The sequence below is a fragment of the Rana temporaria genome, chromosome 9 (assembly GCF_905171775.1).
Source record: "Rana temporaria chromosome 9, aRanTem1.1, whole genome shotgun sequence".
NCBI lineage: Eukaryota > Metazoa > Chordata > Amphibia > Anura > Ranidae > Rana > Rana temporaria.
Window position 1 is genome coordinate 63,807,173 of NC_053497.1, and position 108,936 is coordinate 63,916,108.

Sequence of the window (108,936 nt, forward strand, 5' to 3'; positions counted from 1 at the left end):
CGCTTTCTTTACAACTTTTTCTGGACAGTACAAACAAATTAAGAATATCATATACAGACATTGGGGGATTCTCAAAGAAGACCAATTGTTGGGCCCTACCTTACCCACCAACGCTATGGTGATCTATAGGGGGGCCACCTCTTTGAAACATCAAGTTGCCCCGAATGTGATTGACCCCCCAGTGAAACCCTCCTTTTTTCCCCTGTCTAAGGGCTTCCATCCCTGCAGGAAGTGTAGGGTATGTCTCAACAATACACAGGGACGGAAGAAAACAATCTCCTTCAAATCCACCGTTACTGGGATAACTTATCCCATGAAACAATTTTTCACGTGTGCCTCTACGCACATAGTGTACCTGATCACCTGCCCTTGTGGAAAACAGTACGTTGGTCGTACCATACGGAGCTTTTCCACAAGGGCAGGTGAACATGTTGCTAAAATCCTTAAGGGATGCGACAAGCATACAGTACCGAGACATTATCTCGAGGCACATAATAAGAAAATAGAGGGCACTACATTTGCCATTATTGATAAATTTGTTCCCCACTGGAGGGGTGAACCCCTGATCAGAGGGGTTTCGAAACTAGAGGTCTTCTGGATCTACACGCTCAAAAGTTACGCACCATTCGGACTTAACGTCGAATGGGATTTAAATGCGTTTATAAATCAATCCTAAAACAATCATTAGGGCACATATATATTTTTATATTTTTACATTAGGATTATTTTTTATTCCAATTAGTGTCTTACCTTCATTATGGATGCCTAAGCGTAATGTGTACTTTGAGTAGGTTATTCTATTTAATTGCCCATTCTGATTATTTGTATATGATTGTTTTATTTATGGATGCATATCTTGGCGTATTTTCTTGATGTTAATCCACCTCCGTGTAAGCCTCTTTTTTATCCTTCTTTATTCCTTTTTGCCATTTTTATTTATAAATTTTTTGGATTGGGCTTTATGGGTTACTTATCATTAGCCTGTGAGGATCACCTGGAATGAACTTGTTTTTGTCCCCCTGCGGAGTATATGCCATCCGACAGTACACGAATGATTCACCGCATCTTTTCAGTGTACACTGTCTAGGTACTTCCTGGAACGCATGATGAGGCGCGGCGCCAACGTGCTGGCGCCTCTCGCGTCGTGGGGAGTTTGATGAGTGCTGCTGATTGGATGGCAGACTCCTGCATCTTTGCCACTCTGATTGGCGGAGAGGGGAGTGACCTGGAAACCCACACAGCTTTCTCAATTATCAAGGAACGTTGCGCTGACGTTCTGACGTCATGACGCTATTGCGTTCCCATGAGAAACCCAGTTTTTATTCTGTCCTATCCAGGGAGAGGAAAATGAAGGACATTTATATAGCCCTATCAGCGTTTGTCTATGACCATTTCCGGTCTTGGAACGCACAATGAGCTAAGGGAAGTACATGTATGAAACGCACGCCATCGTAGCGAGGCGGACCAGGTGTTGGCTGTCACGGATCTGGAGGAACAGGTATTTATAGCAGTAGAGTGTGAGGGACTGTCAGATACCCCAGTTGAAGTCCTCTCGTGACGAAACCGGTCGGGTGATAGCTCTCTTACAACTCTACTGCTGACTTTTTGGAATTCTCCTTTACCTTTTTAAGGTGGGAGCGCTTGCTGCCTTTTTTCAGTTGTGTTTTTTTTACTGATTTTTTAGTCTGCTGCTGTTTTATAACTGTTCACCCAAGTGTGGCTTTGCTAGCCTTTCACTTTTATATTTATTTTTGTTTTTTTCCACTGTGTGTGCAATTTGGAAAAAATATTTTTTAAATAAATTACTTTTTACACTATGAGGAGCACCTCTATATTGTTCTCTTTTTGCATAACAATCAGGGTGTTTGGAGCAACCTTGACGGGCTGATTTTCATCTACAACACTCTCTCCGGACAATCAAGACTGTGTGTGGTTATCTTTGGATCGTACCATCCCAAGTGGAGACTCCTAGATTCAGACGGTAGTCTGTCAAAGCCCTGACGACCCTCCCACCGTATGGTGAGGTTGAGGGTCCACCTTTTCTGGTAAGAGTACCCACCCTTATAATTGATGTCCATGCATGAAGAGAGTTATCTGTGTTGAAGATCTCTTGCTCCACCCCAATATTTGAAGAAACATATATGTACTTTTAAGGACTTTTTAGTTCACTTTTGTATGGATTTTCAGGTACATTATTCAAATTCACCATCACGCATGGTTTATTAAGTCCAGGATTTTTTTGCACTTGTATTTTTCATTCAACACCTAGCGGGTGTTTATGAGAGACCAGATGCTCTGTCTCATTTTTACAGTTGATTAGATCACTTGTCATTCTATTTGCACCATCCACATTGGTATTTTCAACTGAGTTGCATGTGTTTTGATCTTACCTCACAGGTTTTGTATATATAATTTTTGTGTCACTAGAGCAGTCATTGTCATCAGTCTTTTGACTGTCATATGCACCTTTATATCATCCTTTTTAGGTGATTTATAATCACTTTAAATTCTTGGCGCTACATTTTTTTCACACAGTACACAAATGAAAGTCAAATACACAATAGCAAAGAACAAATTAAAATATAAATAACACTAAGGGCTGGTTCACACTTTCTACAGGGTGAAACACCACATTATACCTTGCAGATAGTGTTGGTTCTGGACGATCTTGTTGCTGGTGCTGCCTTGCACTTTTAAAACTTGTAGCACTGTTCACTTCTTTTTTTTACAGTACTTTTTAAATGTAAACTTGTGACATTTCATTAATTTCTATTTATATATTCGTGCTACCCCCCAAAGGGGTCATCATCCAGATTTATCCAGATATTCAGCTCTGATACTGCTGAGACCTCTAGCTACACTGCTCAGGCTTTGAAACTCTCCTGGGGTGAGGGAGAACCCAGTTCTTTATTTATTTAGACTATTTATCACCTTTCCAGCCCCCTTCTGGACACCAGGGACTGGTGTGAGCATGGTAAATATTCAAGTTGATTATTTGCATCTCTTCCTGAAGCTTCGTATAGAGGCAGATGAAAGCAATAAAACCTGTGAAAACCTGAACTGACCAGAACAAATGCTCACTGCTCCCTTTACTACAGAAGGAGGCAAAAACTAAGGCCCAGAATCTCGTAGAATGGAATAAAACTACGGCGGCGTAACGTATCTCATTTACGTTACGCCACCGCAAGTTTTACAGGCAAGTGCTTTATTCACAAAGAACTTGCCTGTAAAGTTGCGGCAACGTAGCGTAAATCTCCCGGCGCAAGCCCGCCTAATTCAAATGTGCCGGGTAGGGGGCGTGGATCATTTAAATTAGGCGCGTTCCCGCGCCAAATGTACTGCGCATGCGCCGTCCCTAAAATTTCCCGACGTGCATTGCGCTAAATGACGTCGCAAGGACGTCATTGGTTTCGTCGTGAACGTAAATGGCGCCCAGCCCCATTCACGGACGACTTACGCAAACAACGTAAATTTTAAAATTTCGACGCGGGAACGACGGCCATACTTAACATTGGTTGCCCCTCATATAGCAGGGGCAACTTTACGCGTCGCAAATCTAATGTAAACGTCGTAACTTCACTGCGTCGACCGCGCTTACGTTCGGGAATTCGCGTATTTTGCTAATTTGCATACACGACGGGGAAAACGACGGAGGTGACACCTAGCGGCGAAAAAAAAAATTGCATTTAAGATCCGACAGCGTAAGAGCCTTACGCCTGTCGGATCTAATGGTTATCTATGCGTAACTGATTCTAAGAATCAGTCGCATAGATACGACGGCCCAGATTAGGACTTACGACGGCGCACATTGCGTTGCGCCGTCGTAAGCCCTTTCAGAATCTGGGCCTAAATGTACCTAGCATCCTACACTAGACACTAGGAGCTGAGGTGCAAAACAGAAAAATGCTGACATGTTGCAGATTTCTGCACTGCTCCCACAATGGGTAAGATTAAATGTAAGCAGGGCACTTAGAAAAAAAATCCTGTGCAGAAAAATGCCAATCTCTGTAAAAGTGCAAATGAGCCTTCAATGAAATAAACAAAACTACTCTAAATACCCCCCCACAAAAAAATAAATAAATATACGCAAAACTCAATAAAGGGCAAAGAATAGAGTCAATTGGTTGCTTTATCAAACACATATTGAGCAACCAGCTACATTTCACAGGAATCCGTCCACTCATCCCTAACCTTTCAGCCCCAAAACTTGATTTGCTTGTGTGGCTATAATTTACAACATAATTCTTAAGGAGCACCTAAACTCAAAGAACAGATCCACTTTAAAAATAAGGGTGTTGTTTTTTATTTCTTTATCTATTGTTTTTGCTTTTAACAAATTGTATTGTTATAAGGGAAGATTAGTAAGAGAGAATTTTATGACTGATAAATATTGCCAATTTCATCCTTTATAGTAGTATTTTCCATGGGTTTGTAGAACACTTACTATCCTGGATTTAGTATGAAATACTATATTGTAACCATCTAATTATAACTTGGCAGTTATTAGTCTGTGGAATACCATAATTAGCTATTGCAAACTCAGTCTTTATAAAACTAACTTATGAATCATGTGTTTGGTAATACCAGTGTCATTTATAATTACTTGTAAACCACGCCATGGTGCTAAGTTATAGATCATTGGTTTATATGGGTATTTGTTGACACAACTGATTTATGTAATAAGTCACAGAGAGAAACCATTCAAATTGCACTTACACTGACTCCAAAAAAACTAAACACGCTTGCTCCAGTTTATGGGTATTTCCTTTTATCCTTGTTCTAATGTTTCACATTTGAAAGTAAATAAAATTTCATTGCACAAGTTCCTTTTAAAAAGACAAGAAAAAATAAGTTAACAATATTTTTCTCCTCTGTAAAATTCTCATCGGCCTGTACATTTCCTCCACCTTTTTTTTTTTGCATTTAAAAAAAAGGACATAGTAGATTTTTATTACATAAAAAAGATATAAACTAATAAATTAAAATGCTATGCTAGAGAATTCCAAAACAAGGCGATGTTCTAAAATGTTATAATTGATTTGCTGGATGACACAAGCACTTTGCTGCATTAACACCTCTGTGATGGATTCACTGTGACATTTAAGAAGATTAACTCTGTCTAAAAACATGATTGGTTGTGAGAGCTTCTTGATGACCCATTCAGATTCCTTTGGATAACAAAGATCACATTTCAAATCTCAGCTATGCTGCCATCATCCAGGTCACTTGCGGACAGGATTTTAGCTCTGAGAATTTACCTGATCTCAGTCATTTTCAGTGGGTGCCCAGTTCTTGAGATCAATAGTGAATTCCGAAACTTCACCTGTCCTAGCCTGTGCCGTTGTAATGCTGATCATGACATATACTGTGTAAAAATGGGCATTGAAGACCTTCCACCAGATCTACCTCCCTCTGCGGTATCTTTGAACTTGGCAGGAAACCAAATACGGATCCTTCATTTTGATGCTTTCAAGGTTGTCCCTTCCCTTCATATCCTGTGGCTGAACCAGAACAACTTGACATTCCTATATCCTGGTGTTTTCATTGCACTCAACAGCTTAAAAGAGTTAAATCTTAGTAGGAACCAAAGGCTGACCTACCTTCATGCCCACACGTTCCGAGGCCTCTCAAGCCTTCTGTCTTTGGATCTGTCTCACTGCAACATTTTTGAAATCCACCCGTTGGTGTTCACCCACTTGCCATCTTTGGAGGTTCTCAATTTAGCATCCAATAAGATACATTATGTGCCGCAAGCCTTGAGAAAACTGCACAATGTCACCAGGTTGTCAATGGAAAATAATCTCATAGAAGCCATAGGGAAGAATTCCTTCAAACATCAACAAGCCTTGCAAGCTCTTAATCTACGAAGGAACCAGATTTGGGCCATACAACATGAAGCCTTCAACCAGCTAAACAAATTGAGCGTGCTAAATTTAGGACATAACTCTCTATCTCATTTGCCTAATCAGCTTTTCAGTGGATTGGATCAGCTTAAGATTATGTACCTGGAAGCTAACAGGATTGATAAAATCAACTGCTCCTTTAACATGCTGGTTAACCTCAAAAAGTTGCATCTCAATAACAATCTGATAACACACATTACCCGCAATGCTTTTTCGGATCTAAAACAACTGCAGGTTCTACATTTAAATAAAAATAGCTTGACTTCTGTTCCCAGTTACTTGTTCTTGCATATGCCCCAACTGAAAAGTGTCTACCTTTCATTTAACCCTTGGAGCTGTGACTGCAGTATGGCCTGGATTGCCACCTGGATGGTGGATTATAAAGGAATAGTTCAGGGTCTCAACTGTGTCTTTGCCTTGTCATATAAATCAACAGAAGTTTTCACAGGACATGGAGTTACCTGCCCCCAAGAAGAAATTACTGAGGATAAATGTGTGGGAAGCTTAAATGATTCTGCTTCTGCTTTAACTGATACGTCATATATAATATTTAGCATACTAATATGCTTTATTGGTGGATTAAAGTAGACCTAAAGGCAAACTTTTTTTTTACTTTTTTACCATCAGGTTACCAATGGGAAAATTTCCCTTCACTTCCTGTCTTATAGCCAAATCAGGAAGTGAGAGGAAATCCCTCTAAAGTGAAGGAATCCATGATTGTCACCAGGGTCTTCATAACTAGTGTCACCGTTGAAAGATGTCCCCTCTATTCCTGTTCTGGTAACAACCTAATTTGTGATAAATTTTTTCAGGCCAAGTACATATACTGCAATTACAGAATAAATATGTGTTAATTCTACTGGAAAGCCAGTGTCCATGTAACTGCCTGTGCACTAGCCTGAAATTTCAAACAATATTATCAGCCTTCCCAGAACGCCCCCCCCCCCTCTCTGTTATGAAGATGAGAGAGGAAGATATTCTGTAGTTCTAAAATATCTCCTGTCTTAGGGTAACAATCCGGCTTCTTTAAATATACAGTGTACAGAGCTCTGCTACCCTAGGACAGGAAATATGTTTTTGGTAGGATCACTGGCTAAAAAAAAAGAAAGAAAAAAAAAATGACCACATATTAAGCTGGGCATATGCTGTTTTTCAATCGACATTTGTCGAAAGAGGCGGTCAGTAAAATTAGTCTGAAGTTGAACAGCACTTGCATCCAATGCAAGCACTTTTTAATAGTCCGCAGGTGACACTCCTCTATCCACACTGCTTAACATGGTTGGGGGAAATCAATGGATTTTTATCGTTGCAGGGCTAAACAAGAGTCATTTGAAGCATGTATATGTATGCTTAAGGTCTGGTTAAGTGCAGTATATTAAATGTTGGGTTTTGAATTTAGATATGCTTGTTTAACAAAACGTATACATTTACTAACTTAGTAACTTGTAATAAAAAAAAAACTGTTCCTAGTGGTGTGTAGAAATTAAATTCTGCAGTATGTAAAAGTGTTGGAATATTTATTATGGATCAAATCCCGTGATTGCAATATTCAGTTTTCAGTCCACACAGTGGGGGGAGATGTCTGTTACAGTGGGGGGAGATGTCTGTTACAGTGGGGGAGATGTCTGTTACAGTGGGGGGAGATGTCCGTTACAGTGGGGGGAGATGTCTGTTACAGTGGGGGAGATTGCGGATAATACAGTGGGGGGAGATTTCTGTTACAGTGGGGGAGATGTCTGTTTCAGTCTTTTATAATTAATCGAAATTAGTCGATTAAAAAAAATCGATTAATCGAACACAAAAATTTTAATCAGCAACAGCCCTAATATATATATATATATATATATATATATATATATATATATATATATATTGTATTGAGAGAGCAAATAAATGCTTTAGTGAGTGTATTCTGCATCTGTATATTTCTTGAGACAGGAATACAGATGGCAGCAGACCTTTGTGATACACACCTTGTGTAAGAACTGACAAATCTTTTCTGCCCTTTGTTCTCGATAAGCAGTCTATTTTTACATGCCCATCTTTACAATATGCTATTTATGTATAATAAATGCATAGCTCTAGAATAATATACATAAACTGGAATTCTAGACAGATAGAACATTGTGAATGTTGGGTTACAGGTTATGAATAATCTTGGTTAACAACATTAGGTAGGCCCTATCATTGTCATGTGAAAATGACTAAAGATGTCTTCTGGTGGTCCCTCTAAAAAACAACGTTTCAGCACATCTTGTACAAATAGGCAGACAACCATTGCATGTTATGTTTAGTAGTTAAACCTGGTTTTAATTAAATGTTATACTTCAGTAGTTCTAATTTTAGGTTCTTCTGGTTCACATGGAAAAAGTAGGATAATCTAATTACATATAAAAGACATAAGTCTAATCATGTCCTTATTATTGTAGCGCTCACCCCCGAAGGAGCCGCTGATAATGAATGGGATGGCAGATTTACCTCATGGCTCTCTCCGAATGTCTAGGGATGAATGGTGCATACAGCATTAGCAAAGGAATGTCCACGAAAGAATGTCTTTTTATGTGCTCTTTATTACCCAGCCGGGTAAAAACAGTGAACCGGTAATAAAAGGGATAGAGATGGAAAGGAGAACAGCAGATTCAGGCGTAGTATCTAGAACAGTCCTGTTCCCATGCATAACACTCTTACACCACTCCTGCCTGAGTGGGTTTAGCGTGCCCAGATAGGCCTCTCTCACTGACCTAGCAGCCGAAACACTGCTCGAATCTCTTTATCACAAAGTCTCTGCCACAGACCCTCTTGAATGAATGTTCAGAGAGGAACCTCTGCCACAGGCCCTCTCCGATTGCAGATACAGAGACAATCCTCCTAGGTAAAGTTACGCCTGGATCCTCTTTTTTTAACGTCGCCCAGGTACCGACTGAAAGAGGAGTTAATCCTTCAGTGTCTGGTCACCTCGATCCCCGGTGGTTCGTCAGAATCCTATTGGACCGCCAGCCTCTCATTGGCGCTCCTCAGATGGACTCTCCACCGAACAGCTAAACTCGCTTGGGATCTTCAAAGTAGGAACCCAGTCAACCACTGGGTCCCCGTGCTGCTCAAATGCTCCGGACCAACTTAGGCCCGATACCAGGAACACTGCATAGCACGCACACTGCGGCTAGGTAGGCCATAACGCCGGAGCGCCGTGATGTGGCCACCCTGAAGGTGGGTGCCACACCGGAAAACGAACCCCACAAAATGGCGTCTGTCTCATGAGTACCCTCTCCCAGCATGCCCAGCGAGGCCCAAACCTCCTGATTGGCCGCTGAGAGAGAACACCCAAACCTCAACTCCACTACTGCCACCTACCGCACCGGGGTGGGAAGACACCCCAGCACGACAGAATGAGCCCACAGCACAGCCAAGCTGAAACAGAGACCCTATCTAGAATTTAAATTGAAATCAGAGTCACTTACACTCTGACTATACTCTAAATTTCGATAGCACCGGTTACCTTGGAAGTAACCCGGCACTTCATTATTAATATCTGTGTTAATTCAAAATTACGTCACCCATTGCTTTACTACAACAGAAGGAAAAGGCCATCATTTACATACTGTTATAGCAAAAAGTGAAAAAAAAAATCATTACCTGTTGATATGAAAATATGCTAAATGTAAATATGAACTTGAATGATGCTTTTCAGTACGAATTAAAACCAATTCTGGACAAGGTAGGAGGTGCAAAACAGAACCACCTGAGTTCCTGGAAGTTCTTATGCAAATACCAACTATTTGAATGGTGACATCTGCTGAGACCCCGCCCCCCCTTTCCCTCTTTGCCTCTTAACCCTATTCCCCACACAAACACACTCACATAACAGTACACTAGTCTTGTACCCTAAACAATGCATTATATAATCAGGGTATTCTGAGGGTCATCACCAGGGATATTGTGTTAGGAATGTGGGTGGGAAGCACCCTCAGCATCCTTCCACTATATTTACAAAAATGTCTTATGGTTAGTCACATCACAAGCAGGGTCTTTCCCTTCTCCTTTGGCATCGGTAGTGGGCAGTGCTTCTGTGGACTCAAGCTCTGTGATGATGCACTTCTGGGGGTATGTCCATGACAGCTGGGGCTGACAGGAAGTGGGTTAAATGACATTGGATACAGTATCATTCAATCTAAAAGAGGACCCATGACCAGCTGAAGAGGAGAATGCAGAGGGTAGGGCTGTAAGTAATGCTTTGAAACATTTTTTTTTTTAAACAGGAAGATGGGTGAAAGGATTAAAAAAAAGAGATGGGCCTTAAAATGACCTATTGGCCATAGTCCACTTACTGAATCATTAAAAAAAATATTTGCGCACATCTAGTTATTATTCTAGCTGCAGTTATTGGCACCCATTATTTCCTGTTGGTTTTGAATCTGAGCCTGAGAACATACAGACATACAGAACATACAGACAGTCATATTTTCTGGTTCAAGCAATGCTGTCTTTCTGCAGCCTAATCCACAAACACTGGAGTATAAGAGGGAGGTTGCACATTACATAATCATGTGACAAGACATTAACATCCTCCAAGTATCACAAGTGAGGACAACATCTGATTCTGGCTGAAGAGTAAGCTAAGCTTTCTGACTAGTGCAGTTGCAATATTGCATGGAATGCTGTTTAATTTCCCTTGTCAAGTGGTGTTGTACTTCAAGGTTGGTTGTACATAAAGCGTCTAGCACCTATGCATTCCATCCCAGCATTTAAGTGCTCCCAGGAATAAGAGGTGCAGCATCCATTCTTGCTATCTGCAGCTTGTCAAGGTGTATGGCAGGCTGAAATACGTTATGACTGGATGGGGCTTAATTCAGTACTGAGTGGTACTAATTTTTAGGGCCCTATATGTATTCAGAGGTGAGTACCTAGAGTAACTGAGAGTACCTAAAGTAACAGGGAGTAACTGCGAGTACCAAGAGTTAGGTAGAGTACCTAGAATAACTGAGGGTACTGGGAGTACCTAGGGTAACTGGACAGTTGCGGGAATACCTATAGTAACTGGAGAGTACTGTGTGAGCAGTTTGCATCCTGTGAGCAGGTTGCATCCTTGGAAGTCCAGGAACTCAATCTTGGGAAGCAGCTGGCAACACTGCAGAGCATCTCCAACCTGAAAGTGAGTTTGGAACATACCTGTCAGATGCTGGCAGGGGCCTGCACAGAGGTAAGTGGAGATGCAGGGGTGCAGGCACAAGAGCAGAAAAGTTGGGTGATAGGCGGGGTAGAGGAATAAACATTAGGGAGGCCAGTCCTGAGCAAGCACATCACAATAAATACGCCCTGTTGTGTGATGTTGGGGAGACCAATCAAGGAGTGACATTGCTGGAGCAGAGTGAGCCACCTAGCTGCCAGGGGAACAACTCCTCCAGTGAGGATGGGGAGAAGGCTAAAGGTAAGGATAGACAGAAAATACGTCCATTGTAGAGTCAATGCTACATTATGATTGGTTGCACCTGGTGGACTTGTTTGTGCATTGATTTGCTCAATCACTTCCAGCCCACCATATTGTAAAATGACGGCGGCGGCCATTCACAATCGATCACAAATGTAAACACAGAGCGGTAACTGGTTGTTAAAGAGAACCTGACACATCTCCCCATCAGTAGCCTTAAAGTACACCTATCAGCCATCAGTACCCATAAAGTGCACCTGTCAACCATCTGTGCCCATAAAGTGCACCTGTCACCCATCAGAGACTGTCATCGGTGTATCTGTCGCCCATCAGTGATCGTCAGTGGTGCATCTGTCACCCATAAGAGACCATCAGCAGTCACCTGTCATCCATCAGTGACTGTCAGAGGTGCACCTGTCACCCATCAGTGAACGTCAGCAGTCACCCATCAGTGACCATCAGCAGTTACCTGTCACCCATCAGTGCCCACAAAGTTCACCTTTCACCCATCAGTGTCCATAAAGTGCACCTGTCACCCATCAGAGGCTGTCAGCAGAGTATCTGACCATCAGTACCAGCCACGCAGCCACCCATCACCAGAGCACCCGTCACACAGTCCATCACCAAAGTACTCATCACACAGCTACCATTAGCAGTCCAGTACCAGCCATGCCCAAATATTTTTTACAGCAGTGAGGAGGTGTTCAAGATCCTCTGCATGACTGATGAGAGCAGTGGGGAGATTCCAATACCGAATCCAATTCAGAGTTTGAACCGATTAAAAGCAGTGGATCGACGACCAAATCGGAGGAAGAATGGGTCCCTCCTAAAAGGGTACAGCACTCTGGAAACCAGGCAGCTGCCAGCAGTAGACCCCAGGATGAAATGCCCAGGCCCAGTACCAGTACTCCAAGTACCAGCACTGAAGTTTCACATCCCCCAAGAGTCAGGGCTACTACATACCTCCCAGATGCTTCAGTCAACCTAACATGGCTGCCTTCCAACTCAGGATTAGCAAGCATTCTCTCTTTCACACACAGCCAGGTGTGCTGGCCAATACAGAAATGTTTTCTGAAATAGATTTTTTTAATTTATTTTTGCCTGATACTGCTTCAATTTATTATGGACCAGACAAATCTATATGCCCAGCAGTATATTGCTAACAGCCCCCAATCAACCTATGCCCGTCCGGAGTGGAGAGATTTGACTTTGGAGGAATTAAAATTATGGGCCTTACTCTAAACATGGGACTTGCAAAAAAAATTAAGGATAGTCTTACTGGTCCACCAACCCAATCCACCACATGCCAATTTATTCTGCGGTAATGTCCAGGTCCCGATATGAGATAATTATGCGCTTGCTTCACCTCAGCGACAACCAGTGCCTTCCCCGAAATCATCCAAACTATGACAAATTATATAAAATTCACCCACTCATAAATGTTTTCCCCAAAGATTTACTGAACTTTATGTCCCTAATAAAAATATTTGTGTAGATGAGTCCCTGGTACACTTTACAGGCCGGATAAAAATAAAGCAATATATTCCTAGCAAAAGGGCCAAATACGGAGTAAAATTTTACAAGCTATGTGAAAGAGCCATAGGATATCTGTATACATTTCGCATATATGAAATAAGAGATTACCAGCTCCTGGCCTATATGGGCACAACTGGAAAAATTGTATGGGACCTGGCATACCCACTGCTGCAAAAAGCTATCACATATACCTGGATAATTATTATACTAGCCTGCCCCTTTTCAAACACCTACACAGTGAAAAAATCCTGGCCTGTCGAACTTCCAGAAAGAACAGGAAGGGCTTCCCACGATCTTTAGTGAACAAAAAAATGCAAAGGGGGGAATAAGCAACTCTGAGAAGCAATGAAGTGCTGGCCTTGAGGTGCAGGGATAACAGGAATGTACACATGCTGTCCACCATCCAAAACGACACCACAGTCGAGGTTCACAGAAGACGAGGTCCCATTCAAAACCAACATGTGCCCAAGAATATAAGATTTACATGGGGGGGGGGGGTGGATTTCAATGACCAAATGCTTCAGCCTATTTTGGCAACACGGAGGTCCTGTTTCTCGTATAAGAAAGTTGCGATTATCTTTTTCATTTGTTCATTTACAATGCATATATCATTTACACCATATCCAGGGACAGCCCCACCCCCTTCCTAAAATTAACCAAAGAAATTGTCACATCCCTCATCTCAGCAAAGACCCCCCCCCCCAGAAAACCTTCACTCAGATGCTGCTAGCCAACTTCATGAGCGCCACTTTCTGGACAGCATTGTACCTTCTGAAGCAGGCCGAAGATGCCAAAAAAGATATTGTATATGCAGCAAAACAGGATTTAGAAGAGATACCAGCTACCATTGTCTCCAGTGTCCCTCCCAACCCAGCCTATGCATTGGAGAATGCTTCAAACTGTATCACACATCCCTAAAATATTAGACCATATTTTTAACAATTTCCCCATTTTCATAATTTGTGCTGACCATTTTCCATCTTCCTCAAATAACCATGCCACTGCCTTCCACGCGATCCAACCCTTGCCTGTTTTCTCGACTATGCTTCTGCCTACTACTTGGACTGCTTTCACGTGAACTGACCCTGGCCTGTTTTTATCAACTATGCTGATGCCTACTGCTTGAACTGATCTGTTGCCCTGCTACTGTAGTACACAGGGGTACACAGGGGTCTCACATATGTGAGAGGCTCCAGAATTGTTTTTCCGGATGGAGAAAACACATTTTTGTCGTTTTTGTAATTTACAGATTAGGGTCTGGAGTCCAGAGACTTCAAAGAGAATTGGGTGGGAGAAACCTCTTCCCTTGTGCCCAGGTCTTACCCGACAGAGGCCCTCAGCCTGCTGTGGACTTACTGCCATCATGCCTCTGCCTGCCGCATGAACTGACCACACCTCTGCCTGCTACCTGTAATTTGGAAATAATTAGCTGTAGCAAGAGGCATGTTTATGAAGGGTTGGAGAGCGGTACAATAATGAGTGTCGGCAGGTAACAGTGTACCAGGACTAATGTTATGGCTGTGCTGACCATGTCTCTGCCTAGACAATTCCTTTGGACAAATGCTTTGGCTGTGCTGACAATATCCCTGTACTCTGTACTGACTGTAGACAATATTCCTGCCTGCTGCTTAGATAATTACGCTTGTTGTTGCTAAGCACGTCCCTTCCTGCTGCCTGACCAATGCTCTCCTCTATGGACAACTGCACTACTAAAATCACAGGTCATTTAATGTTTTTACCCTTTCCTCAATAGAATTTATTTTGGAGTGTAATTCTTGGTATGTGCTATGTGTAAGAAATATGAAGGACTTTCAAAAATGATAGGTTGTCAGGAAATTAGATGTGTAATTTATGCTCCTAGAACGCCTGAAGGTGCTACTCTGTACGTGGCCAGGCTGTGTAAAAGTCTCACACATGTGTTATCGCCATACTCGCCATACTAGAAATATTGTATAAATCAACTACTTTGTGTAAAAAAAATAAGTTTTCATTTTCTTTCCACATTTTCCAAAACCTTGTGGAAAAAAAATCACATGTTCAAAAGACTCATTATGCTTCGTAGAATATACATTGGGGTGTTTGCTTTCAAAAATGGGGTCATTTTGTGGGCGTTTCCATTGTCCTGGTGCTCCAGGGCCTTCAAAAGTGTGATAGGTCGTCATGACATTAGATGTGCAATTTATGCTCCTAGAACGCCTGAAGATGCTACTTGAATGTTGGGCCTCTGTATGTGACCAGGCTGAGTAAAAGTCTCAAACATGTGATATTGCCATACTCAGGAGGAGTAGCAGAATGTTTTGAGGTGTAGTTGCAAGTATGCATTTGCCATGTGAGAGAAATAACCTGTTAATATGAAAATTTTGTAAAAAATAAAAAATCTTTATTTTGCAAAGAATTGTGGGGGAAAAAATTACAACTTCTAACCATGTCCTCTTACTAAATACCTCGGAATTCCTACTTTCCAAAATGGGGTCATTTGGGGGGTATTTTGTACTTTCCTGGCTTGTTAGTGTCTTAAGAAATTAGAAGGCTGTCAGTACATCAGGTGTGATTGGCACCATAGCTTGTAGACTCACTCTATAACTTTCACAAAGACCAAATAATATACACTGATTTGGGTTATTTTAACCAACTACCAACGTAATGTAAGCAGGATAAAATTTTGGCAAAAATGTATGAAGAACAATTACTAATTTGCTAATTTGTATAACAGAAACAAAGAAAAATTATTTTTTTACAAAAAAAAATGAATGGAACAGAAATGAAAAAACCCAGTAGTGATTAAATACCACCAAAAGAAAGCTCTATTTGTGTGGAAAAAATAAGACAAATTAAATATGGGTACAGAGTGCAGTGACTGAGTAAATGTCATTAAAAATGTGAGAGCATTGTGAGAGAAAATTTGCCTGGAAAGGAAGGGGGTGAAAGTGCCCAGTAGGCAAGTGGTTAAATAAAATTAACTTTGACTTTTATGGTGAGTGGCTTCCCCCCCCCCCTATTTTTTTGAGGAATGAGGCTTTCACCTTTTGACTGAACCTGAATTTCAACAAAAAATCCTAACCTGGTCTGGACCAATGCTAAGTATAACAAACATGCAAGGTCCAAGGAATTTTCATTCCTGTGTAAGACCTCTTTCACATTGAGGCGTGGAGCCGCTGTGACGGTATAGCCGCACTATTTGTAGCGCGGCTATACCGTCGTATTTACCGCGATATTCGGGTGCCAGCGGTGAGGTTTTAACCCCGCTAGCGGCCGAAAAAGGGTGGCGGGGGTTCCCTTTCAATGGGAAGGCGCGGTATAGGAGCGGTGAACACACCGTTCCTATACCGTGGTAAAGATGCGGCTAACAGGACTTTTGGAGCGCTCCTGCTAGCGCACCGCTTCAGTGTGAAAGCCTTCGGGCTTTCACATTGAGCACTACAGGGCAGGTTTTTTCATGCGGTATAGCAGCGCTATTTTTAGCGATGTACCGCATGAAAAACGCCTCAATGTGAAAGGGGCCTTATGATAGTGTGAGTGGTTGCCTTCCACACATTTAGTGGGAAAGAAACCCATAGACTTCTGAGTCCACCGTTTGCATGCAACATTGAAGTATTACAATATGTACAATTTATTCAGCAGTATCTTTTTAGGTTTCAGCCCTTTTGTACAATTTTTGGCATCAGTTCTCTGTGAAGAAATCACATGGAATGACTCAGAACAAAGTGCTGTATACAAAGCAGATGAACTCTCCCCTCAACAAGATATTTTCCATTTGTTTTTGGCCATAAAAAGAACTGAAGAAACAATATGAAATCCTGTATGAATATGATGATTTAACCTCTGTGGGAAGTGTGTAAAAAGACAATATTTATTTTTGTGCAGTAGTACTTTCTTTATTACTGTTAATAATTAATGTATGGGAGCTCGGTGTCCACTGTTACATCTCGTCAGCTAGCATTGGATACAGGAATTCTGCTTTCTTCCTTTGGAAATTCCATGTTCAAACCAAGCTATTTTCTAATGATTATAATCACTGACTGCAAAACAGAATCTGAGAATATCATTCTTGGATCACGCTGAACATTTTTGCCTCTGCAGTTATTGCCTTTAAATGGCAGTAGCTCGCTGTAAAGTATGCATTTAGGGAATTGGTACAATTTATTTTGGGGTAACTATAACTTTTAACCACTTGCATACTGAACAAATGACTGACACTTCTCTCATATATGTAAAAATCATTGTTATTTTGCTAGAAAATTACTTATAACCTCCAAACATTATATATACAGGGCTCAAAATTTCAAGTCTTGAGCCACTAGCCAGGCCTCAAGGTTTACTCGCCACCAGTTTCCCCGTCCAACCCCTACCATGCCACGCCCGTAATTCTGACGCTAATCACGCCCTCATAAATTATCTCCTGAAATAACACTTAAATGTTTTATGCATTAAGTTACAAAAATAAACATTAACAACAATTTTATCAGTTCCCCTCAGCACAGCCTCACCTGTGCCCATCAATGCAGGCTCACCTGTGCCCATCATTGCAGCCTCATTGTGCCCCACATTACAGCCTCATTGTGTCCCCCATTTCAGCCTCATTGTGCCCCCATTGAAACCTCATTGTCCCCCATTGCAGACTCATTGTGCCCCCATTGCAGCCTCACTGTGCTCCCATTACAGACTCACTGTGCCCCCATTGGTGGCCAGATCATGACAGGAGAAAGAGGAGAGCCATGGGATCACCGAGCGGTATAGCCCGCTGTAACAGCTAACATTGAACTTTCCTCCGCTCTGCTCGCTCTTACACACAGCCCCGCCTCCTCCTAACCCGTGCCTGTAATAGACAGAACACCTCCCAGCATTGGACCCGCATTCTGTCTATTAAGCCCTGCTCTAAGGTACATTTAATTAACTTTCTGATTTAAAGATAAATGCAGTGTTTCCTGGTTAGCCTTGGCAGTTTACTTGTTGCCTGCAATAGTTCCCTAATTAAGGTTTTAGCATAGTAGTAATGTTTCCTGGGTTGGCAGTTTGCCATTTTTTTTTACTTGAGTGATATGATTTTCCGATCAAATACAGTAAATTGCTGAGATTTTTTACATTGGGAAGCTGGCAAAAACACCTACACATTTCCCTTGCAGGTAATTAGCCACCTGACAACCTTAAATATTCAATGCGCCTCACCGCTTCATTGCATGATGTGGAGTGGGGGGGGAGCACTGCCTGCGGGGTTGATCGGGAGCTGTTCTCCCAGCGATCGTCCCATGGCAGAGAGCATGAAGGTAGAGGAGAGCCGCGGTGTCACAGAGCGGTATAGCCCGCTGTAACAGCCTTACCTTGAACTTTCCTCTGCTCTGCTCGCTCTCACACACATCCCCGCCTCCTCCTAACCCACGCCTGTAATACAGAACACCTCCCAGCATTGGACCCGCATTCTGTCTATTACAGGTGCGGGTTAGGAGGAGTGTATGAGAGCGAGCAGAGCGGAGGAAAGTTCAATGAAAGGCTGTTACAGCAGGCTATAGCGCTCGGTGATACCGCGGCTCTCCTCTACCTTCATGCTCTCTGCCACGGGGTGAACAGTGGGAGAACAGCTCCCGATCAACCCCGCCGGCAGTGCTCGCCCCCCCCCCTCCCAGGCAGCCCAGCTCCTCGCCAGACCTCATTTTTCACTCGCAAAATGCGAGTAGGCGAGTGGAAAATTTGAGGTCTGATAGATATAAATATATATATATATACATATATTAGCAGAGGCCCTAGAGAAAAATGGTGGCCATTGCATTTTTTTATGTCACATGATATTTGCGCAGCAATTTTTAAAACACAATTTTTACAGCTTACCAGTTTAGAGTTACAGAGGTGGTCTAGAGCTATAATTATAATATATACAGTCCCTGAGAAAAGTCCTTTCCCTTGTGTACAAATTGACCTGAAGTGCCGCTAAAATATATTTCTAATCAAGATTTTGTTACAAGAAATGGGTCTTTTTTTATCTCAACAGCTTTTGTACTAATGTTTCAGTGTAAAACGAAACTGACAAAAAGTATTCTAATATTCACAGCTTGGTAAAGCCCATTGAGTCAATTTTTGCCAAGACATAAGTGTTGTCGCCTTGTTATATGAGCTTCACCTGTGACTAATAATGGATCAATTAGGTCTCAGGTGTGTATAAAAAGAACACCAGTACACTAGACCTTCTCAACTGCAACTAGACCTCTGCAAACATGCCTAAGATTCACCCGGAGACTAAAGTGTTGATTATCAAGAGGCTGAAGACCAGATCCACTGCTGATGTGGCAGACACCTTCAATGTGTCTCAGCGTCAAGTTCAGAGGATAAAAAAAAGATTTGAAGAGACTGGAGACGTTTTGGACAAGGCCAGATTAGGCCGACCCCGCAAGACAACTGCTCGATAGGACCGTTTGTTGGCTCGAAAATCCAAGGCCAGCCCATTTTCCACTGCAGCAGAGCTCCACGAGACCTGGACACCTGAAGTCCCTGTGTCAACCAGAACAGTTTGTCGGATTCTGTCTCGAAATGGCCTCCATGGTCGAATCAGTGTCCATGAGGCCTTGTACACACGATCAGTCCAAACTGATGAAAACGGACTGATGGTCTGATGGACTGATGGTCTGATGGTCTGATGTGCGTACACACCATTAGTTCGAAAACCGATCGAGTCCAACGCGGTGACGTAAAACACAATGACGTGCTAAAAAAACGAAGTTCAATGCTTCCAAGCATGTGTCTACTTGATTCTGAGCATGCGTGGGTTTTGAACCGATGCTTTTGCGTACTAACCATCGGTTTTGACCGATCGGTCAGGCGTCTATCAGTCCGATTTTAAAGCAAGTTCTGAGGCCCTGTACACACGATCAGTCCAAACTGATGAAAACGGACTGAAGTTCAGTTTCATCAGTCCAAACCTACCGTGTGTATGGCCCATCAGACTTTTGTCCTTCAGACCAAAGTTTTAAAACTTGCTTTAAACTCGGACTGATGGACTGATGACCGATCAGTCAAAACCGATGGTTAGTACGCAAAAGCATCGGTTCAAATCCCGCGCATGCTCAGAATCAAGTCGACGCATGCTTGGAAGCATTGAACTTCGTTTTTTTAGCACGTCATTGTGTTTTACGTCACCGCATTGGACTCGATCAGATTTTGAACTGATGGTGTGTAGGCACATCAGTCCATCAGACCATCAGTCCATCAGTCCATCAGACTATCAGACTTCAGACTTCAGTCCATTTTCATCAGTTTGGACTGATCGTGTGTACAAGGCCTAAAACTTTAGACTGAAGGACAACAGTCCGATGGGCCATACACACGGTCGGTTTGGACTGATGAAACTGAACTTCAGTCCGTTTTCATCAGTTTGGACTGATCGTGTGTACAAGGCCTAAGCCAGCACTAAACAAAAGACAATTGAAAAACTGTGTGGCATTTGCCAAGGGCCACAGCCTGCTAAAAGGATGAACTCTGGAAAAGTGGCAGAAGGTGGATTTTTCAGATGAATCTTCTGTTGAATTACACCACAGTCGCCGCAAATATTGCAGGAGACCTACTGGAACCCGCATGGAGCCGAGATTTACCCAGAAAACAGTGAAGTTTGGTGGAGGCAAAATCATGGTCTGGGGTTACATCCAGTATGGGGGTGTGCGAGGGATCTGCAGGGTGGAAGGCAACATCAATAGTCTAAAATCCCAAGAAATCTTAGCTACCTCTTATATTCCCAACCATAAAAAAGGCCACATTTTGCAGCAGGATGGTGCTCCATCGCATACTTCTATCTCCACATCAAAGTCCCTTAAGGCGAAGAAGATCAAGATGCTCCAGGATTGGCCAGCCCAGTCACCAGACATGAACATCATTGAGCATATGTGGTGTAGGATGAAAGAGGAAGCATGGAAGACGAAACCAAAGAATATTGATGAACTCTGGGAGGCATGCAAGACTGTTTTTTCTTTGCTATTCCTGATGACTTTATCAATAAATTGTATGAATCCATGTCAAACTGCATGGATGCTGTCCTTCAAGCTCATGGAAGTCATACAAGATATTAAATTTGGATCTCACAGCACCACTACTTAATTTGGTGACATATTTTTAGATTTTCAGTAAAGTTGTTCAATTTCTGTATAGGCGACAAAACTTTTGTCTTGCCAAAATTTGACCTTTCTGTCTTGATTAAATGATAAATCTTTTTTCAGTGAAACTAATTTATTTCAATGCATTAAACATAATTTAGGAGGTTTTTAGCTTTTCATATGAGCTATTTCTAACACCAATTGATTAATTAAAAGTCAGGTTAATATCAGGAGTTTCTACAAAATTGAGAAGCGACAAGACTTTTGTCAGGGACTGTATATATATATATATATATATATATATATATATAATATAATTTTAGGGGGGAGAGGGGGTCTCCTCCCCCTGGCATCTCGTCATACGGCTACCTCCTTTCATAGTACCCTATTTTCCGGTTCCTATCTCTCCCTGGCTTACTATTCCTCAATATTTTGTCTAATCTAGAAAGGAGAAGCTACAGTAGAAGGTCTATGACCGGGGATGATATATATGAGACAAGGGGATATGTAACTATAAGAATTGTAATTATTATAAATATGAGATAGATTTTATGAAGGGGTTGTACTGAGACTGATTATGTGTGTTTGTATAATGTTTGTCTTTTAAATAATATATAATTATTTATTTGTATGTAATGTTGGAAAAATAATAAAGAAAATTTATAACAATAGAGCTATATTGCTCTTGCTATAACGTTTGTGGCAATATCTCACATGTGTGCATGTGTGGTGCAAACACCGTATGTGGGTGTGACCTATATATGCTTTTACCACTGTGCGCCAGCACAAGGGAATGGGGGCACTTTACAAAAAAGGTTTTTTATTATTTATTTTATTATGTTTTTTTATTTTTACAATGTCACTATCGCAGCTTGATGGGTCCTCTTTATGGAGAGATGTGGGGTCTAAGACCTATAAGACTTGTGCTCCTGCTGGGACACACCGATTATGATGTTATATGTGGAGCATGGTTCCAGTTGTCCATGTCCTTAGTCTGCCTGTCTTCAGCAAACTGTTTGCATGCTTTCTTGTGGATCATCTTTGGAAGAGGCTTCCTTCTGGGATGACAGCCATGCAGGACCAATTTGATGCAGTGTGCAGCGTCTGGTCTGAGCACTGACAGGCTGACCCCCACCCCTTCAACCTTTGCAGCAATGCTGGCAGCACTCATACGTCTATTTCCCATAGACAACCTTTTTAGATATGACGCTGAGCACATGCACTAAACTTCTTTGGTCGACCATGGCGAGGCCTGTTCTTAGTGGAACCTACTGTATACTGTTAAACTGCTGTATGGTCTCGCTCACCGTGCTGCAGATTCGTTTTAGAGTCTTGACAATCTTCTTACAGCCTAGACCATCTTTATATAGAACAACAGTTCTTTTTTTTCCGATCCTCAGAGAGTTCTTTGCCATGAGGTGCCATGTTGAACTTCCAGTGACCAGTATGAGAGAGTGAGAGCGATAAAACCAAATTTAACATACCTGCTCCCCATTCACACCTGAGACCTTGTAACACTAAGGAGTCACAGGAGAAATGCATTCGACAAAGAGCATGGTCTGATGGACTTCTTATGCTCAATGAACAATAATGCTTGTTGATTCATAAAATAGATTCAGGGGTATTGTGGTCTGTGTGCATTGTTGGACTATTAAAAGGAATGAGCAAACCCAGGGCAGCTGTTAGAAATCATGGGGCCCCATACAGCGGCCACTTATAATTGTCAGTTTGCAATGACAGTTGATGAAGTCTTGGACTGTCTTGAACTGCCTAAGATGTTCTCATTTCAGGTCGTGAGAACAGTGACTTGTAGATATTTAGGTTCCTCAAATTAGGTCACCTTAGGTCTTATTTTAATTTAGGTATCCTTACATCTACTGCTTCATAATGGATAAAATATGTGATCATACAGGAAATAAGAAAAAAAAATTGATCATACAGGAAATAAGAGAAAAAATGTATGATTGCCAAAGCTGTAAAGGCACTTGTTAGAGTTTATTGCTTTTCTCTTAACCTCAGTTAAGGGATCTTTATCAGGGAATAGTTACATCTTGCAGATTGGACTCCACTAGGCTTTTGTCCAACAAGTCATCTTTTTTTACTGATTCCTCATTTTTGTAATTTACAAGCAGTGCTGATATTTTTTGTATTAAAACTAAAGTGCTATTGTAAAATAAAACACATCTACCTTGATTACCAATACAGTAAATAGTGTCGCTAAAAGTAATTAGCATATACTATGAACATCACCCAGTGAATAAGTGAATAATTCAAAAATAAATAAATTAAATGAAAATCCCAAAAAGTTCATAAAGTCCTAAAAAATTCAAATGTTCAATGGTATGGTTAGGAACAAAGGACGCTGCTTGACAGACTCATCCACCACACCACATGCATATTGTGACCCTACTCCCCTATAGGTGTCAACTCACCGGATATAATTGACCTCACACTCTCATGTTCGGCAAATAAGCATCAACCCATTAAGGGTTAGAAGGTGTTCACTTCGATCTCCGATCCTTAGTGGTAATCTCATAGACAATCTATACTGTAGCAGTGTCGTTATCCAGCCCTCATGACAGCACAGCCTGGCTCTTATCCAGCTCTTATGACAGCACAGCCCTGGCTCTCCGCTCCCTCACCAGCCAACCAACACAACAAAGATGAGACCAACAAAAATGATTTTTTATTTCCAGATGCAATCTACCTGCTCTTTCATTGTATCCCATTAAAAAGGATGAGATTATGTTTCTGATTTTAATTAAAAAAATAAAGACAACATTTTTGATGCATACTTGCTCTGTCCTCAGAAATAGTGGGCTGTCTAAAAAGGCTTAAAATTTGTGGTGCAAATCAGTAAAATTTTTAACTTCATTAAGTCTTGGGAAACATTTTTTTATTTTATTTCCAAATGTAATTTGCTTGCTGTCTCTCTTTAAAAACTACATCCTACCCAAAGAGGCTTGTTGACTGCAAACCTGTAAAAATTTAGCTTTTTTCAGTTGCGGAAAGGAGACACTCATTATTTTTTAAATCCAGATGCAACATGCTAAAGGTTTAAAGGTGTGCTGTAAATCCATAAAATGTTTCTGTTTTAAATTAAAGGAAAAAAGACAATACCGTTTTTATTGCCAGATGCAATCTACTTGCTCTTCCCCTTTAGGAATTATGGCCTGTTCAAAAAGGGGAAGTAAACCCATCCATAAAACAGTTTCATTTCCTGCATGTGCCGGAAATGTAACACTCCCATTGGATGTGCTCTCAACCAAACTGTTAAACTATCCAATGGCTGGTGTCATAACTGATCACATGTGCAGCATCATGGCAGCTGTAGATTAAACAGAGGCAAAGATGGCAGCTTTCTTGGCTGAAAACTATAGGGGGGTTTATTTGCACTTTAAATGAGGTAGTAACATTTTTCTGTCTTTGTTCTCTGTAAAATGACACACATTTGTATTCCAGATGCAATGTGCTTACTTTCTTCCTCATAATTGTAACCTATCCAATAAAGGCTTAAATGGTGTTCTGAAAACCGATGCATTTTTTTCTGTGTTCAAACATTATACAAAAGTATACCCATTTTTTATTTCAAGAGGCAATACGCATGCTCTCTCCCTCAGAAATTGTGGCGTGTTTAATTAAAGCTTTAAACCTAGGTTTACATTTGTCAGATTTGGCATGTGAATTGACATGTCAAATTGCATGCCAAATCGGTGGCTATTGCCGACAATGACACTATCCAAATCCTGTACTACTTTTGGCGACTTCGGGGGGCAATTTGTATAGACATCTGTGCATGAACCCATACAGATGTCTGTCACATCACCCCCCCCCCCGAAGTCGGATTGCATTGCCGGGTTAAAATCACGTGAGTTCAGCTGAACTCGCCCAATTTCTAACCCGCAGCAATGTGAAACTAGGCTCAAGGTGTGCTGCAAATCTGTATAATCTTCTGTCTTTAATCTCACTCACAAAGAAAATACATTTTTGATTTCTTAAATCTGCACAACGGCTTCATAGTCTTATGTAGAATTTGTGGTCTACAGTCTCAGAAAAAAAGACACTGTTATTTGTTTATTGCATAGGAAATCTACCTGCTATCACCCCTGACATTGTTTCTTACCAAAATTGAGCACACACTGTGCATTATATCAATTCAATTGTTTATGGCTTTTGGCTCTGAAAAAGTAAGATTTTTATTTTATGATAATTCCTGTGTATTCTCTCTCTCTTCCACTGGGGGACTAGTAAGAATACTTACACGTTGTGCATCGTGTGAGTTTAATTTTCCTAGGTGTTGGCTGTGACATAATACACTGACATAGTTTTCAAAATAAAATACACCTCTTCTCTTTCTCTAACAAAGTGACCAAGTACAAATACTTATGTAATGTGCAGCCATTCTGTAAATATTTCTGGATGCTGTGTTTGAAATAACATACTACAACTGTGTAACTCATCGCTCCCTCTTACAATGCTGTCCAGTGCCCAATCAAACTGCCTACATACTTTACAGCCACAGTGCTATATGTTTGGCTGTTGTCTCTGCAACATGGTACTGTAATTTTTAAATTTGGCATAACAACTACCTCATCTCTGGAATTTGTGTTTGTGGATTTGAGGTGTTTTTTGATGCACACCGTGTTAACATTTTATTAAACTTTGTACACCATAAAGTGTGGTACTAAAAAGAGTATTACAAGGTATGCTATGAAACTTGTTTTGCCGATGTTTGCCAATTTGTAAGATATAGCTTTAGCTTTGAATTTTTTTTAAGTTTATACTTTCCAATATATTTTACCTGTATACTCCTTTCTCAATTCTGACTTGTTGCTGCTGGAAACAAAATCTTTTATCTGCAAAAACTACCTAGTAAACTTTTTTTAGTGGAAATAATTTCAGGTTGCTGCTGCTGGATAAAATTATTCCGCATGCAATGTTTGTGGTGCCACAATTAGGTGTTGCTGATGCTGTTGCTGAGAATCATAATGTTCTGCAAAAAAAGCATTTTATTTGGGGGTTCTATATTTTCAATGTTTCATTTTAGGTCGCCTAAAAAAAAAGACCTTCTCCCCGATGAGTGATATTTTCTTTTTTTTTACATTGGCACATGTTCCCTAGGGCAGTGCCCAGCTCTCCATTTTAAACATATATTTTTTTTAACTTACCACTGTGATGTAACAACTGTCACTACTTTTATATAATTTACATATGTATAAAAATACAAATAAACTCAATGTCAGCAATAATGGTACTAACCTGGCTACCAATCTAAAAAAAAAAATTTAATTGTTTGTCCACAAACTAATAACATGGATAACTAGAAAGGAAAGGAAACTGTGTGTTGCTTTTTTCTGTCTGTTGGATACTTGTGTAGCTAAAGCAAAGCTGTAATTAAAGAAATATGGCCATTTCCATGTTGTCTTGCTGACCCATGTATGTAGATCAGGAGTTCTGAATTTGTTGACTGCATGCTTGTTGCAGATCTGAATGATGTATAAACTTTTGAAGGAATCTATAAAGCCCCACACTGTGCTGTTGTAATTTAGATACAAATTAATTTTAGTACAAAATCAATTGAAAAATGTAATAAATCCAGCACATCTTAGGGGGACATCATGCTTCTTCATCAGGGCTTCATGTATGAGAGTAGACTTGGTAGCGAATGTTTTGTTAGTATTATGACTACATTTGGATAGGCAGCAGCTGGTTTTGTCAGCTTTGGTTGGAATTGAACTGCACTTTGGAAAATAATAGTGTAACAAAGATATCACAAGTTAAATATAGTATATAACACCAACAATGTATAACTTCTACCTTTCTAAATATACATGCTAACAGGGACCTCTGGAGTATGGCTTCCTACATGTCTGAGGATTTACTATGAGTTAAATTCACAAGACAGAATGAAAGAGAGCAGGAGTTTCTGCCAGAAAGATGTGTGCCAAAATTCTTCACTCCAATCCCACAGTCATGTATGCTGACATCTCCCTAAGGAATAAACAGAGACTATAAGAAGGAAAGCAGACCTTTTTAAGCTATTGCTGTAGTACAAGGAGAGGAAAAAACATTTTGGACCCCGGAGGACATATTTTATTGTGGTAAGCAGCTTTAAATTTGTATAAAAAATCTTTCTACCACATATTAATTTCTTAACGCTTTTCATAGTTTTAACCTTCCTTTTTATCTTACGACAATGATGCAAGTTATGTCAGACTATAATAAAGCAATTATAACCTTTGTAGGTAAATTTAATGTTGGCTTTAAAGTAAAATGATTTCTGAATGATTGATATAGGTAAACTGCTCATTAATCTTAACATAAAGTATTTCCAATGTATTAATAAAAAATAGAATTGAATATTTGTTTTCACAGTTCTCTTTTGTAAGCTATGCATTTTTTTATGAGAAAATCAAGCCTAATTTATTTGAATATTTTTTTTTTTTTTGTGTCCTATGATGAAGTATATTTGCTATAAAAACAAAAAAAAGTCATTATGTGAGAATATGGCATTCACATTATGTGATATATAACATGACAGTTTATAATTACAAAGGTTTAGTTGGTTGGATTTTTAATAGCAGCTTAATTTTAATTAACTACAGGCTTGTTTTTTTTTTATTAAAGGAGATGCAAAATGCAGTGGTACAGATCATAGCGTAATAACCATTAATTACTAAGCAGATGGCAAATAATATATCTGAGAGACTTTTCTGTGGTATAGTACACATAATACCTAGTATAGCAATCAAATACCACAGTTCCTAAGAATTAATATATTGACACCACATCCTTATTTCTCACTTTAGATATACTATCACGTAATACAGGCTGTCTTTACTTTCCATCTGAATATCTCATTACTAGGGATGAGCTTTGTGTTCGACTCGAACGTATGTTTGACTCGAACATCGTCTGTTCGTACGTTCGACGAATTTTGAACAAAACGGGTCGTTCGCGCCAAATTCGAGTGACGCGCGTCGGCCCATAATTCACTGCGGCGTTGCACGCTGATGATTGGCCAAGCATGCACCATGACCCTGCATGCTTGGCCAATCACAAGGAGCAAAAAACGAAGAACCACAATTGGCCAAAGCCAGGGTGGCTTTGGCCAATTATGGCTCAGGGGGTTTAGTACACGCCCTACACTATTTAAGGCCGCCTGTAAATCGGCCGTGTGTAGTGTGTTCCAGCTTTGTTAAGGTAAAGAACAGTCTGACAGTTAGAGAGAGAGAGAGAGAGAGAGATAGATAGAGAAACAGTGTCTTTTCTACCAGATAGATAGATAGGTAGAGCAGGAAGGCTAGTCAGTTTAGTTAAATTTACAGTGTGTAGAGGATATATATACATCCTAGCGTTGTACATATATTTATACACTGTATAGCTTAGCTAGATCAGCTATTCCTATTGTTAGGCAGTAGATTGTGCTAGATGCAGTGCTCTAACGTGTTGTGTTGCCTGCATAGTGTTTAGTTTACACCTAAACATAGTACTCAGTGTTAGTGGAGGTGTGCTATTTAATTGCCCATAAACGCATTAGCTGTTACTGCACGTGGGATATTTAATAGTGTAAAAAGGGATATTGCGTGAGTGAGAACGTCGTTCGCAGTCGGTAGAAAACGTTGTGAAAACAATCATGCAGTACGACGATACGAAACTTGATTTTTGGACTTTATGATCAGTGGATGAGTTTGTGGGTTTGATATGGGGAGAAAGCTAAGGCTTGACTGACATTAGTTTTTTTTTATACATTTTGACTTGCAGAAATAATGGAGGCCTTCAGAGAACAGGAGTTTTTCACAGAATTTGTTCAAAGGGGGCCCCGGATGGCAACCCCCCTTTTTTCTAGAATTTTTCTTTCCCCAAAAATAATTTATTGAGCCAAGATCTGGCATTGTAATGGCCCCCCCCACCCCTAAAATAATCGACATATTGTTGCCACACAGCACATGCACTTTGGGGGGGCCAAGCCTGTATGGACAGTCTCACGGGCCACCACCACTGGAACATCAGTGGCCTCATCAGGCACAAGTGTCATGTAGTTTGTTGAGGGTCTCTTTAGGAAATTGTGTAATATGCAGGAGCAAAGTATGACTGATTCTAACTTAAGAAACCTACAGTCCTTATCTTGTTTGCACCGCCTGTATACTGCTGTTCAAAGTATATAGGGCCAAACGGTCTTGTCAGGGCCGATCCTCGCTATAGGCTAACTATGCAAGCCGCTTAGGGCCCCGCAAAGCTGAAAAGGGCCCTCCAAATTACTAGAGGCCCCGCCTGGTGAGAAGTCATTTTCGCCCCCTCACCCCGCTTCTAAACTCGCTGGCTGAGTCATTTCCGACAGCAGAACACCCCCTCACCCCGCTTCTCAACTTTCTTTAATGTGACATGTCACTGTCGTCAGCGCCCCCCGATTCTCATTTTTAATGTGCCATGTCATTTTGCTTAGGGCCCCAGGGAGGTCAGGATCGGCACTGGGTCTTGTAATGACTTGGGGGGAGTGGTGGCAGGGAAACTCATGCTATTTTTTTCAATGATTTTTAGCCATATTGCAGGGACCAAACATTAAATTAAAGCCGCAAGCAGTATAAAATTACTTTTTTCTGAGAGTAATCTCATGTTGTGCAGGGACATTTCTAAACACGTGCCACTACTATAGACACCCAGCAGGTACCATATTTAAAGGAATTTTTTTTTTCACTTTAAGCATCATTAAAATCGCTGTTTAAGAAAAAACTACAGTTTTTAAAACTTTTTTTTCCATTGATACATGTTCCCTGGGGCAAGACCCGGGTTCTCAAAGACGTTTTCCAACAATAACTTGAATATTGGGCTTTAAAATGAGCACTTTTGAATTCAAACGTTCGAGTCCCATTAACTTCAATGGGGTTCTAAATGTTCGCACGAACGGTCGGTCTGTTCGAACGTTCTGGTGCGAACCGAACCTGGGTATGTTCGGCTCATCCCTACTCATTACAAGACTTCCAGCCCTAAATAATGTCTGAAAAAGCATTTTGATGCATAATGAAAATGAATGTATTAAGCTATATTCTCTATGTTACCTGCTGTTATGAACCTTTAATTTCCATGACCTTCTGCCTTTAAGCAGTCTGTGATATACCCCAAATGTACATGTATGAATAATAATATTCATCTTCTCCATATTCTTCTTAATACTCAATAAATGTATGTTATGCTTACATGTTTACATAGATATTATGTATAATAATATTTAACTTTATTTTACAGATAAGTAATGAGCTGTTGCAGGCCAAAAGCTGGATATCTTCTGCCATCCACAAAGTAAAATATTCTATTTTAGTCATCATCAATGAAAAAATAAAGACTATGTCTGAAAACCTAACCAGCAACTTAACTTCTACATCATCATGCATCAATAATACAATCGCAGGCTATCAGATGGATTTGCTTCCAGTATTTTACTCCTTCATTTGTATTTTTGGTTTTATAGGTAATAGTATAGTCATTGCAGTCCTGTGTCTCCAGAAAAATTTGAAAACCGTGGCTAACATCTATATGGTAAATCTAGCCACAGCTGACCTGCTATTCCTCATAACATTGCCTTTCTGGGCCACATATTATGCATTTGGTTTAAAATGGATGTTTGGCACAGTGATGTGCAAAGTTTCAAGTTCCCTTTTAACTTTGAATTTATTTGCAAGCATCTTCTTCATCACTTGTATGAGCATAGACCGTTATATGGCAATTGTACATCCTCTACGTTCACAAAGGAGAACATTAACCCAGGCCACCATTGTGGCAATATGTGTTTGGGCTTTGGCCATCATGGCCACTCTTCCTACATTCCATTTTCGGAACACATACTACCTTGAGAACCTTGATGTTCACGCATGCATAATGGACTATCCAAAAAAGAATTATTCAAGCTGGTGTGTGGCCATGTCCTTGGTAAAGATTACTTTTGGGTTCTGTATGCCAGTAACAGTCATCGTCACCTGCTACTTAAAGATTGGATTGCATTTCAAAAACTCTAAAGAGCCTATACTCAACAAACAAAGCAGAGACCGGGTCCTCAAAATTGTCACAGCAATTGTTGTCTGTTTCTTAGTTTGTTGGCTTCCATTCTATGTATTGACTTTCCTTGATGTCCTAACAAGAATGGAGGTTATTAAGGACTGCAAGACAGAGACCCTTGTTGAAGCAGCTTTGCCAATAAGTATTTGCCTTGCCTTTTCAAACAGTTGCATTAATCCTTTGTTGTACTGCTTTGTTGGGAACCAGTTTCGAGAGAATTTTAGACATGTGATAAGCAGTATCAAACTTTTACAAAGCACAAACAGCCAACACAGCTCACTCAGAAAGGGAAGTGACTTAAGAGAAATGGAATCAAATGGCCAAGGGGCAATCCACCAGTATGACCAAATTGGATAATATATTATGATGTGTCAGTAGGTTTTACTCATACCGTGTAAATATATACATTGTGCTAACCATAGTGGTATTATTCATTAATTAATGAATGAAATGAGCACAAGCATGCAAAAAAAAAAACTCATGAGTTTGGGTGCAGTGAAATCAGGGTAATTCAGTACAGAATAGGAGCCCGTACAACTGTAAGACTGAAGGTGAGAGAGGAGTTCTGCCTTAATACAGTTTGCAATTAACACAGAAAAAGAGTCACTTTAGATTCCTTCAAACCAAAACTTTGATTTACATTTTGGATAGGGTGGGGAAGAGCTAGAACCCCTATCAAGTTTTGTATTGTTGTCTGGTTTCTTTGAGGATAATAATGACAATAAATAGCTGTATGGGGCTTTAGTCTTCTACTCTCTACTTCTTTCATGTCCTACCATTGTCATTGTGATAAAACGTGAGGAAGCTTCCAAGTGGAGCAACAAATAACAGCATAGACAAATATAAGAACTGTTCCCCACTCAGTGAAAAGCTTAAAAAACTAAAATTGACCGAAGATTTACATTCAGTTGGATCTAAGGCAATTTTTTCTGTTTTGGATAGAGAATGGAAGGTTTATAATCCATGTTAATTTTTTCCTGCTCATAAGACTTACAGACCATTGTCACCTGTATTGAAAGTAAGGGAGCATCTAAAATTCTGTGTTGTTACTGGGTCAGAAATAGAGGTGCATTTTTATACTGTACACTGTGGTTTCCTGAATAAAAACAATATTTTAGAGCATAAGCGGTTGTGCGGATCATCTTTATGGACTATTATGCCTCGTACACATGTACGGGTTTCCCATCGGGAAAACTGTCATGGGAGCTTTTGGCCGGGAATCCTGGCCGTGTGTATGCTCCATTGCAGTTTTCCCGACAGGAAAACTGCCGGGGAAAAAAAAGAGAACCAGCTCTATTTTTCGCACTGGGATTCCCAGCGGTTTTTAAGCCGGCAGTTTTCCTATGGGAAAAGACTGCGGTGGAACATACACATGGCCAGGTTTCCCGACCAAAGTTCTCATGGCAGTGGGGGGACAAAGTTACCGAGCAGGTTCTTGGTTTTCCCCTCGGGTTTACCTGCGGTAAAAAAACCTGTACGTGTGTACTAGGCATTACTCCTATGCCACGTACACACAACCGTTTTTCATGACGAGAAAAATTCAGTTTTTTAAGTTGGTCATTAAAAACGATCATGTGTAGGCTCCAGAGCATTTTTCTCGTTTTTCACTTTGTTGTTTTTCTCGTAGTGAAAAAATGGTCGTGTATAGGCATTAACAACGGGAAAAAAGCGTGCATGCTCAGAAGCTAGTTATGAGACGGGAGTGCTTGTTCTGGTAAAACTAGCGTTCATAATGGAGATAGCACATTCGTCACACTGTAATGGACTGAAAAGCACAAGGCTGAAAAGCACGAATCGTCTCTCACCAAACTTTTAATAACACAAAATCAGCAAAAGCAGCCCAAAGGGTGGCGCCATCCGAATGGAACTTCCCCTTTTTAGTGCCGTTGTACGTGTTGTACGTCACCGCACTTTGCTCGAGCATTTTTTTTAAGATCGTGTGTAGACAAGGCAGGCTTGACAAGAATCACGTAGAGAAAAACTTTGTTTTTTCCATGACATTAAAAATGGTCATGTGTACGCGGCATTAGATGGGCAACTGTGGATCAAGCACCTGTGAGCTCTGCTGATGGTGGATTATATGGGTAGCAGCACTGAAATCTTTTTGTTTACAACAAAGCTAAATAAACAAACATTTTGGCTTTTGATATAGTTTATTGATTAAAACACTAGTAATTCCTCATTTGGCAAACTAATTGAACATACAAAGATTGTGCTATGTTAACAACCTTTCCAGACAAAAACTGGCCATTTATCAGCATACTTGGCTGTGCTGCACATTTTTGTCGTTGGCTGTGTGAGACCTAATATGTAACATACAGTATAAAGTATGATGGTGGCTATATCAGACAGATATGGTCATTCCTCAAGAGCATTGAATGTTTATAATGTGCATAGGACAACATGAGTAGATGTTTTAGAACAGCAGATACCAAAGCAGTCCTTACATTATCTAGGTGGTTTGATACTGTATATATAAAAATGTTATTAAGCCAGGAATATAACGGGGATGGGGGTATGTCAATTAGTTAATTATCAGCAGAGAGAAAATACAATTGTCAATTTTTCTGTCAATCTCTGTATGGTAGAATGATCAGATGATAATTTTCATCAGGGAAACATATCATATACATGGACTTTGGGCCTAGATAATTGGGGACAGTTGATATGATTAGATACAAGCTTGCTAATGGTTTTATATGCTCAAAATTAACCAGCCTAAGAACCTGTAAGCCAGTGTTTCTCAACTCCAGTCCTCAAGGCGCCCCAACAGGTCATGTTTTCAGGGTTTTCATTATTTTGCACAGGCAATTTAATCAGTTTCACTGCCTTAGTAATTACCACAACTGTTTCATCTGAGGGAAATCCTGAAAACATGAACTGTTGGGGCGCCTTGAGGACTGGAGTTGAGAAACACTGCTGTAAGCCATCTCTAGAACCTGTGTAAATCATATGCTTACCCAATAGGTTGATAAGCCTATTGTATTGTCATTATAGAAAAAACTTAAAACACCTAATAACTTAGCTCATTGTGTTGAGTTGAGTTGACTTCTCAAATATCTGTTCTGATAAGTTCTGAAAACATTTCCACATATATTTGGATTTCTGTTCATTAATACTAACATTAAAGTATATCACACATGAACACATCTTCCAGTTATGATCCTGTTCCCTCTCAAATGTAACCCCCCTATTTACTGTAGGTGCTCATCTTTATTCTGTTGATTCTCTTCACAAATGTAACACTATTATTAGTGGATTGATGTGCCTACAGGGAGCTTTGTACAAGACAAATCTCTGATTAGGTTCTTCCAACACATAAATGATAATAGGGGCAAAATTAAAATATTTTAGTAGTTAACACAGATTATGTGACTTTGCTAAATATATTTAACATGATATGCGATTATGACTATTTTTTAATACAGTTTTATATGCATAAAAAAAACGTGTGGCTTATTATTTTCTTCCAGCTCTCTGGCCCAATTTATTCATACTGTGTACTATTTATGTTTCTGTATGTTGACTGTCTTTGTTGAAGATGACTGTCGATATGGTATTATTTTTCTGTTCATGGCATTTACATTTGTAGCCAATATCGATCCCTCTTCCTTGTGACAGTGAGTACTGCAGGCACTACTTTTCAGCAAGTAATGCTAGAAAGTCGAAAATCAGTTGAGATAACCACTTATTGTATAAGAAAAAAAGCATTTCAAAGTATAACACCCCTTAGGGGACAAAGTTCCAAATAGCAAATATATGTGATTTATGGTAAAGCTCCAATTTGTATTTATTTGTATTATTTTTATTAAAGTTTTACTGGTTGACAAGTACACTTAAAAGGTGCTTAATCTACACCCAAACTACTATATCATAACCTTATACATATTAAAACACAATGATACAGTTACTCTTTCAGTGGATGGTATGTACTGAAAGACAGATACTAATCTGTATAGATAGGTTTCCTATTTATATTTCCCTATAGATTTTGAAAAACAAAGTCATCTCCCTCTTTAACATTTAACACACAGTCCAAAAGAGGTCATTTGTAAAGCCGGCTATCCACTATTAGATTGGAAGACAAAACCAGAGAAAATTCCCAGCTCAACCCACCAACCAGTCTGCTTACCAACCAAATCAACCTGTCCAGCAGTATGCTATAAAAAAAGGGGGTTTTGTTAGCATTCTTCATTTTGACAAATGTGGTTTAAAAGTAGTTAATACAGTGGAACCTCGGATTGCGAGTAACATGGTTAACGAGCGTTTCGCAATATGAGCACTGTATTTTTAAAGATCGTAACTCGGCGGTTTGCGACTGTTGTCTCGCAAAACGAGCATGATTCAGGCCAAAGCGGTGTGCAGTACTGCGTTTGGCCTGAGGTGGGGGGCACCGGATCCAAGCAGAGCTGAACGTCACCGATCGCAGCTGATAGGCGCCGTTCGAAAATGCATGAAAAGGCCCAAAGACAGCTTGGCTGACCTCAGCAAATCTCGGGAACAAAGTCTTTCCGAGGTCTGCCATGGTCAGCCAAAGTGTTCTTGGGCCTTTTCGTCCGTTTTCGAGGCTCTCCGGTGCCCCCCGCCTCTGGCCGCATGCGGTATTGCATGCCATTGAAGTCAATGAGGAAAACATTATTTTCGTTTCCATTGACTTCAATGGGGAAACTTTGATATGTGAGTACTTTAGATTATGAGCATTCTCCTGGAACGGATTATGCTCGTAATCCAAGGTTCCACTGTAAATTAGTTTGATTTTAACATTTTAAAGTGAATGGACTTTTCCAAATGAAAACCGCATTCACTGTTAGAAATGTATTTATTCAAGAAAAATTTGGTGTACACAATTCAGTGTAGTAAAAAATACAAAGATGTACACTTGGGAGACAAAACTCGCAGCTGAACAATCAGAAGATATCAGCCTAAGTGGAGCAGAGCTGTAGTATTGAAAACAGGAGAGGTGTGTCCCTGAAAGCTTGTAAAGCTCACCTTACACTGGAAAATCTGATTGTACAATCTCATTTAGATCTACCATCAACTAAGTAGTGCAAGGGCCTACCTGATTGGATACAGAGTGATTAGATAGAAGGTGTATAATCCTATTATATAGTTTTGATAAAACTAAATGAGATGGTACAGAGAATGTACAATTAGATTGTATAGTAGAAGGCCACATTTATACACTTTTATACACCTAAATGAACTAGTAACGCCTTTGGCTATTAATTAATAACGGTACCCCTAATGCAGAAGCAAACACACATTTTGCCATGTGAAAAAATGAGTAACCAACACCAAAAAACGCAAAGTAAAAAAACGTGCCACATTGCCACATGACAAAATGTCCCATGAGATACTTTGCCACGTGTAGAGCAGCTCATTGAAATCAATAGGCTGCCCTATGCATGTTGCGGGAAAGACATTTGCCCAAAAATCTCAGCTCTCACTACGCTAAGGGTGAATGGGACCTGAAACTGAGATTGATCTGTTTATGCAAGAGCAATGATGCTCCATTCACACAAACTGCACAGAAAACACATGCTTAGCTGCACATTTTGGAAATTTGCTGCAAATGTTCATCGCACAAATATAAAAGTTAAGGAACTCTATCATCGTTTAAATGTTACAAAGTCTATAATGGAAATCAAGGACGCAAAAATCCAAAACAAATGGCAGATTGCAAAAGATAGTGAGACAAACCGTAAAACATTCTTCAAACATATTAATAGTAAAACCAGGGCTCGAAATTTTAAGTCCTGAGCTACTAGCCAGGCCTCAAGAGTTACTCGCCACCAGTTGCCCCACCTAATTCATACACTGCCCTGCGCCTAATTGCACCCGTAAACACACCCTTGTAGATTATCTCATGGAATGACAATGTTTTATGCAGAATCAAGTTACAAAATTAAATATTTACCAACAACAACTTTAACAAAATGGGACAGGGCACTGGGGGCAGACCAGAGGGACAAGGCACTGGGGGCAGACCAGAGGGACAGGGCACTGGGGGCAGACCAGAGGGACAGGGCACTAGAACTGGGTCTCTTCCCCATTCTCTTGCTGTCTCCTTTGCAACTCCCATCCATCCTCTCTCTCTCTCCCATTCATCTCATCATCAGGAGCCTGTGTGTGCGGCTCCACGCTTGCATGTCCCCACTTCCCCTTTTTATTCAGGCTGGCAGAGAGGAGAGGAGCTGCAGCACAGCGGGAGGGAGTACAATCCAGCGCTGAGATCCACACAACTGCACAGCCATTGACACCATAGCACAGCGCACACTGACAGCGCACAGCACACATTGAGACCAGTCTGTTCACAGTGCTCAGGCTAAACTGTTGGACACTTACATAGAGCACAAGGAGAAGAAAACTGCACAAACTAGAAGGCTGCCGCTCTCATGTCAGGGCAACTTTCAGTGAGCGCTGCACCGGAGTGGTCATTTTTGCAATCCTCCACCTCACTCATTACTTTCTGCTCTCCAGCTACATTGGTCGGGGGCCTGGGGGAGGGGGGCAGGCTCAGAGAGGTCATACTGTTAGGTCCCAAGGCTTAATGAGAATTGTAAGAAGAGCACCTGTGTACTGCTCTGCCTGTGTGCGGCTCACCAGACTACTTTTCCCGAGCATGCACCTTTCCTCTTCGGCCGCCAATCTCATCGGGACTCCAAGTATAGGCACAAATTGGAGGGAGATTGGTCATGCATCCCTCCCCCAGCTTAAATCCACTCGCCAAATGCTAGTAGGCGAGTGGAAATTTTGAGGGCTGGTAAAACGGTCAGGTCTGAGCATGTAGGCCCTTTACAAAATAATCTAGAGTGGGTGACTGGGGACAAATAGAAGGCATTATTAAATACCTTCTTCAGATCTGTGTATACAAAGGCTCATGGCGGAACTCATGTCTATAATGGGGATGGTAGCAACACAGCCCGAAATGATCCACAATGGCTCAAAAGTGATATTGTCCAGAAATATTTAGACAGAATAAAGGTGGATAAAGCACCTGGACCAGATGGTATATGCCCACAAATCCTAAAAGAATTGAGCTCTGTCATTTCAAAGCCATTGTTTCTAATTTTTAGGGACTCTTTAATGACTGGAATAGTACCACTGGATTGGCATAAGGCCAATGTGGTGACCATATTTAAAAAGGGATCAAAGTCTTTACCAAATTACTATAGATCTGTTGGTTTAACTTCTATAGTTGGGAAGACAGTTTAACAAAAGACCACATAGATGAGTTCTTTCTGAAAAAAAAAAAATATTTTAAGCAATAGACAGCATTCATGAAATATAGAAGTTGTCAAATAAATCTGATTTCTTTTTATAAGGAGGTAAGTAAAACTTTGCAAAAGCTTTTGACGCAGTTCCCCACACATAGCTAATGCCACGTACACACAATCGGACCTTTGTCCGACCAAATTCACATCGTAATTCTGACGGAATTCCATCGGAGTAAAAGAGAACATGTTCTCTATCTAAACTCCAATGGAATTCTGATGGAATTACTCCGATGGGGCAGACACATGGTCGGAATTTCCGTCTGACTTTTTCCATCAGGAATTCCGATCGTGTGTACGGGGCATAATGTGTAAGGTAAAGTCTACAGGCTTGGAAAAATCACTTTAGATATGGATAGATATGGATAGAAAACTGCCTAAAAGATTGTATTCAGAGTGTAGTGGTTAGTGATTCTTACTCTGAATGGGCTAGGGTTGTTACGGGTGTACCCGAAGGTTCAGTATTGGGACCTTTTCTTTTTAATATACAGTATATATAAATGATATAGAGTCTGGGATTATAAGTACCATTTCAGTCTTTGCAGATGACACCAAGCTATGCAGTGGAATAATGTTCCTTACAAACCGACCTCCGCGCACGTTTATTGGGCAACTATGTGGCAAATGGGGCTTAATGTTGATGAATGTAAAGTTATGCACTTAGGGGCTAAGAATATGCATGAATCATACATAGTAGGGGGAGTACAACTAGGGTAATGAATGGTGGAAAGGGATCTGGGTGTTTTGGTAGATCATAAGCATAATAATAGCATGCAGTCCTTTCTTGTATTAGGTGAGGTATGGACTCCAGAGAGAAAGATATAATTTTACCCCTGTACAAATCATCAGTAAGACCTCATCTGGAATATGCAGTTCAATTTTGGGCACCAGTTCACTAAAAGGATACCAGGCAACTGGAAAAAGTGCGTCTTCAGACGGGGACATGGACAGATCCAAGCTGTTAGTCAATCCCCAAACCTCCGATGTCATACCTGATCCGTCTACGATTACGACGGGGAGGAGGTGTGCGCCAGAGGGGAGATGGTCTGGGAGTTGAAGGCGGGCGACGGACAGCTTTGGCGTCTAGAAAACCCAGTTTCACGAGGATATCTTTCCCTTCCAGGAGCGTAGTGGCCACGTAGGTAGTGCCATTATGTGGAATCACCAACTTAAATGGGAAGCCCCATCTATAACAGATGCGTGCTGCCTGGAGAGCTGTAGTAATCCCCTTCAAGCCCCAACGTGTATCCAGTGTAGCCGGGGAGATATCCGGATAAATCTGTATAACATGGTCATCCAAAGTGATTCGTTGTTTGTTTCTTGCCGCCCGCAAAATCTCTTCTTTGGTTAGGAAATCCTTCATACAGAGAACCACGTCCCTAGGGGGCTTGTCTTCCGGCAGGTCCGGCCTGAGCGCCCTGTGGACCGGATCTCAGGTGAAGGCCGCAGAATCGCAGTCCGGGAGAAGAGACTTAAAGAGCCGGATGACTGTTGGGATCAAGTCAGTCTCTGATTCTGGGATACCTCGCAGACGCAAATTATTTCGTTTGTTCCGGGTTATCAAGGTCCTCGACCTGGGCTTGGATCTGGGAGAAGGCTGACGCCAGATTCTCATGTTCCCGACTGAGGTCATTATAGGCCAGGGTGAGCTCATCATGCTTCAACTCCAACCTGTCGGTCCTCGTGCCCAGGGCCGCAATCTCTTGGGACAAAGTATGAGAGGTCTTGTGCAGCTCTGTCTGAAATTTGGCAGCCAGCCTGGTATACATGGCCTCCAAACTGGAATCCAGATCCGCCTTAGAGAGAGCAGGCAAGCAGTCATTGTTATGGTCCTCTGAGGCATCGGGAACCAAAGGCTGAGAAGGGATAGGAGCAGGGGAGAGAGCCCCGTTAGCTCCGTTAGCAGCGCCATCTTGAGCCATGCCGTGGCGTCCATCCTGCTCGGCGTTGCGCATGCGCCCCGCCACCTATGCTCTTTATACTGGTCACTCAGACCATAGGTTCTTCAGTGCAGACAGCTTCATTCTAGCGCCCACAGCTCCGCTCTGGCCTTAGTTCTCAGGCCATTATCTGTCTCTTGCAGACACCCATGCTCTGGATGCTATATGCAGCATCTGCCTCTTGGAGATCTCCTGTCTGTCTTGGGTGGAGCAGTCTCCAACTGAAAGCACTGAGATATTCCCAAGGGTCCATTATAAGGTCTGTGTGCAGCTGCTGGTCGTCCACAAAACCAGGACAAAGGATTGGAGATTCTGTCCCACCCAAGACACTATGGAAACTCCAAACTACAGAGGCCCTTCTAGAAATACCAAAACCTTGAGAAAGCTGCAAAAGCAGTTTTCTCCACTTCACATCTATGTCCTGTAGTCTTGCACTGAGCCAATGTGCACACTCTGTGTCCTTTAACTCTGCCTTTTTCAACCAGGGTACCTTCTGGGTTCTTCAGGGGTGCCTTTGCAGAATATCTAAAAATCGCTCCAAATTGCCCAAATATTGCGTACAAGCCAACAGGTAGATTACGCTTGCTTTTTGTTAAGCCAAAGGCTTTTAATATGCAAAATGACAACCTTGGGCACTGGGCCGGTTAGCCACCAGTGTCCTAGCAACCGCTGACATCATTGGTTAAAAAGGAGGACATTGGGTACCTGCAAAGACTCCTTGTTTGATTCCCCTGCCCCCTCTATTAGCATTGGGATCATGTTAGCTGTGTGAGGGAGAATAAATTAGGAACAAATGCTGGAAAACTTGTCAGCGCCAGTGTGCAAAAGTGTATTTGCTTTTAAAGATCCCAGTAAAAGCTGTGAAAATGTGGAATAGACTCCCTCCAGAGGAGGTTCTGGTCAGCTTAGTAAATTGCTTTAAAAAAGGCCTGGATTATTTCCCAAATGTACATAATATAACTGGATACTACCTAATATTTATAAGTAAAGGTGATCCAGTGAATATCTGATTTTTTTCCTCTGCTGGAGCAAATTGGTTCATGCTTTGATGAGGTTTTTTGCCTTCCTCTGGATCAGCTGTGGGTATAGGACTGTGTATATAGGATTGTATAATTTTTTTTTTTTTGGTTGAACTAGATGTCTTTTTGTCTTTTTTTAACCAGACTAACTATGCAACCCCCCAAGTGTGGATAATAGGCATGGATCTGGAATGCCACAAACAAGCTACAAGTGGGGAAAAAAAGGGCCATAAAAATGTGCCAGGCTGCACTCTAAAAAAGGGTTATGGAGCTTCTTTGGGGCATTTGCTGTGAACAGAGCTGCCCATTCAAATGACAAGCAAAAATTGTAAAAAAATAAATAAAAAAAAGCGCCAAGCTATGTGAAGAGGGTCTGAAAGCTGAGTGTCTCTGTCCACTCTCTCCTATGTACTTGTATAAACATGGCAGTACACTATGCATTCCGATTGTACAATCTCAGTACAATTTCCTTTAGATTTACCAGAACTATGGAATAGGAGGAATAACCTGAACAATACATTCAATTTCTATCAAATCAGACAGGCCTTTGCACTAGATACTGTAGATGATGGTGGATCTAAAGGAGATTGTGCAATTAGATTGTACAATGTATAGTCACCTTAAATTGGAAGTAAACTTCCTTTACTGACTTTTAGCTATAGGTAAGCCTATAATAAGGCTTAACTATAGGTAGTGTAAATATCTCTTAAACGTGCACTGTTTAGAAGATATTTACATTACATTCAGCCAATGACATCACTGGCGCATGCGCGCTGAAGGAACTGCCACCTATACCGTTCCTTCCGAGACCTGTAAACGGTGGCTCCCGGGCGCATGCGCAGGAGTGACGTCATTGTGGCTCTGGCCAGTCACAGAGCCAAAGCAACGTGAACCCGGAAGAAAGATGAGTGAAAATGGGATCACCTGAAGCGCTGACATTGTGGCACTGGAACAGCTTAGTTTTAAGGTAAGTTTCACATAATGTGCGAGTATATGACTTTGCCTTGCAAGGAAAAAGAAAAAGTCCAGTGGTGTACAACCACTTTAAGAGAAGAATAGAGAAAGTGACTGAAAATAAAATCAAGAGGTGGTGAATGATGGGAGATGACAAACAGGAAGTGATGGTAGCAGAAACTCAAAATTTCAAAACATCTGTGGATGAGGTAGGTGAGAGAAAAGCATATTGGGATAGCTGGGGCAGAAAGGAAATTGGAAAGGGCTTCTGTTTATTATAAAAAGTGAAATTCTGCCCAAAAAGGTAAATTTAGCCTTAGGTGTAAAATGTAAAGGCGGGTAAAAACCAAGCAACAATTTTAAATAAACATGCAGCAAATATCACAATGAATAGAAATACACTCTGGCCCAGATTCTCGTAGAATGGCGTAACTTAGCCGCCGCAAGTTTTTCAGGCAAGTGCTTTATTCACAAAGAACTTGCCTGTAAAGTTGCGGCGGCGTAGCGTAAATCACCCGGCGCAAGCCCGCCTAATTCAAATTAGGCGGGTAGGGGCGTGTAGCATTTAAATTAAGCACGTTCCCGCGCCGAACATACTGCGCATGCGCCGTCCGTAAAATATCCCAGGGTGCATTTCTCCAAATAACGTCGCAAGGACGTCATTGGTTTCGACGTGAACGTAAATGCCGTCCAGCGCCATTCACAGACGACTTACGCAAACAACGTAAATTTATAGATTTCGACGCAGGAACGACGGCCATACTTAACATTGACTGCCCCTCATATAGCAGGGGCAACTTTACGCCGGAAAAACCTAACGTTAACGTCGTAACCTTACTGCGTCGGCCGCGCGTACGTTCAGGAATTCGCGTATCTAGCTAATTTGCATACTCGACGGGGAAAACGACGGAAGCGCCACCTAGCGGGCAAAAAAAAATTGCAGTTAAGATCCGATGGCGTAAGAGCCTTAGCCTGTCGGATCTAATGGATATCTATGCGTAACTGATTCTAAGAATCAGTAGCATAGATACGACGGCCCAGATTAGGACTTACGACGGCGTACATGGCGTTGCGCCATCGTAAGCCCTTTGAGAATCTGGGCCTCTAAATCTATTTATTGAATAAACATTTTTTCAAAACTTCTCACAAAAATATTACAAAGCTTTATCATGTCCATGAACATACCTATCTGAAGTACTGGGATGATTTTAAATACAGCATCTAACCTAAGGATTATTGAATTTGAGGCTTCAACTCCTGGCACTCCCATCCCATACCTCCAAACTTTTTGAGATGGGACTGAGGGACACCTATCAGCAAAAGTATGCAGGCATAGGACACACCCCTTGTCACGCCCCCTTAAAGAAGAATTGTACAAAAAAAACTGATTGGTTAAACCCACAAGTGTTTTTTTTTATACCAATACTATTCCTTTATACTGGCTTTCGGAATTTACAAATGCAGATATTTAGAAATCAGATGAAAGGTTTAGCGCTGGAAAACACTTTTTGATAGATAAAAAGTGCATTTTATATACAGCTATATAGATCAGACCAAAATGAGGGACACATGGGAAGGAATGAGGGACAGAGGGACATTGCTCCAAATCAGGGACAGTCCCTCAAAAACAGGGACAGTTGGGAGCTATGCCCTCCCGCAGCCACTACTGTGTATGTGATGAAGCTCTGCAGAGTTCCGAAAAAGAGCAATGCAAAATGAATTTACAATATCCAAGCTGAATAGTTATTTACCAATGTTTGATTTTTGTGTTTGTATGTACCTAAAATAAATTGTCATGCTCTCCCCAGTTTTCAGTCTGTTGTGTGAAATGAAGCCTGTTTCATGCAATATCCTGCTTTTGTGTGTTGTAGGCAACAGACTAGCCAACATATTTGAAAATGTCCTGCCCCATTTGTCATCCATCACAATACAAGAAACCTACATACCTGATATAATCTAGCTAGTAACCTTTTAGCACTGCCACTTTGCAATTCACAATTAAAGTAATAATTCCAAGTATGCATAATCTATAAAATGTGTCCTTTAATGAATATTAAGCCTATAAATTAATTTAATTGTATTATTTATGGCAGTTCTACAACCTCTATTTTCTGAGATACCATCAATTGCAGCTTTTAAGAACTGGGTCACTGAATAATAAGAATGCACACATTAAAGTTTGGCATTTCAGCTATGCATGCCAACGATAGTTTTTTTGTATTACTATTTGATAGGCACACTTCTAGACAGTGAAGATCCCAAAAAATTGATATTTGTCTTTTTTACATGTAAGGAAAATATTATTGTTGATTGAAGCTAAAGTATTACTAAAACCAATACTCATAGAATCAGTTACGCATAGATATCCCTAAGATCCGACAGGTGTAATTGTTTTACACTGTCGGATCTTAGGATGCAGTACAGCGGCCGCCACTGGGGGGAGTTTGCGTCGTAAACCAGCGTCGGGTATGCAAATTAGGAGTTACGGCGATCCACGACGGATTTTCACGTTCACTACGTCTAGTTTCCCGTCGCAAAGTTAGTCGTTGTTTTAGGTGCCCTTAGGTGCCCTTACTTTACACAGCAATCGTATTGCTGTATAAAGTATGGCCGTCGTTCCCGCGTCGAAATTTTAAAATGAACGTCGTTTGCGTAAGCCGTCCGGGAATACGGAATTACGCTACGCGTGTCGCCGTTCGAAAAAATTACGTCACTGCTCGCAAAGCACGACGGGAATTGCGAAACGGAGCATGCGCAGTAGGTCCTTCGTGGGAGCGCGCCTAATTTAAATGGCACACGCCCATTTGAATTGGCCCGCCTTCTGCCGGACGTCTTTACGATACACCGCCGCAAGTTTCCAGGTAAGTGCTTTGTGGATCGGGCACTAAGACTGGAAACTTGCGGCGGTGTATCATAAACGGGTTACGTTACACCTGGACTCTTGTACGTGAATCTGGCCCAAAATTCCTGACATTTTTTTTTTTTTTGCAGCACATACTCACCTTTGTCTTCACTCCCGAGTCCATTCAGCCACCAAGAGCAAAGACAATTACCCAGTACTGCCAGACATTGGGAATGCTTTGAAACTACATTTACAGTGCCTTGAAAATGTATTAATATTCCTTGAAATTTTCCAAATTTTGTCATGTTACAACCTAAAACGTAAAAGTATTTTATTTGGATTTTATGTGATAGACCAACACAAAGTGGCACATAATTGTGAAGGTAAAGGAAAATGATAAATGGTTTTCAAAATGTATTTACAAATAACTAAAATCTAGTAGAACCAATTGCCTTCAGAAGTCACCTACAGTAATTAGTATATAGAGTTCACCTGTGTGCAATGTAATCTCATTATAAATACAGCTGTTTTGTGATGCCCTCAGAGGTTTGTTAGAGAACCATAGTGAACAAACAGTATCATGAAGGCCAAGGAACACACTGGACATGTCAGGGATAAAGTTGTGGAGAAGTTTAAAGCAGGTTTAGGTTATAAGACATACCCCAAACTATGAACCTCTCACGGAGCACTGTTCAATCCACCGAAAATGGAGAGTATGGCAAAACTGAAAACTTTCCAAGACATGGCCACCCACCTAAACTGACAGGCTGAGCAAGGATAACATTAATCAGAGAAACAGCCAAGAGGCCCATGGTAACTCTGGAGGAGCTGCAGAGATTCACAGCTCAAGTGGAAGAATTTGTCCACAGGACAACAAATCTGGCCTTTATGGAAGAGTGGCAAGAAAGCCATCGTTAAAAGAAAGCCATAAGAAGTCCTGTTTGCAGTTTGCGAGAAGCCATGTGGGGGACACAGAAAACAAGTGGAAGAAGGTGCTCTGGTCAGATGAGACCAAATATGGACTTTTTGGCTTAAAAGCAAAACGCTAACTAACACTGCACATCACTCTGAGCAAACCATGCTTTTCTTCAGCAGAGACAGTGAAGCTGGTCAGAATTGATGGGAAGATGGATGGAGCCAAATACAGGGCAATCTTAGAAGAAAATCTTGTAGAGTCTGCAAAAGACTGCACACTTGCACATACTAGCCAAAATATGGCGCACATGGGTACATAAACAGAAATTCCGCAACACATATTGGGTATTGCCTCCAATTCTAGAGCCATTATTTACAGTTAGCTCTACAGTGTTGTGCTCAAATGGGTTTTAAAATGTCACCTATGTAAAATTCCAGTTATCATACAGAGCTTATCATGGTTGCTCACAATTTAAATTCTACCATGTTTTTATTCAATGGATCCTCTGCCCCATGTTTAATTGTTTTAAGTACATATCATTTTAAAAAGAATGTGCATTTTAGCATGTGGGTGAACAAATGGCTCTGCTAGTGAACTGGTTGCCTTTCTATATTTACCAAAACAGAAATATAAATTTTGGGCTCTTTAAAGTAATAGCCAGTTACATTATCTATGGCTAACTTAGACAGGAATACTGCGTGCAGTGACGTCACCACGTTCTCACGAGGAGGAAGGGCTCCTGTCTATGCCGGCCGGCATTTGTTTTTACACGCCTGTTTTAGCTTTATCGCTGTAAGTAGGTTTTTACTTTTTAATAAATTGTCGTTTGGACGTAATACACTATGTGAAGTTTTCTTCTTATATGACATGGTGATGAGTTTCCGGAAAAACCTAAGAGGATTTGTCTGCGTCAAGTCTGTTGCATCCCTCCGTGGATATATGATTGTTATGATCTATGCTGCACATCTTATCCTGGCTTGGGGTTACACTCTGGATATCTGCTGAGACCATTATTAACGCTGTTAATTGGTTTATTTCTGGTAAGCCTCAGTCTGTGTGGTGGTGGATCACCTTATCATCAGTGCACCGAGTATTGTCTGTTCCAGTTTTTCAGTGTTACATCGTATGGACTTCTACCATTGATTAATTTTCTGTGGTTTAAAAAGGACTTGAATGTTATATCATCAGGCTGGCGCAATTTTTACTTTTTTCTATTAACCACTTCCATACAGGGCACGTATACACCTTCCCGCCCAAGCCAATTTTCAGCTTTCAGCACTGTCGCACTTTGAATGGCAATTGCGCGGTCATGCTACACTGTACCCAAACAAAACTGGCGTCCTTTTTTCCCCACAAATAGAGCTTTCTTTTGGTGGTATTTGATCACCTCTGCGATTTTTTTTTTGTGCGCAACAACTAAAAAAAGACTGAAAATTTTGAAAAAAAATATGTTTTTATTTTTTTCTGTAAATTTTTTTGTAAATAAGTACGTTTTCTTTCAATTACGGGCACTGATATGGCGGCACTGATGGGCACCGATGAGATGGCACTGATGGACATCGATGAGGTAGTACTGACGGGCACAGATGAGGTGGCACTGATTGGCGGCGCTTGTATGCGGCACTGATGGGCACACATAGGCGGCACTGATGGGCACACATAGGCGGCACTGATGGGCACACATAGGCGGCACTCATGGGCGGCACTGATGGGCACTCATGGGCGGCACTGATGGGCACTCATAGGCGGCACAGATGGGCACTCATGGGCGGCACTTATGGGTGGCACTGATGGCTACTTATGGGTGGCACAGATGGGCACTGATAGGTGGGCACTGGGCATGGATGGGCACTGTGGGGTGGCACTGATGGACACTGTAGGGTGGCACTGATGGACAATGTGGGGTGGCACTGATGGACACTGGGGCGGCACTGATTTAGCTATGTTGCCAGTCAGTGCCCATTTGTGGGCACTGATTGGCATCTTTTTTTTTTGTAATGCTTTTTTTTTTACAGACTTTTTTTTTTTTACAGACTTTTTTTTTTTTTTTTGCCCACCCTGGTGGTCCAGGGTGGGCTTCCCTGGTGGTCCATGTGGCGATCCGAGGGGGGGGCTGCGCTGATAAACAATCAGCAGCCCCGGTACTGCATCCTAAGATCCGACAGTGTAAAACAATGACACCTGTTGGATCTTAGGGATATCTATGCGTAACTGATTCTATGAATCAGTCGCATAGATACTCTGAGAGATACGACGGAGTATCTGAGATACTCCATCGTATCTCCTTTGTGAATCTGGGCCTCTGTTCCTCCATGACAATTCTAATGAGATAGCACTCTTGACCATGCATGTCCAGCTAAATTATTGTCTGATTGTCCATTTATGCACATCTGTGTTTTATGAATCTTTTAGAGCCACCTTCTGTGTTCTGTAGTTAGGTAAAGGTTGGAGGGGGAACACAGAATGCAGACGGGAACCAGGCATCCAACACTTCTGGAAGTTGAATACTGAAGATACTTTAGGCAAGCTTTGCAACAGAGCCTGCATTGGTGGAGCAGGCAACACGACAGGTAATTATTAACTGTGTTTTTTTTTTATAAGATGGACTTTAGTTATTTTTTGGAAGTGACAGGTTCACCATATGACCTTACAAGGTCAATGATGTTACCAGCATCCCAACCCTTTTTATTAAGTGCAGCTAAGAGGAGAGGAATTCTGCGGCCACAGCTGAAAGGACTAGTGGCTGGCTAATGGCTATCATGTGACAGTTTCTCGAAGGGAAGCTTAGCTTATCCTTACAGGTGACCTAATTAGCCAAGAACATTTATTGAAAAAAAGGTTCTCAATAGTGTCAGACATGGTGCCCAGAGGGCTGGCCCATAGAACTGCTAAGAACTGGATACAACTTAATGGATAGCACACACATATAACAAAATGGTTAACAATATGTGGCATCAATAAGGTTGCAAGGCTTTGGAGGAGTCAAACTTGACTGGACATAAATTGCAAAATGAGACTAAACAGACATTTTGTCACCACAGGGACTCCGTAATGATTTGAATTTGAAACAAATTATCTATGATTGTTAGTAAATAAAGAGATATGTAGTGTCTCTTTGACAGAATAGTATCAATATACAATGTGATGTACATGATAAGGGTATAAGCTGAGGATGTTTTTGCCTGTATTTTATTTGATGTATCAATGTAATATATATATATATATATATATATATATATATATATTTATATATATATATATATATTTATATATATCTCAGGTGTTATGTTGTAAGGTTATGTGATTAATTGCATTGGAAATCAAGGGTCGAAGCTGTAAGGCCGCGTACACACGGTCGGACTGAAGCACCGTTTCATCGGTCCAAACCGATGGTGTGTGGACCCCATCGGTCAGTTATCCTTCGGTCAAAAAAAAGAGAACTTGCTTTAAAATGTAACCGATGGACGCCTAACCGATAGGTCAAAACCAACGGTTAGTATCCAAAAGCATCAGTAAAAAACCTGCGCATGCTCAGAATCAAGTCGACGCATGCTTGGAAGCATGGAACTTTTTCAGCATGTCATTGTGTTTTACGTCACCGCGTTGGACTGAATCGTTTTTTTAAATGATGGTGTGTAGGCACATCAGACCATCAGTCAGCTTCATCGGTCATTGGATGGACCGACCATGTGTACGCGGCCTATGTGTGATGACTACTTGCTACCCCACTCTCCTAAAGAAGTATACTAACCAAATGTGTTGGGTTGAGAGAAGCTACCCCATCACAGCTTGCACTGACCGCACATTCGGGGTATGTGTAAAGCATGGAACCTCAGGGATCTCTTCTGTAAAATACTGCACACTTGTGAATATTGATAGTGTTGTGAATATTGATAGTGCTGCCATGCACTTACAGTATTTTAATTGAGTAGGTTTTAACTTTTTTTGCTTTAAATAAAAACTGGATTTTACTAAGTGGTTCTTCCTTCTTTTTCCTTTACACATAAGTATGGTAACTGACAATGCATCTACACTTGTTTACAATGCACATTGCACTGAACACAAAATATTGTTTTCATTTTGAATAGAGTGGAAGAGGATTAGAACACCTGTCAGGTTGTTGTCTGTCTCCCCGTTAGGGAGACATACCCTCTCTATTTTGTCCTGTTTACCATTTGCACTGAAAGAAAATCCCAAATTTTAAGTGGTCACCAAAACAGGAATAGAGGGAAATTCTTCCAATTGGAATGCTAGTTCTGTTGACTCTGGTGACTAATAGAGATTTCTCTCACTTTCGAGGGATTTTCTCTTAGGTTCTTCTGTGGCTTTGGTATAGGAAGTGAAGAAAAAGCTCCCCAATGGGCTACAGATGGCAAAAAAAAAAAAAAAACAGTCAAGGGCTATAACCCTCTCTTACTCTATCCAAAATGGAAAAAAAGTTTTGCCTTCAGTTCTACTTTAAGCACATTTCAGTTAGGGTTTGCATTAACCTTAGTAGAAAGTTGAAACCTGTTTTAACATTTCTATGCAATATTTTATTTTAAGATTTACTGTATGGTTACCCCAAAAACACCAATATAAAAAGGTATTTTGTTTTTATTAATAGAAAGTATTTTTATGTACATTTGCCTTTCATTTAGCACTTGTAACATTCACACATTATTTTACACTTTACATGTCCCTTGTGTGTAAATTGAGCTTTCCATACAAAGAAGTGACTTTTGCATGTTTAAGCTCCCTGTTACTTTAGCGAACCTCTTGATGCCATTTATCAGTTAGGCCAGCCATACACGGAGCAAATTTCTTTCCTGCAACTCGATTCCCCCATCAACACAGATAGTGTTGATGCAGGAATCCCTCCTGCTGGGCCAATGTCTTCTCCCGGCAGGGGAGGGCGGGAGAAGCTGTCCACGCTGGGAGAAGACAGTGATTATTGCTAGCAGCTATAGGAGCTGCTAGCCATAATTGCAAGTAAAACCCAGCATGCTGATTGGACCCAAGTTAATCGATCGAAAAACTTGGTGTATTCAGCCTGCCCATACATGGTTTGAATCTCGCCTGGTTCCTGCAATTCCGAGTATGTCTATGGATTCATCAGTCTATTAGAGATGGTCAATGTATATACATATATTGGGCCAGATTCACAGAGGAAATACGCCAGAGTATCTACTGATATTCCGGCGTATTTTCAAATTTGCCGCATCGTATCTTTATTTGTAATTCACAAAAAAGATACGACGGCTTTTGGTTAAGATCCGACAGGCGTACGGCTTCGTACACCTTCGGATCCTAGGTGTAATTTTCCAGCGGCTGCTGGGTGGAGTTCGCGTTGTTTTCCAGCGTTGGGTATGCAAATTAGCTGATTACAGCTATCCACGAAGATACGCGCGTTCGTCGCAATCTCTTACGTCGTCGCTAGTCGGTTTTTCCCATCGCAAACTTAGGCCTGCTTTTTCATGGCTTACATTTAGAACAGCCATGTTAAAGTATGGCCGTCGTTCCCGCGTCGAATTTCAATTTTTTTTTGCGTAAGACGTCCGGGAATACGAAACGGCGTAACGCACGTCGCCATTCAAAAAATATGTCAGGGCGCCGTAATTTCGCGCAAAGCACGTCGGGAAATTTTCACACGGAGCATGCGCAGAACGTTCGGCGCGGGAACGTGCCTAATTTAAATGGTACATGCCCCATTTGAATTAGGCAGGCTTGCGCCGGACGGCTTTACGTTACACCGTCGTAAGTTTACACGCAAGTGCTTGGTGAATCAGGCACTTGCGCTGAAAACTTGCGGCGGTGTAACGTAAAGGGGATACGTTACGCCGCCGCAGATATCTGTGAATCTGGCCTTTGTGTCTCAGTCTTAGTCTCTCTGAAATGAAACATTATCAAATCCTTTAATGTCGGGAATTTCCACTCCTTTGTCCTCCTCCTTGACTGTGCCATCCTTCATATCTTTGTACCTCTCCCCACGATTCTTCACCAGGGCAGGTCCCCAGTTTTCATCTGGTCTACAACAACTTGCAATACGCTGCAATAACAAAAGTTTAGTGTGTAATAGAATATATAAATAACTGACTTCATTTTCTTTAAGTAGAAATTAACTTTTGAATATATGTGTTTTGACATAATTAGCTTAACTAACAGTTTGCATAGAAACACAGTCATTTGATTCACGGGGCAGCCTGTTGTGTAAGCAAAATGATCAGCTAGTTTAATAACAAAAGAAAATTAGTTTAGTGTGAAAGCTCACTGACAAAAAAGCTTCTTAATTGATATAATAGTTCTATATTTGTGCTTACTGGGTTCTGCGTCGTAAGAGTTCATCTTTTTTTGGCTTGTTTTTAGATAGCAATGCTTTTATACTCCAACCCAGATCTAGCATAGCAAATGCTTTTCCATACCTGAAAAATATTCCCTTTGGCTTGAATGACCTTCACAATAGCGATTATGGGAATCCATATAAGGCAGAAGACGACAATTAAAAATCCTAATATAATTGCCCATTGTGGGTAAACTACACCACCATATGTTGTAGTTTCGTATGTGACCAAAGACCAGATTAAAATGGCCTGTAAAAAAAAAAAAAATCATAAAGTAAAATGGTTTATATATGAAAAAATATTCATGAATGTAACAATTGCAGTGTTTCTCAACTCCAGACCTCAATTTTCCAGAATTTCTTACAAAGAAATGTATTCTAAGTTCTTGAATCATTAATTCCCACAACTTTTGACACTATGTGATATTATTAAACATGAACTATTGGGGTACTTCAGAACTGAAGTTCATAATCACCATTATATAAGAATTACTTTTTATTTCATCCTCATTTAGCATTGACTGACTGCGAAAATGTTCAGCTCTAAAAACAGAATTACAAGAGAAATATTTTGTGCTTATGCTTACACTTAAAGTGGTTGTAAAGCTTAAACATTTTTAACCTTAATGCACTTTTTGTGCTTCTCTCCATTTTCCCAAACAATATAACCCTAAATTGATTCACTCTACATTTCCACAATTCAACTTAGACAATTCTTTGGATAAGACTAAAGGGGTGGGCATATTCTTCTCCAAAAACACTGCTTTCTCCCTCCAGCAGGAAATCAGAGACACAGAGGGCAGATATATTCTCTGTGTGGGATCTTTAGAAGGGGTTACATATAAATTTATTTCCTCCTATTCTCCAAACTGCAATCAGGCTACACTTTTCTATTTCATGATGGATACCTCGTCCCTTCATTTCTGGGCACAGTAATTATGGGGCGAGACTCCAATATTGACCTGGATCACATGCTAAATAAATCAGGGAGTGGTCGACCTCATCAGCCCCGTCCCCCCCAAGCAAAATCTAAGGATCACCAAACTTTTCCATTCACATGGGTTGTGGACATCTGGAGGGAACTTAATCCAACAGCAAAAGACTACACTCACTATTCTGCCCCCCATTCAACATTAGAAAGAATAGATCATATTTTTACAGCGACCTTGACAATTTATTTTGTCTCTAAGTCACTCATCAGGGGCTCCCCATTGCCTGATCACTCAATAGTAGTACATTATATTATGACACCGCATGAATCTGACGGCAAGTTCCGTTGGCATTTGAATGAATCTCTGTTGAGTAATCCTGTCCACTGTACCATGCTAGATAAAGATATTTGTGACTACTTTCAAGTTAATGACAATGGGGAGGTCTTCTCCACAACTCTATGGGTGGCCCATAAGGCTGTGATAAAGGAAACGATTATTCATATTATTGCTGTAGAAAAGCTAGAAAGTGAATTTCACAAACTTTCCAAAAAAACATAAGCGAAATCCAACATCCCAATCACTAGCGAATCTAGGAGGGGAGCCCAGAATCTAGCTCTGACCACCCATGCCGAAAAGCACCTTCAGTGAACGAATGCCCGTTTCTACCTTCAGAAGGACAGAATAGGCCCCAAACTGGCTGCCAAGTTGTCTCCTAGGCCCTGCTTTTTCTACTTCCCTGAAATACATGACTCTGCTGGTACACTCACACAGAATCCTCAACAGATAATGGCCACATTTCATGACTTTTATCCAAAATTATATAAGGCGGAAGAGGGGCCCTGTTCTCGTAACCTTATGGATTTTTTATATGGGATCCCACTCCCTAGATTGCAAAGGGGGCACAGAACGACTCTTGAAAAACCCATAGCAGAATAGGAAGTTATGGAAGTAATCAAAAACCTTAAGAATGGTTCTGCTCCAGGCCCTGACAGGTTCTCCTTTTCCTATTACAAAGCATTTGGTCCCACACTCTTCTCGTACTTGACGCAGTTCTTTAACTTCCTTGGACAGTGAAGCTAACCTGGTATATGTTTCGGTCATACCCAAACCTGGCAAAGACCATTCAAACGTAAGCAACTATAGACTCATCTCATTGATCAATAATGATCTAAAAATTTTAACCAAAATTATGGCCAACAGACTGTCAACATTTATAGGAGGTTATATCCACAAAGACCAGGTGGGCTTCATCCTGGGGGGTTAAGGCCCAGACCAGATGTGGACAAAATGGGATGCGGGCTCTACTCAGGAGGGATGCTTATTATCAGTGGACATACAGAAAGCTTTTGACAAAGTTGGTTGGTCATACTGTATTTGTTTGAAGTTCTCAGCAGATGGGGGTTTGGTCCACAGTTTTTGCAGATTTTATGGGCTCTATACTTTAACCCGATTGCCCAAATCAAACTTCAAGGCTATTGCTCGGACCCCTTTCTAAATGTACCAGACAGGGGTGCCCTCTTTCCCCTTTTATCTTTGCCATCGCAATCGAAACATTGGCTATTGCTATTCAGAATCATCCTGATATACATAGAGAGAAGAGATTCGACATAGAGAGACATGAAGATTCGACATAGAGAGACATGAAGATTTGACATAGAGAGACATGAAGAGTCAATTTTTTTTTTTTAAAGATTCTATCGAATCTTCTTTTTTTTGTTTTTCTTAGAACATTCGACAGACACCATAAGCCTTCAATGACAGATTCAACCTTAATTTGGATTTTAGGACGAATGCATTTTTTTTAACGAAAAACAAAATAAATAAAAACGAATTTCGGGAGTAACTAAATAAATGTATTTTTCGGACGAAAACAAAATTACGAAACAAAATATTTCAGTGTGCACATGTCTAAAAAACAGACCCCCAATCTTAGCCCCCACTTTATCTCATTCTATTGCCCTATGTGACACTTTATGGTCTCTGGTTTCCGTCTGCTTGCACACCTTTTTCATAACCCCCAGTTTCCTCTAGGCCAGGAAATTCAGGCATTCCAGTGGTGGACGAATAAAGGCTTGTACATGATTGGTCACTGCCTGTCCTCTATGGGTCCCTTGATGGCAAATCATTGTATCAGTAAGTTGAATATACTCACTTCAGAAAGATTCCGCTTAGACCAAATTTGCCACTTCCTTCTTTCCATTTTGGAAGCGAAACTGGATCCACCAAGAATAACTGCATATGAAAAATGGTATTCTGAAATCCTGGATGGGAGGGGTGCTATTTTTTTTACTTATGTCTCACCGACAGAGAACCCTGACAAACCTTCTTATGCTCTGAGCTGGGAATGGGATATGTAGGTCAGTTGGGAGTCAGAAACCTGGGGCCAGATTCACGTAGCCCGGGCGCAACGTAACTTAACCGATTTAAGTTACACCGCCGCAAATTTTCTGGCTAAGTGCCCGATCCACAAAGCACTTACCTGGAAATTTGCAGCGGTGTATCCTAAATCCGTCCGGCGCAGGGCGGGCCCAATCGAATGGGGCGAGTCCCATTTAAATTAGGCGCGCTCCCGCGCTGGACGTACTGCGCATGCTCCCGTCGCAAATTTCCCGACGTGCTTTGCGCGAAATTACGACACGCCGATGTTTTGTGAATCGCGATGGGTAAAAAAGACTTGCGCCGGGAAAAATAAAAAATGTAAAAATAATTTGAAAGCGACGCGGGAAAGACGGGTATACTTCTACATGGTGTACTAAGTTTACACTTTGTAAAAGGTACCCTAACTAAGACTTGCGGCGACCAAACGTCGTGAAAATTTTTTGTGGATCTCCGTAAGTGCTAATTTGCATACCCGACGCTGGTTTACGACGCAAAATCCCCCCAGCGGCGGCCGCGGTACTGCATCCTAAGATCCGACAGTGTATCCCATCGTATCCCTTTTGTGAATCTTATTTTGTTGGGGGACTAAGATTACGGTAGGCCTTGCCTGCAAACAGCCAACAGTATCCTTTGCAGCAGCAAAACTTAAAGTTTCTTGGATAATGATTCAGGAGAAGACACCTACTGGATACCTCTGATAAATTTGAAGCCTTCTGGGAACCATGGAAGAACTATATTCAATTACCTCATGGTTGAATAGTAATGGTTCTTGCTGTGGAATACTCTTTGGTGCCACACTCCTATGCTCTTGTAGGTTTTATCATCATATAACATACGTGATATGGTTTTTACATGGGATGAGGGTTGCAAAATTATCTCACATTGCATTTTCATGTAAGGTAAAGGGGTTTAGTGTGAAACGGGGCCTAGTCTTTGTCCTGCTGGCTGTAAGTCATACTATATATATTAAAGCGGAGGTCCACCCTAAAACATTTTTTACATTACCAGTCTCCTTAACCCCTTAAGACCCGGACCAAAATGCAGGTAAAGGACCAGGCCCCTTTTTGCGATTCGGCACTGCGTCGCTTTAACTGACAATTGCGCGGTCGTGCGACGTGGCTCCCAAACAAAATTGGCGTCCTTTTTTCCCCACAAATAGAGCTTTCTTTTGGTGGTATTTGATCACCTCTGCGGTTTTTATTTTTTTGCGCTATAAACAAAAATAGAGTGTCAATTTTGAAAAAAATGCAATATTTTTTTCTTTTTGCTATAATAAATATCCCCCAAAAACATATAAAAAATGTTTTTTTCTCAGTTTAGGCAGATACGTATTCTTCTACCTATTTTTGGAAAAAAAAATCGCAATAAGCCTTTATCGATTGGTTTGCGGAAAATTTATAGCGTTTACAAAATAGGGGATAGTTTTATTGCATTTTTATTAATAATTTTTTTTACTACTAATGGCGGCGATCAGCGATTTTTTTCCTGACTGCGACATTATGGCAGACACATCGGACAATTTTGACACATTTTTGGGACCATTGTAATTTTCACAGCAAAAAGTGCTATAAAAATGCATTGTTTACTGTGAAAATGACAATTGCAGTATGGGAGTTAACCACTAGGGGGCGCTGAAGGGGTTAAGTGTGACCTCATATGTGTTTCTAACTGTAGGGGGGCGGGGCTGGACGTGTGACGTCATTGATCGCCTTTCGCTATATCAGGGAACAGACGATCAATGACAGTGCCACTGTGAAGAACGGGGAAGGTGTGTTTACACACACCTCTCCCCGTTCTTTAGCTCCTGTGACCGATCGCGGGACTCCAGCGGCGATCGGGTCCACTGGTCCAATGGCTGCGGTCACGGAGCTTCGAACCGGGTCGCGGGTGTGCCCGGCGACCCACGGCTGGGCATTTAACAATCGCGTACAGGTACGTGATTGTGCCCAGTCGTGCCATTCTGCCGACGTATATCGGCGTTAGGCGGTCCTTAAGTGGTTAAAATCTTTTAAAAAACATTTGGAAAAAAAAGTGTTTTTACTTACCAGAAACGCCTGTTGCTAAGCAGTCAACCTAATCTGCCACTTCCTATACCGCAGAGCTCAGCGTTCTCTTCCTCCCTCGCGTGTTCGCCTGGTAAATGGGGCCGTTGTCTTCTGGGACATGTGTGTGTCCCAGAAGACAGCCATCCATTCAATGCGCAACTCGCACATGCACAGTAGGCTCCACTGCCTGTTTCCCTTAGTTAGAATGGCGGCGCCGGCACTCGATCCAGTAGACGGATCGGCCTCAGGGGGGGGGGGCATCGCTGGCTCCCTGGACAGGTAAGTATCCTTATTAAATGTCAGCAGCTACAGTGTTTGTAGCTGCTGACTTTTAAAGAAAAAAAAATATGGGTTATTTTATGCAATAACCTAAAAAAATAAAAATTATGTTTTAAATGTTAATGTTGAACACAGAAATTAGGAACAAAACATACGCAGAATTGTAAACTTTTTTTTTTTAAGTGGGCAAATAAACAGAAATAATCACTGTTACAGAAATTATCACTTTATGTCAAGATGTGCTTCAATACATGACTGCACTCTATTGTTGTTATAATTAGATAAGGCCACAATAGAACTTACTGCTAGTAATACCGGGGATACAAAATACCAGCATACTCTCCACCACAACCAGAATATCCAGTGCTTTTTCCCAATCATCATCTCTATATCCAGGATAACTCTATTCCCACCTGTTAAAATGAACAGTAATATATCACTTTTGTCAAATGTATAATGCGCAAAGGTTAATCTTATGATAAAATATAGTTAAAAAACAAATGTATTTCCTATTAATACACATTTGGAAATTGTATTGATATTTTTACTCTTACCTAAAGGAAATTTTGATGTAACATTTTTACATGCTTGCTGTTTTGTATTTTCATTATTGTAATAAAACAGATAGGCAGGCTTTCCAATTTTTTTTAGTTAACTGCTCATAAAATATGCAGACAACAATCTGGTTGGACTGCTATGGCTAATGCCGCGTATACACGATCCGAAATTCCGACAGGAAAAGTCCAATGTGAGCTTTTGGTCAGAAATTCCAACCGTGTGTAGGCTCCATTGGAATTTTTCTGTCGGAATTTCCGCCAAGAAAAAATTGAGAGCTGGTTCTCAATTTTTCCAATGGTAAAAATGTATTTGGAGGAAATTTCGATCGCCTGTATGCAATTATGACGTGTAAAAAAACACTCATGCTCTAAAGCAAGTATGAGACGGAAGCACTCGGTCTGGTAAAACTAGCGTTCGTAATGGAGATAGCACATTCGTCACGCTGCATATTTTAGCATCTTTTAATGCAGCGCATTCTTTTCTTCTTTATAATGCTAGAATAATAAAGTTTTTTTTTGCTACTGATATTCACACAGAGCTCTGACAAACTTATTTCTTTATTATTTCTTGTGATCTCATGAATAATCTTTTTCTTTTTTAAAGCCAGGTCTCCATAATAATGTTTTTGTTTTTTTAATAGTCATCTTCTTTCCTTTTTTTATTTTAATCAAGATCAATATTTTTATTATTACAAAATTATTTTCTAGTGATCTCCATACTTTATTTTTTATTTTTGTGTGTCAAGTTACCACAACAACATTATTATTTTTGTATTTTTTAACCTCAAGGAGGTTGGTTGGTGTCCCTTGTTAATTTGACATTGTATTTTTGAAATATACCTGCCTGATCATAATCAAACTGTCCCTTTTAGGAAAAAATCACATAGGCAAGTATTTGCTGAAAAAACAATCCATTTATTCTGGCTCATAACAAAATAAAGAGGAAGGCAACGATGGACAAAACTGCTGGAATTTGCGAAAACAAAATCGATAGCTTGAGAAGTCCATATAATAGGGAGCACAATCGGGTCCTGGACTCAGAGAGATCAGGATCAGCAGCAGATGACATATATGTCCCCAGTCTGTGGTACTACAACAGCCTGCATCTTCTGTCAGACCAGACTGAACCCAGGCCATCACTTTCTTGTCTTCTTAACAACCTTCCCTCCAGCCTTCCTCCAGGCTTCCCTACACGCTTCCTTGGAGGCTCTGGAGTTAAAGTTGTGGCAGGAGGAGGAGAAGGAGGAGGAGGTGGAGGAGGAGGAGGATGGGCGAGGTCACATAAGTGGGTTGTTGGTGTCAGTTGGCCCATCATCCCCTTATTAAGGGCCATAAAAAAAAATCCTTACACAAGAGGTGATGGCCCTCCTCCATTTTCTGCATTTTAGCAGCTACCAGTCAGCCATAGGACTCTTCAACATCGGGGGGGGGGGGTTCTCAGGGCCGCATTAGCCTCTCTAATGAGGCCCATCGCTACCTCCTCTAATTTCCTCCCCTTCCTGGCCCTTTTTGTTGTGAATCAGAGGGGAGGCACCTGGGATTGTGTGAGGCTACTGGGCCCGGCCTCCTCCTGGCTGCCACTTACCCCCGCTTCCTCCTGGCTGCCACATTCCAGAGCCTCGTCCTGGCTGAGGTCTTCCTGTGTACAAAAAAGGGACATTTTTGGTTCATCGATCACACATAATTTTCAGCTCATGACTATTGCAAATTGAATGTTAACAAATAGAAAAGACTATCATTCTGACCCCAGCCGTTTTCATTCTTGTCCCAATCATTTTTGGCCACTACTGTCTATTGATATGTAAAACACTTTTTGTTAAATTGTTAATTTGTTATCACTAATAACATCTAGTTAACATCATTATTATTAGTACAATAAGTATGTAGAAAAATACTATACCTGGCTCAAGCTGGGCTCCTCCACTTCTTCCTGGGTGGAAGGCCCAGGTTGGTCCTCGGAAGCCTCAGCTGGGGTTGAAGGAAGGGTGGAAGGAAGGGGGAAGGAAGTGTTGAAAGTGAATTTTGGCATTCAAAAAGGGGATGTCTGCCGTGGGGTCGTGCGGTTTCACAAATTCCAGCAGTTTCTCCATCACTGCCTTCCTAGCTGGTTTATTTTTGTATAAAGGGTGTTTGACCTGCCACAAATTGCTCAGCTCCCTGTACAAATCTATGAACTGGCCCATGAAATCATGATCCTTGAATTTATTAATTTCTCTGCAAGACAAAACACAAGACAAAAACCCTAATGTCAGGCTAAACTCTCCTAATCTTATCCCAATATCAGCCTCAATCTAGAAGCAGCATAGGCCACTGATACCCCAAGTTAAAATTTTACCTTCGTTTTTACAATAGTCTCTTCTGTTACTCCTTCCTCCACTCACAGATTGTAGTTACAACACACGCATGTTAGCTTTATATACACTGAGCATGTGTGAAACTCTGCACACGTCACCCGCCCCTGACGTTCTTTCTAGTATATTCCCCGCCCCTTCTCTTTTATCGCAGTTGGAGAGGAACATGGCGGAGACACAGCAGGTGCGTGATAATAGCACTAACGAGGACGAAAGTCCAGAGCCAGAAACTTCCTGATCCAGAAGGAGATATAAGGCCTCAAATATGTCCTTTGTAGAGATGTGGAGATGGTGAACATCTTGAAGAGGACCGCCTATGATAAGAAGTATGGACCGTACCCCAACCCAAATGTGAGAAAGGCCAAGATCATGTCCAAAGTTGTGAGAAGTCTGCACAAGAATTTTGGAATACAACGATCCAATGAGCAATTGAGGAAACGCTGGTCAGACTTGAAATTGAGGGAGCACGATCAGTACAGAAGGGTCAGGAAACTGCTTCTAAATAGTAAGTGTTTGTCCTGTGTTCCTGTTATTATTATTACTTGCATGTTGCTCCATGTCCTTTTTTTCACTGTTGTATATCGGCCATCAGGGAAAATCAATGTACGCGTTTTGTGGATGCAACCCCTTCCTTGCAACTCAAGTAGGTGAGAGGAAGGGGTTGCACCCCCAAAACACGTCCATTGATCCCCCATGATGGGAGATAGCACATGTTGACAATAGGAATGGGATCAGGAGGGAAATCCCCATTTTGACTCACAATTTGTGTGCATCTTCAAAATTTGGCTTTTACAGGGGTGACATCACCCCATGTGATGAAGGCAAGATCAACATATTTTGTCTGATATTGCCTTCAGTTTTTCTATGTTGAACTTTCTAATTTCCAGAGTTGTGTATGTTATGGTTTGAAACATGCCTGTTAAAAAAAAAAATCAAACTTTATTAAACAAAGATGTTTTTTGGTGTTAATTTTTTTAAAATTCAATAAATCAAATTCAAGATTTCATCAGATCAAAATAATTTTTTATTTTATAAAAGATTCAGAAATTTGCTGGCATAGCAATGGCCCCCCTATCCGTAAAATATTCAACATATTTTTGACGCACTTCATGGGCGATTTGGGGGGGCAAGCCAGGACGGCCAGCTTCCAGGGCCATCAGGGTATTTATTTATTTCAACAAAAAGTTGTGAAGTATGCAGCACGAAAGCACTATGTGATTCAGTTTATACTCTGCCATGTTATTTGCCGTAAGGAATAGGCAGAACCGACTGGCCATTATCCGAAGGCATTCTCCACCACTCTTCTAGCTCTGGCCAGCTGGTAATTAAAAACCCTCTTCTACTGGGTGAGGGTCCGCATGGGGAATGGCCTCATCAGGTGATTACCCAGACCAAACACTTCATCAGTGACAAAGACAAATGGCATAAGGGGACAGCAAAGCCAACAGATGGTGAAAAACGTGGTCCGTCATCTGGAGATAATTCATGAAATCATCAGGATTATTCTCCTGGATCTCCCGCAGCAAAGGCATATGCGAGAATTGGTCACACTGGAGCAACCAATTCTTCATCCATGAACTCCTCCCCACCCTGTTCATGGACTGGGCTTGGGTCAAAGCAAGAACCCCAACACCAAGCCCCCACACAGCATGAACTCTAGGACAAGTACGTAGCTGCAACATGGCTAGAAAACGGTTGTGTCAGGAAAGGTTCCACTCGCTGGTAATACCATCTGATATTTGGCGTGCAGTACTGATGTCCACCAACAGGTGTCTCCTGGTAGTTTGGAACTGTTAGGAGACCCTTTCCCTGCTGGTGTTATGTGATCGTTGGGCTGCAGTACTGGCGTCCATCAGCGGGTGGATCCTGGCAGGATGGAGTCCTGCAATTTGGAATCACCTGAACCTGATAGCAGGTAATGGTATAAAAACCTGGCAAGTTCAACATACTTTGCCTTGGCTTTGTCTTGTGCCCTGATTGGAACTTTGATTCTGAACCTGAACCTGACTCTGATCCTGATCCCAAACCTATTTGTACCTGTTGCTGTCAGTCCTGTATCCCTGGATCCCTGCCCTGCTATCTGATCCCTTCCACCCTCTCCCTGTCCACTGTTCCTTGTCCCCCATTTGCTGATCTCCCATTATGACCCTGGCTTAGCTAGACTACGATTCCTGTATTCCCATTTGGCTTTATTTATTCGTCTGATTATTGTTATTTTGGGGTCTTATCTAATATTGGTTTGTTGTGCACTGCGTATTATTGGAGGTGGTTGTGTTACGTATTATTCACATTTCATTAATAAATTATTACTTTCTTCACCTATATACGTCTGGTTCACTTGTGCAGTCCACACAGTTCTGATCACATCTGATTCATGACAGGTTGGCTGGTCAGAACGAACTAACAGAATGCACTGAAGAACAGAAAGGCCTATGAAGAACAAGCTGAAAATCAGAAATGCGGGGACAATAACGCACTGAAAACCAGATACGAACTGACCACACGCACTGAAAAACAGATACAAACCCACAAGCACAAACTGAACAGCAGTAATGGACTGAAAAGCACGAAGGCTGTAAAGCGTGAATCGTCTCTCACCAAACTTCAACTAACACAAGATTAGCAGAAGGAGCCCAAAGGGTGGCGGACTCGGAATGGAATTTCCATTTTATAGTGCTGTCGTATGTGTTGTACATCACCGCATTATTGAGGGGAGGAATTTGGTGTGACCGTGTGTATGCAACACAAGTTTGAGCCGGAATTCCGTCGGAAAAAAAATCCACAGATTTATTGTCAGAGTTTCCTAGTGCTTGCCTAGTGCATTAGAGTATTACAGATTTTAGGGATATGAGGTATGTAAAGTGTGGTATCCAAAACATGATAGCTATTCAATGGATCAGTAGCTTTGTAAATTGATCCTGTACTGTACATATGCATGGTGCACAGTCATATTAAGTGAGAACATTTTAAAGTACCTACCATATATCCAGATCACAGCCACCAGCTCCAAAACAGCAGCAAATAGAAGAGCCCATCCACCGCAAAATGAGTCAATGAGGTTTACCCAATATATTCCTGCCTGTTGACATAATCAGATACGTGTTTGTCTGCTATTTCTAGTACACCATGTTATAGAGCTTTTGATTTCTCTAAAGATTTAATTTAATTTGCTTATACTATGTAGCCTGGCTCTAACCAACAGAAAGTAAAATATATTTTGTACCAGGAATTTATTTGGTATAGGAATTTAATTGAGGAAGAAAGAAATATTCTTTCTCAACATTTTAAAGTCACCCCAAACATGTGTCAGTTTTTGGTAGATGATGCAGAGTTAAGTCACCTAATGGCTTTGTATATTTGTTGGGAATGCCAACGCTGGCAGACTCACCTTTGAAAGCACAGGTTGGCAGACCTATGGAAGTCATTGCCTGGGGTTTCTGCTCTCTGTATTAGATTTTGTATTTCATTTATACTATTTACTATAAAAATGCAAAAGGAGTGGGATCACACAAAAAGAAAAACCCAACACTCCAAGATAGGAGGTAAAGTATGCTGCTAAATCTTTCCAAATATAAGGTAAAGAACACCCCAGTTTACCCAAGCCATACAGATGTTTGTGAAGCCATTCTTATTCAGTATGACCATCCTTGAGAAACATTGATTAAAGATTAGGGTATCAAGAAAACTGCTGTTTCAAAAAAAAAACCACTTATATATATATATAAAAAAAAAAATTATAAGTATGATGTTTTTGTTGGAAATAAATCCACAATTTCAAGAAAAAAGGGAATAATTTTCAGTGTTTTGAATTTTCCTGGTGATTTTAATCAAGAAGGATATTTAAATGTATTTATTTTAAGGCATGCAGCAACAGTCAAGCGAACGTTTACCTGTGTAACACACGGGAGCCCCAGTAAGAATAACACAGCACATATCGCAGCTGTCAAAGGAATCCTTATTTTTTTCATTACTTTAGGGAAAACATCTTGTATTGTTGTTGTAAGAGTTTCTATAAGGAAATAAACAAAAGTAAATTGATTAAACATACATGACCATATCCAAACAATACACCAATATTAAGTATAGTATATGTTGTTACCACCAAAAAGGTTATAGAAAAATTCCACTTTTATTCATTAATAATTTCACCCCTACACGTTCTCAAATGTAGTATTGCAAGGAAACTTTAAGTGTAATCATGCATATGCAACTGTTTTTAAAATGCAACCTTAGATTATGGAAGGATTCAAATATCTGTTAGGCATGTGTTGCTTTTGTGTTGTCATCTGAAAGAATCACTCAAAGAAGGTGAATTCAAAACATCACAACTGTCAGAAGAGCATAAGAGTTCCAGTGACAACTGTTAAAGCTGGGATTGCGGCGTCGTACAGTTTAGCTGCTTGTCGAATCTTCTTAGAACTTTCGACAGGCACCATAAGCCTTCAATGACAGATTCAACGTTTGTATGTTATTCGCTGCTTCGACGAATCTTCGTTCATGTCGAATGGCCTACTCCAACACTGTCTCTATAATGTTGAATCTTTCCTCTTTATGTAGAATAATCCTGGACTAATAGAGTTAAGGTTAGGCACATTCGAACAAAGATTCGATAGACAGAGTTTGCTATTGTCAGCGTCATGTTGAATCTCCTATCTATATCAAACTGTTGTAGCAACGAAAACCAAAATAAAGCTTTTTTTTTATGTCGGATCTTTCGGATTTCGGATTCTGCGCATTCGTTTTCGTTTGTTAAAACAATAACAAAAATATCCGAAATTCGGGCGAAAATGCATTCGGACGAAAACGAATCCACATGTCTAGAAGATCCCAACAAAACTCAACAGCTCCTTCAAAGGTCATTGCTACATACATATTGATCAGGCTATTTTACTATAGAAATAAGGGAAATCAATGTATTAACATGAAAGGAGCATAGAATATTTATGTAACTCACCAATTAGTGCAAACTGAGAGTCAAGCCCCAATGCCAGGAGCATACAGAAGAACAAAATAGACCAGAGGGGAGATACTGGAAGCCTGGCCAATGCATCAGGGTAAGCAATGAATGCAAGTCCGAATCCTGTAGGATGATAGATATTAGGTGATATTTTTTTTATTCAATAAAAATATTATTGTGCACGTTAGGTTTTAAAGTGAACCTGTTAAAAATGTAAATATGGCAGTTACTGCTTGGTGACTGGGGCTTTCATCTTGATTCTCGTTTCACTTCCTTCTGACTTACTGACCTGGAAGGAACGTACAAGCGAGTTTAGACCTTTTAGACTAACTGGCCACAGATCAGTCCCTTACAAGGTAGTGGAGCCAGGATGAAAACAAGACTGTCTTTTGATATAAACTGCCAGAAGTAAATTTTGGCCATGTACTCATAGGTGGTGACCCGTAAGGACAGAAATATGTTACCTGGCATTGCTGATTTGTTTTTTTAAAGTATAGAGTACAAACCATACATTATATATGCAAACTATATATGAGAGGCGTTTAAATAAAACTGGGACTTTTGAGTTTATATAATAAAAGGAGGAGTGGAAACTGCATTTATTTTTCAACATACTCCCCTGCTACATTTATACACATATCCCAGTGTTTAACCAATGCCTGGAAAGCTGTGGCATAGATAGATTTTTCCATACACCTGAACTATCCTATGACTGTCTGCTTCACTTCATCATCAGTGCTAAAAAGCTGACCTCTGAGGAACTCTTTTAAGAGTCCAAACAGTTGGAAAACACTCGGAGCGAGGTCTGGGCTGTAAGTGGATGTGTAAATACCCTACAGCCAAATTGCTGTAATGTGTGGTGAGCAGTATGAGCTTGTGCGTTGTCCTGAAGAAACAGGACACCCTTAGTGATCAGACGCGTGTGCACATTATTCAGAACACAAGTTTTCAATAATGCTAATGTTTATGAATTATTGTTTTAAACTTACCACTGTGATGTAACAACTGTCACTACTTTTATATGTTTTACACATGTATAAAAATTCACTGTTTCCACAGAAAGATTCATTTTTTTCACTGTTATATTGCATTGATTTTCCAGGATCAGGCGTTCCACGTGCTGAATGATCCCAGGAATGACTGCTGTGGTCTGGGATCCACCGTGGGTGGGATCGTCACTGATGGACATATGGACATCTTTGAAATGTTTAAAACATTCAAATGTCTTATTGCGGCTGAGCATCTCATCACCAAACTGTTCTTGAAGTCTTCTCTAGATATCTGTGAGTTTTACACCTTTGTTCACAAGAAACTTTATCACACACTGTTGTCTGTCATCTTGATTAATGGTCTCTGGACTGGCCAGAGATATGTGCGCCACCTATCAGTAATAGGACACACTTGCCACTTACTACTGCGTGTAGTACTGCCACAGTAGCATCCATTTTTAATCCTGTAAAATGAAAAGTCCTGTTTGACTTGAACACCCCTCGTATATATAACCTTCTCTGGCCATGGGCTGGGAAGGCAGAAGGTTTGCGGTGTCTGTGACTCCTCGTAGTGGTCGCCCTAGGGGTGCTCTTAGTAACACTTGGATGAACAGAACACATGGTCACAGCACCAAATTATGCTTTGCTTTTGCACTGTGCCTTTTGGCCACGTCCACAGAAAGATTCATTTTTTTCACAGTTATATTGCATTGATTTTCCAGCATCAGGCGTTCCACGTGCTGAATGGACCCAGGAATGACTGCTGAGGTCTGGGATCCACCATGGATGGGATCGTCACTGACGGACGTATGGACATCTTTGAAATGTTTAAAACATTCAAATGTCTTATTGCGGCTGAGCATCTCATCACCAAACGGTTCTTGAAGTCTTCTCTAGATATCTGTGAGTTTTACACCTTTGTTCACAAGAAACTTTATCACACACTGTTGTCTGTCATCTTGATTAATGGTCTCTGGACTGGCCAGAGATATGTGCGCCACCTATCAGTAATAGGACACACTTGCCACTTACTACTGCGTGTAGTACTGCCACACTAGCATCCATTTTTAATCCTGTAAAATTAAAAGTCCTGTTTGACTTGAACACCCCTCGTATATATAACCTTGTCTGGCCACGGGCTGGGAAGACAGAAGGTTTGCGGTGTCTGTGACTCCTCGTAGTGGTCGCCCTAGGGGTACTCTTAGTAACACTTGGGTGAACAGAACACATGGTCACAGCACCAAATTATGCTTTGCTTTTGCACTGCGCCTTTTGGCCACGTCCAGGGGCAAATTTTGGTCTTCCACGACCACTTTTATTGTTTTCATTTATTTTTCTCCCACTGTTAGTCACTACTTTCATTTTAGTGTGTGTTTTTCTCACAGATGAAGGGTGTAATTCCTCTGGCTTGCCCTGACATCTAGGGGCAGGGTGTGTAGCCCTCAGGTTCCTTTATCCCCTGCCCCTGGGGGGGTCTCTCTTCAGGAGAGCCCCTTGACTAAGCATTCGATGGTCAGCTTCGGCTGACCTAGAAGAATGGGGTCTGCCAGGCCTTCTGGCTAGGCAGACCATGGAAACCTTAGTCCCTGTCAGGAGCCTTGTGCCCCAGGGGATCAAGTTAGAGGTCCTACCCCTTAGGTGCAATTTTTAGTGTGTGTTTGCACATGCACGTTTTTGTTCACTTACAGGTTTTCTCCGTTTAGGTTTTTGCACCACCGTGGACTAAAAAAAAAAGAAACCCTTGTAAATATACAGTGCCTTGAAAAAGTATTCATCCTTTAACGTGCAAAGATGCGTTCCATCTCCTGACTGCTCTTCCATCAGCAGACGGGGTAGCCTCGGGCAGGGGGGGAATGTCTGGTTCGGGGGTCAGGTCATCACATATGTCAATCTCCAGGCCCTTTCTCTCGGCAAAGTTGTGCAGCATGCAACATGCACCGATGATCTGGCACACAAAGTTTGGGGAATACAACAGGGTCCCCCCGAACTTATCCAGGCATCGGAAACGGGACTTCAGGATGCCAAATGTGCGTTCCACCACTGCACGGGTCATATGTGTGCAGCATTGTAGTTTATCTCTCCTCTGGTTTGGGGATCCCGGAATGGGGTCATGAGATGGGACCCAAGTGCATATGCAGAGTCACCTGGAAGGGAAAAGACAGGAGAATGTTAGTCGTGCATGTGCCCCTCGTGATGTCTGCATCATGGGGTCGGACAGTCATGCCTGACTCCCATGTCACTCACCAACCAGCCAGCTGTCCCCGTACATGTTCTGTTCGAATTCCGTTGGGATGTTGCTTTGACGGTACTTGTAGCTGTCGTGGCTGGTCCCTGGGTGTTTGGCACGGACATGCCATATGAGGCCTTGGGCATCGACTATCACCTGTACGTTGATGGAATGCCAGTGCTTCCGATTGCGGTATATGTGCTCTGTGGCACGGGGGGGCCATAGTGCCACATGGGTGCAATCAATGGCCCCCACGGTGCGTGGGAATCCTGCAATTCTGACAAAATCCGCCATTGCCTTCTGCCGCAGGTGCTCCTGGGTGGGTCTGATGATGTGGTGGGACATGCATCTGAGGATTGCAGGGACAACCTGGTGCACACATCTGCTTATACTGGTTTGTGACATCCCAGCCACAACTCCACTTGTACGCTGAAAAGATCCACTGGCGAGGAAATGCAGTGTTGCCAGTACCTTGACCAGTGGCTGCACTGCATGTGAGCGGTGTGTCTGGCTGGTGATGTCATCATGCAGGGTTGTGGCTAATTCCAGGATGGCATCAGTGTTGAATCTGAAGATACGATACACCTCCGAATCCCCCATGCCAAAGACGTTCATGCGTGTTCGGTATATCCTCTCCTGTGCCCTCCTCCTACGCGCCTGGGCACACACTAGTAGTGCTATGACCATGCCTGCCCCTGGCATGTTGGCATACGGATGTGTTGTCCTGCAAGTGTGGTTGCTCAGCTCGTCCGTAACGGTGCTGCTGAAGCTGCTCTCCAGCTGACCTGCACACGTCTGGTGCAAAGTTACCCCTGCTTTATGAGGGGTAACTTTATGCCGGATGTACAGCTTACGCGCACCATGCGTAGCCTGCGCCGGCCAAACGTACGTTTCTGAATCGGCATATCTCCCTCATTTGCATATTTGAATACAAAATCAATAGGAGCGCCAGATGCGCCCAGCGTAAATATGCACCCACGCTACACCGGCGTAGAAAAGTTACGTCGGTCGGAAGAAGCCTATTTTCAGGCTTATCTGGTTCTGTGGGTACGGCGCATAGATACGCCGGCGCATATATACACTTACGCTGCGCATCTCGAGATACGCCGGCGTAACTTCTTTGAGAATCTGGCCCTTTGTGGGGAGCACTTTTAAATATGGAAAAGGGGAAAAGAAACTGTGCTAAGAAATGTAACAAACCTATGAAAACATAAGTACATGAACTGGAAGCAGTGATTCTCCTGTATAACACTAAGGCTGCTTTCACACTGAGGCGTGCAGCCGCGGTGACGGTATAGCCGCGCTATTTGTAGCGCGGCTATACCGTCGTATTTACCGCGATATTCGGGCGCTAGCGGTGAGGTTTTAACCCCCGCTAGCGGCCGAAAAAGGGTTAATACCGCGGTATTACCGTGCTTTCCCATTGATTTCAATGGGAAGGCGCGGTATAGGAGCGGTGAACACACCACTCCTATAACGCGGTAAAGATGCGGCTAGCAGGACTTTTGGTGCGCTCCTGCTAGCGCACTGCTTCAATGTGAAAGCCTTCGGGCTTTCACATTGAACACTACAGGGCATGATTTTTCATGCAGTATAGCAGCGCTATTTTTAGCACTGTACCGCATGAAAAACGCCCCAGTGTGCAAGGGGCCTAATTCATTGAACAAAGTATAAATAAAAAATATATAGAACTGCGCTAAGATTGTAGATCATACAAAAAATTTGTCATAAATAATCAAAATATATGAAATGTTGAAACAAATTGAAAACATATGAAATTAGCAAAGCGCACCCATAAAATGTATTATGTGCTGAAAAATGTGTGAAAAAACTGTAATCAATATATAATGAGTTCATACAATGTCTAAACACAAATAAAGGTCCAGATACATTGGATGAATTAATAACTATCCACCCATGCAAAATCTAATAAAGCCCATCCATGAATGGAGACTCTTTAAACGCTGATGAACAAAGCCAGTGCGATCCACCACCATTTTAGATAGAATCACTGCTTACCAGAAATCCATGATCCCCCCATTACAGAGGATCAGGGATAGCATGTAATATAACACAGCCTCTTTCCAAAGCATCACAAGCTTCCTTCACCACTGATCAGATCTCTCCGTTGAAATCAGACAATGTTGCATCAATAGATAAGCCTTAAATCTGATGTGCCGGCCGGTGCATAATCAGATAAACCCGTCCGTCTGGGTTGTATGAGCAGTAACACAAGGTGACTTCAGTGCGTTGCTCCGCCCTACGTGTTTCGTAACAGAATTAAATCGTCCAGGGCCCACTTTTAAATATATTGACTGTATTTTTGGATTTTTATATATATATTTCGTACATATTTTTTTTCTTTATAGATTTTATGATTGAAATTTTCATTATCTATTGATATATTTTTTCATTGAATTATGCACATGTCACTTTATGCATATTATACACAGAGCAAGCGCTCAATTGTTTAAAATTTTTATACCTTAATGCTTGAGATCATTTTGAATGGTGCAGCTGCTCTATGTTTCACCTCATCCGTTTTTATACACATAGCAGCGCTTCAGTATTTTCACACATGCTCTGGTTAGATGAGAACAAAGGGCCAAATTCTCAAAAACTGTGCGTAACTTAAATTTCAGCAGTTAAGTTACACTGACTTAAGTACCTGATCGTCAAAGCACTTAGGTAGAAATTACACGCAGTGTAACTTAAGTGCCGCCGTCGTAAGGCGGTCCTCCTCTCCTGGGGGCGTTTAAAATTTAAATGAGGCGCGCTCCCGCGCCGGCCGTACTGCGCATGCGTGTGACGTCATTTTCCCGACGTGCAGCGCGCGAACGTAATTAACGCCGGTCGGCTTTGAGAATTTCGACGGGACACTAAAGTTGCGACGGGTGAAAAAAAAAGACGCGCCGGGAAAACAAATAATTATAAAAAAAAATGACAGCGTCGCTCAGCATGCATTCCTGAGAGGGAGAACTCCATGCCAATTTTCAAAGAAAAAACCGGCATGGGTTCCCCCCCCAGGAGCATACCAGGCCCTTAGGTCTGGTATGGGTTGTAAGGAGACCCCCCCACGCCGAAAAATTGACGTAGGGGGTCCCCCTACAATCCATACCAGACCCGTATCCAAAGCACGCTACCCGGCCGGCCAGGAATGGGAGTGGGGACGAGCGAGCGTCCCCCCCCCTCCTGAGCCGTGCCAGGCCGCATGCCCTCAACATGGGGGGGTTGGGTGCTCTGGGGCAGGGGGGCGCACTGCGGGCCCCCCCACCCCAGAGCACCCTGTCCCCATGTTGATGAGGACAGGACCTCTTCCCGACAACCCTTGCCATTGGTTGTCGGGGTCTGCGGGCGGAGGCTTATCGGAATCTGGGAGTCCCCTCAAATAAGGGGGCCCCCAGATACCGGCCCCCCACCCTAAGTGAATGGATATGGGGTACATCGTACCCCTATCCATTCACCTGGAGGCAAAAAGTAAAATGTAGTAAACACACAACACAAGGCTTTTTAAAATATTTTATTATTCTGCTCCGGATGCCCCCCCTGTCTTCGTTATTAGCTCTATTTCCAGGGGGGGCTTCTTCTTCCACTCTCCGGGGGTCTTCCGCTCTCCGGGGGGGCTTCTCCGCTCTCCGGGGGGGCTTCTCCGGACTCCGGGGGGCTTCTTCCATCTTCTCCCCTCTTCCGCTCTTGACTCGGCGAACCCCGGTTCTTCTGCAGCTCTCCGGTGCCTTCTTCTTCAGCGCTGGCTGCCTGCTATGTTTGTGTGTTAGCTCGATTTCAAACAGGCAGCCGGCGCGGTCTTCTGTGGCGTCAGGGTCTTCTGGTCTTCTGTTCTTCCGATGTTGCCTCGTCGCCTGTTGTCGCTGTAATGATGGAAGCGCGCCTTGCATCCCATTTATATAGGCATCGCCGTCCCATCATGCTCCGGTAGGTACCCACGTGGTGGGTGCACGTGGGTAGGCACCCACCACGTGGGTACCTACCGGAGCATGATGGGACGGTGATGCCTATATAAATGGGATGCAAGGCGCGCTTCCATCATTACAGCGACAACAGGCGACGAGGCAACATCGGAAGAACAGAAGACCAGAAGACCCTGACGCCACAGAAGACCGCGCCGGCTGCCTGTTTGAAATCGAGCTAACACACAAACATAGCAGGCAGCCAGCGCTGAAGAAGAAGGCACCGGAGAGCTGCAGAAGAACCGGGGTTCGCCGAGTCAAGAGCGGAAGAGGGGAGAAGATGGAAGAAGCCCCCCGGAGTCCGGAGAAGCCCCCCCGGAGAGCGGAGAAGCCCCCCCGGAGAGCGGAAGACCCCCGGAGAGTGGAAGAAGACCCCCGGAGAGCGGAAGAAGAAGCCCCCCCTGGAAATAGAGCTAATAACGAAGACAGGGGGGGCATCCGGAGCAGAATAATAAAATATTTTAAAAAGCCTTGTGTTGTGTGTTTACTACATTTTACTTTTTGCCTCCAGGTGAATGGATAGGGGTACGATGTACCCCATATCCATTCACTTAGGGTGGGGGGCCGGTATCTGGGGGCCCCCTTATTTGAGGGGACTCCCAGATTCCGATAAGCCTCCGCCCGTAGACCCCGACAACCAATGGCAAGGGTTGTCGGGAAGAGGTCCTGTCCTCATCAACATGGGGACAGGGTGCTCTGGGGTGGGGGGGCACGCAGTGCGCCCCCCTGCCCCAGAGCACCCAACCCCCCCATGTTGAGGGCATGCGGCCTGGCACGGCTCAGGAGGGGGGGGGACGCTCGCTCGTCCCCACTCCCATTCCTGGCCGGCCGGGTAGCGTGCTTTGGATACGGGTCTGGTATGGATTGTAGGGGGACCCCCTACGTCAATTTTTCGGCGTGGGGGGGTCTCCTTACAACCCATACCAGACCTAAGGGCCTGGTATGCTCCTGGGGGGGAACCCATGCCGGTTTTGAATTTAAAAATTGCCGTGGAGTTCTCCCTCAGGAATGCATACCAAATGCCGTCGCTGAAATGGGCCTTTACAAGGTTTGGCTAACTTTCCACATTGTAAACCCAGCCCTAATTTTGCGCCGGCAAATTCGGAACTTAGGCAGAAATCAAAGTGCTGAAATGCTTTGAAAATCTACTTAAGTCCTCATTTGCATACGCAAAGCTGGATTTCAATGAGAAATGCCCCCAGTGGCGGATGCGGTACTGCATCCTAAAATCTGACCGTGTAAGTGTCTTACACATGCCGGATTTTCTGCCTAACTTTGGAAAAAGCCTTTTGAGAATCGTTTCCAAAGTTAGGCACAGAGATACGCAGGCTGAACAGCAGTTAAGTCTGCGTATCTCTTTTGAGAATTTGGCCCAAAATGTACCTTTTTGACCTAAAAGCAAAACGCTATATGTGTTGGAAAATGAACACTGCACATCACAATCAAGTATTTTACAGACTCTAACATCTTCCCATCAACTCTGAACAGCTTCCCTGTCCCTGCTGAAGAAAAGCATCCCCACAACATGATGCTGCCACCATCATGTTTCACAGTGGGGATGATCTGTTCAGGGTGATGTGCAGTGTTAGTTTTCCGCCACACATAGCAATCTGCTTTTAGGTCAAAAAGTTAAATTTTTGTCTCAACTGACCAGAGCACCCTTTTCCACATGTTTGCTGTGTCCCCCACATAGATTCTCGCAAGCTGCAAATGGGACTTCTTATGGCTTTCTTTAAACAATGGCTTTATTCTTGCCACTCTTATATAAAGGCCAGATTTGTGGAGTGTACGACTAATAGTTGTCCTGTGGACAGATTTTCCCACCTGAGCTGTGGATCTCTGCAGCTCCTTCAGAGTTACCATGGGCCTCTTGGCTGCTTCTCTGATTAATACACTCCTTGCCCGGCCTGTCAGTTTAGGTGGACAGCCATGTCTTGGTAGGTTTAAAGTTGTGTCATACTCTTTCCATTTTGTTATAAAGGATTGAACAGTGCTCCGTGAGATGTTCAAAGTTTGGGATATTTTTTATAACCTAGCCCTGCTTTAAACGTCTCCAAACTTTATCCCAGGCCTGTCTGGTGTGTTCCTAGGCCTTCATGATGCTTCTCTGAAAAACCTCTGAGGGCTTCACAGAACAGCTGTATTTATACTGAGATTAAATTACAAACAGGTGGGCTCTTTTTACTAATTAGGTGACTTCTGAAGGCAATTTGTCCCACTAGATTTTAGCTAAGTAAAGGGGACGAATACAAATGCATGCCACACTTTTCATATATTTATTTGTAAACAATTGGAAAACCATTTATCATTTGCCTTTCACTTTGCAATTAAGCGCCAGTTTGTGTTAGTCTATCACATAAAGTCCCAACAAAATACAATAATATTTTTGGTTGTAACATGACAAAATGTGGAAAATGTGGAGGGGTATGAATACTTTTTCAAGGCAATGTAAATCCAATTGAGAATCTGTGGCAAAACTTGAAAACTGCTGCTCACAGACGCTCTCCATCGAATCAAACAGAACTTGAACTTAAAATATGGACAAATATTTCACTCTATTGATGTGTAAAGCTGGTGGAGATACCCACAAGAAGACTTGCAACTGTAATTGCAGTGAAAGGTAGTTCTACAAAGTATTAACTCAGGGAGGCTGAATACAAATGCACGCCACACTTTTCACATATTTATTTGTAAAAAGATCTTAAAAATAATTTTTCATTTTCCTTCCATTTCACACTTTATGTGCCACTTTGTGTTGGTCTATCCCAATAAAATACATTTACGTTTTTGGTTGTAACATGATTTAGGCTACTTTCACACTGGGGCGCTGCCCCTTCGGTGGTAAAGCATCGCTTTACCTTAATTTTTGCGACGCTTTTCGGCTGCTAGTGCGGCGCTTTTAACCCCCGCTAGCAGCCAAAAAAGGGTTAAAACCACTGGCAAACCTGCTGACTTTTTAACGCTTAATACGAGAGAAAAATATTCTGGGCTATGAGGGGTTTGATAGCTGAAGTGATTAAAGCAGGGTTCCAACCACAATTAGCATTTTTTAAATGTATGTCCTTTCATCATGAGTTTTTATAATATAAATCCGGTCACTTACTATTTTACAATCCGCCGCCGCTCCGCATAGTTATTCAAAAAAGATTGTTTATAAAACTATGTCCACACCATTGTCATTTTGCTTGTGGGAATTGTGTAGCCCACAAGCACTTACTTCCTGGAAGTCTTGGATGGGGAGTGATAATTGGGTAGCGCACTGCATCCTGGGAAATGATGACACACATTTCCCAGGAGCATTAGAGGGAGATGATGTCAGAATCCTAGGTAGAAAAGGCAGATTTTGTGGGACCGCATAGCAACAGGCATTTCCAGATAGGTTAAAAAAAAAAAAATATATATATATATATATTTTTTTTTAGGTCTAATGAGCACAATAATGAAAAAACAATTTGGGATGGAAACTCCACTTTAAGGAAGAACTGCAGGCAAAACATTACTGAGAAGATGTGTATGTTTGTTTTTTGTTTTAAATAATACCAGTTTGCTATAAAAATACCAGTCCAAAAAATGATGCGACAGCTGCACGAAAATCCATTTACTGCTGATAAAAACACAGGGCCAGATCCACATAGAAATGGATAGGCGCAGCGTATCAGAGTTACGCTACGCCGCCGTATCTTACCTGGCTTTAAGTCGAATCCAGGAAGATTTTGCGCCGTAAGTTGTTGTTGGAAATTCCGACTACAATTGTCCGATGGAGCAAACAAACGGTCTGATTATCCGACAAAACCCTGCCATCGCACAATTCCCGTCGGAAAATCCAATCATGTGTACGAGGCATATGAGCAACCAAATAAAGAAATGCAACAATCACCACATGGGACAGAAGTTATGATCAGAATGTGTCCATTTCAAAATTTCCCTCCGTGGATTGCGCGAAATGACGTCGCAACGACATCATTTTTTAAACTTAGACGTGACTTACGTCCATCCCGATTCACGGACGACTTACGCAATGTTAAGACGGCCATACTTAACATGGCAAGTCTATCTATACGCCGCAAAATACCAGCTTTAACTATACGCCTGAAAAAGCCGACTAGAGACGATGTAAGAGAATGCGACGGCCGCGCGTACATTCGTGGATCATCGAAAAAAGCTAATTTGCATACCCGACGCGGAAAACGACGCAAACTCCACCCAGCGGAGGCTGAAGTATTCCATCTACGATCCGAAGGCGTACAAAGCCGTACGCCTGTCGGATCGAACCCAGATGCCGTCGTATCTTGGTTTGAGGATTCAAACTAAAGATATGACGTGGGAAATTTGAAAGTACGCCGGCGTATCAGTAGATACGCCGGCGTACTCTCTCTCTGGATCTGGCCCACAATTTTAGGAATTAATATAAATGTGAATTACCTTCATCCACAACATCAGGAACCTTCTTGCCTGACACTAGGGCCATGTGACCAAGGATGGAGAAGATGGCAAATCCTGCAAGGATGCTGGTCAGGCAGTTTATAACGGAAACCACTATGGAGTCCCAGTAACAGTTGTTTTGGAATTTGTTATAGGATGAAAGAGCAATCAATCCTCCCCAAGCTGTACTAAGAGAATAAAATAGTTGGGTAGCGGCATCTCTCCACACCTAGAAAAGAAAAGTAAACTTTTAAAGCACTTAAACAGCAACTAACAGTATTGATTTCAAAGGATAATTATCAAAATCATTCAAAGTGTCTCAAAACTTTTCTTTTTCATAGAGTGGGCGAGATCAGTGTTATTTGGTCAGTGATGTCAGTGCTATCCTTACACCTTTCTTGCCATGCTGAAGTTTATGTGCTTCTGCCAACTCTACCGCTAGCAATCAGAGTGATTTAAAGATAAACTTTAGTATTTTATATACATATCGTGAGAAAAATATAGAGTTGCAGCTGCTGACCTTTTTCTGAAAGTGCTAATTGCATGACTATGCCTAACTTTTATATTACAGAGTTGTAGACCCAAAACAAGCATGCACCGAAAGAAAGAAAAATATCTTGCCCAGGGTCACACTGGGCTGCGAGAATGAAGTTCATCTGAACTTGCACAATTTCACTCCTGCATGTCAGTCCCAATTTAGGCCGCGATTTCAGAGAATTTTGTGCAGGTTTCTGCACAGATGTCAATGTAAATCGCAGCCCGAAATCGCAAAAAGTAGTACAGAAACGTATTTTTGAAATCGGTGCAGCGCCGCAGATGCGGCGGCGCACCGATTCGGGCGGGGCTACTGACGGCGATTGCCAACGATTTGATATGTCAAATTGCATGTCAAAACGCTCCAGTGTAAACCAGGGCTTATACTTTTCCAGGTCAACAACTCAGAAAGTATAGAAGCAAAAGCATCAGTATGACAGATAAACAGCAACTGGAGCATCATTTATTTAATGAAAAGTGTTTATTATTGAAAACAATATTATCTTTCCATGGTTAGTGTTAAAGTGATATTAAAGTTTTGTTTTTTATTTAAAAAAAAAACACAAACGTGTTATACTTACCTGCTCTGTGCAGTGGTTTTGCACAGAACAGCCCCGATCCTCCAATTCTCCAGTCCCAGGCCAGGGGGTCCTGGCCCTTCCCTTCTGCCAGGTGCCCCCACAGCAAGCACTCGTGCTGTTCTGTGATAGGTGGAACACTCGGCTTCCCAGCAGACACTGTGTTCAGTGTTCCGCCTATCACGGATACCCTCTCGTCTGAGAGCGAGGACGAGAGGGCATCCGTGATAGGCGGAACACTGAACAGAGGCTCTGCTGGGTTTTTCACGGAACAGCATGAGGAAGAGGTGCGGCTTTTGAAAAATGGACGGCCTGCTGTCTGCCTGCAAGTCTGCATGTTAGGTACCGGCGTATAAGATGACCCCCGACTTTTAAGAAGAATTTCTTGTGTTAAAAAGTCATCTTATACGCCGAAAAATACAGTATGTGTTATTAATGTTTATATACATTTACATTTTGTCCTAAATTTCATGGGTGTCTTCTGTGTTCTCTGGTTTCCTCCCACAATGCAAAAAACATACTGGTAGTTTAATTGACTTCCTTTGAAAATTGACCATAGGTTGTGCATAAATACAGAAGGGACATTAGATTGAACACATTTAGGGGTCTCGAAAGACAGTCAAAACACTTACTTCTCCATTGGAAAGCTTTGAAATATCAGATTGTTGTCCAATAAAGTATTCAATGCCATCCATTGCTCCCTCCAGTGTGACTCCTCTAATAAGAAGTATGATGAGGACTACGTATGGAAACAAGGCTGTGAAATATACCACCTGAAAAACAATTACTACAGCTTCACTCTTTTATTACTATAATTTTATTCTGCATCAGACCACAAAGCACGGCAGGAAATATTTTAATATTGAAACAAAAACCATCACAAAACTAAAAAAAAACTTTACAGTGAATTTCCATTCTTTCAGTCAAATTTGAGAAAACCCAACCATACCTTTGTTATGGGGTTCCTATTTCCACAGCATAACTAAAAACTAGGGTTCTTCAAACATTTTAAACACACCCCTTGCATACCTATAGCTGCAGGGTGGGGTAGGCCTTGGTGCAAATGATTGGCCCATTAGGCCTCGTACACACGACCGAACATGTCTGCTGAAACTGGTCCGCGGACTAGTTTCCGCGGACATGTCTGACCGTGTGTAGGGCCTAGCGGACAGTTTTCCGGCCGAGCGGACAGGTTTCCAGCGGACAAAAGTTTCTTAGCATGCTAAGAAACTTGTCCGCTGGAAAGCTGTCTGATGGTTAGTATGACTCATCGGACATGTCCGCTGGTTATGACGTATAACCAGCGGCCCGAAATCCCGCGCAGGCGTCGAATTGATTTGACGCATGCGTGGAAGCATTGTACTTCCGTGTCAGAGAACGTCGGTGTCGTATACGTCACCGCATTCTCTGTCCGCTGGGATTTTGGTCTGATGGTGTGTACACGGGCCTCACAGATCACAGCTGCGTGGGTTTGGAAGTGCATCCAACACTCCCAAGCTCATCTCGACAATAAATACTATCTCATCATGGCAATCACTACTTTCAAATTAATACTAATGGGAAAATACTATGGTGACAAAAAGTGATGTAATAAAAGCCTTTTTGGCTATTTTCAGTTCTCAAAAGGAATTTACAAAGAAAAACCAATATGCTAAAATGAACTTCTCTGTGTTTACCAGTGAAACCTTTGCTCTTAGGCCTCGTACAGACGAGAGGATATCCGCTGGAAACGGTCTGCCGGACCGTTTCCAGCAGACATTCCTCCTCCGGATTTTGATCTGATGGCTTGTACACACCATCAGATCAAAATCCCCGCGGGAAAACATCCGCGGTGACGTGCCGCGCCGTCGCCGCGGCGACGTGCGCGACCCTGGAAGGTAAATACTTCCACGCATGCGTCGAATCACTTCGAAGCATGCGAGGGATGGGGATCGGGCGGACTTATCCGGTGAGTCTGTACAGACGACCGGATAAGTCCGAGGGACTGGATTTCAGCGGATAGATTTCTTAGCATGCTAAGAAATTTTTATCCGCTGGAAATCCGTCGGCTGGATTTTTATCCGCTGGAAAATGTCCGCTCGGGCCTACATACGACCGGATCTGTCTGCTGGAACTGATCCGCGGATCAATCCCAGCGGATAGATCCGGTCGTGTGTACGGGGCCTATGTGACAGAGATGGATTTTGCAGTGTTAAAATATTTTTTTTTACGACATAGTACAGGGCACAGTGATACTATCCAGAGCTGGATCACCGAAAAGGCAACATAGGCAGAGCCTAGGGCTCAGTAAGTGTTTCGGAGGATCAGCTACAACCTCCATGCTCCTGCAGTAAACCAGGAAATACAAGTTGAACCTACCAGACATTTCACTAGGGAGGATATGCTTGTAGCTGGTTGGTATCTGATGGGATGGATCATGTCAAAACAAACAATTCACATGGCGTGTCTTTCCTGTACCTATTGCAATTCTGATGGGGTGGGGGAGGCAGGAAAACTGTAATGCCTCCCATAATGCCTACACAAGATCAGGCTTTTGCCCTGCCAAATCACATCGGAAATTTCCATCGGAAAAAATATAGAACATGTTCTATATCTAAACTCTGATGGAATTCATTGGAATTTCCGATGAAAAAACTCAGATGGGGCTACACACGATCGGAAAATCCAATGGAAAAAGTTCATCTGACTTTTTCCATCGGAAATTCTGATCGTGTGTACGGGGCATTACCTTGCCTAGTGCCCCATACTGCCTTAATTAATATCTGATACCATTTCATGTACAAATGGAATATATTGTTTTTGATATGTGCAAAAAATTCACAACCTCCGTCAGTACATTGTAAACACTGTCCTGATCCTGTTATATGTATTGTACAAGTATAACCCACAAAGTTTTATTTTTATGCCATGTTCTTGTCTGATGATCTGGCACAGAAAGACTTTATGTACCAGATCTCTGTGAATTTCTTGTGTCCACTGAGTATAGAAAAACATGTATTTTGCCTTCTTATGGTCTGCATAAAGATGCTGCCAGTTCCTTCTCTAATGTTTCTCAGATGTGCTATTCTGTTTGCATTACACAGCAGTAATATTTATATAGCACATTTAAACCCAACTGAACTTTTAGTTTAAAGCAGCAAAACACATTCCTGGTGGATTAAAACAAATGGTGTTCAAAGTTTAACAGTTTGTTTTCTTAGGAAAGCAAATTTAACCTGCCAAGCCTGTGTACTCTCTTGGTGGAAGCAGCAGTCTCTATACAGAGGTCCAACACACCACCTGCTGAATCAGAACCAAAGCTCTTCAATCATTAGCAAGAATGGGCTTTAGTTGATACTAAACACACAGGGCTAGATTCAGGTAGCCGGGCGCATTGTTACAGCGGCGTAGCGTATCGTATTTACGATACGCCACCGTAAATCAGAGAGGCAAGTGCTATATTCACAAAGCACTTGCCTCCTAAGTTACGGCGGCATAGTGTAAATGGGGCCGGTGTAAGCGCGCCTAATTCAAATGAGAATGAGGGGGGCGTGTTTTATGTAAATGGGTGGTGACCCGACATGATTGACGTTTTTTTACGAACGGCGCATGCACCGTCCATGTACATATCCCAGTGTGCATTGCTCCAAAGTACGCCGCAAGGACGTATTGGTTTCGACGTGAACGTAAATTACGTCCAGCCCTATTCGCAAACAACTTACGCAAACAACGTAAAAAATCCTAAATTCGACGCGGGAACGACGTCCATACTTAACATTGCGTACGCCTCATAGAAGCAGGAGCAACATTACGCGGAAAAGCCTTACGCAAACGTCGTAAAAAAATTTCACCGGGCGCACGTATGTTTGTGAATCGGCGTATCTAGGTCATTTGCATATTCTACGCCGAACACTACGGAAGTGTCACTTAGCGGCCAGCGTAAATATGCACCCTAAGATACGACAGTGTAAGAGACTCGCGCCAGTCGGATCTTGGGCTAATTTCGGCGCATCTTGCTTTCTGAATACAGAAAGAAGATACGCCGGCGCAGCTTTGAAATTATGCGGCGTATCTATAGATACGCCGGCGTAAATCCTTGCTGAATCTAGCCCACACTGTTTAATTTACATTGTCCCTTTTATTTCTGAATGTGGATCATGCCACTGTAATTATTTTACTAAAAAAACAAAAAAACACTCATGTATCTTTTTCCTTATCGATATACAGCTGTCACATGACCTAGATCTTTCCCAGCCTGTTTGCAGGGAAACATAAGCAGGATGAGCTTCTAGTACTCTACTGCTGGTCACATGTTCCAAATAAATATACAGCAATTGGAATACAGAGTACAAATTAATAATTAATATCAATAAACTGTTTTAAATTGCTATAAAATATATATTTGAAATTAAATCTTTTTTTGTTGTTGCAATAACATGGAGTAGGCAGGTCAGTGGACATGGAGGAAGAGAGAGGGAGTGGGCGGTCATTTATCACTGAGTATACACTCACATGTGTGACTATATAGTCACATGGGCTGCTCAGATGTGATATGAAGGAAATGCTCAGCATACAAACTCACTGAAAGCTGAGCATGTGCAGAGTTGACACCACAGCTGCAAAATCCCTAGCTTAATTGGGGACACGGATAGAAGGCAGAGATAGAGAGCAGCAGGACTTACCATTTTTTTGCAGAATACAGAAAACTAACCTCATAGCGACTGAGTATGTTTATACATCATTTATAAAAAAAAAATTATAATGTGGGATTAGTGAGACTTTAAATAAGCTGTAATAAATGTAGACCTTTACAGTACGTCTGACTCAACACATGATGTGTTTGGCCTGAAGAAGGAGCACATGCAACGCAAACGCATCGCCTATTGGTCCACTGTCAACCTGGAAGTGTCGTCATCCCCCTGGCCCACTGCTAACCCGGAAGTGTTGTCATCCACCCGGCTCCCTGTGTGCTTGAGGTCCAGGAAGCATCGGAGAACACCGGTGCAACCCGCTCCACTTCACCAGCCCATATCCAATGGATGGACTCCCTTCCCAGATGTTCTGACAACTTTTGTCTGACATGCCTGTTTTAATTCTACTCTTGTGAGTATGTACTCTCAGTTTGCTCATTAAAATTAATTTACTATACTGAACTTAGAGTGGCGCCTCTGTGCTTTTCCCTCAGCTATCCCAGGAGTTGCTTCTCATCTTCACTGGGCTGCCTTCAAGGTGTTTTATTATGGACTATATGGACTTATCATAGTCATATGTTTTAAATTATTCCTTCTAAAGTTTCCCCTATGTTTTAGGCATTTTTTTGTTTGGTGGTCCTACACTAAGGCTGGTACAAGCTCCAACTCTTCTCTATGTTTAAAGTGATTGTAAAGCTTTGCTTTTTAAAAAAAATAATAAACATGGTATACTTACCTACTCTGGGCAAAGGTTTTGCACAAAGTGGCCCCCATCCTCCTTTTCTGGGGTCCCTCTGTGGCGCTCCTGGTTCCTCGTCGTCTTGAGTGCCCCCACGGAGAGCCGCATTCCATGGGAGCACTCGTGCGGGCGTGCTTCTGAGCCCCTTTAAATTGTTTAAAGTTAAATTGTAAAAAATTTGGCCAAAGTACCAAAGGTTGTAGTACAAAAGGAAAAACGTATGAAAAATCTTCCAATGAAGCCCAGATAAGACAATTTTTTACATTTTAGATAGAACAGAGAAGGGTTGGTGCCTCTATTGGGTTTATATGGCTTTTGTATTGCTGTCTGTGTGCCTACTGGTGGAGGTGATGGGAATGCTCGCTAATGAGGAAGGGATATATCTTTTAATAAATCAATATGTGTGTCTCCCTGTTCTGGTGACAGTTATCCCCTCCTTTTGGTCCTGGTGCCAAAGAGAAAGGAAGGGGTTGGGTTCTACCTAACGTAGTCAGACAACAACAAAAACCACACAGAATATCTTTCCCTTCTAGCCTCTTTCTAGAGCAGAGTTTAAAGGGTCACTAAAGGATTTTTTTTTTGCTGAAATTACTGTTTACAGGGTATAGATACATAATAATTAACTGATTCCTTTTAAAAATGATTAAAAATAGATAAAAACCAATCATATAATGTGCCTGCAGTTTAGTTTCGTTTTTGCTGTTGTTTCCTGGTTCTCTGATGTACAGAGAGCCAATAGAGGGCAGTGAACCAATAGAGGGCAGTGATACTTTGTCTAAAACTCCTCAGCACCAATCCAGTTTCGTTTTACACACAGTAATCACACCTCCTTGATTAGTCACCACAGAGAGAAATCTCCCAGTACTGTGGTGATCAGGAAACAGACAACCAGGAAGTGTCGAGAACAGAGAGGATTTACAGCAACATCAAAGCAAAAACAAACAATGAGAACATGAAACCAGGACTGCAGTAAGGTAAAGGAAGCTATTTAGCTAAAACAAAAAATTCCTTTAGTGACCCTTTAATTACTTATTTGTAAATTCTATCCCTACATATCCAACCATGTATCTACAATGAACAGATTTTAATGTCCATACTCTGTGCCAGCACAAAGGATTTTCATGCTTTTATAAATCCTCAGCTGTCTTCATATTCTAATGTCATGCCAATGTTTTACCTACAAATATATCAATGATGCCATTTGATATATCAATGTATATACTAAAATCACATTTTGGATGCTGGTGTTTAGCAGAGTTTTTGATGCCTTCCCATTGCCTTTTACACTGATCAGTTTTTCCGTTAAAAAAGTAGAAGAAAGGTGGAAGAAAAATGCATCCCTTTAAATCCTATGTAACGGTTTACACCTGTCAGTTACATTTCAGTTGCAGCTAAAGTCCTGCTAGCTGAATTTTTGATGCCCCGCTCCCTTTCACAATGGTCTGGCTTTGATACACTTTTATTCAGGTGTGAAGAGTTCCAGTTAAAGTGATGTATTTTTCTTCCGCGTTTTTAACTGAACAACTGAACAATAACTGATCGATGTGAAAGCAGCCGTAAAGTCAGTACATGAGTCAATAGCACAATAGAAATATTTACCTTTCCAGAGGATTTTATTCCTTTGAAGAGCGCAGCAGCAGTTATAATCCATGCCAGTAGCAGACATAATGCTAAGTGCCAAACCACTTGACCTGTTTCATCTATACCGCTTGATCGCTTCAAAGCTACTTTACTGAAAATACAAAAACATTTGCTCAAATATCCAAGAGTACCGTATTTAGCTTGCTCCCAAAAAGTAAAATTTGTCTTTGTTTCTACTTTTTCAGCCCCCCCAGAGAACTAAAAGGCAGCCATTCCCTCTTTCTTTTTTTTAGTAGTATAATGCAGTGGCGGCTGGTTGTATATTTTTTTTGGGGGGGGGGGGGTGCGGCAAACCATCCACCCGACGCAACCTCCCTTGCCAGTCGGGTCATAGGCACCCTCCCCTGGTCGGTCAGTCGGTCACCAGCCTCTTCACTTACCCCATCTAGGTCACAGGCAGCACTTCCTCTGGGCGGCGGGTGGCGTTTCCTCCTCCTGGTGCTTCAAGGCGGCTTCCCCTGCGTCTCCTCCCTCCTCCTCCTCGGCAGCCAATAGGATCACTTCCCCTCTTGGACAATCTGGTGACCATTCTTAGGACCCACTTCCTGATTGGCTGGGAGGAGAATCAGGAAGACACTAGCGCATGTAAATTCCTATTTTCATTAACCCTTTAAGTAGGGGGCCTTGCTTCATAACCCAAATTTGCTTTACAGGCCCAAGTTACTTGCATATGCCATGAGCCATCATGCACCCCTTTGAATAACTTCAGACCAGGCTTTGAACAGTTAATGCAACTTTTACTTAATGATTTGCAACACAGTCCAACATAAACAATAACAAGCAGCTTTCCCTAACTCACTAACCTAGGTGGGCTAGGCACAACTCAGCAAGATGTCAGTCCATCTCTGGCATTTGCCATGATGTGGCATTTCCCTGGTCAACTGGTTTCCATAGCTCCATGAGATCCCAACATCCTGATTAGGCAGGTGCTTCCTGAAATAGCTGGAGATTACATTTTTATGGATTGTCTCTGTCTTCCTATGCAGACTGACCTGTGGGCAGAGCCCTCACCTTTTTATTACAGCACAAGGGAGAGAGCAGAGCCCAGAAAAGACCAAGAAACTGCAGAGGCAGGTTTAACCCCTTCCCAGCCTGGGCAGTCTGATTATCTTGCTAACAGAAAATGTTCCCCTTGTAGGCAACCAGCCTACATGCTGACTAACCTGTGTAAGAAAGATATACTGTATTTACTTACTTAGTTTCATGCTGCTCTATTCAGGTCATATGATCCCCTGTGTAAGCCAACGGTGGTTCCAGAGTAGAGGAAAGAACTCTCCAACAACAGATGGGCCTTTGAAGCCTGTGGTTGATGCCACTGCTCCAGGCTTAACTAGCCATTGTTTGGTAGCTCTCTGCTGACTGACACAAGGATCATGTAAAAATAGGTAAGAATAACATCTTTCTTACACTGTTTAGTTAGCAAAGGTGTTAGGATAGGGGAGGGGACAGTTTTAAGGCTAATTGGGTGTAACTTGGAATTACGCTTTAAATTCGGAGTGAAGTCAAACTTCTAATTGTTCCATATTTGATAGGCAGGCAAATACTCCCTCATAACACCTATGCTAACTAAACAGTCTAAGAAAGATGTTATACTTATCTATTTCCAGACCGGTACAATCTGGTCACATGATCTGGCTCTCCAGTGTCAGCCAGTGTGGCTTCAAGGGAGAGAAGGGAGCCCTGATAACGGATGGGCCATGCAAAGCCTATGCAGGGCTGGTGCAAGGATTTTGGCACCCTAGGCGAAACCTCATTTTGCCCCACCCCCTTGGCTCCACCTTTGACTCCAGACCATTTTCCCTGCCTGTGTATACCCCACCTTTTTAATAAAGTGCCCATCAAATGCAGCCCACCAGCGCCCATCGAATGCAGCCTCACCAGTGCCAATCAATGCAGCCTCACCAGCGCCCATCAATGCAGCCTCACCAGCACCCATCAAATGCAGCCTCACCAGCGCCCATCAATGCAGCCTCACCAGCGCCCATCAATGCAGCCTACTAGCGCCCATCAATGAATGTTTTCTTGCTTCCATTCATTCAGTGGTTGAGACAGACACAGTCCTCCGCCTGCCTGCTGACGCTGAGACTTAGTTGCTTGCTGCAGAGAGAAGAGAGTAGGAACACCAGTGGCCGGGCGCCCCTAGGCAGCCTAGTTTGCCTAGTGGTAGCACCGTCCCTTAGCCTATGGGTTTTGCTAGCTGTTGTCAGAGCAAATGTCAACCTAGTTGTTCCCAATCTGAAGGTCATAGCTCAAGTTTCATTGGCTGGAGGCCTAGCCAACTTCTCAGATTATAGGTCAAATGTGTCTTAAACGAGTTTATCATAGAAAGGCCAGGTTATACAGCACATTAATATAAGCAGAATGGAATTTTAATGTGGGGGGGGGCTGTGATTTAGGGGAGAGAGAAAAGGGCAAGCTTCTAAGAGTATAATAAGAGTATAATGGCTATCATTCATCTGATTATTTTGTGTCATTTATTTTCTGTCATCTGTCGCCTAACCCAACCTCACCAATAAAAAAAAAAAAAAAAAATCCATGAAAATCCATGAAACTTACTCCCAGTATTGTTTGCTTGGGAGCTCTGTTGTGTTGTCTGAAATACAAGTCAGATTTTGTTCATGTACTGAAGACATGTTCATTGTTATTGTAGCATTGTCCAAAGTGACGTTGCAGAAACCTGGAAAACAAAACTTTCAGTTCTCATCTGAATTTTCATGATTATACTATATATATATATATATATATATATATATATATATATATATATATATATATATATATATATATATATTATATCATGAAAAGGCCTACTTACCATTTATGGTGCCTTGACACCTACTATCTGCCCATTCATAGCAATCACCCCATGGCAGATAGCTTCGAAATGAAGAGAATAAATAAAATAAGCTGTAAGCAATGATAACATTGTAATATATAGATACAAGGGTTGATATAATCACCATAGTATATCCAACACCTAGAATAGAAAAAGATAATACATTGATTTATAATATTTCTTATCAGAAGGAATATTTATGCAGTATAAAGTAATAAATTATACTTAAAACGTAAAGCCCATTTTAGAGTGGCCTTTTATTGTGGCCAGCCTAAGGCACACCTGTGCAATAATCATGCTATCTAATCAGCATCTTGATATGTCACACCTGTGAGGTCGATGGATTATCTCGGCAAAGGAGAAGTGCTCACTAACACAGATTTGTGAACATTATTTGAGAAAAATAGGCCTTTTGTGTACATAGAAAAAGTCATAGATCTTTGAGTTTAGTTCATGATAAATAGGGGCATACACAAAAGTGTTGCGATTAATAATTTTGCTCAGTGTGTGTGTATATATATATATATATATATATATATATATATATATAATGTCACTTTCTGTATGGCTGTTTGGGGCTGGGTCAGTAACTCATTTGTTAGTAAAGTAATGCCTTAACACATTTTCTCTTTGCCAAGTCAGCAATGGCAATTTACATATTTATGTCATTAAAGATTCATTTTAAATGGTCAAATAAAGTTATAAATAAAGTGTACAGCGAGATACTCATGACATGATGTGCCAATTACATAAACGCAAGATAAACTTGAATGCTCAATAATTACAATCAGTGATAATTGTTTTTACCAAGTACAGTACCACAATACTTATAAATGCCAAAATCTGAATTTGAAAGCTCAGAAAGGCTGTTTCTTCAAACAGGTTCTACCAGCCTGCTTACTTTTTCAATAAAAGAATATTGGAATATAAAATAGTGTGTAATAACAAAACACTAGATGAATATAAAGATAATGAGGTGAAAAGGTCCTTGAGCATCATAGGTGTATAGCTAAAGGAACAAGTTTGACGTGGTACAAATATACTGAAACTTATGAAATATGGGGCGAATGTGGGGCAGCTCTGGCCAAAATTCAAATTGCAGATTGATGGTATTACAAGCTGGAAGACAAGCTCCTTATGGTCTAAAATCAATATTTTGATTCCTCCTTAGATATACACTATGGGCCAGATTCACAAAAGAGATACGACGGCGTATCTCCTGATACGCCGTCGTATCTCTGTGTTAGGGCCGTCCTAACTATGTGACTGATTCATAGAATCAGTTACGCATAGCTAGCCCTAAGATCTGACAGGTGTAATTGAATTACACTGTCGGATCTTAAGGATGCAATTCTAGGCCGGCCGCTAGGTGGCGAGGCCATTGCGGTCGGCGTAGAATATGCAAATTAATAGTTACGGCGATTCCCGAACGTCCGCGCTGCCCGTCGATCTATATTTACGTTGTTTCCGTCAAGTTACGCTGCGTAAAACTGAGCCCTAGTTGTCGTAAGCCATGTTAAGTATGGCCATTGTTCCCGCGTCGAAATTTAAAAAACAACGTTGTTTGCGTAAGTCGTCCGTGAATGGCGCTGGACGCCATTTACGTTAACGTCTAAACAAATGACGTCCGTGCGACGTCATTTAGCGCAATGCACGTTGGGTAATTTACCCGACGGAGCATGCTCAGTACGTTCGCCGCGGGAACGCGCCTAATTTAAATGGTGCCCGCCCCATTTGAATTAGGCGGACTTGCGTCGATCGTATTTACGTTACACCGCCGAAAGTTTACAGGTAAGAGTTCTGAGAATCAGGCACTTACGCTGTAAACCTGCGGCAGTGTAACGTAAATCACATACGTTACGCTGCCGTGGAGCAACATAATTCTACGAGAATCTTGCCCTATATTCCCAAAAGTATTGGGACCCCTGCCTTGGAATCCCTGCATGAAGAGGTGTGCACGGTACACCACATACACTATATTGTGAAAAGTTTTGGGACGCCTGCACATGAACTTTAATGTCACCCCAGTCTTAGTCTGTAGGGTTCAATACTGAGTTGGCCCACCATTTGCAGCTATAAAAGCTTCAACTCTTCTGGGAAGGCTGTCCACAAGTTATAGGAGTATGTCTATGGGAATGTTTGAACACTCTTTCAGAAGTGCATTTGTGAGGTCAGGTACTGGTGTTGGACTAGAAGGACTGGCTCACAGTCTCAGTTCTAATTCATCCCAAAGGTGTTCTATCAGGTAGAGATCAGGACCAGGTCAGTCAAGTTCCTCCACCCTAAACTCACTCATCCATGTCTTTATGAACCTTGCTTTGTGCACTGGTCCAAATCATTTGGTGTAGGGGGATTATAGTGGGGGGTTGTTTTTCAGAGGTTGGGCTTGGCCCCTTGGTTCCAATGAAGGGAACTCTTTAGGCACCAGCATACCTAGACATTTTGGACAATTTCATGCTTACAACTTTGTGGCAACATTTTGGGGATGGCCCCTTCCTGTTGCTTCATGACTGCGCACCAGTGCACCAAGCAAGGTTCATAAAGAAATAGAACACTTTTGGGATGAATTACAGTGGAGACGACGAGCCAGGCCTTCTCGTCCAACACCAATGCCTGACCGCACACATGTGCTTCTGGAAGAATGGTCAAACATTCCCATAGACAAACTCCTAATACTTGTGGACAGATTTCCAAGAAGAGTTAAAGCTGTTATAGCTGCAAAGGGTGGGCCAACTTAATATTGAACCCTACGGACTAAGACTGGGATGACATTAAAGTTCATGTGTGTGTAAAGGCAGGTGTCCCCAACTTCTGCTAATGTTGTGTTATGGTGAGCATTGCTTCTGAGCATTCGTGTTTGTACTTTGAAGTTTTGTCCGATTGTGAGATAATCCGACAACACACATTTGTTGGCGGACAGCTTGCTATCCCACATTTGTCCATGGAAAATCTGACAACAATTGTCCGATTGAGCAAACAAACGGTCAGATTTTCCGACAACAGCCTGTCATCACACAATTCCTGTTGGATAATCCGATTGTGTACGAGGCTTAAAGGGTCACTAAAGGAATTTTTTTTTTAGCTAAATAGCTTCCTTTACCTTACTGCAGTACTGGTTTCATGTCCTCATTGTTCCTTTTTGCTTTGAAGTAGCTGTAATTCTGCTGTGATCTCCACACTTCCTGGTTGCCTGTTTCCTTATAACCATGGTACTGGGAGCTTTTCACGGTGGTCTAAGCTGTCATTACTGTGTGTCTAAAACTCCTCAGAACCAATCAGATTAATTTTAAAAACAAAACACTGCCCTGGATTTGTTTGTTTTTGTTCTGTGAGTCTTCCCGACTCACCTCTCACCCGGAACTTCATGTATGTACCTTTAAAACCGAAAGTGAAACTAGAGGCACATTATATGATAGATTAAAATCAATTTGTAATCATTTTTAAAAGGAATCAGTTAATTTTTATGTCTTTATACCCAATAAACAGTCATTTCAGCAAAAAAAAAATTCCTTTAGTGACCCTTTAACTCTGCAGAGTTGGTAAAGTGAAAATAATATAATTTATTATAAGGAAAGTAAATAAACAACAGTAAAAGCACCTCCAATATGACAAACAGTGATTAACCAGCAACCAAACCCAGTGACACACAACAAACTGCCTTAACCAAAAGTATATACAGGAGTAAGATGCGATCGTAATCATAAAGAAGCCAGGGTTATACACAGGAGATCAAGCAGATTGGGCTGGGAACAAGACAGGACAGGGAGAGGGTAGCAGGAGACAGGGGGAGCAGGTGCAAGGGATCAGGCTGCAGGGCAGGGGTCCAGGAACGGATACAGGGTCACAGGATAACAGGATAGCACGATAAAGGGTCAGGATCATGATACAGGATCACAGGCTAGCGAACATAGGTCAGGGCTCAAGGAACAATAACAAGGCAAATGTAAGCAGCATCTGCCGGGTATAAATACACACCTCCTGCAATCAGTCTCAGGTGACGCCTGATTGCAGCAGATGATGTTGGCTCCAGACTTCCGGGAGACACCCACTGGTGGACACCAGTACTGTGGCCCATAGATCTGACAGTGCCACCAGCAGGAGAAACCTTTCATGACAGTTGGTCTGGAAGTAGCAGTGTCGTTTTTCTAAACCCTGAGTGGTGAGGCAGGTGGGTTGCCATGTTGGTGGTGGTGTGCTACTGGCCACATGTGTAAAAGCAGGGAGGGGGATGGAGGAAAACTTTGTTGGCTGTATATCAGACTAAAACTAAGGATCAAACAAAAAGTCAAACTTTTGTCCCGTATTTCTCTATAATAGCTAGAGGATGAGCAACAGAGAAATATTTATTATTTATTATGCCTGATACTCTTGTTTTAAATGACTCTACTAGGTTCATATGCAGTAATAATTGTTACAACCACATATCTGTACCACCCTTGTACTTGTGTCACTGTTCTGGTTGCCTACATATTCCAAATCATATTCATAATGCTTTTCTTAATTATTTCTGACTAACCCTATACTTTTAACTTCATCATTAAGCACTTTCCCATATTCACGCATTCTGAGATCTATTTTGTTACATAATTTTACGGTTTTGAAAGTATTGTTTTCTCTGAAACTCTCTACTTGGCGCTATGAAGCCTGCTACAGTTGTTCTGCTAATGATGTTTTTTTTTTGCCTGATTTCATATTATTCACTGAGCAACACACAGAGACAGCCTTCCATTTTTTCTGGAGTGTACAGGCAAAGTCACTTTCACAGTTGGACAGTAGAATCGCCGGATCTGGCTGGGATCGTAGCTATACGAATGACTAGGAGATTCACGTGAGTTTTAACCAACCAATCAGTGGCACAGTTCCTGTCTGATGATAGCAATACTGTGAGTCCCTAGCTAAATCTACAGACAGAAGAACCTGCAGGTGGACCAATCTTGGGTCAGGTGTTAGGTAAGCATTGGAGTCTTTTTTTTTTTTTTTAGAAAGGATTAAAAGTATACGTCTGTATAACACGCTATTACGCAACATCTGATGTTTACTTAAATTTTCCCATATTTTACAATAATCAAATGTTTACCTATAACAGTGATGGCTAACCTTGGCACCCCAGATGTTTTGGAACTACATTTTCTCCACTCTGCAGTGTAGTTGAGCATCATGGAAAATGCAGTTCCAAAACATCTGGGGTGCCAAGACTTTAGTTTATTGAAGCTTAACTTAAAGTGGAGGTTCACCCTATAAAAAATTTCTAACAGTACATCCAGCCCAGTTCTGCCTATTTTTTCCCCCCGTAGATATCGTTTAGCCGTGTAATTCACCGCGGCTTCTGGGTAGGGAATCCCGCGGGAGTGGCGTTCCTATCGACATGCCATATGATTGACATGCTAAACGACGGCGCACACATCGCTGCACGACTTCCCGAAGGAAGCTCGGGTCGGCTCGGCTCTATTCGGCGCCGTAACTTTTTTTGAATCCTCAAAGAATTTGCGCCGTAAGTTACGGTGACGTAGTGTATCTTTGGTGGCGTAAGGGCGCGGAATTCAAATGGATGTGATGGGGGTGTGTTTTAGGTAAATACGTTGTGACCCGACGTAAACAACTTTTTTTTGAACGGCGCATGCGCTGTCCGTAGGGGTATCCCAGTGCGCATGCTCGAAATTAAACCGGAACAAGCCAATGCTTACGACGGTGACATCATTTTACTCAAATCCCTATTCGCGAACGACTTACGCAAACGACGTAAAAAATTCAAAATTTGACGCGGGAACGACGGCCATACTTAACATTGAGTACGCCTCATAATAGCAGGGGTAACTATACGCCGGAAAAAGCTGAACGCAAACGAACGCAAACGCCGGCCGGACATAAGTTTGTGGATCGCCGTAACTAGCTAATTTGCATACTCGACGCGGAATTCGATGGAAACGCCACCTAGCGGCCGGCGGAAAAAATGCACCTAAGATCCAACGGCGTACTAAGACGCACGCCTGTCGATCGATCCCAGATGCTGTCGTATCTTGTTTTGTAGATACAAAACAAAGATACGACGCGGGAACTTTAAAATTGCGCGGCATATCAATAGATACACCAGCGTAATTCTTTTGTTAATCTGCCCCAAGGTGTTTTTGATTTGCAAGAAAAAATCACCTCTAACATTGGGTGTCCTACCTGTGTGGATGTTGCTGCATTATGTAAAACTATTAGTTTAATTTTTTACATTTTAGAATGGGGTGCCTCGAGATTGGGCATCTTTTTAAAGGGTGCTTTGACTGAAAAAAGGTTAAGAAACACTGGTTTCATAGGCATGCGCACAGGAGGATCCACACCCTAATCACCTCAAGTGAGGGAAAGATTCCCCCTGTTTAGACCACTGGGCTTTAATACCGAGACTGTCAGTATATATACACATGCATACGCATATGTGTTTGAGCTTTGGGGTGCACACATATGACTGGTTTAGACTAGGGATGAGCTTCGAGTTCGAGTCGAACTCATGTTCGAACAATTAGGGGTGTTCGCGGCAAATTCGAAAAGCCGCGGAACACCCTGTTAAAGTCTATGGGAGAAATCTAAAGTGCTAATTTTAAAGACTAATATGCAATTTATTGTCCTAAAAAGTGTTTGGGGACCTGGGTCCTGTCCCAGGGGACATGTATCAATGCAAAAAAAAGTTTTAAAAACTGACGTTTTTTTGGGAGCAGTGAATTTAATAATGCTAAAAGTGAAACAATAAAAGTGAAATATTCCTATACATTTCGTACCTAGGGGGGGTGTAAAGTTAGCATGTGAAATACATGTTTCCAGTACATAGAACTGTCCCTGCACAAAGTGTAATTTCTAAAAGGAAAAAAAGTCTTTTAAAACCGGACTTGCGGCTATAATGAATTGTCGGCTCTGGCAATTCAGAGCGAATTCATTAAAAAAAAAAAAAATAGCGTGGGGGTCCCCCTAAATTCAATTATCAGGCCCTTCAGGTCTGGAATGGATATTAAGGGGAACCCCGCCGTCAATTTTAAAAAAATGACGTGGGGTTCCCCCCAAATATCCATTCCAGATCCTATTTACACTTCCTTTGGGAAATGGTAGGGATACATTGTACCCCATTACCAATTCACATAGGGGGGGCCAGGATATGGGGGTCCCCTTTCTTAAAGGGGTCTTCCAGATTCTGATAAGCCCCCCGCCCGCAGACCATCCTCCCCATGTTGAGGGCATGTGGCCTGGTACGGTTCAGGAGAAGGGGGGCCGCACTCTGTCCCCCCTCTTTTCTGCGGCCGGCCAGGTTAACGTGCTCGGATAAGGGGTCTGATGTGAATTTTTGGGGGAACTCCACGCCATTTTTTTTATTTGGGGTGCAGTTCCCCTTAAAATCCACACCAGACCTGAAGGGTCTGGAATGGATATTTGGGGGGAACCCCACGTAATTTTTTTTTTAAATTGACGGCGGGGTTAACCCTTAATATCCATTCCAGACCTGAAGGGCCTGGTAATGGAATTTGGGGGGACCCCCACACTATAGTTTTTTTTTATGAATGAATTCTCTCTGAATTGCCAGAGCCGACAATTCATTATAGCCGCAAGTCCGGTTTTAAAATACTTTTTTTCCTTTCAGAAATGACACTTTGTGCAGAGACAGTTCTATGTATGGGAAACATGCAGTATTTCACATGCTAACTTTACACCCCCCCTAGGTACAACATTTTAAGCAATATTTCACTTTTATTGTTTCACTTTTAGCATTATTAAATTCACTGCTGCCGAAAAAACGGCAGTTTTTAAAACTTTTTTTTTGCATTGACACATGTCCACTGGGACAGGACCCAGGTCCCCAATCACTTTTTAGGACAATAACTTGCATATTAGCCTTTAAAATTAGCACTTTAGATTTCAAATGTTCGAGTCCCATAGACTTTAACCGGGTTCTAAAGTTCACACGAACATTTGGTGTGTTCACAGGTTCTGGTGCGAACCGAACAAGGGGGTGTTCGGCTCATCCCTAGTTTAGACAATTGACGGTTAATGCCTCTCTGTGCAGTTAATCACTTTGCTATCTCCTCCTGACAGTGAGCTCCTTGTGTAAGATTACCAGCCTTGTACAATACCTTAGAGCCTGATTAGCTCACAGAGGTGTCCCCTCCCTCTCATAGACCTGCTGTGCAAGAGATCACACAAAACTAATATAAAGATAGATTTATCATACCTATTCCAGATATATTTAAGAATACCTTTATCGATTTTTAATGCATGCATTTCACAAAAAACCTTTACAAGATTATTTATCAATTATATTTATAAATGATATTTGCTTGAAGGACACTTGTCCTATCAGAAATATATTAATATTTATATATAAAATAAGTCAATTATCTGGAACAAAGATGCAGATCTAGAATTTTGCTTGACTTTGGTGTGTTGAAAATTGTTTCTAGATCAGTATATTTCTTTCATGTCAGGTGCCCTTCAATAATCTTGACTCAACAGGACCTCTTAATGACAGTAAAACAAGAAATAATTCAAGATTACCTTGGAATAAGGGAGCAATTCTCCATATTTCAATGGGGCCGAGGCTGGCAAACTGGCCTAGGGAACACTCTAAAAATAATAATGGTAAACCTGCCAGAGCCAGCATTATTACATAAGGGATCAGGAAGGCACCTAAAACAGATAAGAACAGCAGGTTAGTATTTTTAGCACACATTATTGCAACCATTTAAATAAGTTGATTTAAGTTGTCCTAAAATCTGCATTGCTTAAAGAAATTATTAACCTGTATGTCAGGCTTACTGGGTGTTTCAATAGCATTTATAGCTACAGTATTAGGGTGACTGTATAAAAGACCTGATAATAGTGATGCAACAGATTCAGTTATTGGCAGAAACATTCTAGACCATGCAGGGGAGAAGGGGATAGCCGCTCCAGGCAGGAACTGTCTTGATGATGATCCACCTCACAGAAACCCCAGGTGCAGGCAATGCATATAGCAAGGCGGAAAAAATCATATCTTTCTGGACAGCCACACTCTGAACACAACGTTGCCTTTATTGTAAACTAAAATAAAACAGCACTACAAGCCACAGCAAACTGGACAGCTGACTAGTTTCACACTATTTCTAGTGTTTAATCATAGCTGCTGATTAAAGCTAAGGGCTTGGATTCACAAAGCACTTACGCCGCGTAAGTGTAAATATGCGCCATCGTATCTATGCGCCGGACTCTGAAACCAAGATACGCCTGAAAATAGGCTTCATCCGACCAACGTAACTTTCCTGGGGTATCGTGGGTGCATATTTACGCTGGCCGCAAGGGGCGCTCCCATTGATTTCCTATTCAAATATGGAAATGAGGGAGATACGTCGATTCACGAACGTACTTGCGCCTGGCACATAATATACGCGGTTTGCGTAAGTCGTACGTCCAGTGTAAAGTTATTCCCCATATAGGAGGCGCAACCCATGCAAAAGTATGGACCAGGGAACGCAAGCCGTCGTCTTTTACGTTGTTTACGTAGTACATGAATATGACTAGGCGTAGGTTACGTTCACGTCGTAGGCAGTGATTCCACATATCTTAGGCAGTTGTTCCGACGTGATTCTAAGCATGCGCACTCCTTTTTTTTTAGCTTTTTACAGACAATTTTTAATTTGCATGTTTTTTTTGTTTGATTGCTATGAGCAGCAAGATTTTTTTTTTTTTACCTTCAGACACTTGGGAAAGTACTGTATGTAAGCGTACCTTTCTGTTTGCAAGGGAATTACTATAAACAGGACATACTTTTTTTTTAACTTATCGACTACACCCACTTAGTCATGGACAGTGTATTCTTTACAGTACCTCCACCATGTTTGTACGCTAGATATGGAAATCTCCAGACATTTCCAAGCCCTACAGCGTACCCCACTAAAGACAACAAGTAATCTGTTTTGCTAGACCAAAACTCTCGTTCTGGATTTTCATTTGTGCTGTTCACACTTGTGTTATCCTGAAAAAGAAAAAAATCATGTTGAAGCATGTTAAATGTATGATATAATTACAAAAAGCAAACAAACACTGAAAACAATTGTGTAAATATTAATTTTAATTATCCAGTCATGTACAGACGATTGCGTATTTAAAGTGAACAGGAATTTGCTTTTCACTTGCTTGGCTAATTGAAGTGAGTATTCACACAGACTACTCAACCTCTTTAGTAAGCCACTCTTGCTGTCTCTATGACTTGTAGACTGTAGCCAATTGGTGTCAAGTACTAGTTGTCTTGTATTTTGCATTTATGGATTGAAGAGAGGTTTAAGGTTTTCTTTTCAAATTATTTCATTACTACATTTAGTGCATATAGAAATTGTACAGTAATACGTGTTAATTATTTGTCCCAATTAAATGTAACTGTCAGGATCACTTTTGTGCTCCTGCTTCCTGCTCCTCATTCCAGCATCCGGGTGTTGGCTGTTGCAGTCTCCCTGTTTGTGTCCATCTGTAAGGTGATTGATGTAGTCAGTCACCTGTTATAAGCAAACCGAACACTCTATCCCTTGCTTGTGATAGAGACAGTATACCTGCATTGACCCTGTTTAAGCCTCCCATTTGTCTGTGCTGTTTTGCTGGTCTGGATTTCCCTGTGTATGACCTGGATCGGATATTGGACTATTCCCTGCCTTTTACCTGGACTGTCATAGAACCATGTTATCTGTCCGCTAACTGCAAGTACTGTAGTCTGTTTGTTTGCTCTGTTCGCATCTGCCCTGGTATGGTGGCCAGGCGCTATAGCATTGTGTATAAGTCCTGGGGGCAACCAAGTACCGGTAGGTCTGCTTGCCTTAAGGGAATAGGGGCTGCTATAGGTGAAGCACAGAGTAGCTAGCTATAGTGTCTGACCACCTTTGTTGGGGGAGACGTGACAGTAACAAACTGTAACACAAAAGTTTACATCATAAAATCAGTTTAAAACTTTTTATTACCCCTTATGATCCTAGTGAAGGAAGGAGGGAACACACATGTCTAATTGAAGGAACATACAGTATATGGGTATGTTGAAATTATGTATATTAAGGGTAGTAAACAAATGAATATCTAGGTAAGTTTGAGTAAGTGAAGGTGATAGATAGATAGATAGATAGATAGATAGATAGATAGATAGATAGATAGATAGATAGAAAGACATACATGCTAGTCTAACAAAAAGAGGGTACAAATGGACATACGTTCCCTGGACCCATAAAGATATGCGGTCTAGACCCGTTTGCCCCCTTTCTACTGGTGAGAGATGTCTGTACATTTTAAAAACTACACACCATTTAAAAAAAAGCTTCTAAATAAATGGATAACATGTGTTCTGAAGTTCTAAAAACAATTATAAAGAAGAAGATCACACGATCCAAAGGCATTAGGAAAGTTCTCTCACTAGGGTAGGTATTGCTAGTTTTTAATAAAAAACAAAAGATAAATCCTGACCTGCAGCTATTCCTACCATGTTCTTCAAATCACATCCAATTCCTCTGTAAGATTTTTGATAAATGTGTTTCTAACCATTATCTAAATGAATTTAGCATGTACTTAACACAATAAATACCTTTAATAAATAAAATAAATAGATGAGATACATTGCATTATACTGTATTTGCTGATTTCAATCATGTTTATCTCACATTAAATAGAGATTTGGGGCCAGATCCACGTATCACGGCGCTTCTTTATGTCCGGCGTAGTGTATCTCAGATACACTACGCCGCCGTAACTTACAGCGCATTTCCCGTATCCACAATGAATTTGCGCCGTAAGTTACGGCGGCGTAGTGTAACTGTGTCGGCGTAAGGGCTCGCAATTCAAATGGATGAGATGGGGGCGTGTTTTATGTTAATACGTCTTGACCCAACGTAAATTACGTTTTTTTTAACAGCGCATGCGCCGTCCGTGGGGGTATCCCAGTGCTCATGCTCCAAATTAACCCGCAACAAGCCAATGCTTTCGACGTGAACGCAATTCTACGCAAAGCCCTATTCGCGAACGACTTACGCAAACTACGTAAAATTGTAAAAATTCAACGCGGGAACGACATCCATACTTAACATTGAGTACGCCTCATATAGCAGGGGTAACTTTACGCCGGAAAAAGCCTTACAGAAACAACGTAAAAAAATGCGCCGGCTGGACGTACATTTGTGGATTCGCATATCTAGCTAATTTGCATACTCTACGCGGAAATCGACGGAAGCGCCACCTAGCGCCCAGCGTAAAGATGTACCTAAGATCCGACAGCGTACTAAGACGTACGCCAGTCGGATCGAGCCCAGCTTCAGGCGTATCTTGTTTTGTGGATACAAAACAAAGATACGACGGGGCATCTTAGAAATTACGCAGCGTATCAATAGATACGCTGGCGTAATTTCTTTGTGGATCTGGTCCTTGGTGTCTAGCATAGTTCTCAACTTTCAGGCTTATTCAGTTAACTAGTGCAAGATCGAATTCAAATGTGCAATATACATAGACTAATGACCAACTACTCAAAGTGAAACATTTCTGATTGGTTGCTATGACCTACAGTATTTGCGTACTACTTATTTTTACTTAATCAGACTTGACTTTAACCCCCCTGGCGGTATTATTATGTCAGATTTTTGCGTCTCAAAGCTCATACCTCCTAACACCAACACGCACTGATTCTGCGGGACTTTCCGGCATAGACACTGTTTTCCTGCAGTCCCGCAATAGGAGACACGTTCAACCCCCCCCCCCCCCTCAACAACTTTGATAGCAGGAAAAAAAAGACATCCAGGGCATGATAAAGTTTGAAACACAAAATCATAAGTTATAATATAATAAATAATAATCAAAAATAATAGTATAATAATCATAAAAAAAAAATTCAATAATGTGCTACTTATTTATCAAAGTGCAAGTTCACTTAACTTACCAAAAAAGGTGAAGCTATGTTCACTTTGAATACCCAAGGACATTACAAAAATAGGATTTTTTTATACATGATCGGATGACTGAAGTGAACACAACTTAAAGCCTGGTACACGCTATAAAAATTATCAGAATATTTTTTTTTGCATGCTAGTTTCCATATCAAAAATTAAGAGGTTACTAAAGTTAAGAAAATTCTCGTACGGCAGAAAAAAAAAACGGAAATGATGTAATGTGTTGTATTGTATTTGTACTGTCTTTTCAGATGAAAACTGTACTGATTAAATGAAAATACTAGATCATACAAGATAAATTGTGTTTGTCCCTTCGGATAATTTCAGACAAAAGCTGCGTATTAACGATCAGATTATTGTACAATCGCTTCGAAAGTGGTATTTTTCCTACGATTTCCTACGTGTATACTAGGCTTGAGTGTACACACAAGCTAAGTGTACACACAATTTATAAAGTGAACATGCCTAATCCCATTAACCCTATAGTCTATAATTGAGCAAACTCAACTTAAAGCTGTAGTAGAGGTTTAAAAAAAAAAAAAACCTGGAAGGTAAAGGCATAGGGCCAGATTCACGTAGAAATGGGCTATGCTGCGGCGGCGTAACGTATGCTTTCAGCGTAAGTGCTTGATTCACAAAGCACTTGCCTGTAAACTTGCGGCGGTGTAATGTAAATCCGCCCGGCGCAAGCCTGCCTAATTTAAATGGGGCGGGGACCATTTAAATTAGGCGCGTTCCCGCGCCGAATGTACTGCGCAAGCACCGTCCCTAACATTTCCCGACGTGCATTGTGCTAAATGACGTCGCAAGGACGTTATTGGTTTCGCCGTTAACGTAAATGATGTCCAGCGCCATTCACGGACGACTTACGCACACGACGTGAAATTTAAAAATTTGACGCGGGAACGACGGCAATACTTAACATTGGTTAGACCACCTAGAGAGCATGCTTAGTTTTACGTGACGTATCTCTACAGAAACAACGTAAATTTAGAGCGACGGGCAAAGCAGACGTTCGTGAATCGGCGTAACTAGTCATTTGCATATTCTACGCCGACCGCAATGGAATCGCCACCTAGCGGCCGGCCTAGAATTGCAGTCTAAGATCCGACGGTGTTGCGTAACCTGATTCTATGAATCAGGCGCAAAGATACGACAAACGTATCTCAGAGATACGACGGCGTATCAGGAGATACGCCGTCGTATCTCTTTTGTGAATCTGGCCCAGAATGTGTTAGTATGCATTGCATACTAGCACAATATGAAAAACGTACTTTGAAAATTAAGCCTTTCCGTGGCACGCTTTCATTGCTGCAGAGGCTACCATCTTCTCCTAGTCTGCCTTTCAGAATCGCGGCTGCAGCCTCTTGAATGGCTGAGCCTCGATGACGTCACTCCTGCACATTCGCTCGGGAGTCAAAGCCAGGGCTCTGAAGGAAAGGCATCACCGACTGCTGCTCCCTAGAATATCTCCTTAACGGTGCATGTTTAGGAAATATTAATTTAACTTGCAGGTAAGCTTTATTATAAGCTTACCTGTAAGTAAAAATAAAAATACTGCATTTAATACCACTTTAATAGTAGATTTATATAATGCATATTGCATAGTCAAATGATCAATTGTATGTAGTCCATTACCATTACAGTGACAGTTTAGAAAGAGGTGGAATATACTATGACCTAGTTGGAAAAAAAACATTTAGGCTAGGTTTACACTGATGGCGGTGCGAGTTTATTCAGATTTCTAGTGCAAATTCAATGAGAACTTTCATTGCGATTCAGATGAGGTTCAGCTGAGATTGCAATGCATTTTTCAATCATGCGATTAGGATTTATGCCCCCTACGCCTCTCTCTCTCTGTCCCTCTCAACTGGCTTTTAATTGGAATCTGTCCACCAAATACTCATAGTCAGTGCTTTAACTGGGCCGGAACGCGGCGGTACTCAGTACCGCCACTTCCAAAAATGGCCCTGGAGAGTACCAGCACCTCTCCGTGCGCCCAGTACGTGGGTTTCCCGTACCGGAACGCAGCCCCAGGCCAGGAATATGATGATCAGTGGCGGAACTACCGCCATAGCGACCCACGCGGGCGCTATGGGGCCCGCAGCCGAGTGGGGCCCGCTGATGGGAAGGCAGATCGGTGCGCTTTGACAGTTACAGAACCGATGCTGTGTATCTCTCCCTCCTGTCGGCATCATTTCTGTAACTGTCACAGCGCACTGATCTGCCTCCCTGTTCTAGCCACATGTGATCCTCCTATAGGTGCCTGGTCTCCCCCCAGCGCTGCCTGCTTTCCTCTCCCTAAAAGCTGGGGGACACTGTGAGAGCGGGGGAGGGCTTTCCTGTCTTAATGCACAGGCACTTCTGTGAACTGCCCAGGGGTCCTAGGTGCATGGGGGGCCTTTGAAGTTTCCTCCCAGCAGGTTCGGGCAGCAGTGGTAACAGGTCTCCTCACGTTGGCTTTACAGGTCAGTTCTGGCTGTGTCTGCAATGCTCTCTCTCTCTCCCTGGCATCTTCCTCCCTTCCTCAGCCACTATCTGGCCGGCCGTCCTGCTCCCTGTCGTCCTCACACAGATCCATTCATCTTTGCCTGTCACACTGCTCCTCTCAGATGCTTGTTATCTCTCCCCCTTCCTTCCCTGACTTTTCCCTGCAGACACTTTACCTTCACACATGTGTGTGTTTGTCCCAGGATCTACAAACATTACAAATGTCTGGAACAGTGGCGGCTGGTGCTCAAAATTGGGGGGGGACGCAAAAAAAAATTGAAGCCTCACTGTGCCCATCACATGCAACCACTGTGCCATGCCACCAAATGCAGCCACTGTGCCATCAATTGTCACCACTGTGCCATGCCATCAAACAGCAACTGTGCCATCAATTGTCACCACTGTGCCATGCCATCAAACGCAGCTACTGTGCCATCAAACGCAGCCACTGTGCCATCAATTGTCACCACTGTGCCATGCCATCAAACGCAGTCACTGTGCCATGCCATCAAACGCAGCCACTGTTCCATCAATTGTCACCACTGTGCCATGCCATCAAATGCAGCCACTGTGCCCCTCAATTGTTGCCACTGTGCCAATTGTCACCACTGTGCCCTTTAATTGTCACCACTGTGCCCCATGATGCCACTGTGCCCATTGTCACCACTGTGCCCCATGATGCCACTGTGCCCATTGTCACCACTGTGCCCCATGATGCCACTGTGGCCATTGTCACCACTGTGCCCCATGATGCCACTGTGCCCATTGTCACCACTGTGCCCCATGATGCCACTGTGCCAATTGTCACCTCTGTGCCCTTTGTCACCACTGTGCCCCATGATGCCACTGTGCCCATTGTCGCCCCTTTCCCTGTAAAAAGCACTTACCTGAATTTAGCATTTGTGTTCAGTAGCTCTTTCTACAGTAGCTCTTTTTCAGGGTACTTTCTAAGGGTATTTTCATGTTCAGTATTGGGGGGGGGGGGAGCACCGGCGCCTAATAGAGTACCGGCACCTCTTTTGGCCCACTTAAAGCACTGCTCATAGTCATAAAGTAAAGTGCTGATGTTGCTACTCTCTGAATGCCAACATTCCAAGCAGATTTTTATTAAATTTTATCGAAGACAAGTAAATTCTTTGAATTGAATAGCTTATGGTTTTTCTTTTCAAATTATTCCATTAGTACATTTAGTGCATATAGCAATAACACAGTAATATGTGCTAATTATTTGTTCCAATTAAATGTAACAAACTATAACACAAAAGTTAAAACTTTTTTTCCCTTCTAATCCTAGCAAAGGAGGGAGGGACGGAAGGAAGGAAGGTCATATTTATAAATCACATAGCATAGACAAATTCAATCTTGACACTGGTTAGATAAATCCTAACAAATGCACTAAAACATTTACAGAAGATAAATTATTTGAAAATGACTTACATTTGTTTTTGTTGACTTTTTCCCACAGCATTTTAAAAATCCTGGTAGTGCTATATTTCCCATGTCCTCTTTTTAAGTAGTTAGCAAGTCCCTTGTTGTAACCTCTGTGTTGTACTGTGATGGAGTGATATAAGGTTAAAAAAGATAGGTAGCATGTAATTAGGGAGTGTAACAATCGACTTCTTGTGATTACTCAATCAGGCTACTACAGTACACCTAGTCCACAATAGGATTGAACCACATTCATGGCTCTATAAATATTTAAAGTGAATTACGCAAAGACACCTAGAATTTCTGTAGCTCTACTGTGAAACAATGCTAAGTACTAAGTTCTCCTTCAAGAGCACAATTATATATCTGTGACAAATGTGGCCCCACCTTAAATGAGCGACTCTTTCAACATTATGTGGTAATTATTCTTTATGAATATTAATTGGATCCAACTTTAAAGTTGACCTCGCAAGGCTCAGTTTTTTCCTGGCTGGCTGAATGAAAAAACTGAACCGATGTCTCTATTCACACATTTACAGTGCCTTGCAAAAGTCTTCACCCCCTTGACCTTTTACTTATTTTGTTACATTACAGCCTTTACTTCAATGTTTTTTTTAAATCTGAATTATATGTGATGGATCAGAACACACAAATCTAAGTTGGTGAAGTAAAATTAGAAAAATATATACAGTATGTAGCGCCCTGCTATTTTCCATAGCTGGTGCTGCCTTAAATTTAGAGGGTAGTCAGAGATTTACCTACCTCTGACTATATTGTTTTACCAAATTTGGGCCTTTGTTCCAGCCATGGCTGTACTGTGAGTGACCACTATTGTTGTCTGGGGTGTTGGTCCCACTCCAGGCCGAGGGTGGCAGCAGTCAAGTCAGGGTGTATTGGGTGTTTCAGTGGGGGTTGATCGCCTTGCTGAGCATGCTGGGGGAGAGTACTTAAGGGACAGACGTCACTAGTTCGGGGTCGTCGTCGATCCTGGGTCTGTCGTCCCACCACTCCCCGTGTGTGGCCCTCATGGTCAGGGGTGCTTGTTCAAGTTTTCCAGGCTCCGGGACCACGTTGGTCTGGGGCTGTGGTCTACTGTGTGGGCCTGGTAGTCAGACTGGGTCTATAATTCCAGAGTGGTCCTGTGCTGTCCGTCCTGAGGTAGGAAGCCACTCGATGAAGCACCTGTCTTGGAGAGCACCGAGCACAAGGCTGGTGTCTCGGGAGAGGCCTTGAACTTCATCGAAGGACGCACGATTGCTGAAAGGCTGAGTGATGGTCGCCTGTCAGTTTGAGTTCTAAAGTTTATTTAAGAGAGAGATCCGGGTGCTTAATCCTGTGTTGAGAAGGATTCTGGACCGAATACATCTCTACCTTTGGGAAGGTCTGTGACAGAGACTTTGCTGAAGTTTCCATGTGACATTTGGCTGCTAGGCTGGTGAGAGAGGCCTTTCCATGTGCACAATACCCACTCTGGCTAGAGTGGCGATGAGAGTTACATTGCTGGAAGCAGGATTGTTTCCAAACAAAGTTTTACACCTGAACCTACCACCTATTATCCTTCTACCTCTTCAGCTACTACTTTTATTCTTCTACCCCTTTGGGTAATAAAGCATAGAAAGAGACAAAAAGTGTGGACATTGTAGTTCTTCTCAACTCTCATCGTATATTCTAGACGGCGAAGGAATAGAGGTAACATGCCACCCAAAACTAACCAGCAGCTCCTTTGGGGGTAGTGCTACATATGCATAAAACTATTTTTCAGAAACACAAACTGATATTTGGCATGTGCATATGTATTTACTCCCTTTGTTATGCAACCCATAAAAAGCTCTGGTGCAACCAATTATCTTCAGAAGTCACATAATTAGTGAAATGGTGTCCACCTGTGTGCAATCTAAGTGTCACATGATCTGTCATTACGTATACACACCTTTTTTAAATTTCCCAGAGGCTTTAACACCTAAGCAAGAGGCACCACTATCCAAACACTGCCATGAAGACCAAGTAACGCTTAAAACAAGTAAGGGACAATGTTGTTGAGAAGTACAAGTCAGGGTTAGGTTACAAAAAAAAATCCAAATCTTTGATGATCCCTAGGAGTACCATCGAATCTATCATAACCAAATGGAAAGAACATATCACAACAGCAAACCTGCCAAGAGACGGACGCACACCAAAACTCACAGACCGGGCAAGGAGGGCCTTAATCAGAGAGACAGCACAGAGACCTAAAGTAGCCCTGGAGGAGCTGCAGAGTTCCACAGCAGAGACTGGAGTATCTTTACATAGGAGGACAATAAGCTGTACGCTCCATAAGGTTGGGCTTTATGGCAGAGTGGCCAGAAGAAAGCCATTACTTTCAGTAAAAAAAATGGCACGTTTTGAGTTTGCGAAAAGGCATGTGGGAGACTCCCAAAATGTATGGAGGAAGGTGTTCTGGTCTGATGAGACTAAAATTAAACTTTTTGGCCATCAAAGAAAACGCTAGGTCTGGCGCAAACTCAACACATCACATCACACAAAGAACACCATCCCCACAGTGAGGCCTCGTACACACGGCCGAGGAACTCGACGTGCCAAACACATCGAGTTCCTCGGCCAGTTCAGCACTGAAGCCGCCGAGGAGCTCGGCGGGACGAGAGCTCCCATAGAACAACGAGGAAATAGAGAACATGTTCTCTATTTCCTCGTCGAGCTCCTCGTCGGCTTCCTCGGCCGAAAGTGTACACACGGCCAGTTTCCTCGGCAGAATTCAGCCAGAAACTCGGTCGGAAGCTGAATTCTGCCGAGGAAACTGGTCGTGTGTACGGGGCCTCAGTGAGTGAGTGAGTAACTTGTATAGTGATACAAATGCAAACTAAATCGCCTCAAGGCACTTACTTCCATCCAGTGTCGTACTGATCCTTCAGAAGAGGTGGGTCTTAAGTTTTTTCCTGAAGGCCCGATGTTTTTCTTCCATGCGGATGTTTGTGGGAAGAAACATTTGGTGGTAGCATCATGCTGTTGGGATGTTTTTCAGCAGTTGGGACTGGGAAACTGGTCAGAGTTGAGGGAAAGATGGATGGTGCTAAATACAGAGATATTCTTGAGCAAAACCTGTACCACTCTCTGTGTGATTTGAGGTTAGGACGGCAGTTCACCTTCCAGCAGGACAATGGCCCCAAACACACTGCTAAAGCAACACTTGAGTGGTTTAAGGGGAAACATGTAAATGTGTTGGAATGGCCTAGTCAAAGCCCAGACCTCGATTCAATAGAAAATCTGTGGTCAGACTTGAAGATTGCTGTTAACAAGCAGAAACCATCCAACTAGAAGGAGCTGGAGCAGTTTTGGAAGGAGGAATGGGCAAAAAACCCAGTGGCAACATGTGGTAAGCCCATAGAGACTTATCCAAAGTGACTTGGCCGATTTGCTGCAAGCACTGATCACGTGAAAATATACCAATAAACCAGTTCATAAAAAATGATTCAATAGATCAACTTCTCATACTGTATATGGGAACCACCATAGATTGAAATTCATAGATTGAAATTCTTCCTGTTAAACCGGTAGAATTTTGATCCATGTATGGCCAGCTTCAGGTAAGATTTAGACAGAAATTTCCAGAAATTTTGAAGCAGTATACACACCGCTCCTTCACCGCTCCAAAGATGCGGCTAGCAGGACTTTTTTTCCTGTCCTGCTAGCGCACCGCTACAGTGTGAAAGCCCTCTGGCTTTCACACTGGAGAAACAGCAGCAGCTGTTT

General features: G+C 42.0%; 3 protein-coding genes across 4 annotated transcripts; 2 read left to right on the forward strand and 1 right to left on the reverse strand.

The window, feature by feature from the left end:
• The first annotated feature begins 4,363 nt into the window (after positions 1–4,363).
• On the forward strand, positions 4,364–7,011 carry LOC120914449 (nyctalopin-like). Its single transcript, XM_040325141.1, has one exon. The coding sequence runs from the start codon at positions 5,205–5,207 to the stop codon at positions 6,489–6,491; it is 1,287 nt and encodes a 428-aa protein (XP_040181075.1). The 5' UTR covers positions 4,364–5,204; the 3' UTR covers positions 6,492–7,011.
• A 19,799-nt stretch (positions 7,012–26,810) lies between these two features.
• Positions 26,811–32,213, forward strand: AGTR2 (angiotensin II receptor type 2). The gene is made up of 2 exons (XM_040323672.1): positions 26,811–27,037; positions 30,183–32,213. Exon 2 carries the CDS (start codon positions 30,282–30,284, stop codon positions 31,344–31,346), a length of 1,065 nt encoding a protein of 354 aa, XP_040179606.1. The 5' UTR covers positions 26,811–27,037; positions 30,183–30,281; the 3' UTR covers positions 31,347–32,213.
• A 19,493-nt stretch (positions 32,214–51,706) lies between these two features.
• On the reverse strand, positions 51,707–105,535 carry LOC120913603 (sodium- and chloride-dependent neutral and basic amino acid transporter B(0+)-like). Of its 2 annotated transcripts, XM_040323673.1 has the most exons (15): positions 105,199–105,535; positions 98,189–98,336; positions 96,881–97,012; positions 88,337–88,498; positions 88,078–88,198; positions 85,480–85,612; positions 79,104–79,244; positions 77,360–77,588; positions 65,751–65,876; positions 64,687–64,805; positions 63,776–63,875; positions 63,116–63,226; positions 58,192–58,301; positions 52,336–52,503; positions 51,707–51,962 (listed from the first exon to the last, which is right to left on the reverse strand). In XM_040323673.1, exons 1-15 carry the CDS (start codon positions 105,259–105,261, stop codon positions 51,795–51,797), a joined length of 2,031 nt encoding a protein of 676 aa, XP_040179607.1. In that variant the 5' UTR covers positions 105,262–105,535; the 3' UTR covers positions 51,707–51,794. The 2 variants fall into 2 exon arrangements, with proteins under 2 accessions (XP_040179607.1, XP_040179608.1); XM_040323674.1 differs by lacking the exon at positions 63,116–63,226 and having other exon boundaries at positions 105,199–105,534.
• Positions 105,536–108,936: the final 3,401 nt, after the last annotated feature.

Coding starts and splice junctions, on each gene's coding strand:
- LOC120914449 (XM_040325141.1), top strand. CDS start 5,205: ATGCTGCCATCATCCAGGTCACTTGCGGACAGGATTTTAGCTCTGAGA.
- AGTR2 (XM_040323672.1), top strand. CDS start 30,282: ATGTCTGAAAACCTAACCAGCAACTTAACTTCTACATCATCATGCATC.
- LOC120913603 (XM_040323673.1), bottom strand. CDS start 105,261: ATGGGAAATATAGCACTACCAGGATTTTTAAAATGCTGTGGGAAAAAG. Junction 88,199..88,336: donor GTGTCAAGGCACCATAAATG/GTAAGTAGGCCT, acceptor TTTGTTTTCCAG/GTTTCTGCAACGTCACTTTG. Junction 52,504..58,191: donor TATCCCCGGTATTACTAGCA/GTAAGTTCTATT, acceptor TTTTTTTTACAG/GCCATTTTAATCTGGTCTTT.